Source organism: Halichoerus grypus, chromosome 3 (assembly GCF_964656455.1).
Source record: "Halichoerus grypus chromosome 3, mHalGry1.hap1.1, whole genome shotgun sequence".
In the NCBI taxonomy this organism is placed as follows: domain Eukaryota; kingdom Metazoa; phylum Chordata; class Mammalia; order Carnivora; family Phocidae; genus Halichoerus; species Halichoerus grypus.
Window position 1 is genome coordinate 40,382,001 of NC_135714.1, and position 114,211 is coordinate 40,496,211.

The 114,211-nt window shown below is 41.5% G+C and overlaps 1 protein-coding gene, 1 long non-coding RNA gene and 1 pseudogene across 6 annotated transcripts; 2 read left to right on the forward strand and 1 right to left on the reverse strand.

Moving 5' to 3' along the window:
- Positions 1-1,133: 1,133 nt before the first annotated feature.
- Positions 1,134-33,360, forward strand: LOC118536322 (uncharacterized). The gene is made up of 4 exons (XR_004917624.2): positions 1,134-1,246; positions 4,232-4,405; positions 27,221-27,456; positions 32,068-33,360. It is a non-coding gene; the product is annotated as an uncharacterized LOC118536322 (long non-coding RNA).
- Positions 3,452-3,868, reverse strand: LOC118536320 (large ribosomal subunit protein eL22 pseudogene; annotated as a pseudogene).
- A 7,380-nt stretch (positions 33,361-40,740) lies between the features above and the next one.
- On the forward strand, positions 40,741-90,605 carry CWH43 (cell wall biogenesis 43 C-terminal homolog). Of its 5 annotated transcripts, none has more exons than XR_013446339.1 (16): positions 40,745-40,939; positions 42,804-42,995; positions 44,355-44,475; positions 44,862-45,016; positions 47,902-48,103; positions 49,210-49,298; positions 54,493-54,750; positions 57,085-57,207; positions 60,751-60,830; positions 67,339-67,444; positions 68,510-68,645; positions 70,522-70,671; positions 75,814-75,958; positions 79,649-79,710; positions 81,341-81,464; positions 86,806-86,933. XR_013446339.1 is itself a non-coding variant. In XM_036093012.2 (16 exons), exons 1-16 carry the CDS (start codon positions 40,897-40,899, stop codon positions 89,982-89,984), a joined length of 2,097 nt encoding a protein of 698 aa, XP_035948905.1. In that variant the 5' UTR covers positions 40,748-40,896; the 3' UTR covers positions 89,985-90,605. The 5 variants fall into 5 exon arrangements, 4 of the variants coding, with proteins under 4 accessions (XP_077924717.1, XP_077924716.1, XP_035948905.1 ...); XM_036093012.2 differs by lacking the exon at positions 81,341-81,464 and adding an exon at positions 89,906-90,605 and having other exon boundaries at positions 40,748-40,939; positions 86,806-86,961; XM_078068590.1 differs by lacking the exons at positions 75,814-75,958; positions 79,649-79,710; positions 81,341-81,464; positions 86,806-86,933 and adding exons at positions 73,598-73,637; positions 73,988-75,807 and having other exon boundaries at positions 40,742-40,939.
- The last annotated feature ends 23,606 nt before the right edge of the window (positions 90,606-114,211 follow it).

Here is a 114,211-nt window from a genome sequence, read left to right on the forward strand (position 1 = left end):
CTGTAAAATAATAAATTTGTATTGTTTTCAGGGGCTTAGCTCATGGTAATTTTGTTATAGAAGCAATAGGAAACTAACACAGGGACCTGTGTTCCATCTTGACACATTTCTTTCACCGCCCCTAAGACAGAAAAGGAAAAAGCAGTAAATTATGTGCCTGCTCTTAAAAGTTTCCACTGGAAGCAGCGCATATTGCTTCTGCTTACATTTCATTGGCCAGCACAAGTCACATGGTCACACGTGATTCCAGAGCAGGTGGGGTGTGCGGCGCTGCCGCAGCGCCTACCAGTGGACAGCCAGAGCATCGGCGAATAGCCGTAAGGGCTAACCTACGGGAAGAGCGGAACTGGAAGGAATAGGACTTAGAACAGCGAGAGAGTGACTCATGGCGGGAAAACTCAGGTGACTTAGTGGACACAATCAATTTTTTTTTTTTTTTTTGAGAGAGCGCGTGTGCGTGAGTGGACGGAGGGGCAGAGGGAGAAGGAGAGAGAATCTTAAGCAGGTTCCACCAGTAGCCTTGGTGAGTGAGGGAGGCAGTAGCTACCAAGGCTTCATCTGAATCCCAAAGACAGGAAGATTCCACCTCTCCTGGGCTCTGTGGAGCTAGAAGAGAGAGCCTGCTCCTGAGAAGGGACCCTGATGATCAGCGTCAGTGAACTCAGACTGTTTTAGGCTGGTTACAGTTCTCAGGTCTGTTAGCTAGTTTCTGGCTGCGTTTGGCCAGTGGGAGCACTGGGAGGAAATGGGTTGGTGGAAGGGGCCCGGGTATTTATCCCCCTCTTTTTCTCCTTAGGTGGAGACAGGCACTGTGTTTCTTCTTGTCCCCTGCTTCCGCAGCATCAGCTTGTTTTCAAGTTCCTGGTCCCCCACGTGACCTCAAGCGCTGGCTCCAGTCACTTCTCCTTCTTTTGTCCCTCCAGCCTATGGGTGGGAATAAACATTACACTTGCTAATCTGCGAGTTACTTCATTATTTTCTGACTGTTTTTCAAGCCTCTTACATCATCTGTGTATCCAGTTCCCTACATTAAAATTCCAGTTGCTTTCTGGGTTCCTGGTTGGACCCTGGCTGAAATCCTGAGTGACCCAGAATTTGACAAGCACACTGCTCACAAAGGCAACTCTGGGCAAAGCGATGTCCTTACGGTTCTAAGCAGTAGGTAGGAAAAGACTGGTGAAATAACACAAACCGGCGATTCAAGACAAGAGTGGATAGAGATATAGGATGGCCAGATAAAATGTAGGTATGTCTCATGCAATCTGTAGACTGTATAATTCTTTGTTGTCAGGGCTGTTTTGTGTATTTGTACGGTGTTTAGCAACATCTGGAACATGCTTATACTAAAAGATTATTCATTGTTTATGTGAAATTCAAATTAAACTGGGTGTCCTGCATTTTTGTTTGCTAAACCTGACAAACTTAATAGAGAATAAGCTCATGTTGAAGATTGACTTCAATGTTGGACCGTGCAGGAATAAATATGGGGGCACAGGGTCAGTTTTGGAAAATCAGACCTTGATTGGAGTCTTTTTATAAGCCACAGCTATTGTGACTGAGGCAATTAGGAAATACGGGGTAGTCCGATCAGAGGCCTGTGGAATGAAAGCTCAGGAAAATGCCTGTGCATATGTGTTTGCATGATCGAATGTATAAATGAGTTACAGAAACTTACCTGAAATAATGGCCTAAGTCTAGAAAGTGCTAGAGAAACGTTCTCAAATATCTGGGAGTTTCAAGATAGATGGTGGCGGGGTGCCTGGGTGGTGCAGTTGGGTAAGGGTCCCACTCTTGATTTCGGCTCCGATCGAGCCCCTCGTCTCTTTCTCCTTCTCCCTCTGCCCCGCCCCCTTCTTTCTCCAAAAAAAAAAAAAAAAAGATATATAGATGGTGAACTAGCATGTGCTTTTTTGAGGACAATGATGGAAGAAAAAAGTATCTTCCAAAGACCAAATGTCCACACTTGGTGATTTCTCTAAACCAGTGGTTGTCAACTAGGGGCAGTTTTGTCCCTCAGGGAATACTTGGCAATGCGCAAACACAGTTTTGATTGTGACGAATGGAAGAAGGTGCTACTGATGGCTAGTGGGTAGAGGCCAGCTAACCATCTTACAACGCACAGGACAGCTCCCAAAACAAAGAATCATCTGGTCCAAAAGGTTAATAGTGCTGCTGTTGAGAAACCGTGGTGGAAACGCATATGGAAAGTAAGTAATCAGCACACATTCTCTAAAGACAGACACAAAATGTTCCACCTTAAAAGTGAAACCAGATAATAAGGCTGGAATTCCTTGAGGACGGATTCCAGACCGAAATAGAAGGAGCTAGCACCACAGAGGCCCCTCAACTGTCATCCCATACCTGGGATTTGCCCAGCTCTGCAGACAGACCATAAATCATCACTCTATGTGGCATTGCATGGCATCGCTATCCTGTGTATCCCTAAATATTTTATCTGGAATACAGTGCCCTTGTCTCTTCAGGGTGATTTATTTCTGCATGACTCAAGAGATGGACAGAAGTGTGGCAAGACGGCTCATGTTCAAGGGGTTCATTGGAGGAAGTTGTAAGCTAAACCAGGCCAAGGAGGTGCAAGGGACATGGCGGAAAACCAAGGGAATTTCAGTTCCTGGGAAAGGTAACCAAGTGCGTTAATCAAAGCTCTGTCAAGTCCAGGGGACAGAAAACCACCCCAGTTGGTTTAAAAGCAGAAGAGGATGTACTGGTCCACGTAACAGACGGTTTCTGGGCTAGTTCCTAGGACTAGAGAAGGAGCTTACATGTTCCAGTGCCTGTTCCCGGGACTGGGCACTGCCAGAACTTTCTTGCTTCCTCACTCCGTTTCTCATCTCTCATTTCCTTTTGCAGAGATGCTTTCTCCCCCAGGGGCGTGGTAGGGAAGATGGCTACAGGCAGCCGAAATGTCACAGCCTCCCAACGTGGAACTTCTTGTTCCCATTAGCTACGTATCAGACTCAGGAAAAATCTCTGGCTCTACTTGGGTCATTGCCCACTCCTGGATCGCCCGTTGTGTCTAGGGAAACAGGACTGTGATTGGCCAGGTGTGTGTCATGGGCCTACTCCTGACATCAGGAATGAAGTGACATTTTCAATTAGTAGAGTGGAAAATTAGAATCACTTTCCTGGAACCACATGACTATGCTTTTTCTAGGGCTGACATTTCTTGAATGCAACAGCCGGCCCCCAGCGGCTAGCAGGAGTTGGACTTGTGACGGCTTTCATCCCTGCCTGAGCAGGGCTACCCTGGAGACACTTCCCTGGGTTGTCTGGCTAAGGAGCTGGCCCTCTTCATGTGGGGCAACGGTCCCCCACTAATGAACCTTTTGCATCAGAGATTCACAGAATCAGAATTGCGTGGTAGGAGCTCGCTGATACATGGTGAGGGGTTAATGGCACTTTTGGTTGGTTTGGTTTTGTTCCCAAGTTTTATTCAAGAACTCATGCAGAACATTCTAGGTAAACGACTTTTAATCTTATCTTCCTCCTCTTCTTCATCCTTGTTAATCTAGAAGTAATGTAATTGCTAACTCTCTTTCCTGTTAGCAACTATGTGCAACCAAGCATGTAGATTATTCTTCTTCAAATATTTTTTGGTGAGATACTTCAAGTACTATTTGGAAAAGGTCACGTCAGAAGTTATGGTAATCTTGCTCTTGCTCCTTTCAACGTATACAACCCCTCCACCAAGATGTCCAGCTGTTCCATTCACTCCGATTCTTTCCCCTCAAAATTCTTCAAAATGGAGGGCATCCATGATTTCGTCTTCTACAGGGTAAATGCCATCAAGGGTGAGCTTCAGAACGTGCTTCTTTTTTTTGCCCCCCACAAGTTTTTCCATGGATACCATTGAGGCAGTGGAGGCAGAAAAGGATTCATGGCATTTCAATTCCTTGGATGATGCGTGAAGGTAGTGGACAAACACACTCTCTCCGCAGGCCCCTGGTGGCTAATGGCCCCCCACAGTCATTGAGCAATGGGAGAGAAGAAGCAGGCTGTGGAGTCCAGTAGACTGAGTTCCGACCCACTTCTACCACTTACTAGCGGCGTGACCTGCTTAGACTGCTCTAAGCCTCCCCTTCCTCACCTGTGAAATGGGCCAACAATCCCACCTCTCAAGGGTTCTATGAGGTAATCTATGCGATCACCTATGTATAGCACCTGCATCCAGTAAATGCTCTAAAATCTTTCTTTCCTCTCTTCTCCTCTGTAGATTTTGGCTTGCTTTTAGCAAAACCTGAAGGTGCTAGATTTCTTTCAGTTTGGCAATATATAGCTCCACCTGTTGGAACAATTTGGAATGTTGAAAAGAACCCTCAAGTAATATATTGGAAAATATCTAAACAAATTATACTTTAAAATATAAGACATCACACATGATAGTTTGGTAAGTACACTAATCATAATTCAATCTTTATGTTCCCGGACAAAATGACTTTAGATCTGAAAGGATACTAAAGATAAATATTGGAAAAAATTCCATTCATTTCACCCCACCCTTCCAAAGTCCAAAGTCTATTTTCACTCTGAAGTTTCAAAATATCTCTAAACTTCTCTTCTCTGGTGGATAAACTACCACTAGGGTGTAAATGGTTTACCAAATGCTAGCTCATAGGACTGTCTGTACACCGTCCAAGTTACTAAGAATAAAGAACATGGAGCCTTTCTAGAACAGTGCTATTTGAATAAATATTCTGGGGAAAGTACTTTGAGAACTGACTGTATTTCTAAAGATTTCTTAGTAATGATAATTTATCCCAGCCTGAGCAAGAATGGAGATTTGTACTTCAAAATAAATGGATAATGTGTCCTAGCAACCTGGAGTTTCAAACTTTTTATTAGTCTTCCCCTGCACTTGGCACATCGAAAGGGAGAAACCCAAACATCATTAAATAGAGAGTTTATGCGTAAAGTGTGAGGTATAAGAGATCTTCATTTTCTATTGCAGCTGAGAGTATCTTTGTCTGGAGTGTTGGTTGGCATACACAAGATGAAATATACACTTAAATTATGGCTTGGCAAGTTTTATGTACCCAAGGAATGTCTTAATTCTTGTTTTTTTTGTTTGTTTGTCTGTTTTGCTGTTTCAATTTGCTTACTTCTAAAGCGAGTGTGCTATATTATGCAACTATGTTGAATTTATGAAATTTATTTCTCCTTTTATTTATCTCCCCACTTCAAAAGAAGAAAGAAAATGTACAAAGAATGCATACAATTATCTTAATCATTTATTTAACTGGGCAAGAGTCAGTAAGGGAAATTCATTTATAGGGATTATCTGGTATTCTTTATTGCCTTACTTTCTATTGGGGTTGGTTTCTCTTCCTAAGGAAAGATATCCTTTCTTCCCAACCAAAAACTGTCATGAAGATGAAATGAGATAATATATAGTCAATATTGGTATAAAGCAAGTTTTCTGTGACTCTTGATTTCAGGATTGTGAGTTCAAGCCCAATGTTGGGTGTAGAGATTACTTAAAATTAAAAAAAGAAAAGAACGGATGATCATAAGCAATTTCAGGGTTGATTTTTTTTTTTTTTTGCTTCCTAAGTATTGAATGAATTCTGTATCAATTATAAAGAGAAATTTGGAGCTAGTAATGAACTAAGAGAGTATTTATTCTAATCTCATCTTTTGCGGCTGAAACTGAATGCTAGAGAGGCTAAGTGACTTACTAAGGATACCCCAGTCAGTTGCTGTGGATGGCATGGTTGTCCCTGGACCCTGTCCCACACCAGGGCTGGCTTCAAGCATTAAGTCCTCCTTGGTTTTATATGGTAGAATCATTTACTTTGGGATCAGATTTTCCTCCTTTTGCTGCTTATACATAAATGGCTCCATCCTAAATATGTCACCCTGGTCCTATACTTTGTATAAAAATAGCTTCCCAGTTCTAAAGGCTGGTTATTTCTCACTTTTATTACTTGATATAATTACCCCTTGCCCAGTCTTCTGTGTGGTTCATGTGATTCATGGCTGTTATTAGCAGCAAGCCTGAATGCATTTTGGAAGGAGTATTATGAGCAAGGTCATTGATCAGGTACTGTACAATCTCATTTGATTATTTTAATGTCTCAGGAGCATGAGAGACTTAGGTAGGTATCTTTTGAAAGGGCTATTTCTTTTTATAGCTTTGAGGCGAGTTGGCTTTTGGGAGTATAAAGTTGTCCCATTTTTCAAATATAGGAACAGAATTTTTAAATACCCACCCACCTATTTAAGAATTGTACTATGCCAGCTGTGGATGAAAAACCATCACGTATGATTTAGGGTGATGTTTTCGAAGTTTAATCCCCAAACTGAATGAGTATCTCAAGATTAGGTATAAGCTACGTGGCTCTCTTTTTCAATTATCTGAATTGATCTGTCCTCCTTGTAATTCAAATTATTATTACCGTAAATCAATCCCTTGCTGGCTGCCCCTTAGTGATTTCTGAGCCATGCCCAAGATGGCTTCACCTGTCTTCTCACCTGTTCCTCTTGCTGTGACCTTGTCTGTGGCTGACCCTCACAGAGTCTTTTCTGTTGGCTAAGGTGGTCTTCTACTGTGAACTGATGGTATTTTCACCGCTGTGAGTAGGTGAAGGGGATGCTGCTCACATTCCTATATCTTCACTCCCCATGCCTCTGTTTTAAAGGTAGTTTCCTGAAGATTTGATGACAATGAAAGGGATGTACAACACAGCAGAGAAAGACCAGAAGGACTCAGTTTCTCTAATAATCCTCTGGCTCCCTGCCTAATCCCGGGCCTCCCTTCCCTAGGCTGGGGCAGCTCACTCTCTACCGAGCGTTCTAAATGCTTCAGGGTTTGTGCCAACTGTCTCCCATCCCTAGAGAGAAAAGGGAGCTTCTTCCTCACTTCTGTCTTTGGCCTCTTTGCTGCAGACAATTATTCTATTGCATGGATGATTAAGGGTTGGAAATGCTCATTTCTTACTGGGAACATGTATAGGAGAAAATGGTCTGGCCCTATGTCTGGCCTCAGTGAGATAATCATATCATGGCCTGATGTTAGTACATTTCCCCAAAGCTAGGTTATTCAATCTCAAAAACATGTGTATGAACTATCAAAAACCCAATCCAGGTTGAGTTGTTCCAAGCTCAATCCAGATAATTCCATCTCTTTTCATCAAGGGGTTGTAAATGGGTAGGGTTAGAGGTCTGGTCTTCCCTGAAGTTGTCTTGTGACACAAAGAAGCATTTCTCAGTGTAGCACTTCCCAGAGTCTAGATATATAAATGTGCCTTCACTGTGAAAACCACACTCTGTATCTGTGTATATATGTCTGTCTGTGTGTCTGTGCGTGTCTGTCTGTGTGTCTATATATGTATATGTCTTTGTATGTATTGTGTGTCTCTCTGTGTGTCCGTATATATATAGCTGTGTGTGTGTGTGTGTTTCCCGGAAAGCAGGGGCTTGGCTGAGACAGAAAAGAGAGGAACTGATGCTCTGGGATATTACTAAGGCTTAAGAAAAAAAAAAAAAGAAGTTTCCTCCCAAAAGTGCTCCACCTGGGAAATGCTGAGTTAAACAATGTCGAGCAGATTTTCTTATCATGTGATGTATCACAACCATTACTCTACACTATAATATAAACTGTGACTCTCCAAGGGAGTGGGCACAGAAATTGGTGTGTAGCATTTCCCAAAGCACTTTGACAATGGAATCCTCTTGCCCCTGAGAACTCCCCAGGAAATGTGGTCCAGGTCAGTACCTGTCCCTGGTCCAGGCAGGTGAATTCACTCAGAGTCTGTGCCCCGAGCCTCGGCTGCTGGGCCCGTCTCTCCTGCCCAGCCCAGGGGAGCTGGGTTCCCACTTGCAGGCAGGGGGGGACAGTGTGGCTCCTTCAGCCTCCAGGTTGCAAGGACAATCCCTGGGGAATGCTGTGACCACGTCAGGCACGAGGGCGAGGCTGTAATGTAGCTTGATTTATACTTTCCAAGTAGAGATACGGTATGCAGGCTTTCATTTATACTATGGCATGAACCTCTCAAATATTAGGGGCAGTGCTGGCCTGATGGTTCTCCTAAGCAGGATGATCCTCCTGTGCCACACCAAAACTGGCCTTGCCTAACCAAAATCACAATCATTCAGGCTCCCAAGATCCCTCTCTTGCCAGTCAGCCCTGAGATGCCCGGGCAGGCCAGCTTTGGGTATCCACGCCTCAGGGACTCAGAACCATCACAGTGTGTGAGTTCGGGCCTCCCCACCTCAGAAGTTCCTCTGGGTGGGAATGTCCCCAGGATATACGCTCAGCAGTTAATTTCTGAGTCAGAGGGTACACACATACTTCATTTGGCTAATAAAAACCAAAAGGCTCTCCAGAAGAAATGCTGTATTCCTATTTTTCATTTTGGGGCCTAGTCATGTCAGGGTTGGCTACCATTTATGTTATAGAATATATTGGGTAGTTCTATTTTATATGCTGGAGCAACTTATACTGCACTGGAATGACTCGTTCGTTGAAAGTATGAGAATATGGGCGGTATGACTGTTTGGTGTTAAAGTCCCATTTATATAGCCAATTCTCTGACAATGTTTCCAATTTCTTCCTTGGGTATGGGGTCTAATCAATTTCAATGCATTTTGTCTGATGTTGGCACCCAGGCAGGAATAACTAGGTCCATGGGACCCCAAGATGTGTGGTTCTATTATTTGCTACTTTGTAACCTGCTGTAATACCTGATGAAGACCCTCTGTGCACAGCGGATGCCTCCGAATACACAGACTGGGATTTCATTCTCTATGTGTCACATAAAATTGCCGTGGTCAATGAATGGGGTTGTTGTTTTTTTCATGTCCTCAAATTTTTGCTTTTATTTCTTTTTTCTTCTTTTAAAAATTTTTGCTTTTAAATTGATGGTGATGTCATGCACTTTTTGGCATTAGCTTTTACGTATTATATATATAACTACTATATATATTACAATATATATTACGTATTATATATACAATTACCATATAAAATATATTTATTTATTTATTCTCAAGGATTTTTTTTCCTCTTGAGGAAGCCGAGGCTGGTAAATTACTGCTTCTAAATCATGTGATACTTTTGGAGTCTGAATCATTCTGACTACCCAGAGAATATTTTTTCTTCCTTAATAATAGTCATTCCAAAATTGCACTTGTATCACAAAACTGTCCTTTCCTAAAGCCTGTTTCAGGAATGACGATTTCAGTGACTGTGTGCCCCATTCCTGACTAATCACTGCAGTTAAGATTAGAATGTTTCTAAAAAGGAAGTTATCAGTAAAAACGAGTTAAGTGTTTTTCATTTCTCAAGTTCACTTGACAAGTTACATTATACATATATACTCCATTTTATTTATTTATTTATTTACTTATTTATTTTGTAGGCTCCGTGCCCAGCGTTTAACCAACACAGGGCCCAAATCCACCACCCTGAGATCAAGACCTGAGCCGAGATCAAGAGTCTGATGCTTAACTGACCAAGTCACCCAGGCATCCCCAGATATACTCCATTTTAAATAAACCCACTATAGCTATGTTAAAATTTCTAGAATTTGCAAGAGGAGGCTCACATATCTTCCTGAAGAGTCTTCTATTGAATCTATCCATAAATGATTTTTTCCATCCCACCCAAGAAACACACCACTAATTTTGCTAGTCATTGAGAGAATAAGATTTCCTTTTCAGATATGACTATTATAACGTATTTTGCTGGCATGTACTATTATAAAAAAGAAAAAATATGACAGTCAGATGCTAGAATCCAACGTGACTTAGAGGCCCAAATGTTTTCCTTTCTCAGACATTTTCCAAAGGTAACCCAAAATCCTAGATATTGAAGGGAAGTTTCCAGAAGAAAATCCCGATATGAAAGCAACTCTGTGGACTTCATATCATTAATTCTGGGGAAGAAAGCACAAAGGGTGTTTTCTAATCTTAATTTGTTGTACTTGAGTATCTTATGGTTTCTTCTGGTTATCAGTGGGAGGTTGGTTCTTTAATCTATTAATTGGTTCAACAAGCTTTCATTGACATTTACTCTATGCCAGGGATACAGTGTAAAGAAGGTCAACCACAAAAAACAGTCCCTGCCCTCCTTAAGCTTGCATTGCAATGGAGGAATTAGACTGTAAACAGCTGTTGTAATTGTCTGGGGTTGCTGTGTGGAGTGTGGAATGTGATGGGGGAGGGAGGAGGGAAGGGTAGTGGCCATGACAGCAGACAGAGATGACCAAGACAGAGAGGTGGTGGCTTGGATGAAAGCAGTGGCAGTAGAGACAGACAGAAATGGAAGTAGAGCTACAGATCTCAGACAAATGATGCCAGGCTACCTAGGTTAGACTCTGGAAACAGACTCTGAGACAGAGATTTGAAAGTCGGAGTTTCCTGAGGAATGCTCTCGAAAGCCATTGAAAACGTGAGGAGCACAGGGTGGGGCAGACAGAGACGTGGATCCACACCTACAGCAATGGCCTCAGACAATCCCAGAGGGAGACCCAATGCTGAGATGGCCCTTGGGATATGTTCCCAATTGAAGCAAGGAAGACGTAGGTCTTTGTTTCCCTGGTGGACCCTTCACTGGAAGGGGGCTGCTGCTGGAGGGAGGACATGACCTTGGACACCTCCGTTCCCTTCACAGGAGAGCAATTCCTGGAGAGGGACTCAGCTGGGAGTTGTCCGGACCCAGCACTCTCAGTGGCTGGGAAATGAGTGCATAGGTCATAACTCAGGCATTTGGATGGTGCATCACAACATCCATTAGAGTCCTTATAACCCTCACTTCTAAGTGGCTATCATGCTGTATTTGATCCCAAGCTGACGAAATGTTAAGCTCAGATTTTAGATTCTCAAAATTTTTTAAAAGGTTTCGTTTTTAAGTAATCTCTACACCCAACATGGTTCAAACTTACAACCCCGAGATCAAGAGTCGCATGTTCCTCCAATCTAGCCAGCCAGGCACCTAGATTCTCAAATTTGAGTGAGCATCAGAATGATCCGAGAAGTAAAGTGCAGATTCCTAGACCCCGTGCCCCCAGAGATTGGTTCAGGGGTCTGTGGTGTGACCTGAGAATCTCCATTGTTAACCAGTATCTTAGGTTATTCTGACGCAGGACTGTGCAGATAACACTGTGACGGGAGAATTTTGAGAAGCTGCCAAGACGTCCTGTCCTTGGCATACACATCCTGCAGAATCCCAGGATTATGGATTAGGTGGATTTTACTCCTGTGATTAGATTAGATTATACCACACAACTGATTATCCAGGGGGGCGGGACCTAATCACGGGAACCCTTTAAAAGTGGAGAGTTTTCTCGGGCGGGTGACAGAAGAGGAAGTCAGAGATTAGAAGCACAAGAGAGATTGAAGGGGTGGGATTGGCTTGAGGATGGAGGAGTGGCAGGGAATGTGGACAGCTTCTAGCAGCTGAGCGTGGCCCCCAGCTGACAGCAGCGAAAAAGGGACCTCAGTCCCACGGTGGCAAGGCCTGTCTTCCACCAATGACAAGAATGATCTTGGAAACAAATTTTCCTTGTGTCAAGCCAGCTGACACCTTGATTACAGTCTTGTGATGCCCAGAGCAGAGAGCCCAGCCATGGCTTGCTGGGCACGTGACCTACAGAACAATGAACTAATAAATGGGTATTGTTTTAAGCTACTGAGCTTGTGGTATTTGTTGTACAGTAATAGAAAAGTAAAGCAAAGCCATGGCATTAAGCATGTCCTGGAGACAGAACAGAGAAGAAATAAAGAGAGAGCGTTCTGCCCCTGGTTGGGCTAGGTGAGAGCATGGCAAGAAAGGGAACTCCCCTTAGGTTCTTCTTGGTAAAATGGAGATGATATGCCCACCCTCCCTCCCTCATGGGATTTTTTTTTTTAAGATTTTATTTATTATTTGAGAGAGAGAAAGAAAGAGAGTGAGCACGCACGAGTGAGGTGAAGGGCAGAGGGAGAAGCTGACTCCCTACTGAGTGGGGAGCCTGACGCAGGGTTCGATCCTGGGACTCTGGCAGACACTTAACCAACTGAGCCACCCAGGCGCCCTCCCCCATGGGATTTTTGAGGACTCCAAGTCAGGTATAAACATAAGAAACATTATAACAATATAAGCTCCAGGACTTTTATAAGATTCTTCCCAAGGATTTTCCTAAATTGAATATATAGCTTTTTGAATGAAACTTTTTTTTTTCATTCCCCAAAGATATACAGAGAGCACTTCCCCTGAGATTGAAACAAATTCTAGAGCACCCAGCTATGCACTGGGGCTTGCCTGCCAAGTACCAACAGACTATGGGACTCTGGTGAGGATAGACTCCTGTGCACTCTAAGCCTGGGACTCCTCTTCCTCAAATCTCGCAGGACTACTTGAAGGCCCTCTTAATGGGGGCAGTGGGAGTGGGCAACAGGGAGTGGAGTTAATGTACCGGGTGGGATTCAGCCAGGAAAACAGAAGCCACATTGGCTATTCCAAGAGAGAGACTTTAATATAGAGACTAGGTGTGGGAGGGCTGAAGGAGCAGAAAGGGCACACTGCCTCAGACAAGCACCATCCCCCAGGGCTGCTGGAACAAAAGGAAGAGGTTGGGAGGTTCAGAACCCAGAAATTCAGAGGACGGGCCTCTTGGAGCTGGGATGTAGATAACTGAGAAAGAAGCCCTGTCCCAGGACCGCTGAGGGGCTAAAATGAGGCCAATTCTGGGCACGTAGGAAAAAGCAGGAGTCTGGAACACTCCAGCGGCTGGGGCAAAAGGCCATGGTAGCTCTGCAGTCTCTAGGGGCAGAACCCAATAGGGGACCAAGCAGGCAAAAGAAAAAATTGTTTGTCGAGTCCAGCCCCCGCATCACCGCTTACGAAAAGGTGGGTTTGGAACCGAGAAGCAATGCCTTAATAACCAGCACAGGTGGTTTCCATTGCAGGCCAGGGAAACCCAAGGTCATCTGGAGGACTCGAAGACAGTGGCTGGGGATGCAGACGTGAGAGGTCTGGCTTATTATCAACTCCCCTTTTGCCCTCAGCAGGGATCCATGAACCAAGGTCATCTGAACAGGACAGATTTCTCTTGCAATAGAAACCCTGGGATGGAGCTAGAGGTGTGGGTGCTGGGGCGAGAGGGTACCTGTTAGTGCGTGCACTTGTGAAGGACGTTCTCCAGCAGAGCTGGGTTGACAGACTAAGCTTTTGCTTCTCCAACAAGGGTGCTTGTCCCCTGGAGGGACAAAGAAAGCCAGGAAGTACATGAAACTGCAGGATAAGCATGGTGCCTCTTAGTGGAATGTCACTTTTTCTGGAGGGTTTTTAGGGGAAATAATTTTCATATGGAAAAATGTATGACAGAATGGGATGTAAAATCTACTTTTTAGATTTAAAAAAACCTAAAGATGGTGGAAGCGGTCACTTCTGCCACCCATCCTTCTGGAGTCCTTGAAAAAGCTTGGGAAGCATTCCTCCTCCTCACGATCTGTTTGTTACCTGAGTTTTTTAATGTTCAAGGAGCGGTCTTTTTGTCTGGAGAGGACTATTTACGTTTTTTTTTTTTGTATTTGAAATTCCAACTATTTTAAAGTCATAAATATTAAAATTTCTTTTTCTTAAACCTTTGTGTTAAATTTAGAAATCTTGTTAGACTTTTTATAAACCTAATAAAACAAGATCAGGGTAATGTTAGATTAAATCAATTTGAACAGAATAATTTCCCCCAAACATCGGTCCCACTTACAAACTTAATTAAATTCCCTTAAACATTTTAAAGTCTATTTATATAATATATTTAATTTTATTAAGTGCTTTTCAAATGTCTGACAAGACAAATTTATGACCTAGTGAGCAAAACCTTTCCGAGCACTTAGATAACTCTTGTACATTCAATAAATTAAATTTGTAAACATAGTTATCTTTTTGTTCTCTTAAATATTTCAGTACTGGTTAAATATTTCTTCAAGTTTTCTTTTGCTTTTCAACTTAAAATTACAAGTCAGAAACCAATTACACCTTTCACACTGAAGTCACAAATCTAATCCGTCAGATTTTCTCATCCGCCATATTTTCTATCCCTTTCCAGAACACCTGCAGATGGTCCGAGGGATTACAAAACTGATTCCCAAAGTGAATAGAAAACTGTTGTCTCTGGCTTTGATTTGCTTCTTGATCTCTATTCAATTCCAATCTTTTCTAGGGTTGAGAAAGCATTTACCCAATTACCAGGAGCAATTGTACCCTCTTGCCTGGGTCCAGACTATTCTGGACCAGCCATTCCTGACCACAGAGCTGGTATTTAAAGCAGGGTACAGACCTGTGAGCTCCATGCTCCATGAGTCACAGATGATCATGTTGGACTCTTTCTATAACATTTGTGAAGATGGAGTTTTGCATACCCCTTTTGGGTTACATTTAACAAATTTATTTTCTGGCAGATTCATTTCTCTCTTCTTTCCTTGGCTCCTCTTGTCTGATATTTTAGAGCTTTCTCTTGCCTGAGTCTGGTCACCACTTAGAGACATTTTCATTTCTTATTTTCTGGCTCTTCCAAAAGAGCATTATACTGTTGCTAGTAGCAGGCTGGCAGATGTGGGCACATGTTTGAGCAGGCCTTGAGTGCTCCCTCTGGCCATAACCTCAGGGGCAGAAAATAGATGCTTAGTGCAAGCGAGCCAGTGTACATTCTGGAGGAGCAAGGAGAATCGGGAGTCAGCAGCCCTCACCCCCTCTCACTGCCCCTCCCGCCGTTGCCATGGAAGGGATGGAACATTTGTGCTCACCCCACAGGAGGCTGGCGCTCTAAACATGCATCTTGACATCCCCATCCCACAAGGGCTTCTGAGCTTAGGGTATGGCCTCACTCAGATTTGGATTTGAAACTTGGCTCCACACCTTAAAAAAAGCATGACTATCAGGAAAGTTATCCAACCTCTCTGATCCTATTTTCTCAACTTTAAACATATGGGATTATTGTCATAATTAGTTGAAATTATGTACATACAGCAGACAGCACTGAGCCTGGCACACAGTTAATGATAATCGCCAACTTCTTGATTCATTTTTTTTTAAAGATTTTATCTATTTATTTGAGAGAGAGAATGAGCATGGGAGGGAAGAGGGTCAGAGGGAGAAGCAGACCCCCCGCTGAGCAGGGAGCCCGATGTGGGACTCGATCTCGGGACTCCAGGATCATGACCTGAGCTGAAGGCAGTCGCTTAACCAACTGAGCCACCCAGGCGCCCCTTGATTCATTTTTATCATCCACACCTATCTTGCTCAGTGGGCTTTATCCGGTGCCTACCACAGGGCTTGGCACCAAGACTTGTTGAATGACTTCCAACGGAGCACTGGTGTTATGTCAATGCAATGATAATTGTTTTGCATAATGTATGTTTATGCTGTTGGACATAAGGGTCAAGCCACTGTCATGTGCTAAGGAGTGAAGTCATACCTAAAGGGCAAGATAATTCATTGTGTCATCCACGGGGCAAGAGGCCTGGATCCCAGAACTGGGTGGGAGAAGTGTAGGGGAGGAACAGAATGGGGTTCTTTCTTCCTCTTGGACGTGCCCACTGTCAAGATGATTAGGGAGAGGCTATGAGAAGGATGTCTACACCATATCCTCCATGTGGCCACTTTCTCTCTGATGCCCAGCCTTCTGATTCTAATTGCCATCTGAGATAGCTATTCTCTACTCCCTTAAAGGGCTGGGACCTCTTCTTTCTCTTGGTTTTTAACCTGTGACCAGAGATTCTCAACTTCATCATTATTGGCTTTTGGGACTGGATAATTCTTTGTTGCAGGGGGGCTATTGTGGACACTGTAGTAGAGTTAGCAATATCATACTGTAGGTACTGAAAACAGGGAGAGATCGAATGCTCTATTCACTGGATATCAATAGCATCTCCCCAGTTGTGACAATAAAAATGTCTCCAGACATTGCCAAATGTCCTCTGGGGAAGCCTGTTTGAGAGCTACTGAGCTAGACTGTTACTTATGTTTTTTTGTACTTACTTCCCTTGTTTGCCCTTTGGCATTTTGTAAAGTCTTCGTGAAAATTCTATCCTGTCTCAGCTGTGCTAAGGGGTAAGGAAATGTTTGTTGGATATGCACAACACAGGTTCTTTTTTTTAATATTTTATTTATTTATTTGAGAGAGAGGAAGAGAGAGGGAGAGACAGAGGGAAAGTGAGAGGGAGAAGCAGACCCCGTTGAGCAAAGAGCCCGATTCAGGGCTCGATCCCAGGACCCTGGGATCATGACCTGAGCTGAAGGCAGACACCTAACTGACTGAGCCACCCAGGTGCCCCATAACACAGGTTCTTAAAGGAGGAGTAAACAGACCTTGGAAGCTACTGGGATTGAAGGTGGCAGTAGAAATTGAAGCGAAAGAATTGTAAGGGGAAATGGAACTCTGTCGTGTCCCACCTGGAGATTCAAAGATTCAAACTTCAAATGTTCAACAACTTAAGAAGCAATGGTGGTCTTGCTTATATTGTTCTTCCCATTAGAGCTGAGTTTTATAGTTTTTAACTGGGAAGGGAAAATACAAAGGGTAAAAGTTAAACATGGCTGAAAGCTCAAGAAATAAATTTGCAAAGAACTTTATGGCCTTTCCAACTCTATCAGAAATTAAGAGGGAATGACGGTGCCGTTTCCTGATGGCCAAGCATCTGGAAATGTTTTTCCCTTGTTTTCAAGGGCACCATGGCTGACTCACAAGGGATTCTCCCTCTTGGCATCTCTTACATGGAGTGCTAGTTGCAACTTGTTGGCACAGGTAAGGTTTACGGATCTTTTAATTCCCCCCAGTTTCTTTTCCTTGTCCTTTGAAGCATTCTGCCCAGACCCCAAAATGCAAGCCAATGGAACACAATGGAATGTCTTGCAAAGCAGGTGCAAAGTTTTGGAAAAGCTTTTAATACAGATATCTCTGGACAAATGACAACTCAATCAGTATATGTCCTGGGGCTAATTTGCATTTTTAAACTCGAGATATTGTGGAATAAGTAGGGGTATTGCTGGGGGACAGTTTGCATGTTAGGTTGAGTCCAAGAAACATTATTAAATGATGGATGCCAGGGATTGGACTAGGCGTCGGGAGGGGCAGGTAGACTCAGTCCGGCAAGATGGCTGTCAGGAACGTACATGTTTTGTAAAGGAGTGAAGTCAAGCTTGAATGTAACTATGATACACTTTAACACCCTGTAGATGGCCAAAGGCCATGGGAAAGAAGAGGAGGGAGAGACTATTTCTGGCCCAGAAGGACATGGGATGGCCTCATGAATGAGAAAGATTTTGAGCTGAGTCCTGAAGCTGTGTATTATTTTGATGGATGGAGACGGCTGGTGGGAGCAGGGCACGGTACTAGGGAGGAATGGAATAGTACAAGCAAAGGTAGGATGGGAAGGATGGGAAGGATGGGAAAAGCTCTATTCCAGTTAAAGGGATTTTAGGCATCAGGGAGCAACATGGGGAAAACTTGTGGGGCCAGAGGAATCCCAAAATATCAGGCTAGGCTTTTTTTGCTGTGGAAAGGCAAATGTTATGATCGTTTTAGAGAGAATTTGTGGGGAGGGGAGGTAGCTAGAAGGAACTGTCCTTGGTCTCTTTTCTCCAGGGGTAGCTGCTCACCCAGGGGCCCATCCCATCCCAGCTCCAGCTGGAGGTCATGCCTGCCTGTATACACACCAACTACCTCTCCAAGCCCATGCAAGAAGCTCCGACATAACAGCGGTTGCCTCTGGGGCAGGGAAATGAAGGACAGGCATGGGAAAGAGAATTACCTTTCATTGTATGCCCTTTTGTATCTTTAAAAATATTTTTTTATTGAAGTCTAATTAACATACAGTGTTATATTAGTTTCAGATGTATAGTATGATGATTCAACAATTCTACACATTACCTTTTTGTATCTTTTACATTCATTATGATATGCTTATATTTTCTGTTTGAAATAGCACATATTAAAAATTAAAGAACCACAAGCTCGTATTCAAAAGTTTGCAAAGCTTGTAATTCTACTTCTGTTAATATTTTAAGCATTTCCCTCTGGTCTTTACTTACATATGCACATATCTGATGAAGTTGGGATTATATTTTGTAAACTGTATCTTCTTTGACATTTATGATAACTTCATGAGCATTTTCCCATTTTACTCTCTATCCTCTCAAAAATATTTTTTCCATTGGGAGGTATATCATAATTTAATCATTTCCAATGTTGAACTTTTGGCTTGTACCTAATATTTTGGACGTTGTCGAAATAGTCTCCTTATTAATAGAAGCCTTTTGCTAACCTTCTATGCTGGTCAGTTCTTGTATGACTCACCACTGGAAATATAAATGAGCTCTTCCTTATCCGACTAAAGTGTAAAAGTGAGAAAAGAAGTTACACCTATACAAATTTTTGTATTCTTAAAGACCCACTTAACAGATCACTAAGTACTTCAGTTAAAAATAGACATGTGAATGGATCTCTACAGACTTTAAGGATGGTTTCTCCAGTAGAAAGAAAAGTCTCCCTAATTTTAGTTTGAATTATTAGCATTACAATTGGCTAAATAATTCCTGCTGTTTAGGGCTTTGATAAAGGGGAGAGTGGGGAAGGCCTTAGCAAGGTGGAGAGAGACCTTTTTGCCTGGATATTAAATTTCTTATTGTCAAGGATAGTTACATAAAAAGTACAGCTTTATTGAGATATAATTTACATGCCATAAAATCCATCCTCTTAAAATGTGCAATTCAGTGAGGTTTTTTGTTTTGTTTTGTTCTGTTTTGGCATAGTCACAAAATGACACACCCAACACTACTCATTCCAGAACATTTTCACCACTCCAAAAAGAAATCCCATACCCCTTAGCAATTATTCCCTACTTCCTGCCCCTCTCCCCAACTGCTAATCTACTTTCTGTCTCTGGATTTGCCTAAACTGGACATTTCATATACACGAAATCAATAATATGTGGCCTTTTGTGACTGGCTTCTTTCATTTAGTATAATGTTTCCAAGGTTCATTCATGCTAAAGCATATATTAGGAAAGCACTTTAAAAAAAAAAACCCACATCTTTCTTATTTAAAAAAGAAAAATTCTTCTAATTAGTTTCTGACAGGTATAACATTGCATTCTTACCAGAGGCTCTTCTCCTTTCCTTTCCTTTCCTTTCCCTTCCCTTCCTCTCTCTCTCTCTCTTCCTTCCCCCCTCTCTCTCTCCCTTTCCCTCTCTCCCTCTTTTTTCTTATGGAAAATAACCATCTGCCTGCTCAAAGCTCTTCAGGTCTTCTTAGCACATCTTAATGATCACATCCTTCACCTCTTTCCCCTTTTCTGCTCCAGTCCCCATTCCTTGCAGGCTAATTTAAAAAAAACAAAAAGGAACAATCTCTCTCTTTTTTTTAGCACACGGCTTCCTCATCTGTATCTGCTGACTGATCATAGGAAAACTTACCTTATTCTGGGAGTGATGGTGGAGGACCTCCCATCTGGACAATGTTCTAAGAAGGGCAGACAAACGCTTTTTGTGCAGAAAGCCAGAATTTTCTTAAATAACCTAGAAACATGCATCTGCTCAGTGCATGACACCACATGAGATGCTCTGTGGAGAAAATCGAAGACCTGCTCTAAGTAGCTTATATTCTACAAAGAGATCTACAACACTCTTGATGATAATTCTTCATAGTTGTTCATTGGGCTACACTCCTAGATAGTAAACTCCTTAAAGACTGGAACATGTTCTGTTACCCTTCCCAACACCTACCATGCTTTCACAAAGTTGGTCTTAGTTTTGTTAGGATGCCCTAAAGGAAATGTAGATAAAGTGCTGAGAAAAGTCAGATGAAGGATGGGTTACTTCTGGCTGGCGAGGCCCCAGAAGGCTTCATGGGGCAAAAGGTTTCTGCGGCAGGCAGTGAAGAATGAGCAGGATTCTAGCCTGTGGACTTGGAAAGAGAATTCTAGGAAATGAGGAAGTGTAGGTGAAACAGTGGGAGGCATGGAAAGGAAACCAGGAGTAAAGTTGACGTTGAAATAGAAAAGGAGGAAGTGGAGCAGATCACAGCAGATGGCCTAAACTTGCAAGTAAGGAAAGAAGCAAACAAGCTCTCAAGAGCATATTCAAAAGAGGAAAGAAATGGTGGTGGAATTGGGTCCAGAGAAGTGTGGAAAAGGTTTGGCTGTAGGATATGGGTTGGCAACTCAAATAGACATTAAGACATGATATCTTAAGGTGCTAGCGGGTCACACAAGTGGAGAGATCTACAAATATTGGACTGCAAATCTACAAATATTAGATCTACAAATATTAGTTGAATTAAGAAATTCAACTAATTTCTTAAACATGTTGGTGCACATGTTTTACATTTTAATAATTTGTATTATATTAAAAATCACAATGTAGTATACATTCCTTATTCATCATCTAGTCCACAAATATTATTAAGCACTGTTTTAGATTCTGGGGGCACAGCAGTGAGCAAGATAGACAAGATTCCTGCCTTTTTGAACATTTACCTTCTAGTAGGGGAGACAGACAATAAACAATGAAAAAACAGAAGTAACAGAAATGTGTCGAATATTAGCAGAAACAAGTGTAGTGTAGTTAAACATCATTAATTCGAAACCATTTATTCAAAATAATACATGTTAACAATGGCCTGTTTTCTAACTAACTAATCAATAACTGTTTTCTTTTTTTCCCCTTTTTTATTATTATGTAATCACCATACATTACATCATTAGTTTTTGATGTAGTGTTCCATGATTCATTGTTTGCATATAACACCCAGTGCTCCATGCAGAATGTGCCCTCTTTAATACCCATCACCAGGCTAACCCATCCTCCCACTCCCCTCCCCTCTAGAACCCTCAGTTTGTTTCTCAGAGTCCATAGTCTCTCATGGTTCATCTCCCCCTCCAAATTCCCCCCCTTTATTCTTCCCCTCCTGCTATCTTCTTCTTTTTTTTTGCCATTTGCAACGAAGTGGACGGAACTGGAGGGTACTTTGCTGAGCGAAATAAGTCAATCAGAGAAAGACATGTATCAATAACTGTTTTCTAATACAAATATTAGAAAATCCAAACAGTTCAATCAAAGCCTATTTTCTCTAGTGCTTCATACATCCGATTAATAAGGTTTTATTGTAGGGAGGCAGGAAGTTATTCGGCACAACATGAAAGGCAGTCTGAAAACGTTGGAGACACGGCAGCACGAGTCTATTTATAATTAATTTCCAGAGAATCATGCTAAGAGTCATAAAGTCTTGGCAACGCTAGATAACACTGTGATGTTTCCCTCTTAGAGGTGTTTATGTGCATATTTAGATGCATCAGATGCAGATACATAGGACATTGCTCCTACTTTCAAAAGAGCTCCCAGTCTAGAGGAAGAACCCAGTAGAAACCCAGCAAAATCCGCTGTGTAACACTGGTTCCAGGTACAGCCCCAGCTCTCCCGGCAAGGCTCGGCACTCAGTAAATATCACAAACGACTACTGAACTAACTGCCTTCAAGAACGGGGCCGGTGGGTCCTGCTCATGTAGAAAGCACTGCATTAACAAAGGTGAAGAGGAAGTAGGTATAGAGGGAAGGAACTAATGTTTATTGCATTCTTAACATAACATTTGTCATGCAGTAGATACTCTATAAATATTTGTTCAGTGAATAGGCATCCTCGTTAGAAAATCATTACAGCCATTTCGTAGTTACAGAAACTGAGACACGGAGAGATTAAATAATATTTCAAAAGTTACTTAACCAGTAGTGGTGGTTAGATATGGACCCCAGGCTGTCTGCAGAGCAGGCTTATCTGCCACTGTGTGACTAGAGGGCCCACGTGTGGCTGAGGTAGAAGGTGTCACTTCAAGCCAGAGGGGGGACTGGACTGCAGCAGTCTCTAAACGGACATCCTAAGGCACATACACAGTCTTCAGTGACAAGCCACCCGAGATGTTTAAGTAGGAGAGTGATGCCAGCAGTCTTTATTTCAGGGATATGGGTGCGACAGGGTGGCCGGTGGGGGGCGGGGGCTGTGGTGGAGAAAGTAACCTGACAGACAAGTGAGGAAGCACGGCTGCAGGGCTGATGAGGAGGAATATGAGCCTGAGCAGGGGCTGGGGCAGTGGAAAGGGGGACTACGCTGGATGAGACCTGGAGATGCATGGTGGGGGTGGGTAGGGGGCCAGTCATCAGTGCTCACTGGCAGATGGATTTGAGAGAAAGGAAGGGATGCAGGATGGGGCTGGGATTTCTAGCTTGGGTGAAGGACAATGTCATTAGCTGAAACAGGGGCTATAAGAAAAGGAATGCAGCTGGTGGGCAGAAGGTAAGGTTTGGGCCCTTCCAGTGGACATGTCCAAAGAGAGATGTATGATGGACAGCAGGAAGAGCTGGGAGCCAGGGAGAGTTGCAGAACCAGAAAGGGCTAGAAACCTCCAGCCTGGGGACGCCTGGGTGGCTCAGCCCGAGAAGTGAGAAGCTTCTGCCTTTGGCTCAGGTCGTGATCGGGGTCCTGGGATGGAGGACCCCCCACCCCGCCGCTCAGCGGGGAGTCCTCTTCTCCCTGCCCCTCTCCCCCTGCTCATGCGCTCTCTCTTGCTCTCACTCTCTCTCAAATAAATAAGTCTTTAAAAAGAAAGTAAGAAAGAAAAGAAACCTCCAGTCTGTACGAGGCAGTTGGGGTCAGAAGGGTGACAGGGTCAGGGAGAGGGGGGAGAGAAAAGCGAAGAGAAGAAAAGGCAGAGGAGGAGGAGTCCGCAAACAAGGCTCAGGAGCGAAGGGCAGGGCTGCGGAACGAGGCCCGGGGGAGAAGGGTTACACAAGCCAAGGGAAGAGCCAGGTCCTGGTTTGGGCTGACAGAAGGTTCTTGATGATCCTGGTGATTTCAGCTTCCCAGGAACGGGTGGGGCCAGGAGCGGATGGGGCAAAGCCCGGAATGTGAGCACAGCCTATTGTATCTGAGGCCCGCAGCTAGGAAAGGAGAGACTCGGGACAGGGGAGTACTGCGGAGGGAGAAAGCTCAGTGGGATGCTGCGTGCGTCGCAGGGCTGGCGGATGCCCCGGGCACTGCCGCTTTCTGAACGTGGAGGGGGGAATCAGACGGAGCAGTAGCATCCTTTTTATCATTGTTAAAAGATGGGAATATCGCAATATTACTGTCCTCGGGGGATGTCCTACTGATTGCTTTACAATGATGCTCTCTTTGGAACGGATAAACATAGGACTGGGTTTATAGCAAAGGCAGTAGCAGGTGGCTTAAGTGCCTCAATTCGTGAACCAGGCTGTCCTAGGCTCAAAGCCCAGGTCTGCCACGTACTGTGTGGCATAAGGTAAGTTATTTAACCTCCCGGTGGCCCAGTTTCCTCATCTGAAAACAAGAGTAATGACAGGACCACTTGATACACTTGATAGGATTGTTATGAGCAGTATTGAAACCGATGAAACGATATGAATGACTCGGAACAATGCTGGTGCAGAGCCAGACCCATGGGAGTCTTTAGCTGCTACTGTTAATTGTTATGCCAAGGATCTTGGGCATCAGCACCGGAAAGAACCCTGGATTTTAACTGACCACGATCTTTCCACCTACCACCAGCCTATGTTGCTGCTACCATTGCTTTGGCTGTTCTTTCTCAACGTGAAATGCTTTAAATTTTGCATGTAACAGACCCTGTAAATTAATATTTGCTCTTCCAGATTAAAAGAAGCTGTTCTTTTTTTTTTTTTAAAGATTTTTTTATTTACTAATTTGAGAGAGAGCATGAGTGAGAGCACGAGCAGGGGGAGGGGCAGAGGGAGAGGGAGAAGCACTCCCCGCAGAGCAGGGAGCTCGACCCTATGTGGAGCTCAGGGCTCTATTCCAGGACCCTGGGACCATGACCTGAGCCAAAGGCAGCCGCTTAACTGACTGAGCCACCCAGGCACCCCAAAAGAGGCTGTTTTTAAGTGGAAAAAACAACAGCCTTTCCTGCAGGGTAATAAGGACGAAGACACCTTTTAGGAGAAACTGGTTTTGGTATAGTAAAACTCTGAAGTGCGTTGCTCATAATGGTAAAATGAAATAAGTATAATATGGGGGGGTTCTCCATGCCAGTAAATACATTACTGTTTGGGGAAGCTATATATATGCTTCATATCTTTCTTAAAACATTCTTCTTCTAAAACACTCCAAAGCACCAAAGTAAAAACATCTGGTACCAGGCAGTATGCAAAAACTAGCCTTTTATCTTGCAGCGATTTCTGAGGGCCCCTGGGGTTATTATTTGGAATTGCTCTCTCTCACTGCCACCTGCTGGCAAGGCGCCAGATGACTTACAGTCCGTGACCACACTGGTTGGCTTCTGAGTGCTCCCCAAAGGTTGCAAAAAGATGTCCTCATTTCTTCCGATTAAGAAAATACATTTTAATTTACATCCAGGGCCAGGTCCTGGTTTCATGAGCTGTAGCTTATTCAATTTGAATAACATTCTTTAACACTCTTTCTTTTTATTTTTTAATTTTTTTTATTTTTTAAAGATTTTATTTATTTATTTGACAGAGAGAGAGATAGTGAGAGCAGGAACACAAGCAGGGGGAGTGGGAGAGGGAGAAGCAGGCTTCCTGCCGAGCAGGGAGCCCGATGTGGGCCTCGATCCCAGGACCCTGGGACCATGACCTGAGCCGAAGGCAGACGCTTAACGACTGAGCCACCCAGGCGCCCTCTTTAACACTCTTTCAAACATTAGTTGTCACTTCATTAAAAAATGATTTGGGGGGCACCTGGGTGGCTCAGTAGGTTAAGCCTCTGCCTTTGGCTCAGGTCATGATCCTAGGGTTCTGGGATCGAGTCCCGCATCAGGCTCCTTGCTCAGCAGGGAGCCTGCTTCTCCTCTGTCTGCCTCCCCCTGCATATACTCTCTCTCACTCTCTCTCTCTGTCAAATAAATAAAATCATTAAAAAAATGATTTTGTAATACTTCCTCAGTGAGAATAGAAAGATAATTCAGCTTTTACTTGATCATGGTTCACCAAAGTTTGTTTACTTTTGATAGTTGAGAAGGATTTTCCTCAGCTTCACAATTCATTTGCAACGTCATGTACATACTGAGGTTTGTGGTCAAATCTGGGGAAGTCTATCGTTCTTGTACCAGCGGTAAGATTTCAGGACATTTTCTAGCTTCCTTGTACAGTACAGTGTCTAATCTGGAGTACTGTTTGAAAGGACAGCACTTATTAACCATTTTGGCTCTGTGAGCCTTGTAGGGGTATACTATGATTTCCCTTATCATTTTAGATGGCACTATTTCATATCAAGTGAGCAAGAAATTTAAATATTTTTCCAATTAAATATATTTTTCTCCTCTTCATTATTGGGATTATCAAACAGCCCAAAAACCTATTTATTACTTCTATCTGAAATGTATCTCTTCCTCTTGATGAATTACTGCTTTTGGTATGATCTGAAATTTTCTATCACAAGTTGCTTCTCCATGTCAGACTAATTTCTTTTGATTTCATTCTTCATAGTAACCACTTTTGTTTCATATTCTACTAACTTTTTATCCCAATTTTCTTTCAAAAGGGTAACTATGTGAGGTGATGGATGTGTTAAGTAACTTTATTTTGGGGGTAATCATTTCACAATATATACATATATCATATCATCACATTGTACACCTTAAATTTATACAATTTCATTTGTCAGTTACATTTCAATAACACTGGACAATGTTTTTCTTTCAGTTCTTTAATAAATAAATAAGAAGTCCGATGATATCTCATTTTGCTGAAACTTTCCAAAACACTTTCCAAATTGCAGGTAACATGACACATTTCCCACTCAATTTCTCCTTAGCAGGATCCCAAAACTTCGTTCAGATGCTCTAATGCCCTTGGCAGGTGGAACATGTGACAGACAGGAAGCTGAAGTGGAAAGGGACAGCTGTCTGCACCAATTGTGGTTAAAATAGTTTACTTTTGAGAATTGTATGTAAATGTATGCCCATGTGAGCACCTTGCTGGGGCCCCTTGCAGGGGGCATTAGGTCCACTGGAAATCTCCACACCTTACCTTAATTACTTCTGTTCCCAGGAAGTGCCGCGGTTCCAGGACAACTTTGTATTACTTGCTGATTCTGTTCTGCAGTTCCTGTCTGTGCAGAAAACTGTTTTAATTTAAATTGGGTGGATAGAAAGTCAGTCTAAAATAGAGAAAATTCAGAATTAAGAGATTAGGAGATATTAGAATTAGGAGATATTTTTAAATATACTTTTTACAGTGTAAGCTAGAAAACAAGACACTGGTCTGGTTCTGTCCCTGAAACAAATTGACCTTGATTCATCTGTAAAGTGACTTTACTCGTCTCTAAAGTGAGAGTACTGGGGTATCCGCTGAACTAAATAACTAGATGATTTTTATGATCTTTTTTGACTCAAAACCTCTGTAAACTTGATGTACATATATACACACACTGGGTTGTTTCTAAGAAGAGAGCAAATCAGATCTTTTTCTAAAAAATGAACTTGCAGTAATTATTTATAATTAGGGAGATTATTTCTTATTTGTGTGATACTAGGCTTGAACACTTTGATTATAATAAACAGTCTAGGGGTGCCTGGGTGGCTCAGTCGTTAAGCGTCTGCCTTCGGCTCAGGTCATGATCCCAGGGTCCTGGGATCGAGCCCCACATCGGGCTCCCTGCTCAGCGGGAAGCCTGCTTCTCCCTCTCCCACTCCCCCTGCTTGTGTTCCCTCTCTCGTTGTGTCTCTCTCTGTCAAACAAATAAATAAAATCTTAAGAAAAAAAAAACGGTCTAAACATTTGCTTTAGTCACAATCTTATATATTATTAATTGACCTAGAATCCCACATTCTCCTGTTATAGTACATAATATACTTACAGCCCAGTTGCACAGTGATTACCACTGATTTAATATTGTCCAATGAATATTGTATGTATATACGTATATAGTATTATGCAAACATTGTTGTGTCATTAGGCTTTTTTTTTATTGTTGAAAAATATGCCACCTTCTAGGGAAAAATACTGTTTTAAAAATAACTTAAATAAAAGATAAAAGTCATTTTGCTTTAATCTGATTTGCAATCCTAAATTTTATTGTCCCTTAGAGAAGATTGATGCTATTTCCACCATGGCTAGCCAGGTTGCAAAATCTTTAGATTTCTGAAAGCAAGTGTTGAGGCTTAAAGTGTTGGGTCGCTGGTTTATTCTCTCCTAGAAGGCCCTGGGCTCATTGTGCAAACTCATTTCATCTCTCTCCAGCAACCTGCTTTGCACTCTAGAGATCTCTGGGAAGAACGGTGCCAGGATTCCTTCTGATGCGACCTTTGCCCTCCTCCAATGCCTCCTGGACAATGTATGTCATAACTAAGATGGGCTGATGAGATGATTTTTCCCAGGACAAGAAAGTGCACTGCAGCTTCCATCACCAGGCAGAGGATCAGCTAGAATAACCGAGCACGTCTGTTCAATGGGCCTCTTATTTCAAGTTGGCCTTAGTAAGTACCCCGTGACATAGACAATCCAGTGCACACATGGTTCAGAATGCCACATATTGGGGGAGGGACTTCTTGGTCCCTAAGGACACCCAATAGGTAACACAGCATGCCACCTTGCTCAAGTCTCCCCAAGGTGCTACTGATTTGGGAAGGAATTCTTAGCATACAATGCTCAGTCCTTCCTCCTGCCCTTCTCTCTGGAATCAACCTGCAGAAAGCGGATGCTCTGTTCTGCAATTGGCCACCCAATAAAGGATCTGCCTGGTGGGTTGAGACCTGTGGTTTTCTAGGGTGCTGGTAGCTGTGTGGGTGAGTCTGCCTACTTCTTGAGTTGTTATTAGGACATCCATTGTTGCTGCATATCTAAACCACATGCTCCTATTCAGCTTTTTCCAGTAATTAAGCTGCTAGTTTTTTCTTCTTCATCTGCTTGCTTCCTTTGTATTTCTCAGTTGGTTCAGGTATTGGGTGGGGAAGAATGGTGTTATTTATTGATTCCTTCAAACTGCCACGCTGTGTGTCAAGACACAGGGAACTACATTAATCAAGACAGAGTTCCTTCCCAGGGTGAGTGGACAATCTAGCAACTATGAAGATAAAAAAATTATGAATTCGCCTGGGCCACATATTGCCAAACTGGGCAATTCCAACTCTTTCCCCCTTCATCCACCAGCACAAGCTGAGATTCCACCTCTGGATGAGCCATCACACGGGACTACTCCTGGCCCTAACTGCATGTGATGAAGCTAATGGCGTGGGCAGTATTGCAAAATGTGTTCTGTGTGTGTGTCAGAATGGGAGAGAATAGAAAATGAGATGAGAGAAGACGAGAAGGAAGCTAGCTGGAACTATTTCAAGCTGATTCTGGTGCTGAACTCGTTTTAACTTGCCAGGGAGCAGTGCCGTACATTATCACATCTGCCTGGTCCTTTTCCCATAAGTTAGTGAGCTTCCTTTGAGCGTGTGTTAAGTGACAGGTACATTTCTCATGCTTTGTCTTTGGGTTCAAGGTTTCTTCAGTAGACTCTGCTGGCGTGCTTGGTGAAACTTCTGTTTTAGATCAACTGCTCACTCCCTGAACTCCATATACAACTTTGCTTTTCCTGACTGTCCCTTTTCTAGATGTCACTCCATTGATCTGGAATGGGTTTCTCCCAATCCCTGCCTTTTGTAACCCTTTCCATTCCTCCAAGCCCATCTGCCTTGGTCACCTTAGTGATGTGAGATTTTGCTCTACGTATGAAGGACCCTTTCTTTACTTAAATGTTTCCTTAATAAGCTACCTGCTGAATTTCATTTTCTTCTTGAAGTTTCTCTAGTGGGACCCCTGAACTGGTCTTTCATAGTTCTGTCATGTAGGAGTCTAGTAGAAAATGATTTCACAGACACAGCAGTGATCTCTTACACTTCTCAAAAGACACACATATGGATATCTATTTGATTCATTTGTTCAAGTATTTTGTTTCGGCTCAAGTTATATACTCCTGGAGGGATGTTATTTTGCATCTTCTAAGATACCTATTTAACAATTGGGGTTCAATTAACGGCAGGAGAGAATGAACAAATCCCCTCCCCCCTCTGCCAAATTCTGGAAGACGTGTCAAAGAAATCTACTATGAACCTTAAATGCTCTATCCTAAAACTTCATATGCATTTTGCATCCTTCTCTGTAGTATATCCACATTTATTGTAACATAAAAGCGTGATGAAATGCTCACACTGAGTGACCATAGTGCTCTGAAAAGATGTGCAATAATGAACTGCTGAGTCTCCGTATTTCTGATACACTGCTGCTCACCCACGTTCCATATTCCAGTTTGAGAAGCACGGCTAATAGATGTTCAATGAATACTTACTGGATGAATACGTGATATCCAAATCTGATAACGTGAATGAAATTCTTGTATTTAGGTAACTCCTTCCAGAAATTTATGTATCGGGTCACAGTCTTCCGAGGGAGCTAACCTGAAGCATGATATGTTTGATCCGTATCTCTTTCAAGTCAGACCAGTTAGCGCATGGATGCCATCATTTTTTATGTTCTACAATTACCCTCACTTTGTAGGTGGGAAAATGGAGGCTTAGGCATGTAAACGAGCACCGCATTAGTCTATGTGTAAATAGACTGTAACAGCCATGGCTCCAAGGGCCCGCGGGTCTGCTCCCTCCCGTGAGGGACCGCGGCGCTTTCCACACTGGGCTGGGATTACCTGAGCACTTTGGCTCCGCCACTGGACCACGAGCTCCTCCCTTGCTGGGGCTCTGTCCTGATGCCCTCTGTGCACTCATGGATCATGGCAGCCCCACGGACACAGCGGGCTCCCAGGAAATGTTAGAATGAACAAGTAAGAATGTATAAATCGAAGAAAATGCTGAATGATTCTTGATTTTCCAAGCCTGTCTTCTAAGTAAGTCTTTTTTGTAACCTGTGCTACCATAGTGCTCTTGAATATAAGTCTAAATGAAAGAAAACCTGATGCTTATATTATAATGTGAACTCAGTATTTCTCGAGACTTTCTAGGTCTACTTTTACTGTATTGAAAGCGTTCACTCAAGCAGATCTTTACTTTGGCCCACATGATTGATTTCCTTTTCACTCTTTGCGAAGCCCTCTTGGCCCATGCCGCAGTAATTGTTTCTGTTGGTCTCTGAGAACAGGCACTTCCTGCTCTGTTGTTGCAGGAACACAACCTGCCTTGTCTCCTGTGGGGACGATGGTTATCATCTTGATCACGACACTTACAGGACTCGGAGTAGAAACTGGCTCCAGGTAGATATAACAAGAATCCCTTGCTAACTATTTTTAAATGCACAGATTGAAATTCTACAACTTACACTAGTTCTTTTTTTTTTTTTAAGATTTTATTTATTTATTTGTCAGAGAAAGAGAGGGAAAGAGATGGAGAGCAGAAGGCAGAGGGAGAAGCAGTTTCCCCGCTGAGCAAGGAGCCCGATGCGGGACTTGATCCCAGGACCCCAGGATCATGACCAGAGCCATAGGCAGATGCTTAACCGACTGAGCCACCCAGGCGTCCCACACTAGTTTTTGTTTCTGTTTTTTAAGATTTTATTTATTTATTTGATAGAGAGTGTGAGGGGGGAGGGGCAGAGGAGGGGTAGAAAGAACCTGAAGCAGACGCTGCACTGAGCGTGGAGCGGGGCTCGATCTCACGACCCTGAGGTTATGACTTGAGCTGAAACCAAGAGTCAGATTCTCAACCAACTGAGCCACCCAGGTGCCCCTATACTAAAAGCAGATTTATTGAGATTTAGTTCACATACCATAAAATCCCCCTATTTAAAGTATATAAGTCCATGGCTTTTGGGGTATTCACAGAGTTGTGCAACCACCAACCCCCCCCAGTTCTGGACCATTTCTCATCACCCCAAAAAGAAACTTTGTATCTTTCAACCATCACTCCCTAACCCTGACGCCTGCCCCAACCATGTGCACAATGAGATAGCTCTGTTGCAATTATAAGAAGCTACTTTGTTTGAATGTGAGCTGGTCAAGATTATTGTGTTTTCAAGTGACAGAAACCTGAATCAGACTGGCTTGGGCAAAAGGGAGGATTTATTGTCTAACACGATCCATGGATGCATTGAACAAGCAAACTTTGGGCAGGGCAAACATGCAGCTGGATTTTAGAAACAAATAGAAAGAGGGACTTGAATACTGCCAAGACTCTTTTCTTTGCCCTTCTTTTCATGTTGTCATTTGTCTCACTGCAAACCACTTTCCTCCACGTGGTGGGAAACATGCAGCATTTCCCTGCCTTCCATTGCATGACATCCCCCACCAAGGAGGCTAAAAAGCCATCAACACGGACAAAGTTCCACTGGAACACAACAGGCCAAACTTCAAAAATCCTTATTGATTTGTGGTGTGGGTTTGCTTCTGGGGTATATGGCGACGTTGTACTTTGAACTGGGTATAATCTATAAAAGAGAAGTGTGGGTTGGTGAGACCCAACATCTGGGTTACAAATTAAAGCTATAAAAGTAATAAAAATTAAGATGCATGTTTACTTCACACCATGTGCTTAAACTAATAATAGTCATGATGCAGAGGTATAGGTACAATAAAATCTGTGGGAGGTACCATAAAAGTAAGGTTAAAAACAAGAATAAAATAAGGAAAGACTGTCAGTGCAATCATATGATGGAGTTCATAGGAGAGGTAAGCGGAAGTAGTGTGTGCAACTTTTAGGAAACGTCCTTCTCCTCTTTTCTTATTCTTGTTGGTTTGAATGAGGATATGAAGTCTGGCGCTGAAGCAGTTATCCTGAGTCATGAGGTGGAATCTGCCTGTTGAGGATGATGAGCAACAAGATAGAAAGAGCCTGGGTTCCTGATGACTGTAGAGCCGTCGTATCGACCCAGGATTACTGATGCCAGCATTTACGTGAGATGGACAACACCTCAACTTCTTGACGTCACTGTTACTTTGGAGTTTGTATCGTATTTGGTCAAAGCTTGGGATGAATAATTGCCATGACATGTTTTCTATTCTAATAATTCCTCAATCTCAATGGATCGTACCAGCAGGGTGATAACAACATTTGCAGATAAAACCTCAACCCACTTGCTTCTTATGTACTCTTTCTCAGCAAGCCGCTGGAGTCCACCAATGAAGAGGAAGACACGGGATCCTGGAAACAGGGAGCCCAACACAGAAGAGAGGCGAGAGCAGTTTCTCAAATGGCACTGATGGGAAGCTCCAGGACCAGAGCTCTGGAGCAAGCCTGGAGAGCAGCCTGTCCAGACTGGAGCAGAAGATTGGGGGGCACCACCAGGAGAGGTGATTCCAGAGGAAGAAGGGAACTGGTAGAAGGCCTCATGGGTTTGACTATCATGAGGTTTTACAACTCTGGGGGCCAGTTTGGGAACGAATTTGTGGTTATCACAGGTAAGTAAATGAAAAAAAAAAAAAAAAGAAATCAATCATAAAGAGAACACAAAAACTATATGAGAAATAAAATAGAATTGCAGAGTTCTGCACGATGCGGCAGTGACATCATCCCAACACAATAAACACACTACTGATTTATGAAAAATTTGTGAAATAACTGTCACAACTATATTGGATAAAAGAAAGCAAGAAGCATGTGTGTGTGTGTTTATGTGTGTAGGGAGAAGAGATTAAACCCCCATGTTCTACAGTAAAAAAATCAACAACGATGTCTAATTTTTTAAAAAAATCAACACATAAAAATATGGAAGTAAATACCAAAAAAACAGCTAACGGGGGGATGCCTGGGTGTCTCGGTTGGGGGACCGGCTATTGGTTTCAACTCAGATCATAATCTCAGGGTCGTGCCAGCCCTGCCTGAGGCTCCACGCTCAGTGGGGACTCGGCCTGAGGATTCCTTCTCTCTCTCTCTCCCTCTGCCCCTCCCCCCACTCGTGCATGTGCACTCTCTCTAAAATAAATGGGTGGATCTTAAAAAAAAAAAAAACAGCTAAGGAGTTGAAACTGGTTACCCCTGAGGAATGGGGATCAAGGGCAGGGAGGGGTGAGCCAGGGGAAAGATGTTTTGTCATTACTATGTGACTTTTAAAACTATGTATTCTATTACTTTGATCAGAATAAAGATTGAATTAATGAAATAAAATAAAACCATTTGACTATATAATCCCTAAACTCTTTGGAGAGATTGGATTGCATGCAAGAACATTAGGAAAAAATAAGAAGGGAAGATATTATCAGGGAGAATTAGTCTACAAAAGAAAATCCTAGTTTAAAATAATTTATGTAGAGGTGCCTGGGTGGCTCATCCGTTAAGTGTCTGCTTTCAGCTTAGGTCATGATCTCAGGGTCCTGGGATCAAGCCCCGCATCAGGCTCCCTGCTCATCGGGGAACCTGCTTCTCCCTCTCCCTCTGACCTTCCTCCCCACTTGTGTCCTCTCTGTCTCAAATAAATAAATAAAATCTTAAAAAAAATAAAATGATTTATGTAGTTTTCTCTTTGTTATCTATCAATAAGAAAAAATTCATTCATTCATTCATTCATTCATTCATTCATCAGCAAATATCTATTGAGGGCCTGGCATGTCACAGTTCATACTGAGTGCCAGGCCTACAGGGATGAACATGGCATAGTGCCCACCGCCACACAGTGTACCCTTTAACCTTGGTGCTGCTTACTCTGTTCACTACAAAGTAACTATAGCATCGCTGTTTTTCTCAGAGCCTACTCCAGACCAATCATTTTCCATGTGGTGATGAAAATCCTCACAATGACTCCACAAAGAAGGCTTTACAGAAGAGGAAGCTGATGCTCAGAAAGGGTAAGTCACTTGCCCAATTGCATCAGAAGGCTGGAGTCAAGATTCGAATCTAGGAGAGCTTGCTTTGACAATGCTTCTCCTTCCATGACCTTCCCTGACATTCTTGGGGTGGTGGGTGAGTATAACAGCTGTCACACACCAGGCGTTGGGCTAAGTGCTTTGCATGCCTCACACTCATCTGTTTTGGCCTATATCTAAGGAGATTATTTCCTCCTTTGGTGCTGAAAATGCCAGTCACTTGCTCCCCTGGGCTTCCTTGCAGTAAGAGCACACCATCTAATCTCCATCACTCAGACTTCGACTCAGGAGCCGGTGAGGCCAGGGCATCTTCTCCGGGGGCAGGGACGTATGCCCCCCAATCTCCAAGAGAACCTGCTGTGAGGAGCATATTTAACAGCATAAATGCATCCACTGCCCGCATTCATTCCATGCCTCTGCTCTAACCTGGCAGCTCCATTCAATGGATGGGGAAAGGGATACACAGGAGCTGGGCTAGTCCTCCCCGATGCAGGATCCTCCAATTGCCTCCCATTCTGTCCGGCTGAGACTTTCACAGAGGTCACCACAGTCTGAGGCTCTCCCACCCTGTCCTCCTTCCTCCCTGCTCTCTTTTTCAGGAGCATCGGACCGCATCCCCCTCTGAAGGCTCTCCCCCCTTCTCCTGCTCCCTCCCCTTTTGTTTTTCATGGGTATTCCCCTCACAGATACCTTTCACTTCTAATTCTGTCCTGGTGTCTGCTCCCCTAGGGACCTTAGCTGACACACCATCGCTGGAGGTGTTGGCAGATAGGGCAGCCGAAAAGGCAAGGTCCAGGGGGCAGCGGTGGTGGGAGCAGGAGAGTTGACTCACCAGCGCGGCCATGGCAGCGGGCTAACTGTGGCAGCCGGTGCTCAGGGCAGCAGGTTTTCTCCACGAATCAGGAGTACAGCTTGGCTTCTGGCCCCTGCTCCCAGAAGTTTAGCTATGGGCTAGTCCACGGGTGAGCTGGGATTTGAGTACAGATGGGTTCATTCCTGAAGCCCCACTCTTAAGGGTTGTATTATGGTCTCCATTTTTCCAGTTCAAAAGAATGTGGTGCTTTTACTGGTAACCTTAATTGAAAACCTGACAGAAGACTCTGGCAATCGAGGAGACTGGATCCCTGCCTGTACTGATTTCCCTAGAGAGCATTTACTGAGCAAATATTCATGAGGGGCAGCATAACAATGCTTAGAGGACAAGTTAATTCAAGCATCACACTCACATTTTGTAACCTGATTATTCCTCTTTCTCTCCTTCTTATGCCTAGAAGGGCACAAGATGAGCACTCAAGGGCATCCCCTTAATTTTTATACTCCCTTAACCTCTGGGGAAAAAACTGGATAGGGGCATATTGTTTAGGGCAATGCTAGTTCTATACTGAATAAACCCCGGCATTTCAGTGGCTTAATCATATTCACCAGTACAAGGTTGGTGTTCCCAGTCAACAGGCTAGCTTTCCTCTTTGTAATGAGTCAAGGTCCTCAGCTCCCTTCCTCTTGTGGCTCAGCCTTTCCCAGGGGTCTCATCACAAGCAGAAGAGGAGAGAAGGGGAGAGAGGAAGCACGTTTCAACCTCCTTGTCTGGCAGTGATACATCCCTTGGTTCACATTCCACTGATGAGAACTAGTCACCTAAGACCCCATGGAGATGCCCGAGAGCTGAGAAGTGCAGCCTCTGGCTGGCAGCTCCTCTCTAGTAACAGCTCTATTCTCTGGACAGCAGAGGACAGACAGGAATGTTTGGGCAGATAGTTAACCTTCTCTGCCATCGGGAGCTTCCATTTTGTTTCCATTCAAGGAAAGCAACAGCTGCCCAAAGTGGAGAGAGGCAGGCAAAGAGTATTCCTTTGTTTCTTCAGAGCCACAAGCTGAAGTCTGCTATCTCAAGCAAAATCCAGTGCCTTGAAGACTTTGGCTAAAACAAAGCCAAAGATCATCAGTTTCTTAGAGAAGTTCATTACTTTTTTCATTTTGTTAGAGACGTGTAACCTCTCTCTTTTGAATGAACTGAATGGGGGGGGGGTGTTCATGTTTTCTAGGTAGGGAGTCTGTTTATTGAATATTACCATAAACAAAGCAACCTAAATATCCATCAAAAGGGGAATGGTTACGTAAATTATATATAACCATGCTATGAAATAACATAAAGCCATTAAAAGTCACATTTCAGAAAATTCTTGATGGACATGAGAAAATATTCTTAATGTATTAGGCAAAAAAGAAGCAAATAATCAAAGATAATTAAATAACTACTAATCAATTCCTAATTAAAATGAAAAGGACTAACAACTATAAATTCTCTCTGTATATACATATAATAGATATAATGGATTATGTGTGTGTGTGTATATACACACATATATATAACAGATGTAATGAATTGTAATAGATTGCATTATTGTTCAAAACACTCCCTGCTTCTTTTGTATACACTTTGCCCCACTGAATCAGCTTGACCACTCTATTTGCCGAGTGTGATGTAGTCTTCGATGAGACCCACAGGTAGAGGCTGTTCCTTCAGCCTGAGTCCCAGATTCATGGGGATGAAGAACCGCGGCAGCCGCCCCCCGCATGGACACGTGATGTGAGTGAGTAATAAACATCTGTCATTGTAAAACACGGACTTAGCTTATACTAAAGTGGCCCGGATGCTCTAAAAAAAATGGGCATACTTGAGAGCTTGAAGTGACATGAAGGAGAGTTTCTTCTTGTTTTGCCTCTTCAAAGAAAATCATTTCTGTTTTTTGTTAGACCAGAGGATCTTTATTATTCCATAAAAAGTATTATCTCCTTGTAGAGATTCTTGTCTTCTGATAAAAATAGTCTCAATATGTTCTGACTGACCTTGACGTGTTCAGCCTCCAAGAAACAGGGAAAGAGGAAAGGAGCAGTGGGTAATGCCATGATGGGCTTCATTCATTTCCATGTAAAATAAGAATGCAAATGGCATTTGGAGGTCAAAGAAGAGATACCGACAAAAATGAAAAGACTGTGGCCTTTGAAATTAGATTAAAACCAGGCAGACTATAAATACAAAAATTGAGGTAGCGGCAGTGAATTACATATAATGGATGCATTCACAGAGCAGATCAAGCTGAATGACGCTGATACAGTTATATAGTAACTTATATTCTGTATGTCCTGAGTAAAAGTTACACAGTAACAATAGTTAAATAGCAACGAAATTAAATGGAGAGCAAGGTAATTAAAAGTTCACCTAAGCATTCTGTTGGACTTACGATATTTGGGAATGAAATTAAAAGCAACTTCATAATTAACCTGTTGTAGGAACAATAATTCAAACTACGTAAGAACTTATGTACTTACAAGCTACATAAGAAGGGGTCGGGAATCATGATAGATGTTCCCACAATGTGCCACGGAGGGACAACATGGTAAATCAGAAAAATTATTGCAAACACAACCAAATTATTATTATCCCTTTGTAGAAGGGGAGTGGAAAAAAAAAAAAACCCTAATGAAATTCTCCCTGGCATACTGATGCCATTCTTCTCTCCACAGTTGGAAGAAAGTCAGAATGAATTAGAGAATGCCTAGAGAAGGCAATTAAAATAAGCTCAGAATGGAGCGGTTATTCACGTAATGGTCAAACAAGTACTTACCTACAATATGCTTAGCATACGGTCAAATATTATGAAGAGATATACAAATAATAATGCAAGTTAAATACCATAGGCGATACGCTGAGTGCTTTAGTACTTAATCTATTTAAACCCCGAAACAACTATGTATAAAGTAGGTGTTTATAGCAGAAACAGCTGCTCACCACAACTTGATTTCTTTCCTTTCTGGGTTCACAGCTAGACTGCATTTTTCCAGACTCCCTTGAAGGTAGCAGTGATCAAATGGTTAAAGAGAAAAAAAATTACTAAGACTAAAAACTGAGCTTTCAATTTTTCAGTAGAAAACACAATGCATCCTTAATAGAAGCAAAGTTCGTCCTACAACTTAGCTTTGAAAGGGACAAACTTTACAGAGCACCTACATGGCACTCACAGCACTAAATACGATGCTTTTCATATGGGAGCAAGAAAAATTAATGTATGTGGGCAAAGAGGAAGGAAAAAGCAGTGTCTGATGTTTATATTCCTGAAGTCCTTCACATGTTGAAGGATGGCTCATAGTAAAAGACTGGAACAGAATCAAAACACTTTTATAAAACATAACTAGAATGTATTGTATTTTTAAAGCTGTCTTCTTGAGATATAATTCACACACCTATAATTCATCCATTTACCGTGTGTAAGGCAATAGTTTTAGTATATTCATAGTTGTGTAACCACGGCCACAATCTAATTTTAGAACACTTCATCCCCCCCTTGGAAGAAACTGTATGCCCATTCGAATATTCCCTTTCCCTTGCCACTTGTCCCCCAGCCCTAAGCAACGAATTTACTCTTGGTCACTATAAATTTGCCAGTTTGGAAAGTTTCATTTAAATGGAATTGTACAATATGTGATTTATGTTGTGACTGGCTTCTTTTACGTAGTGTAATGTGTTTTTTTTTTTTTTTAAGATTTTATGTATTCATTTGAGAAAGAGAGAGAGAGAGCACAAGCAGGGGGAGAGGCAGAGGGAGAGGGAGAAGCAGACTCACCACTGAGCAGGGAGCCTGATGCCGGGCTCAATCTCAGGACCCTGAGATCATGACCTGAGCCGAAGGCAGACGCTCAACCATCTGAGCCACCCAGGCGCCCCTAGCAGAATGTTTTCAAGCTTCATCCATGGTGTAGCATGTATCAGTACTTCATTCCTTTTTGATTGCTGAATAATATTCCAGTGTATGGATATACCACCTCTTGTTTATCCAACCATCATTTGTTGCACATTTGGGCTGTTCCCACTTTTTGGCTATTATAAATATGGTTCTATGAACATTTGTGTACAAATTCTGCATGTTTTCATTTCCCTTGGGTATATATACTTATACTTACCCAGGAGTATTGTTAGGTCATATGGTACTTTATGTTTAATCATTTGAGGAATTACCAGACTATTTTCCAAAGTAGCTACACCATTTTACATTCCCACCAGCAATGTAGAAGGGTTCCACTTTCTCCAAATCTTTGTCAACACTTGTGATTGTCTGATTTTTTTTTATTATAACCATCTTAGTGAGTGTGAAGTGGTATCTCATTGTGGTTTTGATTTGCCTTTCCCTAATGAAATTATTTGAATATTCTTTGCCTGTGCTTATTGGCTACTTGTATATGTTCTTTGGAGAAAGGTCTATCAAATCTCTTGTTCATCTTTAAATTGGGTTGTTATTGTTGACTCATATTTTTTAATGTATGCTCTGGATAACAGCTCCTTACCAGATGTACGATTTGAAAATACTGTCTCACAATATGTGCACTGTTTTTTCACCTTCTTGATAGTGTCCTTTAAAGCATAGAGCTTTTAATTTTGATGAGGCCCAGTTTATCTCTTGTCTTTTGTCACTTGGGCTTTGGGTGTCATTTCTTTTTTTTCTTTTTAAAGACTTTATTTATTTATTTGACAGAGAGAGACACAGCGAAAGAGGGAACACAAGCAGGGGGAGTGGGAGAGGGAGAAGCAGGCTCCCCACTGAGCAGAGAGCCTGATGCGGGGCTCGATCCCAGGACCCTGGGATCATGACCTGAGCCGAAGGCAGACGCTTAATGACTGAGCCACCCAGGCGCCCCTTTGGGTGTCATTTCTAAGAATTCACTGCCCAACTGAAGACCCTGGAGATTTACTCCTATGTTTTCTTCTCAGTTTTATAGTTTTATGTCTTACAGTTAGGTCTTTGATCCATTTAGAATTAAATGGCATATTGCATATTGTGTGAGATATGGGTCCTACTTTATTGTTTTTCAGGTGGATATCCAGTTGTTCTAGAACCATTTGTTGAAGACCATCGTTTTCCCCCAGGAAATTGTCTTGGCAAACTTATTGAAAGTCATCTGACCCCAATGGAGAGGATTTATTTCAGGACTCTCAGTTCTGTTCCATTGATCTATATGCTATCCTTGTGACAGAGTACTAGTAATTACCTAAGTGGTTTGGAACTCTTTGCTCAAAACTGCTATGGACTTACAGCAACAATTGCTCTGAAGCGATTCTTATACTTTTAGGCAACTCATCATTGTTTCATTTCAGAACAAACTTTCCAGAAGTGATAAACGATGAAGTCTTCTAAGGAGTTAAAGAGAATTAATATAAATCGCTTTGGGAAGGTTCAAAAAATTTTTTCAAGACATTCTGGGGTGGGGTAATATTTGAGCGAGAAACAACCGGCCTAGTTCACTGGCTCCATTGTTAATTAGAACGTCTCTCCCTTTCTCCTTAGGGATGGGCACTCTCAAACATCATTATTCATGAAGTTGAGGAGGGCAGAGTTTCCCCGCACATCAGCGGTTTTCTCTCCCCTGAGCAAGGGTTGCGACGTCTCTAAAAGCCACAGAAAATCCTGGAGCCTCTAGAACGTTTGGACCACCCTTCCCGAGCGCAATTTGTTTACCACCAAGCTGAGAAGGAGTAGCGCAGTCTGGGGAGCCACCCGCCTCCGGAGCGTCGCCCAGTCCTTAAAAAAGACGAGGTGCTGTTGGCTCCTGTTCGCCCAGAGTGCGGGAGCCCGTCCTGCAGACCCCCTCCCGTCCACCCTTCCCCTCATTAGCGCACCCCCGTGGGCCTCGTTTAAACCCGGCACCCGGGCCCGACGCTACGCCGGTTCCCGCCCTCCCGGGCGTCTGCAGCGCTCCTTCCCCGGGCTGCTCTGCGGCCGGGCCGGGCGCCCCGGGTTTTGCCCGACGGCGGGGTCCCAGGCCCCCGTGAGCCTGCCGGGAGCTGTCGCGGGGCCGGAGGCGGCCGGCCCGGGGGCACGGCGCCGGAGCGCGCAGGTGGCACGGGCCCGGGCAGGCTGGGCTGGGCGTGGGGTGCGGAGGCGGACGCGCGGCGGCCCCACCCTCGCCCGGGCTCGGCTGGGCGCTCTGGCCGCGGGCTGGTGGGTGGCGGCCGGCTCGGCGAGGGGACGTACGCGCGGACCCAGCTCCCGAGGACGCGGCGGCGGGCGCGGGGCGCGGGGCGCGGCGGGGCGGGCGCGTGCTGCTGGCTGAAGAAGCGCTGCTCCACGTCGCGGCCATGCCCTGGCTGTGGCGAGAGATCCTCCTGGAGAGCCTGCTGGGTAAGCCGAGGCCGCCCTGGGCGCGCGGGTCCGGAGCCGCGGCGCTGGGCCGGGGGGCTGGGCTCGGGAAGGAGGGAGCGCGCTCCGCGCCCCAAATAGAGAAGTCCCCTGGGAAGTTTTGCTACCGAAGTCAAAAAAAGACAAGACCCAGATTGGGGTTGGGAAGCCGAGGATTCGGGGGGCGGTGCGGGGGGAGACAGTGCCCCGGAGCTCCCGCGCCACCCCGGGGTTGCGCCCAGTTCTCCACGTGGAGGCCTTGAACTGGCGCTGCTGTACAGCCCCCGAACCTCCGTACCCCCCAGACCTTTAAGTTTAGATTAATAAACGTCAGTGCTGGACCTTACCTTTCTGAAGGAAAGGGGCCTCCGTGTCCCCCCCGCGGCCTGAGGTGAGCACACCTCACCACTGGGCATTTGACGAAGAGCGTCGAACTCGAGTCCTGTGTGCGCACTTAACAGGTTTGCCCAGAGTCCCAAGAACAATTATTGGTGTAATTCTGTCGGACTTGTGTGATTAAAATCAGAATCCCCAGCCAAACGTTTGGGAGAATGCTATCATCTCGCTGTTCATTATGAAACATTCCTTGGGCTTGGGAGGGGCACCTGCCTAAAAACTTGATTTTCTGGGAGCTGCTCATATTCAGAAGCCACCCCCCCGCCCCCCGCTTTTGCCCTGGTTCCGAATGTATCTCATAAGTACAGCAGTGTAACGTGAATTACATTCAGTAAGTACCTAGGGTGCTAGGTACTCTGAGTACTTGATCTCATTTAATCCTAACAACCCTGTGAGGTGGCTAAAAGAGCTATTTTGCTGATTAAGAAAGGAAGGCTGAGAAGTACGAGGGGAGAAAGTTAACTACACGTGACGAAGATAGATGACTGCATTTGGAACCAGACTGCCCGGGTTTAGGTTCACTCTGCCATGTGTTACGGTTTTGACCTTAGGCAGTTACTTTCTGAATCGCAGAAGTTTTCTTTGCTTTTACATTTGTAAGAGGGGAGTAAAAAGTGTCCATTTCATAGGACATGAGTTGGATGAGGAACAAGGGAGATGATCTCCGTAAATACTTAGCACAGATGTTGACACATAGTAAGTGCCCATTAGTTAATTATCATTAATGTAGAAGATGATGTAGTCAGTAGTTGGCCGAGGTGAGCCTGACTTCAGATCTAGGTTTTTCACTTACCCCATACTGTCTCCTAAGGTTAGGTTTAAAAAAGTCTACTTACAAGAAAATGATTGTTGCCTAACTAACCTGCCTTTGGGTGCAGTCTGGAGTGCGAGGAAGGGAGTCCTGCTGCTTGTCCCCCCACCCCTTTTTTTCTTTGCTTTGCTTTTTTTTTTTTTTTTTCTCATAATCTCTTCATCCAACATGGGGCTTGAACCCACGACCAGAGATCAAAAGCTGCATGCTCATCCAACTGAGCCAGCCAGGTGCCCCTGTTTGTTCCTCTTTTTGATTTTCATGATACTGCTCTTTATAGAAGGGTTGACTTAGGTAAAGACATTTTATCAATTAGGGTCCTGACAGAATATCAAATTCAACCCAGATGGTCCAGATGAAGAGGTTTTAAGAAAGGGACGACCTATGGGAGTGTGAACAAGGTTAAAGGAGTAAACAAGGGGTGTCAAGGGACTCACCACAGCAGGACCCATTCTCATCCTGGGACATTCTCTTTCTGATGGGGGGGAGGGGAGGAATTCTGTAGTGGAATCTTGTTAAGGTCAGAATGGTGAAGGAGGGTGGGTCAGCCAGAGCAGTTATGGTGGGGCGGGGAGCAGGGCTACTGTGGGAAACAAGGACACCTTTACACTTGCCCTTTAAACATTTTTTTTTCCTCTTTAAACATTTTCCCCCCCCTAGGGTATGTTTCTTGGTCTCTCTGCCATGGCCTGGGACCGATGATCTATTACTTTCCCCTGCAAACTCTGGAACTCACTGGGCTTGAAGGCTTTGGCGTAGCGTTTCTTTCTCCAATATTCCTAATATTTACTCCTTTCTGGAAATTGGCTAACAAGAAGTGGATGCTCATCCTGTTGCGGATAACTACTGTGGGTAAGATTTAAAAGTGCTTCTGTGAGGTTTTTTTTTTTTTTTTTGTCAAAAATCAAGTGAAAATATGTAGACTGTTCTTTGAATGCTAAATGATTAAATGAAACAAGATTCCTCTTTCTCTTACGACTACCTTAAAGAGTTGTAGTGGAATTGGAAGGCTACACTAAGAGTCCATGCCTCTAACAGTTCTAACTTTTCTATCAGATTGGAAAAGCCTAAGGATCACTGAAATGAAGAGGGAGAATAGGTCACCTCTTGAACATTTTGTGTTCTTTTCCCAACTATGACACAAAAGTCAGAAACCATTAAAAATTGTTGAATGCTACTGAATGAAAATAGGAAAATTGTGCATGATGAACACTATAGTAAAGCAAAGTCAAACAACAAATTAGGAAAGATACGTGCAGCTCTTTTAGCCAAAGGGCTAGTTTCACTAACATAGGGTTTCTACAAATCAATAATAAAAAGGACCAACAACTCAATAGATAACAGAGCAAAGAATATGATCGGTTTATTGGAAAGGAAGTATAATTGGTTCTTAAAAATACTAAAATGTGTAGAATACAAAGAACACCCCCCCACACACACACACACATATATTTGTATGTAACTTCACGTACTGGATTGCCACTTTGGAAAACAGTTTGGCAGTTCCTCAAAATGTTAAACAGAGTTATCATATGACCTAACAACTCCACTTCTTAGTATATACCCAAGAAAAACGAAAACATTGGTTCACATATGACCTTGAACACAAATGGTTATGGCAACATTATTCTTAGTAGCCAAAGAATGGAAGCAACCCAAACGCCCATCGCTGATGAATGGATGAACAAAATGCACTATTTCCGTGCAGTGGAATATTATTCAGCCATAAAAAGGAATGAAGAACTGATACATGCTACAGTATGGATAAGCCTTGAAAACCTTATGCTAAGTGAAAGAAGCCAGTCACAGAAGGCTATATATTATATGATTCCATTATACGAAATGCTCAGAATGGGAAAAATCCAGACAGACAGGTGATTGCCAGGGGCTGGGGCGGTGGGGAGGAGGAAGAAGGAGGGTGTGATAATGGGTATAGATTTCTTTTTGGGGTGGTGAAAATGTTCTGGAATTACATAGTGGTAATAGGTGCACAACTTCGTGAGTATATTAGAAGCCACTGAATTGTACGCTTTAACATAGTGGATTTTGTGTTACGAATGACGTCACAAAAATTTTTTAAAAGATTTATACACACGATTATATATTAACTTGATCTTCCTGAGTATAAGACACAACAGTTACCAAATGCAGATCATGAGGTTCCAATGCATGATTGCCAGAAAGGTTTAGCTCCCCTTCATTTGTTTGTAGGCGGCATAGCCTCCTTCCTGGCTCCAAATGCCAGGGTTCGGCTGGTGGTCCTCGCGCTTGGTGTGTCTTCCTCGCTGATCCTGCAAGCCGTGACATGGTGGACAGGAAGTGGCTTGCAAAGGTATGGTATCTTCTGTCTACGGACAGAGGTTCGTATCTTATGCCTGTAGACAAACAAGTGTGATAGCTTTCCAAGCGGGAGGTTGGGACCAGGAATTCCAAGTGATAGTATTTACTTTGCATACAGCTTGTAGAGGTCTCATTTTTTTTTTCTTTTTCACAAAATCAGAATGGGAATGCTTGCCGTCAGTCTCCATCATGTTTTGAGCATTAAGGAATTATAACAAGTTGCTTAGGTAATGGACTATATAAAGACTAAGGCATGTTCCTTACTGCAAATTACCAACAGGACTATTTCATATACTCATTCTCTGAATTATGACATTCACTGAACACAGTACACTGAAACCACATAAAAAGTTGTTAAATGTATTTTTGTATTTACAGGTACCTCAGAATCTGGGGATTCATTTTAGGACAGATTCTTCTTCTTGTTCTCCGCATCTGGTACACTTCACTAAACCCAGTCTGGAGTTATCAGATGTCCAACAGAGTGATACTCACATTAAGTACCATAGCCACACTTGATCGCATTTACACAGGTAAGTGTACGCTCGGTTGTTTTTTTTTTTTTTTTAAGAATTTGCTCTCTTGCATAGTTTACTTTTCTTATCTGAATGCAACACATCTTGAAAAGATAAAAAGTCTTTCTGCACTATATCTCCATTTCAATGTTCTGTCCCTCTGAAATAGTAACCACCATAGCCAGTGGAGTATTATCTAAGCAGAAGGCACCTTTTCCTTGCCAGAACAGAGGGTGCAAATTTCTGGCTCTTATCAGTGTGGAGTGGGAGGGTAAACCAGGCCTCAGACTCCCAGCTGGCTTTCAGCTCTGTCTTTCTCCCTTTTCCCTCCGGACGGAGCTTTCCAGGATGAGACCCTTCATTTCTCTTCCTCCATAGTGACCCCAGTATGGGATCAGTATGGAGGAAGAGAAGTTAGTTGTCAGCAAGGGCTGGGAGAACTATCTGGGTTCTTTGTTTTTTTTCTGTTTTTGTTTTTTTTTTGTGGGAGTCTGAAGATATATTCTTTTAAAGATTTATTTATTTGAAAAAGAAAGTGAGTGAGTGAGCAGGGGGAGGGGCAGAGGGAGAGGGAGACAAGCAGACTCCCCGCTGAGCAGGGAGCCCAACACGGGGCTTGATCCCAGGATCCCGAGATCACGACCTGAGCCGAAATCGAGAGTCAGACGCCCAACCGACTGAGCCACCCAGATACCCCGGGAGTCTGAAGATATTTAAGCTTCAAGTCTGAAACTTGAAAAGAAAGGAAATCTTGCATATTTACACCACCTTTCAAGTCACCTGTCTCTCTCTGGAGCTGACTTTCTCAGAGACAGACATACCCAACTTGGATGTTTGCTCCATATGCTAACTTGAGATCCTTCTCAAAAAAGGGAGAAGTGTTACTAGATTCTGGTTAACTTACACCTGGCTTTTTGTGTAAGTCTCAGTGAGTCACTATTCTTTTGTCAATACAAGGAGAAATCTCACAGATTAATGGAAGTTTAGAGGGTTTTGGCTCACCATGAACAAAGTGCTTGTATAATCCCCCTTTGGCCCCAACTTTGGCATGAAATGGGGGCAGTGAGAATAAGGGAGCATCAGGCAAGTAAATTGGTCAAGTGACAATATTAGTTAGAACATTTAGAATGCGGTCTGGCGCCCTAATACCTGCTTTATGTTTTATAAAACACTAACTTTTAAAGGTGGCAACTCAGGCAGCATATTTCACAGGTACAGCCTGATAAGGACCTGAACATCAGGGTATCGCTTACATTTCCCGACTTGAGTTTTCTTCTTTCTCGCCTGTTTTAAATTTATGTGACCCAGTTGTTGGTCCCTTCCTGTTTTTGCCCTGTGCCTCATTTACGAAACTCCAGACTCCTCACCTGTTTCCCCGGAATATCAGATCACACCAGGCATTTCTGTAGTTTTATCAAAGATTTGCTGGGTCCTGGGGGCGGGGTCCCGCACCATAGGACACAGCAGTGATACTTGGCAAATTTAGGTCTCTTCTTTCCTAAAGACTGCTTAGTCTCCAGGTCCTGGCCTCTTGCATCTTCACCACCCTCCCCATCATCCCTGTAGCTCCCAGCTCTGCTCTCCTTCCGGCCCCTTTATTGGCAGAAGGGCTTTCTTCCTCCTTGTGAAATCCCGCTGCCAGCCCCACAGGCAGACCCTAAGGCTTTCTTCTACCCTGTGGAGAGCTTCACAGTATCATGAGGCTTCTGCCCAACAGGCTGTCTGTTCCTACAAAGAAATTCTTCTGCCAGCATTTTGTCCAGTTCTTACGTTTTTGTACGTGAAGTCATTGATGCAATGAAATGAGACGTCTTGGTGAAAGAGTCCCATGAAGTATGGTATAGTTAGGCACAGAGGCATGGGAACCAGTCTGCCTAAGCTCTCTTTACCAGCGGTATGATCTTGGACAAGTGGCTTGTTCTCTCTGGGTCTCAGTTTTCTAATCTGTAAAATGGGACTAGTAATAGAGTTTACTCATGAAGTTGTTGGGAGGGTGGAATGAGTTCGTATCAAAGGCTGGGAACAGGACCTGACTCTCAGTAACTGCCCAGTCAGTGTACTGCTGTTCCTCTGGGTGCTCAGCGGGTTAGATGAGAGCCCTGTTCTGGGGGGGGATGCGGCCCGGTATTCCCTGAACGTATCAGTCCCTTTTTCTCTCCATAATTTTGCTCGTAACTGTTAACTTCACATAACTGTTAACTTCACAGTAAATACCTTGCTGCATTTCTTTTTTTTTTTTTTTTTAAGGTTTTATTTATTTGAGAGAGAGAGCAAGAGTGGTGTGGAGAGGCAGAGGGAGAGGGAGAAGCAGACTCTCCACTGAGCAGGGAGCCCAATGTGGGGCTCGATCCCAGGACCCCGGGATCATGACCTGAGCCGAAGGCAGACTCTTAACTGACTGACTCACCCAGGCATGCCCCCCCCTTGATGCATTTTCTTTTTTTTTTTTTTTTAAAGATTTTATTTATTTATTTGAGAGAGAGAGAGAATGAGAGAGAGCGAGTACATGAGAGGGGGGAGGGTCAGAGGGAGAAGCAGACTCCCTGCTGAGCAGGGAGCCCGATGCGGGACTCGATCCAGGGACTCCAGGATCATGACCTGAGCCGAAGGCAGTCGCCTAACCAACTGAGCCACCCAGGCGCCCGATGCATTTTCACTTGTGAAATTCCAAAATGCTTTATTCTCTCTAAACCATTCCTGATCTAGCCTGTCTGAAATCGTCTCTCCCACCAACTAGCTTCTCAGCCTATTCTGCTTTATATTGTAGTTTCATGTCTCACCTTCCCTTCTGAAATAAGCTCCCTGAAGCCAGGTACCATTTCTTAACTTGCTAAAAGTCTGTGAAAGGTAGAGGGTAAATTTTCATGTAACTGACTCTTTTCCTTTTTTTTTTTTAATCCTAGATGGTGACTGCAATAAACCAGAGGGAAAAAAGCCCGGAGAGGCAGCAAAAGGCATGGCCTCCAGACCTGCCTGGTGGTTGGCAGGGGCTGCCTTTGGCAGTCTTGTGTTCCTCACTCACTGGATTTTTGGAGAGGTCTCGCTTGTTTCCAGATGGGCAGTGAGTGGGCACCCCCATCCAGGGCCAGATCCTAACCCATTTGGGTGAGTTTCGGTTTGGAAGCAATCAAGAAATTGGCTAGTATAGTTGAAGGAAGAAATACTTCTTTTGTTGAGCAGCTAGATTTGTGCCAGCCAGATAGTTCATATTCCACTTTCCCGACCTAGCATGACATTATTGTGTACTGTGGTGATAGAGCCAGAAGGGTGTTTGCCCCCGTGCTGAACAATTGCTAAAAAGCAGGTGATGGAAGGCTGAGGGATATGCACGGCTGAGTAAGAGGTTCTGGGAGCTCCTGCTTGGGCACTCTGAGGAATCCCTGCCTGGAGGAGCGTTCTCTGGGGCAGGGGAGACATGGCGTTCCCTGACCATTTCCTCCAGACCCCTCATTTGGCATTTGGTGGGATGAGACCTCAGTGCCCTGATTGAGAGAGACCAGGTTGGCAGTCTGGGCATCGATCTATATTCTCTGAGAAGGAGGGAAGCCCAGGGAGATCTCTGCATCCTCTGGTACTTGCTCCAACTGTGGGGCACCCGGGGAGTCCGCAGTCTTGAGTTTAAGTGTTGGTTCATGTACTTGGTCCTCATTAACCCTTTCTCTAATCTTTGGGATACCTGTTTTCTCCTGTGTTCAGGCCCAGCCTTTCATGTAAAAAGATTGGAGGAACCTTTAAAACATCTGCCTCAGATAACTATTTCGGCTCAGGTCATGATCTCAGGGTCCTGGGATGGACAGCCTGCACTGGGCTTGGAGCTCAGCGCAGAGTCGGCTTGTCCCTCTCCCTCCCCCTCTGTTCCTCCCCATGCTCTTGCGCTGCACTCTCTCTCTCTCAAATAAATAAAATCTTTAAAAATAAAATAAAATGTCACATGGCCAATATAGATTCTAATTTAACAGTCTGAGAAAACTCAATCATTGTGTTTTACCTTGACCATGAAAGATTGAAGATAATCATTTATCTCAAGTCTGAGCTGTTACTTCCATGTTCTGAATGGATATTATGTCGGTTTTCATGATCTCAGTGGGTTTTTTCACCCTCATATTATCTCTTGGACGTACCTAGAGGTAGGAGATGTATTTCCCTTTTATATTTGGGGCAGTGAAATATTAATGACGGCAGATGCCCCATAGCATGTCATTTTCTTACAGAGGTGCAGTCCTGCTGGGCTTGGCGAGCGGATTGATGCTCTCGGCGTGTGCGTGGTTTCCCAGTTCCAGTTTAATCTGGTGGGTTACAGGTACGTGGAGTTTGCCTGTAGAAGTGCCTGCCATTCTGCTCTGGTTGACCGCGTCCTTGCAGGCAGGCGGCCATACCGATCTGTGCTGTTGCCAGGTGGGCCGCTGTAACCCGGATGTCACCACGGGTACCAGTGCCCGCCGGCTGCAGGTTCCTGCTTCCTCCTACTTCATTGCCTCTCTCCTGCTGTAGCTCCACACTGCCACCTGACGACGCCTCCATACTCTCCCCCGTCTCCTGAACAAGCCACGTGTGTCAGTAACAGTGTTCCCGCAGGGCTGAGGAGATGGAGGTCAGGCATCACCACGTTGCCAGACGTCTTGCCCTCTCCAAGCTTCCCTGCTCCTCTGGTATTAAGGAACACCCTCCTTAGCGTCTCACCCCTCAACCCAGCTTTGGGGTCCACGTTTGCTCATTCAAAGGCCGGGACCCTCTCTTCCCAGTCACACCCGTTAGGATTACAGAATATTGAAGGAGGCCATCATATTTTAGGAGCAACTACTTATTTTTATGACTATAGTTTATTAATGACCAAATCGTGCCACTCTTCTGCCTTCCCCTTAAGAGGCAGAAATGGTTGGAGTCAGTTTTAGCGTTAAATAAAAAACTCCCCACTCTGTGACAGAGCAAACAGCGTAATTGGTTTCTGTGAGGAGAGATGCCCCATACATATTCATTAGCCAGGTGATCCAGAGTGTTGCCCTAGAAGCCCTGTGTGGGTTCGAGACTGTGTAGCCATAAGAGAAGGTGCAGGTTGACTAGCATAATTAAGTACATTTCTTTACACCCTGAGTACCATCACTCTTGCATGGAGATATACGTGTAATCCGCATAGATGGCTCAATTAATGAGCTTGGCCGGGTCCTCATCCTCCTGGAGCTGCGTGAGCAAACCCTTGCAGTCACGGTGAGCTGTTTTACTTGCATGCGTATTTTCTGATAGGCATTCTATATGGGGTCTGTGGAAGTTTGTATGACTAGCATACAGAAGTAACCTTTTTTCTCATCAGAGACGTGCTAAGAAGATTCCTCAAGAAAAGGGCTTTTGTAAATGCCGAATTTGCAGTGAGCAAAAATAGCTTCTCAATCTGTACACCACTGGGGAAAGGGACATGAAGTACATTGGAAGTTTCTTCAGCATGGATAGCATGCCTTTTCTCATGGGATATAAGCAACATGCCTCCTGGGCAGGGAATTGGCAGCTTCACTTTAAACATGGGAAAACCGAGGTCCCCAGAAACATAAACTGTCAGTTAAAGGACAGAAAATCTGAGACCCTCTAGTAGTATGCTGATACTTATTTCCCCAGATAAGTAAAGTCAGACCTAATCTAGTTTTGCTGTCTCTCTGAAGTATTAAATAGTAGTTTAAAAAGACCCCACGGGCAAGCAGATTTGAGGCTTCTAATGGGCTCTTTGCAGTAAAGAGGAAAGCGGGGCCACAATTCATGGGCTTCAGCTCTGTCTCTGTTCACCTGAAATAAGTTGGAGCTCACACAATTACCTAGAAATGGTGCCCCCTTTTCACTGTGACCCATCTCTGGAAACCGTCTCATAAAGCAGAGTATAGAAAAATAAATCTTATTTTTTTTCATTGTATAGTTAAAATTTGCAATCCCGGTGGGTCTCAGCATGAAATAAATCATGGCAATGACCAATAGAATTTTACAAATGCAAAGATACAGGAGCTTTAAATCTTGGTGGCAATTAAATTATTAAAATCAAAGTTCTATTAAAAGAAAAAACAGGTGTACCAAACACATGGAGAGGAGCCCGGTGTACTATACAGTGGTCCTATGATTTTATTGTATGAAAAATTTGATCTATTGAAAACTAACATGTTAGTTATTATAAATATTATTGGAATATTCAGTTACCATTCTGCTTGGTGTCTTAGATACAAAGATTTGGAGGAGATTACTTGGAAGGACTCGGTTTCAAACACAAAACAACTAAGATACAGAGTTGAGTGAAAGAGGCAGAGTGATTAACAGTGTGTGTCATATGCCATCACTGGTATGAAAAAGGGACAGAAATGCCCACACATGCATATATTTCTTTCTATGCATCAGACGATCTCTGGAAATAAGCGGAAGACAAAGTGCTAACAATGGTTGCCTCCATTGGGGGAATTAATGGGTGACGGGCCAGAGAGACTCCGTTTCACCTTTCTGAATTTTGGATTTTGAATTTATAAGCTATTTAAAAATACAGGTGTAGTGGATGTAAAAATAGATAGCCCATTTAAAAATGGAAATTAAAAATAAAAGCAGTAACAGTCAAGGGAATTTGAAAAGATGTTTTCTTCTCCTCCAGGTAATTCTTTGTAGTAAGACAGAAACAACAAAGTCATTTGAATGTCTTTCGTTTAGAATATCAACTCAGGACTCATTCTTTTTTTTTAAAAAAACAGCCTTTGTAAGCTGGTACCAGGAAAAGTTCACTCACACTAATCATCAGAAAAGTGAAACTCAAAATATGATACTGTTTTCATCATTAATTTGATAAAGATTTTTAGAAAATAATTTTGGCAGGGTTCAAAAGGTGAGACTTTGGGCAAGGTTTCTGGAGGAAATGAAGATTGATACAACCTCTTACAAAAGCAGTTGACCATAAGTAATGACTCTTTAAAGTGCTTTTACTGGGGCACCTGGGTGGCTCAGTCGTTAAGCATCTGCCTTCGGCTCAGGTCATGATCCCAGGGTCCTGGGATCAAGCCCCGCATCGGGCTTCCTGCTCTGCAGGAAGCCTGCTTCTCCCTTTCCTACTCCCTCTGCTTGTGTTCCCTCTCTCGCTGTCTCTCTCTGTCAAATAAATAAATAAAATCTTTAAAAATAAATAAATAAAATGCTTTTACCTCTTGACATGGTACTTGTACTTTTAAATCTCTTTTTAAAGGATTATTTTAAGGAAATGATCAAAGATGCAGTAAGAGATTAGTTGACAAAGAAAGCTGTTCCTCACAGTGTTGGAAGCTTCGTAAATGGCCAACAGTAGGAAAATGGTGGCTTGTCTTGTGGTGTATTTATCCATAGTATAGTATATATACATAAAAATGTTTTTGAAAAAAACCAATGTTATGAGAAAATGTTCTTGGATATAATGTCACATAAAGAGAAGAATATAATTCTCAATATGTGGTATGATTCCATTAGTGTAAAAATACTTTTTTATATACATAGAACAAGACTTAAGGGAAAAATACATATGAGTATTGGCTGTGATCAGCTTGGTCTTAGGCAATCCTTAACTGCTTTAAAGTTTTGTATTTTGGGGGCGCCTGGGTGGCTCAGTCGTTAAGCGTCTGCCTTCTGCTCAGGTCATGATCCCAGAGTCCTGGGATCGAGCCCCACATCAGGCTCCCTGCTCCGCGGGAAGCCTGCTTCTCCCTCTCCCTCTGCCCCTGCTTGTGTTCCCTCTCTCACGCCCTCACTCTCTCTGTCAAATAAATAAATAAAAATCTTAAAAAAAAAAGTTACGTATTTTTAAAAATTTCTTTTTTTTTTTTTAAAGATTTTATTTATTTATTTGAGAGAGAGAGAATGAGAGACAGAGAGCACGAGAGGGAAGAGGATCAGAGGGAGAAGCAGACACCCTGCTGAGCAGGGAGCCTGATGTGGGACTCGATCCTGGGACTCCAGGATCATGACCTGAGCTGAAGGCAGTCGCCTAACCAACTGAGCCACCCAGGCGCCCTTTTAAAAATTTCTAAAGCAAATAGTTATTACATTTGTTCATTTCAAAATGAAATAATTTTTTCGTTATTAAAATAACTATTGTCAGATCTAAGTATTGTAAGGTCTTACTGTGGAGTTAACCTCTGTGGGTTGTAAAGGGCTCTGGAATCTGGTTCTCGCGTTCATCGGCGTGATGTTCTTTTTGAAGTGGGGGCAGGGAGGGGTAGGCAGTCCCACAGCATTGCCCTGTGGTGGTACAGATGGAACTCTTTGATGGATGAGAACAAGGGGGCCTGGCTGGAGCCACTTCCTGCTCCCCACTTCTTTTCTGGAGTTCTTGTCCCAGCAGTGAGGAACCTTCTGGAGACATCCTGGAAGGGTGGGTCACATTTATACAACACCAACTGAACTGTCTGTAAAATGTCACATTTGACAGAAAGGTGTTACCCTGATGGATCCCAAATGGGGTGCCGTAAGACCCTGATGTGCTGTCTCAGAACTGATCTCACAGGAACTGGGAGAAATGTTGTGCTCTCAGGTTGGGCTCAGCAAACTAGCAGACATTTACCAAGTGCCTGCTGTGGACCAGGCAGATGGCGTAGCCCTCAACACCGACTAGGCTGCTGGGTCGTGAATGAACCGACTGCAGAACTGCTGACACCGTGACCCACTCCTCCTATCTCAGTCACATCTTTGGGGGACGTGTGCTTGGGAAAGCCCACTTTGATATTGCAGGACAAGGGGCGGCATTTAGGTGGATGGAAAGTCCTTTAGAAAGTTCTTTAAACAAAACTGTCCTAGAAACCACGCTGACTCTCCGTGTTTCCTAATGTCTTGGATCTGGCTAGTTGTTATTTTTTTTTAAACAGTTACTTTTTTTTTTTTTTTTAAAGAGTTTATTTATTTATTAGAGAGAGAGAGCAGAGAGAGAGTGAGAGAGCACAAGCAGGGCCAAGGGCAGAGGGAAAAGCAGATTCCCCACTGAGTGGGGAGCCTGACACGGAGCTCGATCCCAGCATTCTGGGATCATGCCCTGGGCCGAAGGCAGACGCTTAACCGCTGAGCCACCCAGGCGCCCCTGGATCTGGCTGGTTAAATTAAATGGACATATTTTTGGTATTACAGATAATTTCAGGTTTTTTCAGTTTTGTTTTTTTCTATTAGGATCTTAACACAAATAACCTAAAAATGCCTTTTTTTCTCTCCCTGCCCTTCCTGAAGAAATAGCTCTGGACTGAGAATTACTAGACTCACATTCTGTCTCCAGGTTTGCAAGTAACTAGCCGTGTGACCTTGAGCGAATCACGTTAACCACGCTAGACCTCAGTTGCTCATCGGTCTGGAGATTGGACCAGTATGACCTCTAGGTCCCTTCCGGCTCTGAACTTCTCTATATGAGCCTGTTTCTTCTATTAGCCTATTATTTCTTTTCTTTTCTTTTTTTTTTTTTTTAAGAAAATGGAGGAGACTCTTCTGCCTTTTTGTCTGATTCTTTCTCTTTTTCTCTCTGTCACAAACAGGAGCAGCTTCGGCTGCGGGCCTCCTGTACCTGCCCACGTGGGCAGCCGCTGTTTCTGGCTGTGTGCTCGCCCTCTTCACGGCGTCCATGTGGCCTCAAGTGCTTGGACACCTTCTTAGCTCAGGGTCGGGCCCTGGGAAAGCCATGACCATTGCCATGATATTTTATCTTCTAGAGATATTTTTCTGTGCATGGTGCACAGCTTTTAAATTTGTCCCAGGAGGTGTCTACGCTAGAGAGAGATCTGATGTGCTTTTGGGTGAGTATATTTGAAAGGTCTGGATTAAAGTAACTACTTGAAAATACCCTTCAGGCAGACTAGGATTTAGCACTTTACCTGACTGGTGGAGCTAAATAGGATGATCTTACTTTTTTTTTTTTTAAATTAAAATAGACTGTCTTGATAAAAATAAAACTGGAGGAATGTCTAAATTACTACTTAAAAGATTTCTTAATTCATCAGTGAGTTTCAGTAATATTTATTACTGCAAAGGCTTTTTAAGTAAGTTAGTTGTGGGGAAAAAAAACAAGTTTAATCCATAGTAGAGTATAAAGAAATACTATGTAACAGTTGTATTACAGGATATGTTAGGAAAAGGTATGATCTTGGTGCTCATGTTGCGATTTCAGTGTTGGCTTGTAAATATAAAAAGGAATTGTGATTTTTTTCCCCCATATCTTATCTATGATTTTTATTTACCATATTTTTGCCAATACATTTTACATATATGAATCTTAGTCTAAATGATAAATTCCCAAGTCACAGAATAAATATTTTCTATTTCAGTGGTTGTAAACTATGTACCAAAATGAAAATTTCATAAACTTAGCTCAGTTGACTATTTCAAAAATCACCTTCTGGCAAGGAGGAAATTATTGATGAATACAGGCATACACAAATCAAATGTCACCTGTCATTTTAGTTTGAGTAAAACACGTCAAATGCTTCCAGGATAAAAATTGAGGAGACAAAACATGTCCGTAGGGGATTCAGTCCTTGTTTGTTCACAAATGCATTTTTCCATTTGTTCATTAAAAAAATTATTGGGCACCTGTATGTCCCAGGCAGTGCCAGGTGCTGGGGACTGAAGGGACATAGAGTCTCTGCCCATCTGGAACGTCAGCATAGTGGGGACAACACCACACATACAAGTAGACAAATACTTACGGGATTATAGTTGGGGTGAGTGCTGCACAGAGGTCTAGAATTCTACCTGTAGTTCCCCCTGGGCCCTTGGTATTTTTCCAACAACTGTACATTTTCATAGAAACTTTTCTACTCCCTGAGCTAGGCATCTGTCAGGAAAGGCTGATTTGGGAGATTTTTTTTTTAATTATATGAAATGTTTAAAAACAACTGGAGAATTTGCAATTTCTGGTAAACACCCATGCTCTCAACTTAGAGACGTATATTGCTGCTTTTCCTCTTCAATAATCTTGGCTTTGCGAACTGTGTATTTCTTCTGGTTTCTTTCAGGTGTGTGTACTCTGTCCTGCTCTATCTTCTTGTCCAATGCCCTGCTTTTTTCTTACTCCAGCTTGCTTAGGGGTCTGCCATGTGGAGAAAACGAACAACAGTAAGAGCCATTCTAAGCATAAATTTATTTCTTTAGAATGTTATGAATGATGCGCTTTTTTAGTTTTTTTTTTTTCTCACTATTTATGGGACTGCAGAAAGGGCTTTATTACAGCTGCATACAACAAATTTTTTTTTTTTTTAAAGTAAGAGTGACATATTGATAAGGCCACAAAAACTAAGGCAAGTTGGTAATGTTCAGCATAGCTTTTAATACAATTGAAGAGAATCTGTAGTAAATCAGACACTAGTAATACATTTATTGTCAAGTTTACTCCTGCTATTTCCTAAGAATTGCATATAATTTTTTTTTTTTTGCTAGCCTTCCACCTAAGCTTAACTTCTACTTGACATTTCCTAATTTAGATATCGTTCAGTCATACCTCTGTTTCCATTCTCATGGTATAGGACTTGAGAAGGATATAAACTTTACATATAAGTTACATTGTAATGCATCCAAACCAAGCTCAACTTCTTTGGCCGGCCCTCATGGCTCAGTGTGGGTTGTAGTATGCATCCTCTGTGAGCACCTGCACCCCAGGCGAGAATTACTGTCACAAACACTGCTGGATTAAGAATCTACGTTTCTTCCTCCTGTGCTCCTCAACCTGGTGCATTTGAGGTCTTTTCAGTGCAGAAAACTCAGTCCCTAAAGCAGGGACTCAAAAGGCTCCTTTCTGTCGTACTCCACCCTCCTCTGCAAAATCAACAGCAAAGCACACTATTACCAACCTAACAACAAGGAAACACTCAGGAAATGAAAAGACATTCCTCATAGAGAACAGGCTGGAGTCTTCTCATTTAAAGCAGGGTTCCTAGAAACCTAGCTGATTTCTTAGGATCAATCCCAATTATCAAAAGCACCACTAGAGTAATTGCTTAGGTACTGAGATAAATTAACTCAATAGCTGAATTTTCAGGGTATGTCCATTTAAATGAAAGCTAGGCTCCTGGAATTTACCATGGGGAGGATTTTTGGATTAAAATGTAATATGTTCTTGCTTTCTCTCTTAACAGGGACAGTGATGCTAATTATTGGCCTGAATATGCTATTTGGTCCTAAGAAAAGCCTTGACTTTATTCAAACAAAAAATAGTCCTAAAGCACTTTTCAGAAAGAGTGAAAAATACATGAAACTTTGTAAGTTTTGCTTTCTTCTTTTAAAGTACTTAATTATAATAAAATTTCAAACATATATGAAATTAAAAGAGTATAATGAACCCTCATGTACCCTTCACCGAGTTCCAACGATTATTAACATTATGCCAGTGTTGTTAACAGCTGTCTTCCTTACTGGTTTTGGTGAAGTACTTCTGAAGCAAATCTCTGACAGCCTCTCATTTCAACCACAAATACTCTGTATTAGTTTTGTTTCATTTCTCATGTAGATAAGATTATTTAACAGGTAGAATTTCCAAAATGCTTTGTTCTTATTAGAACTATTTCTATTTCAGACTATTTCATTTCTTGTTCTCCTTTTTGGGGAGCTTAAATATGTTAACATTCAGAATATTGATGAACTAGAAGTTCAGAAGTGAAGTGAGTTTACTATTCAATCTGACTAATTTCAAATGGACTGGATTAAATAAAAATGTTTATTGAAAGGATAACATTTGCAGATAGTGTATTAGGATACAAGGAGCTCCATAACCACACAGCATTATGTGGGATACAAAGACGTGTAAAAACAGGTCTCTCCATCATCTGTGACTTGGTATTTTTATAAAGAAGACAAAATATTATAGTGTAAAGAGAAAACAGTTAAGCTAAATAAAATTGTAATATATTTCTAAAAGAGATGTCACAAAGCAGTAAGACCATTATGTAAACACCTTCATATATGTTCCATCATAATTTGAAAAGATTGTATTACAATTTTGGGGACATTTTTAAAATTTAGAGTTTTGTTTTGTGTGTTCTTACGTTTTAGGTATATCTCTTAAAACTAAGACCTGGTAGGTTTTGTTTGTTTTTTAATCCTGACAGTCTTTGTATCTATTGTTGCCATTGTTGTTATTAGTAGCCGTAGTAGAATTAAGAACCAGAATTCTCTAGTTCACTCATCAGATTGAGGCATTTGGAACCATTTATTTACAAAGTTGTTTAGACATTTCTGTGTAATTTTTTTAAAACAGACTTTATTTCTTAGAGCCACTTTTGGTTTGAGCAGAAAGTATAGAGATTCCCCATATACCCACTGACCCCACATACCCTCTGACCCCACATACACATGGCCTCCCCCACTATCAGTACCCCCCACCAGAGTTTATTATTACATTTATTATTATCATTATTTTTTAAAGATTTATTTATTTATTTATTTAGAGAGAGCATGAGTGGGAGGGACAGTGGGAGAGGGAGAGAGACTCTCAAGCAGACTCCAAACCCTGGCAACTACTGATCTTTTTACAGCCTCCATTGTTTTGCCTGTTCTCCACCTTCAGTCTCATCTTTCAGCTTGAAAATGTAATCTAGTTTTGTGATTTCTCATGCATTATTATTTATTTCTGTCATCTTACTTTGCTTTTGCTTTTTCTACCTTCTCTAGGCATATTTCTCCCTCTTTTTCTTCTTGCTTTCTTTTGCGTTGATTGGGTTTTCTTTTTTTCTTATCCTCTCTTTTCTACTCCACTTTCTAGTTTGGAAATTATACTTTCAATTTCTATTCTTTTAGTAGTTGGGTTTTTTTTTTTTTTTCCTTCTCTCAGTACATTGAAGATACTGTTCTGTTATCTGGTTTCAGTTCTTGCTGTTGAGAAGTGAGCTGTCAGCGTAATCTCTGCTCCTTTGGAGATCATGTCCCTTTTTTCTCTGGCAGCTCTTAGGATTTCTCTGTGTTTTGGTGTTCTGGAGTTTTACTGGGATATATCTGGATGTGACTCCCACCCCGCCCCTGCCCCTTCCATCTTCCCCCCCTTCTTGCTTATTAGTGTTTGGGCTTTCTGAATCTGAAGAATCATGTCTTTTATCACCGCTGGAAAATTCTCAGTTTTATTTCTGCAAATATTGCCGCTTTTCCATTCTTTCTCTTCTTCCTTTCTGACTCCAGTTAGATTGTGTTGGATCTTCTTAGTATCTTCTCCGTGTCCCTTAACCACTTTCATAGTATCTACTTTTGTTTTTAAGCTGTCCCTTGCACTAATTCTCTATTCAGCTTTGTCTACTGCTACCTTTCTTGTCCACTGAGTTTCTAATTTCAATTATTTATGTTTATTATATAATTTTATTTCTAGAAGTCTATTTTATTTCTTCACACATTTTCTGAGTCATTAATTTAATCTATTTCTTAGTCATCCTGTTGAATACCCTCTTTTATTTTTTGACACGTTAAGCATGCTTATTTTGTATTCTGATTCTAAAAGCTGCAATATCGGGGTACCTGGGTGGCTCAGTCGTTAAGCGTCTGCCTTTGGCTCAGGTCATGATGCCAGGGTCCTGGGATCGAGCCCCGCATCGGGCTTCCTGCTCAGTGGGAAGCCTGTTTCTCCCTCTCCCACTCCCCCTGCTTGTGTTCCCTCTCTCACTATGTATCTCTCTGTCAAATAAATGAATAAAATCTTTAAAAGCTGCAATATCTGAAGTATTTGTGAGTTTGATTCTACAGGGTTTTTTCCCCTGATGGGTTCTGCTCATGGAGACTTGTTTTCTTGGATATTATTTATTGCATATATTGATGGTTCTTGGAATACTTTCAGGGAAGATCCCTTAAAACCTGTGTCGCAGGGGTGCCTGGGTGGCTCAGTCGGTTAAGCATCTGCCTTCGGCTCAGGTCACCACCTCAGGGTCCTGGGATTGAGCCCTGCATTGGGGTCCCTGCTCAGCAGTGAGTCTACTTCTCCCTCTCCCTCTCCCTCTGTGATCTCTCTTGATCTTGCTCTCTCTCAAATAAATAAATAAAATCTTTAAAAAAACCAGACAAACCTGAGTTGCAAGTATGGGTAATGCATACATATCACACATGAAAATTAACCCAGGAATTAGACTTCTCCTTTGCACAAAATCCTTGACTAATAGATTTAATAATTTCATAAAATTATTATTTTTCACTCAAGTATAGTTAACATACAGTGTTATATTAGTTTCAGGTTTACAGTATAATGATTCAACAGCTCTATCCATTACTCAGTGCTCAACACAAGAGTATTCTTAATTCCCATCACCTATTTCACCCATTCCCCACCCACCTCCCCTCTGGTAACCAGCAGTTTGTTCTCTAGAGTTAGTCTGTTTTTTGTTTGTCTCTTTTTTCTGTGTTCATTTGTTTTGTTAAATTCCACATATGAGTGAAATCATATAGTATTTGTCTTTCTCTGACTTATTTCACTTAGCATTATTCCCTCTACATCCATCCATGTCATTGCACATGGCAAGATTTCATTCTTTTTTATGGCTCAGTAATATTCCATTGTGAATATATAAACCACATCTTCTTTATCCATTCACCTATGCAAGCTGGTGCAGCCACTATGGAAAACACTATGGGGGTTCTTCAAAAAGCTAAAAATAGAACTACCATGTGATCCAGTAATTCCTCTTCTGGGTATTTACCCAAAGAAAATTAAAACATGAATTTGAAAAGATCTATGCACCCCTATGTTTATTACAGCATTATTTGCAAAAAAAATTATTTTTAAAAAGACAAACTTAGTTTCTTTTAAACAATTATTTCTTCTTTCTGTTTAGTTTTGTGGCTGCTTGTTGGTGTGGGGCTATTGGGATTAGGAGTACGGCATAAAACCTATGAGAAGAAATTGGGCAAAGGGGTAAGTAAGGAAAACTTCTGATATAGAATTTTATATGGTATGTATGCATATGCATCTATTTGTACACTTTTCATTATGTTTGAACTGTAGATCTGCATCTTATGACTTCAGGGCCCTGTAAACCATCTCTTGAAGCCTTAGGTCATAGGCTGATAACATGATAGAATTATTTCATGAAGTTGGGTTCTTGGGATAGACCCATTTATTAAAGGCAAGATGCTCATAATTTTGTTGTATGAAGTTATATTTTCCATTCCATGATTTAACATATCTAAACTATGAAATAAAGAACTATTTTATAATGGGCTTTTTTGTACTGTTTGGCAGATACTGCTGAAGGCAACAATATAAGAGTTTGATTTACAAATGATCTTATAGATAATTCTTGAATTTGAAGATTTTGGGTAGCTTATGTATTGCTGGGTCATGGAAGTTTTCCTGTCTTCCCTTTCTCTCTTGCTGTCTACGGTTTTAAATATTTTACTGTCCCTTTCTCTTCTAGATAGATGGGCAGAAGAAAGAGTAAGTTGCAGTGTTGTGCTTTCTCTCTGCTCTGGTGAAGTTTGATGTGATTCATAATGCAGTTAGAGTTACAGTTTTGGCTAAAGCAGAATTTGAGGGTTAACTTTGAATTTTAGTATTCTGTATTACCAGGCAGATTTTTTTTTCCATATAAATAAAAAGCTATGCTGAGGACAGAGACCATGCTTCTCTTATTTACCTTTGTAATTCCAGCATCTCACAAAGTGTTTGGCACATATTCAGAACTCAGTAGCGGTTCCTTTTTTTTCCTTTTTTTGTAACTATTCCTTAATAAGTAAATAATTCACTATATGGTCTCTCTCTTTTGTCCTTTAATTGTTAGTTGTTGTTACTGCAACATAACGTCGGTCAGAAGAAGACACCTAATGTCAGCCAGGGACTCTTTTCAAAAGGAGTAATTGCAGTTGGATTTAATACCTGTTTTTTTAATTCATTCATTCATTTGATAAATGCTTACTGAATGTCTCTTGTGTGCCTGGTTCCAGGGGTATAAAGGTAAACAAATTGGACAAGACCCTTGCTCTCATGGAGTTTACATTCTAGTAGGGGAGAAAGATGGTATTCAGAGGAACAAATAAAACCATCGCTTTAGATCAGGCTGCTCAGAAGCAAATAGGATTATGAAGTAGAGAGTAACGGGGTCTGGGTGGTTAGAGAAGGCTGCTCTGAGGACGTGATGAGATTTGAGTTGAGACTTGAAAGCTAAAATGAAGCCAGTTACTCACAGAGCTAGGGGTAGAGGATTCGGGCAGAGGGCACGCGTGTACAGGGCTGAGGGGAAATGAGTGTGGTGTGTTTGAGGCCCACCGGGGTGGCTGGTGTGGCTGAAATTTGGTGAGTAAGGGGAAGAGTGGTAGAAGATGGGGACGGGGAGGCTGGGGAGGGTCCTATCATAGAGGGCCTCACAGAGCACAGTGAGGCATCCTCATTTGATTTTTCTTGCAGTGGAAGCCACTGGAGTATTTCCAGCAGGAGCATGAAGAAACATGACATATGTATCAGTTTGGCTGCTCTGTGAAGGATGGATTGTAGAGTAGAAGTAGGGAGAGAAGTTAGAAGGCTTTTTCAGTTGTCCAGGAGAAAGACCGTGGACGTTTGGATGGGTGCGGTAGGTAGTGGAGTTGGAGAGAAGTGGATAGACTTAGAATATATAGTTTACCCTTGAACAACATGAATTTGAACTGCGCCAATGCAGATTTTTTTCAGTAAGTATGGGCGGAACATTTTTTGGAGATTTGCGACAGTTTGAAAAAACTTGCAGGCAAACCGTACTACCTAGAAATAGTGAAAATTTCAGAAAAAGGTATGTTGTGAATGCATAAAATATATGTAGATACTAGTCTATTTTGTCATTTACTAATAAAGTATACACAAATTTATTATAAAAAGTTAAAATGTATCAAAACTTGCACACACAAACCCAGACCGTACATGGCACCATTTGTAGGGGAGAGAAATGTAAACAAACATATAGATGCAGTATTAAATCATAACTGCATAAAATGAAGTGTGGTACATACTGTACTTCTGTAATTATTTCCTAGTCACCTCCTGTTGCTATCGCAGTGAGCGCAAGTGTTGTATCAGTTTCAAATGCTGTGTGATGCTGATCTCCAGGTGAGCAGTTCGTCTCTCTAGTAAATTTCTTATTACAGTAAAAAGTGATTGGCACCTCCATGGCTCAGGCAGTTAAGTGTCTGACTCTAGATTTCAGCTTAGGTCATGATCTTGGGGTCACGGGATCGAGCCCCGTGTCCGGCTTAGCTCAGAGTCGGCTTGTCCCTCTCCCTCTGCTCCTCCCCCTGCTCTGTCCCTCTCGCTCTCTCTCTCTTGCTCTCTTAAATAAATAATTTTTTTTTTAAAAAGGTGATCTCTTGTGGTTCTCATGCATTTTTGACTGTAAATAATACCATAGACCTTGAATAACACCATGGGACCCATACAAAGCACCACTAGTGATGCTAGAAGGGCTCCCAATGAGCAGAGAACAATCATGACAAGAAAAAGTTGAATTGCCCAATATGCTATAGATTGGGGCCTGCAGCCCCATTCACCAGCATCTTGAAAGAAATGAAGCCAGTGTAAGGACCACTGTAAAAAAAGAAAAGGGAATTCGTGAAGCTGTAGCCGCAGCCACACCCACAGGCATGAAAACCCTGCACTTTTTGCAAAATACCTTTTTATATCATATTGAAAAGGCACCTTTTGTGCGGGTGCAGGATTGCTGTATGAAAGGCACACCTATAGACCAACATGACTTGAGAAAAAGTGAAATCCTTATATAACAACAAAGCAAAAGGAAGGTGAAAGATCTAAAGCTGGAGAATTTAATTTTAGAAAGGTTTGGCTTAAAAAAAGGTCAAGATAACAGGAGGAGCAGCTTCTGCCCATCAGGGGGCAGCAGACGAGTCCCCAGACACCATGAAGGAAGTCATGGCGAAAGGATATCTGCCTGAACAGGTTTTTAATGCAGGTGAACGTACCCTATTGTGGAAAAAAAATGCCACAAAGGACATCTATTAGTATGGAAAAGAAGCGAGCACCAGGATTTAAGACAGGAAGGGATGTGCTAACTCCACTGTTCTGTGCAAATGCAGCTGGGCTTATGATGAGGACTCTCTTTATCTATAAAGCTGTTCACCCTGAGCCTTGAAGGGAAAAGGTAAACACCAGCTACCAGTCTTTTGACTGTACAACAAGGAGGCCTGGGCAATGAGAACCCTTCTTCTGGATTGGTTCCATCGATGCTTTGTCCCTGAAGTCAGAAAGTACCTTGCCAGTAAGGATGGCCTTTTATAGTTCTTTTGATAGGAGACAATGCCCCAGCCACCCAGGACCCCATGAGTTCAGCACGGAAGACATCAAAGTGGTCTGCTTGCAACCCCTCCTCCCCCCCCGCCCCCATCTCTGATTCTAGATCAGGGAGTCACATGGCCCTTTCAGGCCCATTACCCACAATACTCTGAGAAGGAATTGTCAGTGCTATGGAGGAGAACCCTGACAGATAGGACAGCATGGAAGTCTGGAAGGATTACACCACTGAAGATGCCATTGCTTAGCAAAAGCCATGAAAGCCATCAAGCTCAAGACAATACGTTCCTGCTGGAGAAAACTGTGTCCAGATGCTGTACATGACTTCACAGGATTTATGACAGAGCCAATCAAGGGAATCATGAAAGGGATTGTGGGTAATGGCAAAAATGGTGGAGGCTGAAGGGTTTTAAGGTATGAGTCTTGGAGAAATTCAAGAGCTAACAGACAGCACAGCAGAGGAATGAACGGGAGACGACCTGATGGAGGTGAGTGCTTCTGCAGCAGTACCAGGCGGTGAGAAAGACGCAGAAGAAGTGCCAGAAAACAGACGGACATGAGACAGTCCGGCAGAAGGGGGCTGATTACGCAAGACTGCTTTTGATTTCTTTTACGACACGGACCCTCCTATGACAAGGGCGCTGACCCTAAAGCAAACGGTGGAAGAAGGACTGGGCCATATAGACACATTTTTGGTGAAATGGAAAAGCAAGAAAGTCAGACAAAAATGACAGTATATATCCAGAGAGTTACACTGCGTGGGCCTACCTCTCCTTCACCTCTTCCACTTCTGGCACGCCCGGGAGACAGCAAGACCAACCCTCTCTTCCTCCTCGTACTCAGTCTACTCGACGTGAAGACAATGAGGATGAAGACCTTTATGATGATCCACTTCCTCTTCATGAATTGTAAATAACCATCATGCCGTACACTTAATAAATCTGTTGTGTATGTGTGTGTGTTGGTGTGAAAATCTATTACCTGTGTGACAAGAACTGTATGAGACGTTTGGGGTCATCATCGGCGTTGTCACCTAATATTCATCGCATAGAACAGCATGTGCAAGACTCATGCGGAAGTGGACAGCCTAGCCTTATGTAGGCATCAGGTGAGTGTATTTAATGTAATAACATCTTCATTTTCTTACTATTTTATAACTCTACTTTCAAAGAATTATACAGTATGCCTCTCTCTCTCATAATTGGAGAAACTGTGTATCAGTCTATCATTACAGGGAAGTTTTTTTTTTAAGTGTAACAGTGTTTCCAATACTGCATTATATTTATGACTGTAATACTGTAAGCCATAAAAATTTTATGACGATTCATTCATCAGTGTATAGGCTAGGCTACCGTGAGGCCATCATATCGATTAAACTAGGCCACCGTAAAACAAACATATTGCTGCTGCTTCATTATCAATGCATGAATTGTTACAGCTGCAAGTAAATATGAAGTTCTTTTTCACATTATCTTTTCATGTTTGATGTCTGCTGTTGGTACTACATGTAACATCTACAGAGATATAGGTACTGATACACGATTCGTATCGTAAACAGATGATGTAAACTTACAGTATCAACTAGAGTACAGGACTGTAAATGTGTTTTCCCTTCCTTATGATGTTCTTAATAACACTTTCTTTTTTCTAGCTTACTTTATTGTAAGAATACGGTATATAATATAATGTACAAAATGTGTGTTAATCACCGGTTACGTTATTGGTAAGGCTTCCAATCAACAGTAGGCTATTAGTAATTAAGGTTTTGGGAAGTCAGAAGTTAGACATGGATTTCCAACTGTGCAGGGGGACAGCGCCCCTAACTCCCATGTTGTTCCAAAGTCAGTGGTATTCTGAAAGTGGAGTTGATAGGGTTTGCTGATGGATTCGATGTTGCTGGATGGGGAGAAGGAAGGAATCAAGAATGACTTTTATGCCTTTGGCTTGAGCAACTGGATCAAGGGTGATGGCATTTATTGACAGGGGAAGAATGAGAGAATAACAGGTTTTGGAGTGATGAAATCCAGAGTTAATTATAGTTGTAGAGTTATGTGAAAAGGGATAGCTTGATGAATATAATCATGCCTCTTGAAATCCCTGTTGATGGTTCCATTCTCTTTATATGATATTCACTCCACTGAATAATCCTTCCTGTATAAGGATGAAAGGCCCAGCTTACCAGGCTGGTTAGCACACTGAGCTGTTTATGTTACGTAGCGGCCCTCCATTACAAAGAGGTTGCTACTTATCTTTCTCCCAATCTGAACTTGTATGGTCCACTCTAAGTTGCTTTTCCAGTTGTGGTGGTGGATTTGTTCTGATCTAGCCATACTCTTTCTCAGGATCCCTGTTATAGATCAGTTAGGTATTCATTTGAGATGGATGGTTAGGGTTGGGCAGTGATTGTCTGACTGAGCCCATGGACCCAAAAGATGAAGTCTGAGAGGGGGCTGTGCTCCTGAGCGCTGGCCTTGCCGGGACAGTAGGGGAGTAACAACATGTATAACTCAGAGGCAGCAGACTGCTTTATAGATCTGTTGAAGGACTCTCTGTATCCCTCTGTGATCTCATTCCTCTCCTGTGCAAGGGTGCCTCTATCCAGAATATGGTGTTTATCATTTTCATACATTTCTTTATCTTATTACTACCTGCGATATAGCCCCAGAGGATATTGTTTTTCCACGTTTTTGACTTCACCTAAATGACATCTGACATATACATTTTGCAACTTACTTTTTAAAATTTAAAATCACCTTTATAAGATTCATCCATATGGAAATATGCAGCCTTAGCTCATTTATTAGGGCTGTGTAATATTCCATTTTATGTATGTGACACCACTTATTCATCCATTTTCCTATTTTCCTATTGAAACGACAGCCAGGTTGCTTCTAATTTTTTGCTATTATAAACAATGCTCGTTATAAATGCTCACTTTCCAAATATTCCTCCTAACTTCCAAGCTTAAGATAGAAGTTCACAGAAGATTTATTATGAGTATATCATCTAGCAAAGAGCTCCTTATTTTTATGAATTAAATGTGGGCAAATTTAAGAAGAAAATTCTTTTGCTGAAATACAAATTTTGGTAGAGAGGTGGAGCAAACTGCCATTGTTCACAGTCATCTGAAATTACCCTTAAAACTATTCCTCAGGCACCAGCCACAGAGGTATCTGCCGCCATCTGGCCTTTTAGGTTTGGCTACGACAACGAAGGATGGTCCAGTCTAGAAAGATCGGCTCAAGTACTCAATCAAACAGGTAAGCCTTTTACTGGAATTAGTTCCAGGTTTTAAGAAACTACTATTGTTATTTTTATTTTGAACAAGATCATAAGTAATAGGAGGAGGGTTTGCTGGGTCATAAACTAATCTCTTAAAAAGGCTTTAGTCGGGTAGGCAGCTGCAGAAGGATTAAGTTTCTCTAACCACATCTGTCTTTGAGAGCAATTAATTCAGTTGATTCTGAACAAAGCCTCATACCGAGTATCTGCAGGGAGTTCTTGTCATGCCTTTGCTTTTAGAGATACTCCTGCTGGTGGCTTCGGTTGCTTGGGGACCCACCGTTGGGGATCAGAAAGCAGTTGGGTTAAAAGGCAGAATGGGTCAGAGTGATGCTCATTTGTGAAGCAGATTGCTCTCAAAAGCCTAAGGGCCAGTTTTTAAGTTTCTGGGCCCTCGGGTGTTCATCTTTGTATGAAGCATCCTGTCAAAGATGTGGGTATTTGGTTCTTAGATCAACTTTGTGGAGCATGGAGCAAGATATGGAAAGAACTAAACTGTTCTGGTTAATCCTAATGATAACCATGTCTCCTGAGAAATTGCTGGGGGTCTGTATGATTCTAATGCCACTGAGAAATTTCCATGGCTCTTCATCCTGATTATAGGCCTCTGAGGCACCTCTGGCCAGGGTCTGACAAAACCAGGACACTTCTGTGCCAGTACCATGGAGGTGTTTTCCCAGGAGTAAAATGCTGTTGCATACCACTCTATTATTTCTGAACATCAGTTGCATATTTGAGAAAGGCATTATGCTTATTTGAAATTTTGGGAAAGATGTTAAAAATATTTGAAAACTTAGAAATTATGCTTTTATCCTTTCCTGCATTTCTTCAAGGTGTCCCATGTTTTAATTACATTCTAAACATGGGAAAACTCCTTTTGTAGCTCAGGTTTGATCGGCTTCATTTTAGTGACTCATAAATTACTTTGTTTTTTTGATTTATGAGGAAAGGCAAAGGGTTTAAGTTAGAATAAAGTTTTGCTAATTGTTTTTGTACAGCTATGGTTACTCACTGCGTGCATTTTTTTTTTTTTTCCTGAATAGGTGCAGATTTCATAACAATTCTGGAGAGTGATGCCTCTAAGCCCTATATTGGGAACAATGACTTAACCATGTGGTTAGGGGAGAAGTTGGGTTTCTATACCGACTTTGGCCCGAGCACGAGGGATCACACTTGGGGGTGAGTGTACCTTGGGAACATAGCCCCGAAGACCAGGCAGCATGGGCTTCGAGTGGAAAGTTGATGTTGTCATACCTTAGTCCTATGAGTATGTTTCAGGGTGCTTCCAAGGGGGGATGAGGAAGTGTGGAAGATATGCATATTCCATGATTGTTTGAAAGGTGTCCCTGTTGCTGGATATTTTCTGTTCTTCAGCATTATAAACTGTTCAGTGTAGGAGCTGAGGTTACAGCACTAAGCATGTCTGACCTGATGCTGTGTGCATGGGGCTTACATCCTTGTGTGAAGAAACAGAAAATAACCATGCACACATGGAGATAAATAAGAATTTGAGGTGGTGGTAAGTGCTATGTAGAAGAGGAAAGTGACTGGGGAGGAGGGGCAGGGGGATGGTCAGGAAGGTCTCTGTGAAGATCTCATGATGAAAAGGACCCAGGATCTAGCCTTGGGAAGAGGAGGGAAGTGCCAGTGTAAAGACTCGAGGCAGGATCAGGCTTGGTGGGCCTGAATGTGGGGACCGAGGGGGAGCTGGTAAGAAATGAGGTCAAGGGCAGGCCCCTGATCTTAGAGAGCCACATAGTCCATGCTGAGGACTGAGTAATTCAGTTTTGATGGGGAACCATTGGCTGGTTTTTAGATGGGAGCCATCTGATCTGATTTACATTTTATTTATTTATTTATTTATTTATTTATACGATTTTATTTATTTATTTGACAGAGAGAGTGAGAGAGCACAAGCAGGGGGAGCAGTAGAAGGAGAGGGAGAAGCAGGCTCCCTGCCAAGCAGGGATGCAGGGCTTGATCCCAGGACCCTGGGATCATGACCCAAGCAGAAGACAGATGCTCAACCATCGGAGCCACCTGGGCGCCCCTGAGTTACATTTTAAAAAGATCATTCTGGCTGCTCCTAGAACAGCTTATTGGGGAAAAGGGTGGGAGCGAGCAGGGAGACAGGTGATGAGGTAGGTGCACCAGCACAGGTGAGTTATGACAGTGGGAGCTGTGGACATGGAGAGAAGGAGGCACATTCAGGAACTACTTTGGAACAGAGCTGACAGGAGTTACTGATGGTTTAGGTGTCAGGGGCCGGGAAGGGACAAAGGCAACATCGACGTTTTTTACCTGAATACCTGATAGAGATGATGCTGTTTAATGGGATGGGACCGACCAGGCAGAGCAGCTGGATTGTGCTAAATTTGAGACGCCTCTGGATTAGTTAAGCGACGTCCAGTAGAAAGCTGTGTGAAGCCTGGAGGGCCAAGTGGGACAGGACAAGCTGGACATGTATGTAGATTCAGGTAGCATCACTGTAGAGATGCTCCTGCTGGAGGGGCTCCATCGGGGGCCAGAGAGAGAGTGCATGCAGCCGGGGAAGAGAGCTGGCTGAGGTCTGAGCTCTGCTCATCCTTTTCAGATGTAGCTCTTGGCCTTGGAGTAAGGTAGGACATGTTTTCATATCTTTATGGGGCAGTCGTAATTGCTAGTTTTGTGAATTGTTACTCCATGTCCTTGTTGGCAAGACATTTCCAACATTTTGAAATGGGCTGATTGATGTTAGAATTGTTTATGCAAATATGTTGCCAGAGTAACAATGCAAGGAAGATGGATTTTGTGTATTACTAATTCTGCCCTATTTATGTCTCCATAGCATTTATTAAAACAGAGTTGATGGCGTTGTGCTTAGCGACACAGCGAGACATGCTAAATAGCAGAGACTTATTGCCCTATCAAGCCGACTGCGCATTAGTGCTCTGAATGGCCCTCAGTGGTTTGCTTGGAGTGCGACACATCCCTTTTTAACACCTGTGTTTAGTCCTGTCTCCATGATATGGTGGGACCAACGGTGATGCATGTGTTTCTTTTCATTCCAATGCAGGATTATGGTTCTGTCACGATACCCAATTGTGAAATCAGAGCATCACCTCCTTCCGTCACCAGAGGGCGAGATTGCACCAGCCATCACACTGACCGTTAACATCTCGGACAAACTGGTGGATTTTGTGGTGACACACTTTGGGAATCATGAGTGCGTTTCTTTGGTCTTTCTAGTAGTACCCGAATGCCAAGAAATACGATTAGTACGTTACTTTGATTTCCATGCCTTGACCTTTTTTTTTTTTCTCCCAAAGTATTTTTCCTTATGTAGCTGGTTTTAAGAATGAGGCATGGAAACCTTTGAGATGCGGGCGGTCCTTAGTGATGGTACAGGGCAGCAACGAGGGCCGTGTGAGCCAGCAGGGGCTGAGCAGGTGCTGTGCTAAGTGCATTATTGTACACAGGACCATTATAGCCCCATTTTACAGATAAAGACTGTAGACTGAGAGAGGGTAGATGACTTGTTGGACAGGGTCATGCAGTGAGGCATTAGGCAGACCCAGCTCAGAGATGGCTCATACTTGGGACCACATGCTAAACCAGACTACAGAAAAAGGAAATTTCCCTTTCCTACAGGATTATTACTGTTGGGATTCGAGGGTACTAAACGATATTCCCTTTGCCCTCGTGTTTTCACAGTCCACTAATGGGTAGGCAGGGGAATCTGGCAGGGAGATCAAAATATCTCTTAATTCTGATAAACCTATGTGGGCAACATGGCTTAAGTGTGTCCACATGGACCTGCTGATACATCCCCCGCAACAATACAGGAAACTGACTCCCCCAAAGCAGCAGACCTACCAGCAGGGGCAGAGTCTGCCCCGTCAAAATCTCCCCTAGGTAGACAGAATATGCCAGAAACGCCCTGTCTGCAAGCTAACAGGTTCCAAGGAGAAGAGAGAGGAAGGATTTGAGACAAGCCTGCCCAGTTCATTCTGCCAACTAGTTAGAAAAGTCCTCCCAAAAAGTAAAAGGTGAGGGAGAGAGGCCAGACATGGTTTTCTAAGCAAGTCCTTCTGTAAGGGGACATGAGGAATGGGGAATGACTTTTATCCCCAAAGGATAACCTTTACAACCAGTGACTTCGTCCTGAATAAATCATGAATAATACCAACTATATATCATAAAAGTAAAGATAAAAGTATATAATTTATACTCTGTCAGGCTAAACATTCTGTAATAACAATGGAAAATACTAACATAAAGTGCTATAAAACAGGGCATATAGGTTCTGTCCACATTAATGACAAGAGGCCACAAAGCTTTAACGTAACATACAGAACATTAGAACAACACTGCTGTGCTGTAAGTTTCACCTAAACAAGACGAGTGTGTCTGCTGCCCTTATTTTCTGGTTCTCTCACAGCATTATGTGGATCTGTGAAGGCATACTTGAATATCTTCTGAACTAAGTCAGAGCTTAGTAACATAAACAAACCATCCAAATGTAATAATGTGAACCATTTGCTCACTGGACCCTTGCTTGTCTCTTTAGAAATAAGAAGGGTGTTTAGAGGACAGATGATACTTGCTGATGGTCCATAATGCTTTAAAAAGCTGTTTAAAGAAATGTCTCTTTTTCTCTCAATAATTTTCATGTAGCAAGTACAGATATTAAAAAACCATTCCCCTGACCTTACACTGGGTTTGGCTTTTAAAAAACAGGCACTTCTGTGTTTAAAGTTGCAAGGTCTTAACCTAAGAAACAGCTGAATATACCCCTTCCCATTTTTCCTTTGCTTTTTTCCCCCCTGTCCCCTTTAACTCCTTCCAACCTCCAAAATGTAAAGAATAGACTTGAAAGAGAAGAGGAGACGAAAGAGAGCCCTCAGAATGTGCTTGGAAAAGAGGAGGGAAGGATTACCTTTTCTAACTTTCTATCAACCACATATTTAAAGCTCTCTAATCAACGCCATGCCTTTCACATGTTCTCACTTATTCGCTGGATTAATGACACATGCGCGCACACGTGCACACACACATGCACGCACGCACACGTGCATACACACACACATACAGTGACAACAGCAGTAACGATGCGAGCGAACACGTACTGAGATGCTGTAACTCCAGGGAGGGAAGCAGTGTATTTGGATGGCTAAAAGCATGGAATTCCAGCACGTGGAATCACACAGTCGGTCTGAACCCTAACTGAAGGTGTATCCTTCACCAGGTTATTTAATTGCCTCGGGCCTCAGTTTTCTCATTTGTAAATCAGGGGCAGTGATCCTACTGATGTCATAGGGTTCTTGTGAGATTTAAATGAGATAGTACCATTGGTCCAGTGGCTAGCACTGGGTGATACAGATTCTGATAAAAAATGTATTATTCCATCTCCATGTAGTACAACATATACTCGTACAATGTTGTGTACTTGTATTTCATATTAAAACATTGAAGTTAAAAAAAATGAGATAGTATCTCATGCAAAGTACAGGAGTACGTAAGTGCTCAGTTAATCGGGCAGCTTAAAAAAGAACCGATTCATCAAACACAGGTCAAGCGTCTGCCGTGTTCCAGGCACAGAGCGAGGTGCGGTCATAGCTCGGTGAACGCCGTAGCCTCCCTGAAGCAGGTGACGAAGACGGTCATCCTTTGAATAATTTGAGAAGCCATCATTACATGTTTCTATTTGCCTTTGTTTTCTCCAATACTAGATAAAAAATTCCTAGTGTGAATAAATATTGAGAGACTTCGTTTTCTAGTGATTATGGCATGCAAACAGGAAGTCATATTAGGAGTGAATTATGGAATGCTTCTGCACACATTATTAGCTGATTCAACAAGATTTTTTAAATTACCAACTACACAAATACCTCTTTACCACCAATAAATAGGAAATAGCAGCATTCCTTAGAAGCATTTAGGTGTACACTGTAACTAAAATTAATGTTATTTTCTGCAATTAACTGAGTCACCAGTTAATCACCACTTTTTTTTTCCTTATAACATCATAAGTATACAAAGAAGAAAGAGTGCAGAACTTGTAGTCTGTAGTTATAATTTTGGTCTTGTTGTAAGATAACCTCAGTGGGTTCCAGGCTTGTTTCTGAATTGGATAAAATTATTTTTTCCAGCCCACATTATAGGGTTATTGGGCTGATCAAATACTAACAGGTAAGGAAACATAAAATTTGTTCTCTCTCTCACTCCCTCCCCCCCCTTCTTTCCTCTCCTTTTTTGATACTCATACATACACTGTTTTTTAAAAAAATATTTAATCTCTATACCCAACATGGGGCTCAAACTCATGACCCTGAGATCAAGAGTTGCATGCTCCTCCAGCTGAGCCAGCCAGGCACCCCAATATACTATTTATTTTTATTATTATCACTGGATGAAATTTATCTCCTGAGAAAATGTGAAACCAAATTCATAGATTTTTTTTCCCCAATAATATATTGCTAAAATATATTTGCATGAAAACACTATCTGTGGTACAGTGACCTTGGAATTCTCTTGACTAGATTTGAATCCCAGTTGTGTGCTTCAGAAGGAACAGAATTCACTGCAGACCGTTGAGGAACTGCTCACCAAGATGTCGGAAGGGTCAAAACAACAGATAAGAGATACTACAGTAGTTGGGAAGAGGGGCCATGAAGCATAAAGAGTGCAGCTACTGGGGAGGAAATACTCAAACCTCTCTCTCCTCCCACCTTTTTATCTCCTACTGGTGCCTCCAATTGGCGAAACCTAACCGGATATCAGCAGAAAAGAGAGAGCCAGGAGATGAAATCTGCATGCGTGAGCCTCTCGGGACACAGAGAAGGGCTGAGAACAGATCCGAACATGGAAGTTAGAAAATAACCATAGGCATGGTCCTTAGCCTCATTTAAAAATAGAGCTAATGCCTGCCTCTCCAGTTATTGTGAATATTCGGTGTCAAAGATGTTTAACAAATGGTCATTCTTTCACTCTTCTATTTCTTAAGACATCTTTTAATAGTACTCAGCTGTCTGTACATTCTTATCTAGGCTTAATTCTGTCTTCAGATCCTACCTCAGTGACGTTTCTCCAATCTTCTCAGTTCAGTTCTTGGTCATCTCTGTCTTTGTCATGGTTTGTTTTTTGTTTTGGGTTTTTGTTTTGTTTTGTTTTTGCTTAAGTCATTATTAGGTACCTGTCTCTATAAATGCCTATGTGAGTTCTACTGCCTGTTTGCTGTTGGATCCATTCCTGGCTTGTCTCCCTCTTGGCTAAACATTGCAGGGAACCACATTTCCCAGAGTCTGCTGCTTTCTGGCTCCTGGATAGGTTTAGCCCATGGAAGGCCTTAGTGCAAGGCTGGAGCGCTGGAGGAAGAGAGAAGACAAGGTGTTTCTCATGATCTCTCGCTCTCTTTTTTTTCTCTTTCTTCTTTCTCTGCTGTCTCTGGCAGCAGCCGAGTCTCTCCTGTGGCTCTAACTGCTCCTTAGGTGGCCCCAGCACCATCTCCCACCAGTCAGGGCGGTGGGAGTGCAGACTCTGGGCATATCATCTCTTGTTGCCCCTCTAGCCCGACCAGTGCTACTGGTTTCTCATTGTTGCTAAATTCTGGTTGCCTCACTGATTCCTGTTTTGCTTCCCATCACCTAGGTAACCAATTTCCTGTATTAAATTCAGCCTGTTTAAAACACCTAGAGTGGTTTCAGTTTTCCTGGCTGGATCATGTCAAATGTGATATCCCTGTTTTTCCCCAAACTGACTGCAAACCTCTCAAAAGCATGATGTACCTACCTAATGATCTGTTACACACCTACAATGCTTAGCCCAATAAAAGCATCATGTTTAGCCAGCTTTTGACCAGGAGAGACAGGGAGGCTTTTAGGAAGTGTTTGGTTGATGGAGCTGAGTAGGTTACATAAGCCTGGTGTGCTCTGTGAACGTTAGGATTTTCCCTCTTACCAGTATTTCTGGCTCTCTTTAAATTTTATTTTATTTTATATTATTACTTTTTACCTACTATTCTTTAGCTGTAATACGGTGGTTAGGTCTTAGATTACTGATGCAGTTTCTTCTGGTGAAAAATTGAGCAAATACTGTTTTTGAATAGATACTTAAATCAACTTGACTTCAGCTGATTTGTGGGGAAAGATCATGTTCTTAATCCAGAGTTTGTCAGCCTGCCCAGCCGAAGCACTGTGTCTCTGTCTTGTTCATTTGCATAACATTAAGTTATTTATCCAAGTAGGAATTACTCGGGGTTTGTGTACTGTGTGAAGATATTCTTTGGGAACCATAGGAAGGTATGTACTAGTACTTTTTAAAAAATTGCCTTGCAAATACAATAAAGAAGTACATTTTTACATTTTAGAGATGACCTTGACAGGGAACTTCAGGCAATTGCTGTTTCAAAACTACTGAAAAGGAGCTCCGATCAAGTGATATTCCTGGGATATATCACATCAGCACCTGGTTCCAGAGATTATATACAGCTCACCGAACACGGCAATGTGAAGGTAACATAATCTTAATAGGATTTCTGATTTCTTAAGTAAAATGTTTCTTCTTCATGTTAAAAAAAACCCCAGTGCAACAATTTAATATGTATTTTGATTATAGACTGCTGCGTAGAAAACCAAGAGACATACTGGCTTTAAACAACAGCAACCGTCAGTGGCTCCTGGATCTGCAATTTGGACAGGGCCGGGAGGGGATAGCTCATCTCTGCTTCACACAGCTGGGTGGCTCAGCCGGGGACTGGAGGATCCACTTTGCAGATGCTTCCCAGGTGGCCAGCTGGTGCTGGTTGTTGACCAGGAGCTCAGCTGGGGCTTTGGGTGCAGGGTCCTGGTTTCTCTCCATGGGCTAACTTGGGCTTCCTCCCTGCAGATGGCTGGGTTCTCAGCGTGTGTCCCACAGAGAACCAGGAGAAAGTTGTATTGCCTTGTATGGCCTAGCCTTGTGAGTTATAGTGTGACCTGTGCTAGCGTGTGAAGCCTGCTCACATTCAAGAGGGAGAAACAGAAATCCCATCTCTCCATGGGAGGAGTATCAAAGTCACATTATAAGAATACCATATGGAAAGTGAGTTATTGTAGCCAAGTTTAGGAAATATAATCTGCTACCTTATGCAACTTAATTATGATGTTTGAGAGTAAAGGATAGAATGAAATATACAGAGAGGCTGGCTGACCAGCCATATAGGGCCTCACTAACGGAATTACTCCTTACCTGTTCCGATGCAAAACCTCAATTTGTCAGTGTCCCCAGATATGATCATGCTCTGGGGAACTGACACACAAAAATCAAATCCTTGAGCCATACGTGCATTGGAATGCTAAATGCATTAACTGATAAGAAGAAATATAATTGTACTATTTCATTATGCCCTATGTGGATTTCTTGGCCCTTTACCTTTTGTTCTCAACTTCATGTCTTGAGATATTTGTGGAGAAAAATTGCCTTACCCCTTTTACCACGTGCTTGGAAAAACAGATGAGAAAGAGCATGGCGTGATGAGGGTTTCCACTGTGGCTTACATAGGAGAGAAATGAATTCCTTTATGTAAAGGTCTGGGCAGGTACTCCAGTACTGGTGCCCTCCATGGTGTCAGGAATGTGCTCCTCTGTCCTGGGCGTCACTTCACAGAGCCTCCATTCCCAAGTTTGCCCCATGGTCCACGATGGCAGCATCCATGCTCTAGTTAGCAAGACAGAGGAAGGGATAAAGAAGGGGCCAAGAGCATATGCAAGTTATCTCTAAAGGCAGATGCCAGGAAACAGACCTCCAACATGGGTACTTAGATTTCATTGACTGGAATTTAGTCACATGGCCACACCTGGATGTACAGAAAGAAGGTCGGGACTTCACTGTGAAATCTTGATATACACACAGCTAAAAATACTACAACTTGGGGAGGAAGGCAGTCAGATATTGGGGAGATGAGTGAATCTTGGTGACAATGGATGAGGCAGGAAGTGAAGTCAAGACGGACTCCTGATTTCAGCTTCCGTCAGAGGGTTTATGATGGCGACGTTATCAAAGAGGACACTGAAGGAAGAAGAGTTTTGCCAAGATGACAATGAGTCTAGCTCTAGGCTGAGTCGAGGCATCTGTGGGGTATCGATGGGGACGTCCAACGGGCAGCTGGCTCTACAGCTTTGGAATGGAGGAGGGCAGTCAGGACTAGAGATACAGATTAAGTTGCTGCCACCGTCTGTGTGATCATGGGAACCACGGAAGTGGATGACACTAAGGTAGAGAATTGCGAAAGGAAGGTCAGAGAAAACCCCTGATAAGGCTACATTTAATGTGGCTATCGTGGGAGTGATGGTGAGGGAAGACAAGGGGAATCACCTCAGAAGGGAGATTAAGGAGAGGCCAGAAGAACAAAAGGAAATCCTGGCGAGTGTGGGTCACAGAGGCTGTATCAGTTGCTGCTGGTTGTTGGCCAGGCCTCTCTCTCCATGTGGTCTCACTAGTCCAACCGGGGCCGCATTTACCAGCTGTGTGACCTGGGGGCAAGTTATTTAAAATTTCCTGGCCTCAGTGGCCGCATCTGTAAAATGGTGATAGTCATATCTGTTGTATCACAGGGTGGTTATGAGGATGAAATATAAGATAATGTCTGCAGAGCCCTCAGTCTTGTATGCACGAGGCACTCGGTGAGTGGTAGCTATGTATATGTGTTATATGTATCTGGCTGTATGCATAAAATCAGGTAAGATAATTGTTTAAGAACATGGTCTCTAAAGTACAAAAGAATATTAGACAAGACAGTATTTGGCAAGTCTAAGGAAAAAATGCATCCTAATAAGAGAAGGAATTCTTACAGTGTGTGTGTGCGTGTGCGTGTGTGTGTGAGGGATGTGGACGGTGTTAAGGAAGAGGAATTTTATTTGGTATTTAATCTTCTGTTGGTTACCACTATCATGGTCAGAAGCTGTGTCAAGACTGGCAGTGGATTCTTAAATAGCTTTTTCTATTAGGAAGTTTATTAATGCAGAGAGGAGTTTTAATCATAAATGCTTGGATGAACAGATTTTTCTCTTTAAGAAATGAGTATTTGAATTCTGCAGCCTTAAAATTTGACAGCATCTTTTAAAAATCTAATAAAAAAGTGACGGTTAAACATATTCATAGTTTATTATTCCCTGTATATACAGCTGAATGACTAAATTTTTATTTCTTTCAAGGCAAACCAGACAGTACTCTTTCAATTTATTTGCTTTTTTCATCATTAACATTTTAAAATTTAATTTTAAAAAATATATTATCATTTTTCCATGTATGCCAAGGCATGTATATGTGTGTATGTGAGTGTGAGATGTAAGTCATAGTAAAGATTAACAAGCATCCATGTGTTCACCACTAAGCTTATGAAAAAATTTAAAAATAGATAATAAATTATGTTTTCTTTTAGTGATTTAAAAACCTGTTTTAAGTTAAATTTTAATAGTAAAATTGAGAAATGATCAAGAGTCAGGTATATTTTTTATTGATAGGATTCTTTAAAAAGAAGAAGATGGAAATTTCTTCAGTATAAAAGCTCCACATTTAGAGTTTTCCCAGAACATTACAGAAAAACAATGTTTTATGTTCTGCTTCTCTGATGAAAAATAACACTGGTCTTAAGCTTTCAACATCAAAAAGACTCATGATTACTCCCCAAATGTGTTTATTTCCAATGATTCAATTTAACAAACTCAGATTGAGCTCCTGCCGCATGCCAGGCTTCATGCTAAGTACCAGGGAGCCAACGTGATTAAGAGTTCCTCTGCTCGGGAAAGGGAGCGTTGAGACCTATAAACAACTGTACAGAAGGCTGTGGCTGGTGTGTACAAAGTACTGCATAGCATGACCGAGGAGGATGCGGTAAATTCTGCTGGGCGTGAAAGACCCGGAAAGCCACAGGGAGCTGGCCCCTGTGCTGCTGATTTGCCTGCCTGCCCCTCTCTTTCGCCCACCTTCACCTTTGCACCCCCAGCATCCAGTGCAGAGCCTAGATGGGCACCTAGGAGGTGCTCCAGAAGTATCTGTAGGATGAATAAATAATTTGGACCTTAACGGATCATTAGGAGTGAGGCAGAGAAAACAGCGTGCACAAAATGCATATTTATTACTGTCGTTCACACATTTTCTTGGCAATTCAGAGTAGAGCATTGTTTTTTATGCTTTAAACGTTCTCTCCTCTGTTCTTTATTTAGGATATTGACAGCACAGATCAAGACAGATGGTGTGAATATATTATGTACCGAGGGCTGATCAGGTGAGCAGAGGTTTGTGGTTGTTGCTGTTTTATTACCTACTATTACTGTGATCTTTTGGGTCTATCCTGGAAGGAAGAACTTTATAGAAGCAATTAATTTTGTTATTTTTTATAAACATTGATTCGGCTAGTTACACAGTTGAACTTTTTTTTTTTTTCAAGGCATGGCCTAATGATTTAAGAAAGAATAAATGGTAGAGTAAATTAAGCTTAATTATATAAAAAGGATACTGTGTAAGTTATTAAGCATGATAAGCACATAACTGTCAACACATGTTAGGAACGGCACCAGTTTGGACTGTAGGGCATGGTGGAAACACGGATCATGGAGTAAGAAAGCCCTGGGCTGAATTCCAGCTTTGCCAAGTTCTAATCATGTAATTTTGGGTAGGTTAACTCACTTGTTGGAATCGCTACTATATTGTGGTGAGATCTGTAGGTAAATTATATTTTTAAAAATCCCTGATATAAAAAGGTGAATAATATCCATATAATATATGCATTTATTAGTGTGTGAATTTATATAATGTGAATATATGTATATATGGATATATATATTCATTCCAAAATAATGTATCTAAAGGATCTTAAAATTCAAATATGTAACTGTGTAAATCTGTTTTGAAGGCCCTATTTCCTTAAATAAAGCTAAAGCAGTTTAATACCAAAAAAAGGACCAATGATTTATTTTTTTCATTCATTCATTCAACAAATAATTATTAAAAAACTATTATGTGCCAGGCATTGTTCTAAGCAGTGGGGATCTAACAGGAAAAAAACACATTCCTTGACTACCATAGAGCTTATATTCCTGTGGGAGGAGACAGAAAATAAGCACATAAGACAGAGAATGACAGGTGGTGATGTGATGGAAAGATGGATGAGGCCAGGTAGGAAGGATGGGCATGGGGAGTGCGGGGCGGGGGGGTGGCTGTGCTATGATCCAGAGGATCGGCAGCAGCCTGAAAGAAATGAGGGAGGTCACCTGCGTATACCCCGGGAAGAGCACTGCCTGCAAGGGAAAGAGCAAGTACAAAAGTTTGAGTGGCACATGCTTAGTATTTGTTGGTAAGAGCGAAGGGGCCAGCAGGGCTGGAGTAGAGTGAGATGGAAGCGAGGTGACATGAGAGAGGTAAGTGGGGACAGATCATGTAGACAGTGGATTGATTCACAGGTCCCTCCTCTTATAGGGTTCTTCAGTGGAGGGAACATGCTGGAGATAGTCCCTGAAACTCACGGCAATCCTCCTGCGAGTACACAATTTGTTGGGGGATATCTGACTTGAGGCCTCTAATACCCTCCTCGGGACAGTGCTGGAACTCTGTGTGGGCTTCTAGGAATGGGCCTCTCTGGCCTGACCCTTCTCCACACAGGCTAGTTCATCACCCAGAGGTGTCTTAGCATTGGCTACCTGAAGTTAGGGGTTGATGGTGAACTTATCACCCCTAAGTAGCCATATATTTTAAGATCTGTGGTCTCCATTTATGAGAGAAAATGGTTGGCTTCTAGGGATGAGAATCACAGGATCAACTTCTCTCCCATTGGAGATATGGCTTGTTCAGTTATGAGTCATAGTCTAGTGAAAGCACACTGTGATGTTCAACTCTTCTTTACCTTGTCATTCAACAAGTATTCGTGGAGCATAATGTATGCCAGGCACCAGGGGTATAAGCAGTAAACAAAACAGAGACGGATCCTTACCCTGGCAGAAGGAAGAAAGACCGTAATTCCATGGTGTCATAGTTTAGGAGGTGGTGAGTATGGTGGAAACCAACTGAGCAGGTTAAAGAGCATCCAGAAGATGGAGGTGGGTGCCATTGTAAATAGCCGGTTGGGTGGGTCTTACTGAGAAGGTGACACTGGAGCTAAGATTTGAAGGAGTGGTCCATGTGGCCGAGAGAAGACCCTTCCAGGGACTAGCTTAATGCAAAAGCCTGAAGGCAGGAGTGCAGATGTGTCTGAAGAAAAGTGAGGCTGGTTGGGCTACGGTGTGTGTAGGGGGATGGGGGTGGTAGAAGAGGTAAGGGGTTGTATATGGACAGGGAAGGAAGGCAGAAGATCACGTCAGGTTCTGTGGACTCTTATTAAGACTTAATAAATGGTGACCCTTATTGGTTCCTGAATAAATCCATGGGTTCATGGGTTCATATGCTTACTGGGATGAGACAAGGAGACCTTTGAGATGCCAAGATAGTTCTGGTTACACTAATAATTCAGAAACTCCAAAAGGCCCAGAACATGCCCACGTGGCTGCAGGACAGATAGCTTGATTATTATTTTGGTGTTTCCAAAGGGTTAAGGTGGGAGGGAGATGCTAAAGTGTTAGTTTATAAAGTATATGATACCAGATTGAAAACACTGTTTCTGTTTTCATTCATATTAAAGTGGTTGTTTTAATGAGGATATCAGAATTTCTAGGAAACAGTTTATGATATATACTGAAGTAGGTATAAAATGAAGTTGTAAATATTGTTAGTTGCCAGGGAACAGTGATATTTATAGTACCAGTGCCCATAATAGCTAATCATTTGGCTCTGTATACTTGTGGCCAAAGACCCTTATCACCTCTCCCTGGAAGAGTGGGGTGGCAGATTTTTAATATATAAATATTTACATATATATGCTAAATATGGCTGGGTGGCTTAAACAACAGAAATTTATTTACTCACTGTTCTGGAGACAGAGACAGAGAAAAAGAGTGTGTTCAAGCACATACGCTGTATGGTGTCTCTTCTTTTTTAAAAAAATGTTTTATTTATGGGCGCCTGGGTGGCTCAGTCATTAAGCATCTGCCCTTCAGCTCAGGTCATGATCCCAGGGTCCTGGGATCCAGCCCCGCATTGGGCTCCCTGCTCCGCGGGAAGCCTGCTTCTCCCTCTCCCACTCCCCTGCTTGTGTTCCCTCTCTTGCTGTCTCTGTCTCTGTCAAATAAATAAATAAAATTTTAAAAAAATGTTTTATTTAAATTCAGTTAGTTAACATATAATGTATTATTAGTTTCAGAGGAAGAGGTCAGTGATTCATCAGTCTTAAATAATACCCAGTGCTCATTACATCACATGCCCTCCTTAATGTCCATCACCCAGTTACCCCATCCCCCTACCCCCCTCCCTTCCAGCAACTCTCAGTTTGTTTCCTATAATTATGAGTCTCTTATGGTTTGTCTTCCTCTCTGATTTCATCTGGTTTTACTTTTTTCCTCTCTTCCCCTATGATCCTCTGTTTTGTTTCTTAAATTCCACATACGAGTGAGATCATATGATAATTGTCTTTCTCTGATAGACTTATTTCACTTCGCGTAATACCCTCTAGTTCCATCCATGTTGTTGCAAATGGCAAGATTTCTTTTTTTGATGGCTGAGTAGTATTCCATTGTGTATACAAACCACCTCTTCTTTATCCATTCATCTGTTGATGGACATCTGGGCTCTTTTCATAGTTTGGCTATTGTGGACATTGCTGCTATAAACATTGGGGTGCAGGTGTCCCTTCAGATCACTACATTTGTATCTTCGGGGTAAATACCCAGTAGTGCAATTGCTGGGTTATAGGGTAGCTCTATTTTCAACTTTTTGAGGAACATCCATACTGTTCTCCAGAGTGGCTGCAGTATGGTGTCTCTTCTTATAAGGACACTAGTCTTAATCAGGGTCCCACCCTTATGACCTCATTCAACTTAATTACTTCCTTGGAGATCCCATCTCCAAATATGGCTACACTGGGTATATAGCTTGACATATGAATTTGGGGGATGATACAAACATTTAGTTTATAACAGATGCAAAAGTAGCAGAACTAGAAAAAAACCCCAAAATTTATATGAAACCACAAAACACCCCAAAGAGTCAAAGCAATCTTGAAAAAGCAAAGCAAAGTGGGAGGCATCACAATTCCAGACTTCAAGCTATATTATAAAGCTGTAGTAATCAAGACAGTATGGTACTGGCACAAAAACAGTCACATAGATCAATGGAACAGCACAGAGAGCCCAGAAATGGACTCTCAAGTCTATGGTCAACTAATCTTCGACAAAGCAGGAAAGACTATCCAATAGAAAAAGACAGTCTCTTCAACAAATAGTGTTGGGAAAACTGGACAGCAACATGCAAAAGACAAGCACAAAATAAATTCAAAATGGATGAAAGATCTAAATGTGAGACAGGAAACCATGAAAATCCTAGAAGAGAAAGGCAGTAACTGCTTTGAGATTGGCCATAGCAACTTCTTTCTAGATATGTCTCCTGAGGCAAGGGAAACAAAAGCAAAACTACACTATTGGGACTACATCAAAATAAAAAGCTTCTGCACAGCAAAGGAAACAATCAACGAAACTAAAAGGCAACTTACAGCATGGGAGAAGATACAGAAGATATTTGCAAATGTCATATCTGATAAAGGGTATCCAAAATTTATAAAACTCAACACCCCAAAAATGAATAATCCAATTAAAAATGGGCAGAAGAAATGAACAGATATTTCTCCAAAGAAGACATCTAGATGGCCCAACAGACACATGAAAAGATGCTCACTATCAGTCATCAACAGGGAAATGCAAATCAAAACTACAGTGAGATCACCTCACACCTGCAGAATGGTTAAAATAAAAAACACAAGAATAATAAGTGTTGGCAAGGATATGGAGAAAAAGGGACCCTCTTGCACTGTTGGTGGGAATGCAAACTGGTGCAGCCACTGTGGAAAACAGTATGGAGGTTCCTCAAAAAGTTAAAAATAGAATTACCATATGATCTAGGAATTGTACTACTGGGTATCTGCCCCCAAAATACAAAAACACTAATTCAGAGGGATACATGCACTCCTATGTTTATAGCAGCATTATTTACAATAGCCAAATTATGGAAGCAGCCCAAGTATCCATCAATAGATGAATGGATAAAGAGGAAATGGTATATATACACAGTGGAATATTATTCAGCCATAAAAAGAATAAAATCTTGCCATTTGCAATGCCATGGATGGAGCTAGAGAGTATAATGCTAAGGAAAATAAGTCAGTCAGAGAAAGACAAATACTATATGATTTCACTCATATGTGGAATTTAAGAAACAAAACAAATGAGCAAAGGGGAAAAAAAAGAGAGAGGGAGGCAAACCAAGAAACAGACTCTTAACTATAGAGAACAAACTGATGGTTAGCAGAGGGGAGGTTGGTGGGGGGATGGGTGAAGTAGGTGATGGGGATTAAGGAGGGCACTTGTGATGAGCACCAGGTGATGTATGAAAGTGTTGAATCACTATATTGTACACCTGAAACTAATATTACACTGTATGTTAACTAATTGGAATTTAAAATAAAAAAACAAATTTAATGAAGTTAGGGATTATTGTTTTTCAGTTTCTGTCCATAAAACCAATTCTATAAACTTTATATCAACCATCTAATTCAATGATGTGCACTTCATAAGCACTTAATAAATCCTTACTGGACAATAAGAGATTCCTTGTTTTAGTAGACAATTTGGATTGTCTGGTTCCTTATCTTCAAGGACTTTTAGAAGGACCTTGAAGGCAGTGTCTATGAAATGAGTTATAACTTTGATCTTAGAGATTTGATAAATAACAAAAGTTAGATTTACTAGAGACAGTGACCGTAAATTACAGGGAACTGCACAGATTTGGGACCTGGGCTTAGACAAATAGCTCAGCCTGTCAGACACCTGTCACCCCATTCTGATGCTGTCACAGCTCTCCTCTTTCCCTTCATGGTGGGCAGACCTGCTGCCTCCACGTGCCCCAGCTCTGGGTTTCTGTCTCTATTTGGCATGTAGTTACAGGTTTTGTTTTGAATGTTTCTCCTACTACTTGTCTGGCTCAAGCCCCCACCGCCTGTCACCTAAATCCTTGCCGTGGCCTCCTAACTGGTCTCCCTTCCCTGGAGTCTGTTCTCTACACAGTCGCCATTGCATTTCTGCACAGAACCGCTTGGATTTCCATCTCACTGTCAGAAGAAGATCTGAAGTCCTTAGAGGGGTCTGCACGGAAAGCTTTGTATCATCCACCATCCCCGACATGCGTGCAAACTCATCTCCTACTGTGTTTGCCCTTATGCACTCCACTCCAGTCACTGGCCCTCAAAAAAGTCAAGCACGTTCTCCTTCGGGATATTTGCATTTGCTGCTCCCTTTCCCTAGAGCGCCCTTCTGCCAACATCTGTCTGGGTTGTTTCTTCATTCAATCTTTTTGCCAGTGTCACTCTGTCAGAGCGGTATGCTGAGCATCTACTGTAAACTAGCGACCTCTGCCACTTAGCATTTCCTGTCCGCTCTACTCTTATTCTTCCGGGGTACTTAGGTACTTTTCACCACCTGATAGATTTTATACCTACATACATATTTAATTTGTTCTCCCCAACTAGAATCAAAGCTCCACGAGGGCAAGGGTTTTGTTTTGTTCACTGTTTATCCCTCCTATCGAGAATGATGCCTGCATGTGGTAGGGACTTGATATATATTTGTTCACTGAAAAGCGAATGAATGACTGAAGTGGATAGTGTTTTTTTTTTTTGAAGAGGCAAAATATAAATAAAATGAATTCTTGGTTGCCCATGGTTCCCCCGTTTTTCCATCTGGGCCTCACTGTAACTATTTGGATAACATCTATAAAATGCTTTGATTTCCTGTAGAACTGAAAGCTCTAAGCAAAAACAGGATGTGCAATTTTTTTTTCAGACATACAATATCTTTTATTTTAGACTTGTAAATGTGGATGAAAATATGTGTGTGGTATTTGAATTTTTAAAGGTAAGAAAGAGTTTAGGCATATCCTCCTGTCATTCTGGAGAACTCCTGTTCTTGATGCAAAACATAATTGTGTGATAGGTGATTTGTAGAGACCAGAATATTCATTAGTGTTTGTTTAGTTGATTAAATCTGTGTGCATGTTCCTTATTCATTTATATAATAAGAGCAATATTTTGATAAATATTTGGAGTAATAAATCAAGCTAATTCTAGTGATGTACAGAGTAGAGTTATAAATGGGAAATTGGCCTAATAATGCAGGTGATATCTATTAGATCTCATTAGATTTCTGTACGGTGATAAAACCTTTACAAACCATTTCTATTTCTGCCATAGGCTGGGTTACGCAAGAATCTCCCACGCTGAACTGAGTGACTCTGAAATTCAGGTGGCCAAATTTAGGATCCCTGATGACCCCATTAATTATAGAGACAACCAGAAAGTGGTCACAGACCAGAGGGAAGTTCCAAAGGAAATTCATTTCAATCCTAGGTGAGTGCATTCCTTCATGAGGCACCACATCCCCTCTACAGACCTAAATATATTATCCTGCGATGAGTTCCAAATTAAATATGGTTCTAGAGGTTTGTTCAGGTAAGGATGGTCATGGTAAAAATGATAAGATCCTGCCTGGATTGAAGTTATGGTTCCTGCTTTCTGGGATAGAGTAACACGTTATGGTCCCAGGGTCAGGTGAAAAAGATCACATTGGCATCATCTTCATCACCATCACCATCACCACCACAATGACAGCTAAAATTTGAGTGTTCTGTGTTCCAGACCCTGTTCTAGGTGCTTTCGGTATTATCTCAGTTAATCATTCTTGGGTTGGTACTCTCATTATCCTCATTTTATAGGTAAGAAGTTCAGGCTGAGGAAAATGAAATGACTTCACTGGGGTTACACGGCTAGTGAATGACAGAGCTCAGAAGTGGGAAGGAAGGCTGTTAGCATGGTTGGGTTGCTGAGAGTCTCAGCTCTGGCTGCACACTGGACTCACCTGGGGAGTCCCACCTCTGGGCTTTGGGTTTTCAAAAATCGTTCCCAGTTACTCTAATGTGCAATTAGGATTGAGGCTACGTAGAGAGGATAATTCATTTCCACTGCAGAGATTCTAGCATGTGAAATATATTGGATTTTGTTTAGTTCTAAATAGAGGTTATCTGAGAAATCTGTTTGCAGCAAATTATGTGCTTTAAAGTATGTGTTTTTTTTTTTTCTTCTCACGACTAATGAGAAGAAATGTCTGCATAAAACCAAGCCCAGAACATATCATATATGTTATTATTATTTGACATTTCTACTACTTTTACCAGCTAATCGCTGTAGAAGCTTCTCAAACTTCATTTTATTTGCTCCCCAGGGCATGGAGGGTGTGGGTGAGGGACAGTGGAATTTATCTGTTTTCTTTTTCTTCCTTGTCTCTCCTTACAACAAGAAAAAAACTGTACCAAAGTGTAGGGAATGAATGTAAGAAGAGCTATAACAAGTCTTGATTGCTTGCATCGCTGTGTTTGATGTCACCCCTTGTGTGTGTAATATGCTAGTGAAGAACATGGGCTCCGAGGCAAGTTACCCGGTTCCAATCCTCACTCTTGCCAGCAAACAGCTGGGGAACTGTGGGCGAGTTGGCTAATCTCTCTAAGCCTCAAGTCTCTCACCTGCAAAATGGGAAAAACAGTAGTGTTCACCTCCTAAGGTAATTTGAGGTTTGAATGAAACATAGAGCTCCTAGAATAGCATGGTGATACATGTGATTTTTTTTTCCTGTTCATACATTTGTGCTGTCCATGTACTTTTGGCACATTTCAATAAAGCTGCTTGGAAAAAAAAAAGAGGACGTGCATGGTGAATGCTGAATAGGCAGTAGATACAATAGCAACAGTAATACTTGTAATCGTCACAGAAGTGAAATCCAAAGTTTTCTCCTTTTGTTGACAGAGGTGACTTCTTACATGGAAACTAGAAAATCTGGGAAGATAAAGGTTCCCCTGTTTCCTTATTCTCGTACATCAAGAGTGTGGAGAAGTCCAAATAAAATATTTGTTAGCTAATCACAACTGCAGATTGATCCAAACCACCTGTGAAGGGAGCTCGATCTGCTTTCCCAGTTTAATTATGAAAATAGCAGAAGCATAAGTAGAAAGCTTATATTAATTTAAAAATTCCGCATATATATATAAACATTTATCAAATAAAAATAGTCAAAGAATACTAAGTTCATCAAAAATCCCATTCCTTAATTCAGCAAGTTCTCATTGAGTACCACGATGTCATCACCATGCTAGGCCTTGTGCTAGATACTGAGGACAAAACGGTGAATAAGACCAAGTCTTTGTTGTAAGGGAGCTTATGTTCTAGTGGGGAGATAAGCAATTCAAAAGTTATCACTGGTAATAGTTTTGGATACATCTTTGCTTTTTATGTGCTTATATATCTACATATCACACAATTATCTCAACTTTATAATTGTATGAAACATATATGTATGTGTGTGTATGTTCATTCTATTTATTAATCTCATTTTTTCTCTCCAAATAGTGTATGATGAGCCTCCTTCCACAATAATGTATTCTTCTGAAAATGTTTTTAAATGATTGCATAATATTCTATTATATGGATATACCAAATATAACTAACCAAGTTAGTTGTTTTTGCACATTTATTCTTTCATTATTTTAAGAAGTCTTCTGGGGACTCCTTATTAAATCTTTGGGCATATCCTTGATTGATTCCCTAGGACTCAGTTCTAGTCATAGAATAGCAGCTCAAAGGTGCTATTTTAATATTCCTTATTATTGTCTTGAGATGACAAAAAAAACCCAGACCCTCTATGTCCTGCGTTACGGAGGCTATGTGGATATTGCGATTGCTGATGAAGAAAAGGAAGTCAGTGGCTTCATTTACTCAGGTCTTACCTTCCCTTCTAGTGCCTTTTGAATCTCATCATCCCAGCCAGAGCTGTAAAATTAATTAAGTATTCATCAGCAAGCTAAGGTGTTCATCTGTAGCACCTGTGGAAGACTTAGAAGTTGAAATTGTGCCAAAGTAGATTACATATGCATTAATGTGACATAAATAACATTTCAGCTTTCATGATCCCTTCATCCATAAAACGGATATTATTCAAACTGTAGACTAGAGAGAAAATCCAGACTTATTTTCCACCAATGTTATCAGCCAATAATTCTTAAACAGTTGTGCTTTTGGAATGATTCATAACCATGGAAAGAGGACTTTGAAGGTTAAAATTGTAGTCTGCCTTTCCCATATGCATGAATCCTTTTTTATTTCTGCATTTGCTGTTTTGTAAATTGATCATATCTCTCCTGGTTTTATAATAGATAAGTAAAACCATAATAGATTATGGTTGAAATTTTATATAAGAATGTACTTTTCTGAACGGCTTTTACATGACAATTACATTTTTTTTTAGATTTGGATCCTACAAAGAAGGACACCATTATGAGAATAATCATCATTTTCATATGAGTACACCCAAATACTTTTTATAAATGATTTAAAACAGGATTCATTGACTGAGCAAGTCTAAGGGAAACAAAAGTAGAAGAAGAAGAAGAAGAGATGAACGAAGTGGGGAACTACCCACAAAGAACCTCAATTTTGAAAAAAATATGGTACTTACGCAGTGGGAAATTCTATCAATTTATAAAATATATTGCTAAGTAAAAGCATTTCTCCAAATTGTTTTTCTTAAGTTTCTGATAAAATATAGAATGTGGGGTAATATAAGAAAGTTTTACTGCTAATTTATTCTGTTGTTTTGGATGGAATGTTCTCTATATATCTGTTATGTCCATCTGATCTAAGGTATCATTCAAAGACACTCTTTCCTTATTGATTTTCTGCCTGGATGATCTATCCATTGATGTAAGTGAGGTGTTAAAGTCCCCTACTATTATTGTATTACCATCAATTGCTCTCTTTATGCCTGTTAGTATTTGCTTTATGCATTTAGGTACTCCAGTGTTGGGTGCATAGATATTTATAACTGTTATACTCTGTTGTTGGATTGATCCCTTTATCATTATGTAAATGGCCTTCTTTGTCTCTTGTTACAGTCTTTGTTTTGTCTGATTTTGTCTGTTTTGTTTAATATAAGTATTGCTACTCCATATTTTTTTTTTTTTGCTTCCATTTGCATGGTAAATGTGTTTCCATCCCTTCACTTTCACTCTGTATGTGTCTTTATGTCTGAAGTGAGTCTCTTGTAGGCAGCAAACTGTTTCCTTTGCTGTGCAGAAGCTTTTAATCTTGATGAAGTCCCAATAGTTCATTTTTGCCTTTGTTTCCCTTGCCTCTGGAGACATGTCTAGCAAAACGTTGCTGTGGCCGAGGTCAAAGAGGTTGCTGCCTGTGTTCTCCTCTAGGATTTTGATGGATTCCTGTCTCACATTGAGGTCTTTCATCCATTTTGAGTCTATTTTTGTGTATGGTGTAAGAAAATGGTCCAGTTTCATTTTTCTACATGTGGCTGTCCAATTTTACCAGCACCATTTGTTGAAGAAACTGTCCTTTTCCATTGGATATTCTTTCCTGCTTTGTTGAAGATTAGTTGACCATAGACTTGAAAGTCCATTTCTGGGTGCTCTCTTCTGTTCCATTGATCTATGGGTCTGTTTTTGTGCCAGTACCATACTGTCCTGATGATTACAGCTTTGTAATAGAGCTTGAAGTCTGGAATTGTGATGCCACCAACTTTGGTTTTCTTTTTCAATATTCTTTTGGCTATTTGGGGTCTTTTCTGGTTCCACACAAATTTTAGGATTATTTGTTCCAACTCTGTGAAAAATGTTGATGGTATTTTGATAGGGATTGCACTGAATGTCTAGGTTGCTCTGGGTAGCACAGACATTTTAACAATATTTGTTCTTCCAATCCATGAGCATGGAATGTTTTTCCATTTCTTTGTGTCTTCCTCAATTTCTTTCATAAGTGTTCTGTACCTTTTGGAGTACAGATCCTTCACCTCTTTGGTTAGGTATCTTATGGTTTTTGGTGCAACTATAAATGGGATCAATTCCTTAATTTCTCTTTCTTCTGTCTCATTGTTAGTGTATAGAAATGCAACTGATTTCTGTCATTGATTTTATATCCTGCCACATTGCTGAATTCCTATGAGTTCTGGCAATTTTGGGGTGGAGTCTTTTGGGTTTTCCACATAAAGTAGGATGTCATCTGAAAAAATGCTCCACATCGCTTGGCATCAGGGAAATACAAATCAAAACCACAATGAGATACCGCCTCACACCAATCAGAATGGCTAAAATTAGCAAGACAGGAAACAACAAATGTTGGCAAGGATGCAGAGAAAGGGAAATCCTCTTACACTGTTGGTGGGAATGCTAGCTGGTACAGCCACTCTGGGAAACAGTATGGAGGTTCCTCAAGAAGTTAAAAATAGAACTACCCTACGACCCAGCAATTGCACTATTGGGTATTTACCCTGAAGATACAAATGTAGTGATCTGAAGGGGCACCTGCACCCCAATATTTATAGCAGCAATGTCCACAATAGCCACACTACAGAAAGAGCCAAGATGTCCATTGACAGATGAATGGATAAAGAAGAGGTGGTATATATATACAATGGAATATTACTTAGCCATCAGAAAGGGTGAATACTTACCATATACATTGACATGGATGGAACTGGAGGGTATTATGCTGTGCTAAATAAGTCAATCAGAGAAAGACAATTATCATATGGTTTCACTTATATGTGGAACATAAGAAACAGCAGAGGACCACAGGGGAAAGGAGGGAAAACAAAATGGGAAGTCATCAGAGAGAGAGAAAAAACCATGAGAGACTCTTAACTATAGAAAACAAACTGAGGTTGCTGGAGGGGCATGGGTGTGGGGATGGGGTAATTTGATGATGGGCATTAAGGAGGACACGTGATGTGATGAGCACTGGGTGTTATACGAAACTGATAAATTGTTGAATACTACATCTGAAACTAATGATGTACTATAAATTGGCTAATTGAATTTAAATAAAAAAAATAAAGAAGAACTAATATCTGTTCCAAATACATTCTATGAGGCCAGGATTACCCTGATACCAAAACACAACAAAAAAAGGAAACTATAGGCCAATATCCCTGATGAACATAGATGCAAAATTCCTCAACAAAATATTAGCAAACTGCATTCAACAATACATTAAAAGGATCATTGGGGTCAAGTGGGATTTATCTCAGGGATGCAAGGATGGTTCAATACGTGCAAATCAATCAATGTGACACACCACTTCAACAAAATGAAAGATAAAAATCATATGGTCATCTCAATAGATGCTGAAAAAGCATTTGATAAAATTCAACATCCATTCATGTCAAAAACTCAACAAAGTGGGTGTAGAGGGAACATACCTCAATATAATAAAGGTCACATATGAAAGATCCACAGCTAACATCATACTCAATGGTGAAAAACTGAGAGAGCTTTCCCTCTAAGATCAGGAATAAGACAAGGATGTCCACTCTCACCTCTTTTATTCAACATAGTACTGGAAGTCCTAGCCATAGTAATCAGACTAGAAAGAAAGAAAAATAAGAGGCATCTATATTGGTAAAGAAGTTAAACTGTCACTATTTGCTGATAACATAATACTATACATAGAAAATCCTAAAAACTTCACCCAAAACTACTAGAAGTAATAAATGAATTCAGTAAAGTTCCAGGATACAAAGTTAATACCCAAAAATCGATAGCATTTCTATATACTAACAACAAAGTAGCAGAAAGAGAAATTAAGAAAATAGTTCCCTTTATAATTGCACCAAAAAAATAAAATACCTAGGAATAAACTTCACCTAGGAGGTGAAAGACCTATATTCTGAAAACTATAAAACTTGCATGAAATTGAAGATGACACAAACAAATGGAAAGATATTCCATGCTCGTGGATTGGAAGAATTAATAGTTAAAATATCCATATTACTCAAAGCAATCTAGAGATTCAATGCATTCCCTATCAAAATACCAAGAACTACAACAAATAGTCCTAAAATTTGTATAGAATCACAGAAGACCCCAAATAACCAAAGCCATCTTGAGAAAGTTGAACAAAGGTAGAAGTATCACACTCCCAGATTTTAAGATATACTACAAAGTTGCAGTTACCAAAACAATATGGTACTGGCACAAAAAAGGACTTATGTATCAATGGAATAGAATAGAGAGCCCAGAAATAAATACATGCTTATGTGGCCAATTAATTTATAATAAATGAGGCAAGACTATACAATGGGGTAAAGACCATCTCTTCAATAAATTGTATTGGGGAACACTGGACACCTACATGCAGGAATGAAAGTGGACCACTTTCTTACACCACACACAAAAATAAACTCAAAATGGATTAAAGACCTAAATGTGAGACCTGAAACTGTAAGTCCTAGAAGAGAACACAGGCAGTAATTTCTCAGATATGAGATGTAGCAACATTTTTTCCAGGTATGTCTCCTAAGGCAAGAGCAAAAATAAATTATTGGGACTGCATCAAAATAAAAAACTTTTGCACAGGGAAGGAAACCATCAACAAAACAAAAAGCCGACCTATTAAATGGGAGAAGATATTTTCAAATGATCTATCCAATAACGGGTCAATATTTAAAATATACAAAGAACTTATACAACTCAACACCAAAAAAACAATCTGATTAAAAAATGGGCAGTCAGTTATCATATGGTTTCACTTATTTGTGGAACATAAGGAATAGCATGGAGGACATTAGGAGAAGGAAGGTAAAAATGAAGGGGGCGGGAATCGGAGGGCGAGATGAACCATGAGAGACTATGGACTCTGAGAAACAAACAGGGTTTTAGAGGGGAGGGGGGTGGGGGGAAGGGTTAGCCCGGTGATGGGTATTAAGGAGGGCACGTACTGCATGGAGCACTGGGTGTTATATGAAAACAATGGATCGTGGATCACCACATCAAAAACTAATGATATATTGGATGGTGACTAACATAACATAATAAAATAAAATAAAATAAATGGGCAGAGGCCCTGAATAGACATTTTTCCAAAGAAGACATCCAGATGGCCCAACAGATACATGAAAAGATGCTCAACATCATTCGTCATCAGGGAGATGCAAATCAAAACCACAATAAGGTATCACCTTATACCTGTCAGAATGGCTAAAATAAAAAGGATAAGAAATGACAAGTGTTGGCAAAGATGTGGAGAAAAAGGAACCCTTGTGCACTGTTGATGGAAATGCAAATTGGTGCAGCCACTGTGGAAAACAGTATGGAGATTCCTCAAAAAATTAAAATAGAAATATGATATGATCCAACAATTCCACTACTGGGTATTTTCTCAAAGAAAATGAAAACACTGCTTTGAAATTTGTAGCATTATTTACAATAGCCATGATATGGAAGCAACCTAAGTGTCCATTGACAGATAAATGGGTAAGGAAGATGTGATATGTACACACACACACACGCACACACACACACACGGGAATATTATGTAGCCATACAAAAGGGTGAGGTTGTGTCATTTGGGACAGCATGGATGGACCTAGAAGGTATTGTGCTAAGTGAAGTAAGTTAGACTGAGAAAGACAAATATGACTTCAATCATATGTGGAATCTAAAAAACAAATAAATGAATAAACAAACAAAAAGCAGAACCAGACCTATAAATATAGATGGTTGCCAGAGGGGAGGGGGAAGGAGAGTTGGGCAAAAATAGGTGAAGGGGGGGTGCCTGGGTGGTTCAGTGGTTAAGTGTCTGCCTTCAGCTCAGGTCATGATCCTAGGGTCCTGGGATCGAGTTCTGCATCAGGCTCCCTGCTCTTTTGTATCTTCCACATCACATAGTTTAGGAATCTCCCTCTTAACCTTCTCTGGTTTCCACATCTACCCCACATATCTGTTAATTTCTAATGCAGATCAGATTATCTCTCTTAGTCTCCTTCTTACTCATCAAGCTCTCAGGACCTACTTACATCTCGAAGGGCTTATCCAAGGTGGAGATTTCAATACTCCTCTTTAGTAAATGACAGAATAAGCAGAAAGTTTGAACAATACAGTTAAACTTAACACAGTTAATGTATAGAACAGTGCCCCAAAGCAACTTCAAATTACTCATTCTTTTCAGGTGCACATGGAATATTTACCCAAATTGATCATGTACTGGGCCAAAAAACCAAAATTCAGCACTGTACTAAGGTTCTCCAGTCAAAGTATTGAATTAATACAGAATATATTCTCTGATGACAATGAAACTAAGCTAGAAACAAATAACAAAAAGATAATGAGAAACCCTTAAATATTGGAAAGAGAATAATAAATTTCTAAGTAACCCATGGGTCAAAGAAGAGCTCACAATGGAAAATATTTTGAACTAAATAGTAGTGAAAATATGGCATATCGAGAGATACAGGTAACTTAAATAGACCATTGACCCTCTATTGAGCCAAATGTTTTACCGAAATTATTTCCTGTTAATGAGCATCATCCAATCCATACAGATATAACTGTATCTGTAGCTATCTGTATCTATGCTATATCTATCTATCTAATCTATCTATCATCTATCTATCATCTTCATCTATTGTTCTGTTCTCTGGAGAACCCAGACTAACACAATATCAAAACTGAAAAGAATGTTAAATGAAAGTAAAATTATAGGCCAATCTCTATCATGGGCATGGATGCAAAATTCCTAAGCAAAATATTGGCAAACCAAATCCAGCATTTTATAAAAAGATAATATGTTATAACTAAGTTAGGTTTATTCCAGGGAAGCAGTCTCAGTTTAACATTTGAAAGTCAACCAATATAATTCTCCATCTCCACAATATATGCAAAGATATATCTAAGAAAGCATTTGATAGAACTTGATACCCATTCATTATTTTTTTAAAGATTTTATTTATTTGAGAAACAGAGAGTGCAAGCAGGGGGAGGAGCAGAGGCGGAGGGAGAGGGAGGGGAAAGAATCCCAAACAGACTCCACACTGAGCGTGGAGCCCCATGTGGGGCTTGATCCCATGACCTTGGGATAATGATCTGAGACGAAGCCAAGAGTTGGACGCCCAGCTGAGCCACCTAGGCATCCCCCATTCATTATTTTTTAGAAAACATCTTAGCAATCTGGGAATAAAAAGAAAACTTAATAAAGTATATGTACAAAACCTTACAGTGAACATGACAACAGTGAATTACTGAAATTTTTTTTCTTGAGATCAGGCATGGCTTTTTTGATGAGATCAATGAATGCCTGCTATGACTACTGCAGTTGTACTAGAGGTCCTACCCAGTGCAACAGGGCTAGAGAAACAAAAGATGTAAGAATTGGAAAAGAAAAAATAAAATTGTCATTATTTCAGACCACATGATTGCTTATGTAAGGAAATCCATCAGAATCTACAGATAAACTTTTAGAATTACTGGAAGCAAAAATCAAATGGAAAACACGCATGTTAGGAGAAACTGGAAATAAGTCAGCACTCAAAAGAACTGCAAGCCTGCTTCAAGTCATTCTAAGTCCTTGCTCCTTAAAGTATGGAACCATGGACCATCAGCACTGTACTAGGGTTCTCCAGAGAGCCAGAACCAATAGGATGGAGATTAGATAGATAGATAGATAGATAGATAGCTAGATAGCTATAGATATATCCATCTATATAAATGGATTTATTATATGAAATTGGCTCATATAATTACAGAGGCTGAGAAGTCCTATAATCTACCATCTGCAAGCTGGAGACCCAGAGGAGCTGGTGGTATAATTCAGTCTGAGTCTGAAGGCCTGAACCAGGAAACCCAATGATATACATTCCAGTCTGGGTTTGAAGGCCTGAGAACCAGAAGTGCTGAGGGCAGGAGAAGATCTACGTCCTAGCTCAAGCAACTGGGCAGGAAGAAAGAAAGGGTGAATTCCCCCTTCCTCCACCTTTTGTTCTACTCAAGCCCTCACTAGACTGGATGATGTCAACCCATATTGAGGAGGCAAATATACTTTACTGAGTCCACAGATCTAAGTGTTAATCTCATTCAGACACACCCTTGTAGAAATACCCAGAAATGATGTTTAATCTGGGCATCCTGTGGCCCGTCAAGTTGACACATGAAATTAACCATCACAAGTACTGACATTGCTGGGGGGGGGGGTGCTTGTTAAAAACATGGAGTCTCAAGGTTTGCCCCAGTTCCACCGAATCAAAATTTGCACTTTAACAAGATCCACAAGTTACGTCAGTTTGAGAAGCCCTGATTTTGACGGACCAAAAAAATCTCAAGCCCTGAACTGAGACTGAGGTGATTCTGGATGGCTGATGCCCCTAGACACCTGGTAAAATAAGTAAATACAATACAATAAAATAAAATGAATATGAATAATGAATAAATAATGAATAACATGAATATGAATAATCCTCTTAGGAGGGAGATAACAGATCTCAAATGATTTCTACAAATAATTTTCATACACAATGTCCACTACACAACCAAAGATGACTGAGCACAATAGGAGATAAGACGCCATAAACCATGATCAGCAAAAACAATAGAAACAGACATACTGAGGCTTCAGTATGGATTTATCAGATATAGACTATAAAAAATTATGCTTACTGTGCTCAAGGACATAAAAGCCATGCTTGAACATTCTGACAGGGAACGAAAACTATAAAAAGTGACGTGGCTGTTTTGAAAAAAAGAAAAATTCTAGAATTCTCAAAAATACTATAACTAAAATTAAGAGTTCAGTGAAATGTTTTTTTTTAAAAAAGATTTTATTTATGTATTTGAGAGAGAGAGTGTGCAGGGGGATGGGAAGAGGGACAGGGAGAGAAAGAATTTCAAGCAGATTTGACACTGAGCAGGGAGCTCCACACGGGGCTTGATCTTAGGATGCTGAGATCATAACCTAAAATGAAACCAGGAGTCAGAAGTTTAACTGACTGAGCCACCTAGGTGCCCCTCAGTGAAATGTTTTAATACCAGAATAGAAAAATAGCAGAACTGGAAGACAGGTGAGAAGAAACTCAGATCCAGAGATGGAAGTCTCCCAGGAAATAGAGATAAGGGGAAAATTCAAATGCATAAGTTTTATTTTTGCAAAGACACTATCTTTTGTCTACATATAAAGAAAAACATATTTAATAATCTCTTTACACCTTTACAGTAGTGTGCTTCAAAGTAGTGTGCTTTATGCAAGTCTAAGGATACACCTTTCATTAGTTTTAACAGAAAGTACACGGAGCATTGGTATTATGTAATCCCCCTTAACCTGACGGTTATTATTCTAACACAAATTTAGTAAGTCAGAGCGCGAACCATGTGGTATGGCACATGCCTGCGGTTGCTGAGTCCTGAGGTAAAATAAAGGCCTTGTTGTTTGGGTGGGCTGAGGGTGTGGCTGACCACAATTTCTCTGATTGCTGGGCCCTCTGAGCAGACCCGCTGGACTGCCTTGGAGTAGGAGGCTTAGGCCTGTGGTAGATTGGGGGAAGGGAGCTCAAGGGGACTGCTTTGGAGACTTTGAGAAGGTGGCTAAACTTGAAATGATTAATAAGCTGGCGACCCAGCAAAATACAACATGCTCTTCGCTCTCCTTATTTTTAGGGGTTCTGAGGAAATCTATGGATTAGAGTGTGCCTGAGTGGCTCAGTTGGCTAAGCGACTGCCTTCGGCTCAGGTCATGATCCTGGAGTCCCGGGATCTAGTCCCGCATGGGGCTCCCTGCTCAGTAGGGAGTCTGCTTCTCCCTCTGACCCTCCCCCCTCTCTCATGTGCTCTCTCTCTCATTCTTTCTCTCAAATAAATAAAATCTTAAAAAAAAAGAAGAAATCTATGGATTAGAAATTAAATCAATTCTGTGGAAATTTGGGGTTCCTGTTAATGATAACACCAGAGTTCATATTGTACAATTGCATACAGGATGACTGGGAGTTCTGGGGACATAATTCCTCCTCAATTTTAGCTTACTTTGTAGAGAAGGAAAAGTGTAGAGATTCCTCATGTTTGCACTGCTTCCTGGCAGAGTAAGATACTATATAAACATTTTTTTTTTTTTTGCCATAACAGAAACTTTCTAACAATATCCTTGTAAACATTTTCTAACATTTCTGGCAGTTTTCCATTTAGACTTATTTTTTCCCCTTAAAAAATTTAGCTAGCTAGCAATATGTTGAATCTGGCTTTTGTTTTCTTTCTTTTTTTCCAGATTCCTTTTAAATTTAAGATGAGAATTCACTTGTTTCTTGAGTATGCCTCTAGGGGAGCAGGTATTATGGACTGACTGTGTATCCCCCAAAATTCATATATTGAAATCCTCCCTAAGGTGATGGCATTAGGAGGTAGAGCCTCTGAGAGGAAATTAGGTCACAAGGGTGGAGCTGTCATGAATAGGATTAGCGCCCTTGTAAAGAAGAGACTCAAGAGCTTTCTCTCTCTCTCTCTGGTCTTCACTATTTGACGATACAAGGAGGAGACAGCCGTCTAACAAACCAGGAAAAGGGCCCTCACCAGATACTGGATCTGCCGGCCCCTTGATCTTGTACTTCCCCGTCTTCAGAACTGTGAGAAATATTTGTTGTTTAAGCCACCCAGTCTATGGGTCATTGGTTATAGCAGCCCAAACTGACTAGGAGAACAGGTCTGATAACCCAGTGACTCAACCTGTGGTGGGGGTGGTCTGTAGAGAGAGGAGGGGAGTCCAGTGGGGAAAAATGGAAACATCCCAATCTCTGTCCCTACTTTACAGTGGACGCACTCATAATAGCTGATGTCTCCTCTGTTCTGGAGACCAGGCTCTCCTTTCTCCTCTCTTTGCTCTCCAACCAAATTTTCACTTAATGGAATCTGGCAATTCAAGAGTCGTATTCTCTTGCCTCCCATTTCTTATTTGCTTTTTTAATTCCAGTACGCTTTTTAGATGATCAGATGGATTCTGGGAACAATGGAAAAGACAACAACAACAAAAAAAAGGAAAAGTGCTTATCTGCTGTGGAGTAGTGAATTTATCTTACTTTATACAATTGGGTCAGTAGCTGTTTTCATTCCTGTGCATTTGGGAAGCATCTGATTACTTTAGTTATAGCTTCCTACGAGCTAATAATTCCATCTCTTACTCTCTTTCTCTCACTCTCAGACTACCTTATCTATATTACGGAGCTCTAGAAGAGTTAACGCTTTGAGTTGCCCTCAGGATGTGAACAGCAAGTAGGAGCAGTAACATAGCTGTTACTTCAGAATAAAGACATTGAAGAAGACTCTAGAATAGGAAACAGTCAAACACTGGTAAATAACTAGATACCCTTAATAAGCTGTAATTCTTCCCTATATTCAGTTTTTAGGCACAAGAGGCAAATCATAAGAGAATATGCCCGTTTCAGAATCCTGGAATTCATAGTCACAGGGCTGGAGGGGACTCCCGGGACCAGGTAAGTCAGCTCTCATTCTTTAGGTGAGAAAATGGAATTCAGAGGCACTAGGTGACTGATGGAAGGATACAGCTAAATAATAGAAAAGCCAGAACAAGAATACAGTTTTCTGGACTCCCTGGCCCAGCATTCCATCTTCCTCATGATCCTGCCTCTTATAAAATTTGTTGGGGGAAAACATTTCTAGGCAGTATCATGAAGATCTGATAGATAGTCCAAACCTCTATCCTAGAAAGCTGATGTTCCAAATTGAGTTATGTCTGCCTGTCTTACACATGTCTCAAATACACGGATGGCACCCTAGTCCTGGACTCACCACCCTGCTAGGGCAGAGCTGATCTCCCCACCCGCTGCTTGCTTCTCCGCCCAGGCACTAGTGCAGGGCCCACATCTGCGGGGCAGATTTCTTTCCCAGCCACCCCTCTGTCCTTATTTGTCTCCTTCACTTTGTCAGACCCAGTGTCAGCAGCTGTGGAAGTTCTGCTTCCTCCATCTCGTGAGGTCCCTTGACCAGAGGGAACCCATGTCCACTCGCTGGCTAACTTTGTCACCAACGGATTGCCTGGCTGGCTGGCTGTTAGAGTTCATTCCACTTTCTCTTACTCTCCCTCTCTCTTCTGCCCCTCCAACATCACTCCTGCCTGAAGGAGGCAGGACTTTGCCTCTGCTGGCGGCTTGGGGGGATAGAGACTCAAGAGCCCTCTTGTGGCTAAGGACATTAGCTCCCTCTACCCATAGCTGGGCTCCTTCTTTGAGGTCAGGGTCTACCACTGCTCTTGCTTCTGTTCCAGTGACTTATTTGAAGGATCAGGCCAGTGCTCTTCAAACATTTTGATGTGTACAGCTGTATTATTTAAAATTTAAACATTGAGCAATGCAGTGTGTACTCTCAATGTATCTATTTATAACTTACATATATGCACTCCTATAAATCCATATATCAAATATAAGTAAAGCTTAATTTACCTCCAATATTTTGGGGTAAAAAGAAATATATATAGAAGTTGTAATAGTTTCTCCTTGCACTTCCTCCCTTGCCCGCCACTCCCCAGAACTGCTGAATTAGGCAGTGGATGGAGCCACAAATGGGATATGTGGGCATTCAGTAATAGTAATAATAATTGCTGCCCCTTTTGGAGGACTTCCTGTGTGCCAGGCATGGTACCAAGCCTTTCGTTAAAATGTTCCATGGAATTTTTGCAGGAGCACCATGTGGGTGGCATTACTGATTCCCATTTTATTGTTGAGGAAACGGAGGCTTACAGATGCTGAGCTCTGCTCGTGGTCGCCACTAGCAAGAGGCGGGGCAGAGTCCAAGCTCGGTCTCTCTGATTTGAACCATGTTGTAGTCTCTATACCCTGCTGCTTCAGGGATCAACAGCAGACAGCTGCCGAGTGCTTCCCAGGGATGGGCTCTGTGCTGAGCTCTGGACAGACACAGGCAACAGGACACAGACGCCACCTTCCTAAAGCTGTTGCCTTCCTGGGTGGGCTCTGACATCCTGCACACTCCCTTAGATCCGACTGAAAAGGGCTTGATAAGGTGGAGCATATTTTATGAGGTTTAAAGAAATCACTGCATGGAGTTGGCTGGGGACATTTTTTTTTAAACCTTAAAATATATAATTATGCAGCATTATAAAGCATTTGTAATTCTATTGGCGTTGTGTCTGGAATCTTATTATCATTTGTAGTGTTATTTCAGAGGGAAAATGCATTTGAAGTTTCAAACACTCAACTTATGAAGTAACTTTTCACAATCTTTTCAAAGATCTTGGATTTCCTGAACAGCTTATTAAGGCAAGAAAGTTATTATGGCATTTTGGAAAGATTTTCAACAAGAAGCATTGATGGAATTTTCAGATACAGTACCATGTTTTTGAATATTCTGGCTAACTGATTTTATTATTTCAAAATACTCTAAGGTGAGTATAATCATAGAAAAAGAAAATAAATCATTGTTCCAAATTCCTTTACGAAATAAATAACATGAAACCTGATGGTATATTCTTTGCTCAGCTGGAGTTTGCATTAGTATCCCTTACTTACAAAGCCTTGGACCTTATCAAAATAAATATCTAGACGTTGAATGTATTTCTCTTAATCTCCACTACTGTCACCCGATGGCAAGTGACTACATCCTTAAGTAGTAATGGCAAATGTCACCAAAATTAATTCTCAGTAAACGCCTGTGTTCAGAGACTGTATCTGTTCTTTTATCAACTGTTGACAAATCATGTTGCTTTGCAGTCTACAAGTCCTTTTCCATCTACAATCTCTTTTTGAGTCTCACAGTCGTCTAATGTGGATTACCTATTATTATATAATAAACTATGTCTCATGATTTTGCAGGTTAGAAATTTGGGCAGAACTTGGCTGGGCAATCCTTCTATGTGGCATTGACTGGGGTCACTTGCTGGCATGTGGATGGTGGCTGGGCTGGACTGGAGAGTCCAAGTTGGTTTTACCATGTGACTGTGTTCTGATGAGGACAGCCGGAAGGCTAGATTTAGCTGAGCCCCTTAGCTGTTTCCTCTATGTTGTTGGGTAGTTGGACTTTATATATGGTGGCTCAGGGCTCCCAAAGTAAGTATTCCAGGAGATAGAAAATGGAAGCTTCCAGAAGAGTAAGGCCTAGGCTCAGAAATTAGAACAATGTCACTTCTGGCGCATCCTATTCACTATTCCAAGATGGTGAACCAGGACTCTACCTCTCAATTGGAGAGGTGTCAAAAAGCGTGTGGCCATCTTTACTCTGCCACAGCTAGATTTCAGGAGGCCTTATTTGCATTCTCTAGCTGAGGAAAACAATACTTGGGCTAATTCAGTTGACTTGCCCAGAATAGCACATTTAGTAACTGCTGATTCTAAGACTGGCGTACATATATTGCAGGACACATTATTGGACTCAAGTAAATATTTTCTAGGGGCATAATATGCAAACACTGCTTCTTTTTTTGCTCCTCCTCTTTTAAAAGTCATCAGAGATGTCCAAGGTATCCGAGGCCCAAATGGGCCTTCTGTGTCTGCTTCTGATGGTACATGTCCCCAGTGCCTCTCTTCTTCCATTTGACCTGTTTCCTTTCTGAGGCAGGAATGAGGTGAGGGGCAAGAGGGAGAAGGTGGAAGACCTTCTGTGGGAACTGGATAATTGCTCTGTAAGAACTGGATATTGTAGTCATGCCAGATGATGCCCTTAGTGTACGCTTCTGGCTTAACATTGCTCTGAGTTCTGAGCCAGCAAGGGCTTAACCCGTGGAAGAAGCGCCATTTATTTGAGATTAATGGGGGTGGAAAACTAGGGAGGAAATAAATAGCTGTGGGGCAAGAAATGTGCATGAGCCATTTTGTTGATCCATATGCATCAGGCCTTTGGAATCTGGTTTGAAATCGAGACTTTATTCCACAAAAGCCAGAGCACAGGTCACAGCAGTCTTCCTGTACAGTACAAATGGCTTTTTGCAAAGCACCTCTCAGTCCATGACATTTGCTCTATTGCTCAGATTTGGTCACAGGAAACTCTGGGGTTATCTCTGGGAGAAGGCACTTTGTCTTTACTAATAAGCTACGCTTCCACTTGCCTTTATGTTGAAATTTCAAAAGATGCTTCTTTTCTCATCCACTGAAGCAATGGCTAACTTTTTTTTTTCGTTTTTCTTTTATAGTACAGCCTATTGCTATAATTTATAATATTTATAATATTATATCTTAATTATGTCATACATTATTTTATTTATAATATAATTGTATTGCTACAATAGCCTCTTGCTACTATAGCCCATTGCTATAATAACCTTTAGATTTAGATTTATGCACCAAGTTTTTGCAAATACCTTGTCTCTTCTCTTTCAAAGTGCTGGGACTGGTTTTATTTACAGCATATAAGCCTGCCTCATTCTTCACCCAAACAGCAAAAGCACTGAAGAAATCTATAAGAGCACCCTGGAAATCTACATCATATGTGAGTAGGGAAAAAATCCCCTTCCGAGTGCTTCTGAAAGTAACCATGCTGCACAGCACATCACTTATGCAGAGCCAGGACTTCAAAGCGACAGCAAAATTAAAGTTCAATCAAAGCGTCATTCACTCAGAACATTTTTGCTTTGTGGATATCAAGTACCACATGTACTTGCAGTGGCTAGAATTTCCATAAAAGGAACAACAGGGGTGCTAGATTGTATTACCTGAAAGTGATGGTAGCTGTTATCACAAAGGGGAAAGAAATTAAGGCAGAGGAAAGATGATAGGAGTAGAGTGTGCTAAAAATGAAAGGCAGAGTGGTTGAGCACGACGGGGGGATATTAGTGGGACCAAGAGCTGTGCCCATCTGATGTGTCCCTTTATTATCTCCTTTATTCGCAACGTTTGAGGTTTGGGAAATTTCTATGATTTCTGAAGTGCCACCTAGCCTGCCTCTCTGGCAAGGAAAGCCAGTGTGGTTCAGTTCAATGCACCGGTATCCAAAATGGGATCTTTCACTCCTGGAGCTGCGTAAGACAATTATCTGGGTGAAGGAAAAATATTAACTAGATTTACTATTTTATTCCATCATATTTTAGTGCTTTAAATTTCTGCCTTGGGGTAATGCTGATGGCAAAGCTATTGAAAGCCAGGTCCATCAGAGGCTGCATCGACATCCCCTGGGAACCTGTTAGAAGTACAAATTCTTGGGTCCCATCTCAAACCTACAGGATGTCTGGTGCTCTGGGGATGGGGCCTGATGAGCTGTGCCGGAATAAGCTCAGCAGGTGATGCTGGTACCCTCTAAGGTGTGAAGAGCAAACTGGTTTCTAATGTATAGATTTATAAATAAATACATAGGGGAGACACACTCAGAAGCTTTTCCTGCTGGGATGGGCAAACACAAAAGTTTGAAGATGTGCTGTGGTGGAAATGTGTTCATTCAAGAACCACAAAGATCCTTGTCCCTTTTCTTCTACTTTGCTAATTGACCCTGAGTCAAGGAGGGTCAGTTAGCCTCTTTTACTTCCTGGGTGAGCTTAAGCAGGTTACTTAATTACTCTGGAGAATGAGAATAAAGGGAGATGTCACTCTCCTGCGGGACTGTTATGAGCGTTACTTGAGCTTGTGTACACCAGAAACATGTGGTGAGACCTGAGCATAGAACAGAGGCTCGCTTCCTCTTTCCCCGTATAGCTGTGGACCCCACAGGACAGCAGGTTATGCTCTTCTGCCTCCTAGGGTAGATCTCTCAGTCCCCAGCCCATCAGTGTATGTCTGGAAGCCAAAAAAATCTCTTACATCTACAGACTACAACGTGGTATATTACACTTCGGGAAGCCTGCACAATAAAGACGGGTGGAGAAGGCAGCAAATGAGTTTATTTGACATATTGACCTTCCAAGAGTTGCTTATCATCTTCCGTTGAATTCTAAGCTGCAAAGAATAGCAGTGTTGGTGATGCAGAGGTAGACGGTAGCAGTTCAACATCACGCTGTTGTGAGGGACGCTTGGTAAAACCACGACATCACCGATGATCGTGATAGAGCCGGTAGCCTCTGCCTCCCGCTGCACTAGCAGCCCGGCAGCCCGGCAGCCTGGCAGCCAGACGCGGCTGAACGCGTCCACGGCCGACTGGGAAAAGTGCTGGCCAACACTTTCCCCTAGGACACCTGGGAGTACTCCCAACCTCCAGTGTCCATAGGAATCACCTGGAGAGCTTGTGCCATTGGTAGATTTCTGGGCCTCACCCGCAGAGATTTTTAGTCTACGGTATGGAGTGAGCCTAGGACCCTGTATTGTGGACAAGCTTCCCAGGTGATAACACTGCAAGTGGGTCATGCAGAAGAGAATTTACATGCCCTGAATCACATATGCTTTCAAGCTGATAAGCACTTTTCGAGCTCATTTGGTGTAAGACTTCTTAACCTTTTTCCCTTCATAAGAGCCAACATGATTGCCATTAAGATAAATGCATGACGCTTTCTTACTAATATATTCACACTGGACAAAACCACAAACATTGGTAAGGACTATTAGCAGCAGTAATTCACTGCAGACCGAGGCACTGAAAAGACTGTGTTTTACTCAATTCCCTACTGTTGAATTAAACACTGCCTCAAAAAGAAAACTCATCAAAATATAAGGAAGCGAGAATAGGTGTTAATATAGGGATGACCTTGAATCCACTCATGGTTCTAAAATAATTCATCAGTAATCTTGAGTACTTACTTAGTAACAAATACAAATCACCATTGAGGCACACCACCTCGGCAGAGCCTGTGGTTGTCCCCTGATGTTTCTTTTCCTCTGGCCTCTGTTAAGAACCTTCAAATTTTAGCTGGGCACATGGACACCCAGAAAAAAAAGACTACATTTCCCAGCCTCTCTTGCAGCTACAATGATCATTGTAGGGGTTAGAGACAAGTTCTTGGGGACAGGATATAAAAGGAAGTGGTGTGTGAGGCTTCAGACAAGGTCCTGAAAGGGGGTCATGCCCTTTCCTCCCTTCTATGGCTGAAATGTGGAGAAGAAAGCTAAAGCAGCCATCTTGGACCATGTTGCAGAAAGCATATGTTGAGGATGGCAAGGGAAAGAACCAAGTAGGAGAAGCCTGGGTCCCTGAAGATGCTGGAGCTGTCATAAGATCCTTGGGCTGTCTATTTACATGTAGAGAGTTTTACTTCTATCTTACTTAAACCACTGTTATTTCTGGCTTTTTGTCATATGTTGTGACCCCAAGGTTGAGAGCCCCTAATCTGGCCAACCCTCTTGGTTTTCAGATGAGAACAAGAAGCCTGGAGAAGTGAGTGGCTCAGCTAAAATCACAGAGCTAGTGAGGCACAGACCTGGGAATGAAATCTAGGTCTCTTGGGTTCTGGATCAATGCCCTTTTTTATCACTGTTAGAAGCCATGCCTAGAATTGAGATCAGAGTTCGGCTATTGAACCGAGATGAGTGACTAAACACATGTGCCTACCTATCTCTTGTCCAAAGTCTTGTTGTAAAGGCAGAGAAAACATTTTTAAAAGGGTAAGTCCATAGTAGTGTGGGAATACAAGAGATGGTACTATTAGCAGATCAAAGATTTGAGCATTCCTGGAAGGAAAGCAGAGGAGTCCACCTTCTGTCTCAATCTGCTCAGGCTGCTATAACAAAATACCACAGACCGGTGGCTTCAAGCAACAGATATTTATTTCTCACAATTCCGGTGGTTTGGAAGTCCAAGATCAAAGTACAGGCAAATTTGGTTCCTGGTGAGAGCCCTCTCCCTAGCTTACAGACAGCTGCCTTCTCACTATGTTCTCACATGGTGGAGAAACAAGCTCTGGTGTCTCTTTCTCTTTTGTAAGGACACTAATCCCATCATGGGGGCTCCATCCTCATGACCTCCTCTAAACCTAATTACTTTCCAAAAGCCCTATCTCCAATGCATTGTGGATTAGGGCCTCAGCATATGAATTTTAGAGAGACATAAACATTCAATCCCTAACAATTCCCCATGCCAGAACTAAACTCAGGGAGATTTGAGAAGACGTTATATCCATAAAACAAGGGGAGAAAACCCTTTGCTAATGGGTTATTAAATAGCACATAGCTGACAACGGAATTACTGAGTTGGAAGATGAACCCAAGAGGCTGGGTTAGAACTCAAAATGAAAATAGCTAAAGAGGGAAAAGAGTTAAGATGCATGGTGGATAGATCTAGAAGTTTATGCATTTGTGTGGAAGTGAATAATGAAGAGACTAGAGGGGAAGAAATAAAGAAATAGGAGAAGAAGAAAAATTTCCAGGGCTGAAAAAAGAGGAATCTTCTGACTGAACATATCCTCTAAATCCTGAATAGGATGAAGAAGACTAAATCCATGTCAAGAGACACCCTGGCAACATTTCAGAAATCACAGTCCTTGTTGCTACAGGATCTAGACACACTTCAAATTGCTTAAGACTGTGGGATTGTTACTGCTTCAGTAACCTAACTCCTGAGATAACTCTCCTATACTCTGTTCTCAAGGTGTATAGAACAAGCAGCCAATGGATGTGTCTTGATTGATGTGCCTCAAGAGGAAAATGCCCAGAAACACTATAAATTTAGATTCTAGGGAGAGTATCACATAAAACAGAATGCAAAATAACAGTAAGGGAGATAAACAATAATTCATAGAAGAAAATAACAATTTTATATCTATGCCTGCTGTTGAAGTCCCACAAAAAGAACACCAAGGAAACCTGCTGCTTATAAAGCTGAGCTTACTGAAATTGCTGAGCAAGGAAAAACATGACCTGACAGAGTCTTGGTAGGGTCTCCAAAGAGGGAAGTTAGGGAAGGATACTTATAGAGTTTGTAGGACTGGAGTTAGGTCAGGATTGACAGAATTTGTAAATCTGGCAGGTTGCTGGAACGTCTGTGGTCTTTGGAACACATAAATCCATGTGATGTTACTGTTACTATAGTCTTACCTTGAAATATATGGATCTGAATGAACTAGTGTTAAAATGATTTGAGTTTAGATAGTTTATATTGCATAGTATGGTTTGGTACTTTTGAAAATCGAAGTAGAGGTTTTTTGATTTTTTTGTTTATATGTTTGTTTTTGCAAATTGTGGTTACCATTTTTTCCTCACCTTAGTATCTAGGCTACTGTCTGGATGGGCACTCAATGTTGAATGAATTAGTAAATTAACTATTAGAGAGGAATCCAGAACAAAGGTAAAGGTCTTAAATGTCTACATGCAAAAGCATATGGCAATGCTTAATAAAAATGCAGATTCCTGGGGATACCCCCCAGATAACTGGATTCAGTAGGTCTGGATTTTGGGTGAGGTGATTCTGATACAATTGGTCTATAGCTTTCACTTTTTTTTTTTTTTAAAGATTTTATTTATTTATTTGACAGAGACACAGCGAAAGAGGGAACACAAGCAGAGGGAGTGGGAGAGGGAGAAACAGGCTTCCCACAGAGCAAGGAGCCCGATGCGGGGCTCGATCCCAGGACCCTGGGATCATGACCTGAGCCGAAGGCAGATGCTTAACGACTGAGCCACCCAGGCGCCCCTACAGCTTTCACTTTTGAGAAACTAGTGTAGTGGCATGGGGACAAAGTGGGCTTGAGATGTTAACAAGTACAAGGAAGTAAGACCTACGGGTACCTTTGAGACTTGGTCAGATAGGATGGATAAGTGAACTAAGGTAATCAAGAACAATGTCCCCCTCAAAACAAGCCAGCCGATAGAAAAGGGAGCAGAATGAATCTGTACATCTATAAGAACACACCTACCTACCAATCCATGCATCTCCATGTGATACACAGTGGCAAGCGCTTAGCTGAGTAGTAAAGGGAAATCAAAGTAGATTACTGGGAAAAAAAAAAAAAAAGAAGTGGCATTGCTATGGTAGAGCATTTTAGATTACAGTGTCTTAACAGGTATGTTACTAGGTTATTTCTTATTAATAATAAAAGGCCTAAATTGGAATGTGTTATTATGGTTTTTTATTGAGGTAAATTAACATCAAACTAACCGTTTTAGAGTGAACACCTCAGTGGCAGTTGGTACATTCACAATGTTGTGCAACCACCACCTCCATCTAATTCCAAAACATTTTCATCATCCCACAATTAAAACTCTTTCCCATTAAGCAGTTACTTGCCCCTGTCTCCTACCCCCAGCTCCTGGCAACTGCTGATCTACTCTGTGTCTATAGACTTACCTATTCTGGATGTTTCACATAAAATGGAATCATACAATATGTGACCTTTTGTGTATGGCTTCTTTCATGTAGCACATGTCTCCCAAGTTTCCAAGGTTCATCCACGTTGTAGCACGTATCAGTACTTCATTCCTATTATTAGCTATTAATATTCATTCCTATTATTAGTTATAAGCTAATAATACTCCATTGTATGCATATGCCACAGTTTATTCATCCATCCATGAACATTTGGGTTATTTCCACCTTTTGGCTATTATAAATAGTGCTGCTATTCATGTGCATGTATTTGTTTGAGTAGCTCTTTTCAGTTGTTTTGGGTATATATACCTAAAGCAGAATTGCTGGGTCATATGGTGATTCTGTTTACCTTTTGAGGAACTGCCAAACTATTTTTCCCAGTGGCTGAAACATTTTACATCCCCATCAGAAATGGACAGGGGTTCCTGTTTCTCCACATCCTTGCCAACACTTAGTATTTCTGTGGGTTTTTTTAAATTTTTAAATTATAGCTATTTTGGTGGGTGTAAAGTGCTATCTCATTGTGACTTTTATTTGCCTAATGACTACTTTTTTTTGTTTGTTGGTTGGTTATTTGTATATCTTCTTTGGAGAAATGTCTAGTCAAGTCCTTTGCCCATTTTAAAATTTGGTTGTCTTTTTTTTTTTTTTTTTTTGCCTTACCGTTCATTCTGTCAACAGTATTTATTGTGAACCTAGTGAATGTGGTGCATTTGGGTACAATGCAGAGTTACAAACCCAGTAGAAAATATGTCCTTTTCTCCCCTTAGGTCTCAATGGTATCAATTTAAAAAAAAATCTGAATATAGTTGACATGGTTGTCTTTTTGTTATTGAGTTGTAAAAGCTCCTTATATATTTTAGATCCCAGGCCTTTATCAGACATATGACTTGAAAATACTTTCTCCCATTCTGCAGGTTGTCCTATGTTTTTAAAAAAATAAATTGAATAGATCCAAAATTATTATACTAACACTAGTTTCACTCCCTTTCATTCTGATATACTTTCTTGAGTGGAAGACTTAGTTAGGACTGTGTACCTATATGCAAACCTATGGTCTATATTACCTCGTTCCTAATCTTAATGTCTGTGGGAACAAGTTGCTCATGGGAACATATTTTTCAGGAGTATCAAGGCAGAAAAAAGATTGAGAATCACTTTCCTAGACCAGGTGTCCAGGTTCAAGAACAGGATGATGTATTCCTGTTTCCTATGTACCAAAAACTGGTATAAGGTATAAAACAATAGCAGGAAGGACACCAACTAACCTAACATACATAGAAAGTCTCCACAGCCACACTGACTTTGCTGTTCATCCATATGATTGGGATATTCCTGCCTCAGGGCCTTTGCACTTGCTGTTTCCTCTGCCTAGAGTACTCTTTCCCCAAATATCTACATGGCTTATACCCTCATCTCCTTTAGGTCTCTGCTCATATGTAACCTTCTTTGTAAAGCCTTCAACAATACTCTAGTTACAATTGCAGCCCCCACCTACTCTCTGAAACACCCTATCCCCCATTCTGCTTTATAATTTGCTTTAGCAACACTAAAAATATCATATATTTATTTATATATTTCTGTTTGTTTTCCTTATCTCCCAATAGATGTAAGCTCCATGAGGGCATGGATTTTTTTTTAACATTGAGATATAATTCACATACCACACAATTTATCTACTTAAAGTATACAATTTAATGGATTTTTTAATAATCAGATTTGTCTAACCATCATCACAATTTTAGAATATTTTCATTCCCTCCTCCCCCCAAAATACATTCCCATTAGCAGTCACTCTCCTTCTTGCCACCCCCCATAGGCAATAATTAATTGACTTTTTGTCTCTATAAAGTTGCCTATTCTAGACATTCCATATAATTGGAATTATACAATGTATGGTCTTTTGTAACTGGCTTCTTTTGCTTAGCATGTTTTCAAGGTCAGTGTTGTAGCATGTATCAGTATGTCAATCCTTTTCATTGCTAAGTAATATAAAAATAGATATACACATTTTATTTGTCCATTCATCAGTTAATGTATGTGAATAATGCTGCTATGAACATTGTGTATAATTTTTTGTGTGTATATATGTTTTCATATCTCTTGGGTATACAGCTAGGAGAGGCATTACTGGGTCTGGGTCATATAGCAACTCTATGTTTAACCTTTAAAGAACTGCCAAACTATTTTCCAAACAGCTGTACAGTTTTACATTCTTACTGGCAATGTATGAGGGTTCCAATTTCTTCAACACTTGTTCTTCAACACTTTTGCTGAGACTTGTTATTATCTGCCTTTTCCATTATATTCACCCTACTAGATGTTAAGTGTCTTTCATTGAGGTTTTGATCTGCATTTCCCTAATAGCTAAGATACTGAGCAACTTTTCATGTTGTTCTTGGACATTTGTATATCTTCTTTGGAGAAATGTTTAACAGATCTTTTGCCCATTTATTGATTGGGTTATGTATCTCTCTCTCTCTCTTTTTTTTTTGGTTTTTATTTAAATTCCAGTTAGTTAACATACAGTGTAATATTAGTTTCAGGTGTACAATATAGTGATTCAACATTTCCATACATCACCCAGTGCTCATTACAAGTGCACTCCTTAATCCCCATCACCTATTTCACCCTTCCCTCCACCCACCTCCCCTCTGCTAACCATCAGTTTGTTCACTATAGCTAAGAGTCTGTTTCTTGGTTTGCCTCCCTCTTTCTTTCTTTCCCCTTTGCTCATTTGTTTCTTAAATTCCACATATGAGTGAAATCATATGGTATTTGTCTTTCTCTGACTTATTTCAGTTAGCATAATACTCTCTAGCTCCATCCATGTTGTTGCAAATGGCAAGATTTCATTCTTTTTGTGGTTGAGTAATATTCCATTGTATATATATATATATATATATATATATATATATATATATATATACCACATCTCCTTTCTCCATTCATCAGTGGATGGACACTTGGGCTGTTTCCATAATTTGGATATTGTAGATAATGTTGCTTTAAACATTGGGGTGCCTATATCCCTTTGAATTAGTATTTTTGTATTCTTTGGGTAAATACCTAGGAATGCAATTGCTGGATAATAGTAGTTCACATCTAGAAAGAAATTGCTACAGCTGATGTCAAAGAGGTTTCTGCCTCTGTTCTCTAGGCTTTTTATGGTTTCCTGTCTTACATGTAGGTCTTTAATCCATTTTGAATTCATTTTTGTGTTTGGTGAAAGTAAGTGGTCTAGTTTCATTCTTTTGCATGTTGCTATCCAGTTTTCCCAACACTATTTGTTGAAAAGGTTGTCTTTTTCCCATTGGATATTCTTTCCTGCTTTGTTGAAGATTAATTGACCATATAGTTGTGGGTTCATTTCTGGGTTTTCTATTCTGTCCCATTGATCTACATGTCTATTTCTGTGCCAGTACCAATACTGTTTGGTCACTACAGCTCTGTAATATAACTTAAAGCCTGGAAATGTGATGCTTCCAGCTTTGCTTTTATTTTTCAAGGTTGCTTTGGCTATTGGGAATCTCTTGTGGTCCCATACAAATTTTAAGATTGTTTGTTCTAGCTCTGTGAAAAATACTGTTGGTATTTTGATAGGGAGTGCATTA

What these genes read in the sequence shown, in the direction of transcription:
- CWH43 (XM_036093012.2), top strand. Translation starts at nt 40,897, where the DNA reads ATGCCCTGGCTGTGGCGAGAGATCCTCCTGGAGAGCCTGCTGG. An exon ending in TGAAAAATACATGAAACTTT is followed by an intron (nt 57,208 to 60,750) that starts GTAAGTTTTGCT and finishes CTTTCTGTTTAG; the next exon opens with TTTTGTGGCTGCTTGTTGGT. An exon ending in TCAAGTACTCAATCAAACAG is followed by an intron (nt 67,445 to 68,509) that starts GTAAGCCTTTTA and finishes TTTCCTGAATAG; the next exon opens with GTGCAGATTTCATAACAATT.